This window comes from Cucumis melo, chromosome 10, assembly GCF_025177605.1.
Source record: "Cucumis melo cultivar AY chromosome 10, USDA_Cmelo_AY_1.0, whole genome shotgun sequence".
In the NCBI taxonomy this organism is placed as follows: domain Eukaryota; kingdom Viridiplantae; phylum Streptophyta; class Magnoliopsida; order Cucurbitales; family Cucurbitaceae; genus Cucumis; species Cucumis melo.
The window spans coordinates 23892605-24008843 of NC_066866.1; the positions used below are offsets into that span (position 1 = coordinate 23892605).

Sequence of the window (116239 nt, forward strand, 5' to 3'; positions counted from 1 at the left end):
TGGGCCCCAAGGGGCACTCAAGTTTTGGAAGAGGAGAGAAGATAGGCAAAAGTAGGTTTGTCGATATCTCCACACGAGCACGTAGTTGCCGTCGGTCGAGCAGGGCTAGGAATAAAATAATAATCTAATATATTTTTTGCTACAATTTTAAAATTGTTTCTTATGTTATATACGTTTTTTTTTTCTTGTAAATTAAATCTTAAAATCAAAATCGTTTCAAATTGAATGAAAATTAATTAGCGGTTTTTTATTTGGTCATTGATTTAGTGGCCAATGGAGAGGCTCCCCGCTCACTATATTTACATATATATGGACCATGGAACTAAAACCATGCTAAAACCATTTAGAATTGGTAAATGATATAGAAGACATATATTAATAAATTTATACCAAAAGTTTTAATAAAGTTTGCGAATATTTTAAAAGAAATAATTAAGTAATTAATTTTTTTAAAAAAAAAAAAGATTAAAGTCATATATTTAGCCTTATTTTTACCGTCTTTCTTGGATGTGGAGTTATAAATTTAAAATATCTATTAGATCGTGTAACCCTTCTTTAATTGGTGGTTGATTATATTCAACACCTACTTGAGCTATATCCATATTCATGGACACGTACAAATGGAAGAACTAGTGGCATTTTCTTAATGATTTGTCCCATAGCCATTTCTTTTATATGTCTGCTATTGATTTCTATGTTCTTTTCATTAATATTATATTTAATACTTAGTCTAACAAACTAATTACCTACTTCAATCCGATATATACAATTTCAACCTAAATATACATACACAATATGAATAACAATATCACTTTTTGTTTAAAAATAATTAAATAAGAGTGTTCATGTAACATCCCACCAACTTCTAGATAAATTGAGATTTACTATCTTGGATTATTGAGCTTTCATTCCCTTTAATTTTTGGATTTTTGGAGCCAATTTAAAACATGTAAGAAGATAAACAATTTAATGACGGGTTTTAAATTGATTAAATATTTGAAAAGAATTTAGTTTATCTCAAATTATTGGATTACTTCCACAAATAATATAGGGTCTTTTAAAAAATATATAAAAAAAAGACAAAATATTTACACCCTATAGAACAATTCCAAAAACGAAAAAAGTCTAGAGGCCCACCGTATAAAATACCAAAAATGCCCCGTCAACCATACTGTCAATAACGCACGCGTAATATATTTGCAATCGTTTAGATATGGCTACAATTTATACGCGATTGTTTAAATATGGCTACAATTTATACACGATTGTTTAGATATGGCTACAAGATCGTTTAGATATGGTTACAATTTATCTTTTCAATTCCATTGTTTAATTTTGTTATACGATCGTTTAATTTGGTTATGTTTAAATTTGGTTACACGATCATTTAGTTTTAGGGACCCAAATCTAAATGATTTTGTTTTTCAAAAAATTTGGGATACGATCGTTTAGATTTCTTTACATGATTGTTTACATTTTTTACATGATCTTTACTTTTTCTTATACGATCATTTACATTTGGCTACTTCAATCCAAATGATTATTTTTCAAGATTCTTTTTACACGATCTTTTATTTTTTTTACACGATCGTTTACTTTTTCTAAACAGTCGTTTACATTTGGCTACTCCAATCTAAATGATTTTTTTTTTCAAGATTTTTTATACACAATCTTTACTTTTTTTACACAATCGTTTACATTTGGCTACTTCAATCTAAATGATTTTTTTTTCAAAATTCTTTATACACGATCTTTTATTTGTTTTATACAATTGTTTACTTTTTTACACGATAGTTTACATTTGGCTACTCCAATCTAAATGATTTTTTTTCAATATTGTTTATACACGATCTTTTAGATTTTGCTATTTTTTGTACACGACGTAAAAAAAAGAAAAATAAGAAAGACGATGGAAAGAAATTGCAGTGAAAAAGAAAAAAGGAAAAGTAGAAAGACGATTGAAATGCGGAAAAAAAAAAGAGAGAGGAAAAAGAAGAAAAACGATGAAAAGATTAAACGACATAAATAAAGAATTGAAAAATAAGAAAGATGATGGAAAGAAATTGCAAAAAAAATAGGAAAGAAAAAAGACGAAATCGCAATAGGAAGACGAACCGCAAAAGAAAGATGGAAGGGCAAACCTGAAATATTTAAAAAATGACTAACTTTATGAACTTTGTTATACGGACCGTAAATAGTTTAGTGGTTTGTTACGTTTATGTAAGTTTCCCAATAATACAGCAGTGATGATAAAATTTAAAGTTTACTTTGTAAAAATAGCAAAAATCTATTTAAATTCTAAAAATGGTAAAAACTAAAAAATGAAATAATAAATGCTTACAAATAGGACTTAACTGCCCCTACCCTAGTACAAATGACACCTTCTAAAAACAATAATTGTGAGAAAAGAAAAAAGTACACCATAATTAAAACACGATCCCAAAACATCAAAATCAAATCTTTTAAATTTTTTCCTAAAAAGAAACCCAAAAAATTCAAAACCCTAAAATCCCTCCCCAAATCTTTTCATCGTCTTCAGCCGTGGGTCCTACTTTTTGTAGAGAAGGTTTTCGACCTATCGTTCGTCGAAAATTGTTTTCACCGTCGTGGACTCTCCATCATTCAATGTTCAACTTTCTCACCCCCTCCTAACGACCGCCTTCACCATAAAAAATCCCGTCAACGTTCAACGTCGAGAACCCCTTCAGAAAATTTTCTTCGTCAACTGCCCTTCCTTGTCGTCTAAAACCTTTTCTGCAAAATAAAGGTTTGAAATCCTTCACTGTCGAAAATCATCATCTCAACTTACTCAGAGTTAAGAACTTTCTTTTACACAATGCATGTGATATTTAAAATTAAACAAAAGTTTTTTAACTATATGTTCTTGTTCAAAACGGAAGATATTAGATTGTTATATAAAGGGAATATAAATTATAAATAAATATTAATTTATTTTAGGATAACCAATATTAACAGATTTTCACCTCATTTATAGGAAGAATAATCGATAACATAACTAATCAATTTAAAAATTATTATCTATCTAAGAAATTCAAATAAATATTAAGGATATGACAAAAGGACAAGTGAAGGAAGAACAAGACTAAGTGAACGATTAAGAGCTGCCGGAATAATAGATTCAAAGAAATCAACTTCAAAAGACTTTCACAAGTGAGGACGAAGTATGCATTCCATCTCTTTTGTCAAAAGTAACCAAAGAACTATTGTAATTGTTTGTTAATGTTGCTTTAAAAATAAAGAACAAAACTTGTTAGTATAAAATCAGAGTTCATTAAGAGTTCAAATAAATAAATAATTATAAGGTTTAGATTAAATCAACTTCTAAAGATTTTCTTAACTGTACAATTTTTACGTTCTCTAAATCAATCTTATTTATGTACTTCTAAAATCACTTATTTTGAAGACAAATACAATGGTTTGAAATGAACAGAGGAATCACTAATTTTGAAGACAAATATAATGGTTGGAAATGAATAGAGGAAGGGAAGGTTTAGAGATTGTATAATTGTGATGAAAATTGAGAGGTTTGGTCAAATTGAATTGGTAATTTAAAATTCATATGATTTTTGTTTGAATGTGTATTGTATATATAGTTAAAAGGGTTATATAAATCCAATAGCCAAAGTGGGAGGGTCATATGATACCAAATAACTTAACTAAAAAAAAAACAGAGAGAACTCGAAGAAGATAAAAAAAAAGGAAAAAGGATAAAAATCCTGGTAATCTGATCTTGTTGAATTTATTTTTTTAGAAATATAATGTAATAATGTTTATGTGAGGCCCTTATTCGAAAAAAGGGAGTCCTCTTTAAAGGGAGTCTTACTGGAAAGTCATTTCGGATAAGTAAGCATGGGACATCTTGCGAAGAAGGATGCGAGAGGAGAAAAGGCGAAGCGAAGAGAAATGTTAGGTCTAACTTCTAACGTGTAAGGTAAGCGACGCGATAAGAATAGTTGGCGAAGAAGAAGCATGCGTTGGATATTAAGGGTTAGGCATTTAGCGAAGTAATGCAGAAAGAAGTACTACATGCCTAAGAGTGTGTGATGAAGAAGTAGGTATCCTGTTGAAATGACTAGACAACTTGCTGTGGAAAATAAATGTCTGTTGCTTCCGGAGGTGATAGAGAAAGTCAGTCGATTAAAGAGTTTGGCTTTCCAAGGAGATAAGGTTGGCGTTTCAAGGGAACGTCTAATCATCATTGATATCAGGCCTACGTGTTGACTCTGGATTGGCTTCATGGCATGACAAATTGGTAAAGTGACATGTGTAAAGCATGGAAGTGACGCTTAGATGTAAAAGGATCCCATACCAAAGGAAAAAGAAGTTTTACGAAAATGTTACACTCCAGAAATGTTACATTCTGAGTGTTGAACGACTGGTCAAGGAAATCGTTAGGTAAGAGGAGAAAGTTGAAAACAAAGAAGGAAATAGTTAAGGCTATGTATTTTGGTGAGTGATTCTACTTAAATAAAATAAGTGTCTTTGTGAAAGAAATTTGTAAAAATAATTGTTTTGAGTAACTTTCATAAGCAAAATATTTGTGAATCTTTCATCAATGGTAAAAATATTTTATGAATGATTTCCATGAATAGTTAATGTTGTGTCTGTGATCTCGATAAGTGAAAGATTTATTTTATTAATGATTGTTTGAAAGTATTACTTTATTGATGTTTATTACATGATATTGTTACTACTTTGATTTTATGAAAGGAAGCTAGGTAGCTAACCTTTCTACTTTCTAATTGTAATGATTGTATGATGTGAGAAAGATGAGACACATTGCAAGACATGGGTGGAAATCTCCGATAACTCGTGTGATGCTGGTTGAATGTAAATCTCAGGTCCAGGCGAGAGAAGAATCCTAGGTCGAGTGAGTTGTGATGTGTTATTGATGTTGGATGCTAGTTGAATGTGAATCTCATATCTAGGCGAGGAATATCGTATGAGATGCTGGTTGAATGTGAATTCCAAGTCTGAGAAAAGATTGTGGCAAGACGTACGTTGGTGGAAATATCAGGTAACTCGCGTGATGTTGGTTGAATGTAAATCCCAGATCTAGGTGAGGGAAGAATCGTAGGTCTCAGTGATGAGTTTGAATTGCATGATGACTGAAGCGCATAGAACTCATCATGCATATTGTGGTCATGGTTTGATTGATTGTGGTTTAATGCGATGAGATCCTTTTGTTTTGTGAACTGACCTTGTTGTTATATTTGAAGTTCTCGTATTCCCCAAAAGGTATTTCGCAAATTTATCACTCACTAAGTCCATTTAACTTACGTTTTAATTTTTCACTCCTTAGATTGTCAGGTGTTGAAACCAAGTAAAAGATGGATTTTAGGTGTAAAGCCAAGTAAAGGAGGGAATGCAGGGTTGTTATGTAAACTTGTGCGACGTGAAAGCCATGTCATCCTACCTCGCATTTAAGGAGTCGGTTGGTAAGCATTGCTCCTTAACGCCCAAAACTCATTTCGACGGTAAGGCGAGTGCACACCTAGATTGATGGGACCAAGTCTTGGAGAGCAAAAGAGAGTTAAAGACCTAAGGCAGGGAAATGAAGCCTTGAAGGTTGCCTTATAAATTGGGGTTTTATGCCTCTAAACATCTTGGTGCGAAAAGAAGCATCGTGGAGAAAGAAGTAGTACAAAAAATTGGAGGATAGTTGCAAATGTAGCAATTTATATTCAAAGTAATTAAGTATATAGCAACATTTTAAAAAAATTTCAAATATAGCAAGATTTGTCAAAATCTATCAATGATAGGAGTCTATCACCGATAGACCATGTAGCAAATGTTGGTCTATCACTGATAAACCATAGGAGTCTATCAACGATAAAAGTCTATCACCGATAGATTTTGCTATATTTGAAATTTTTTTAAAATGTTGCTACATAGTTAATAATTATTCTAACAATAACTATCCATTCTAATTACCCAAAAATTGGAGGTCTGCAAACGCAAAAAAAGGCGTCAGAAAAAGTGATGTCGTAAGAAGAAACTTTTTGTGACGTCGTGAAAGAAGCATCGACAATATGGACCTCTGCAACGTCGCACAAATAACATCGACAAGGGGTAAGCCTTCCACGACGTCGCGTGAGGAGACATCGTAAAAATGTTTAATTTAAATAATAATATAGAATTTTACAACGCCATGCATGTACGCACGCGTTGTCGTTTTTCCAATTACTACCGATGTTGCATATAAGGCGTCGTGGGTGATCTATATTTTACCTATGTTTCTTTGACCATGTCGGCAAAGAATGAAGATTTAAAAAATTCTAATAACAATATTATGACGTCGAATTGCATGGCGTCATGAGAGGTCGAATCTCTATCGACGTGGGGTAGGTAACATCACGAGATGTGTGACATTTTGATAGGATTTTCACGACGACGGATTTCATGGCGTCGTGAGACGTCAAACCTCTATCGACGTGGGGTAGGTGATGTCACATGATGTGTGACGTTTTGACTATTTTTTACAGGATTCACACAACGTCAGATTGCACATTGTGAGAGGTCGAACCTCTACCAATGTGGGATAGGTGACGTTGTGAGATGTGTGACGTTTTGACTACTTTTGACAGGATTCTCACGACGTCATACGTTACTGCGTCGCGAGGTAGGGATCCTATGCTAACTTCATGTGACAGGTTTATCACAACGCCATACGTGAAACTTTGAGAGTTCCTCTATAAAAAACCAACTTCGCATTCTATAATTCATGGAACTGAGAAGGGAGAAGGCCAGAAGCATGGTTCGAAGAAAGCCAAGAGTCGCCGCCGCCCACTCCCTTTTTTGTATACATGCCCTTGTATTGTATATTCATATTTTCATATAAAATTGTAAAATGGTGTTTCATATTTTGATCGTTACACTTCAATTTAAACAATTAGTCTCCGTATTTGCAATTTTTATAAAAAAAATAGTCTTTAAACATTAGTGAATAATAATTTAGTCCCTATACAATTTGTAACGATTTACTTTTTACTGTAAGTGCGTGATATAATTTTGTCAAAATAATAAGAAAATTTTCATTTGATCTTCCTTAGTTCCTAATATATTTTTCACATGGTTGATGGGCAAGCTAGGTAGTCATCCTCTTGATTTTTTTAAGCCAGAGGTTTTATGGTTATTCTGTTTGGTTGTTATTGTCATCTCTACAAATACAATCATTGGCTGGTTGGATTGTTGGTTGATGCTTTTTTTTTGTCCTGGCTATTGTTAGATATTGTATTATTCCTTTTTCCTTGCTAAGTTCATGTGTGTGTTACCCTCATATGGTCTCACAGTTAGTTATTTGAGTGTATACTGTATGTATTTTTGATATCAAACTTGTTGTGTATTTTAGAATTACAATCTGCTATATTGAAGAAATGAAGAAAGAAAAAGAATAGTATGAGAAGTCTATAGAGGAGCTTATGTGCAATAGAGAACCTCAAAGAAAGTCAAATAGTAACAGTCAAGAGTTCAACATGGACTGTAGCTAGTATGATCATAGAAACATGGGCAAAATGTGTAAAGAGGAAAGTTGAACATTATTACGAGTTGCATCGAGAGAAATACGAGCTTGCTTCAAAAGAAAGAATCCTTAATATAGTGGTTCAGAAAATTGATTTAGAAGAGAGGAGCAGAAAATGACAAGATTGAGAATCGAACAAGTAAGCTATAAAAAGTTCCTCACTTGCATATTAGGTAAATATGATTGATTGTTAAAAAAGCTATCAATCACATTTACTAAATATGCAAGTGGGAAACTTTCTATGACTTACTATTCTATTATCGATCTTGTCATTTATTGTTCCTCTCTTCCCAATCAATTTTTTGGAACCACCAGAGTAAAGGTTGTTTCTGTTTGAAGCAACCTTGTATTTCTCTCGACGCACCTAATAAAAATGTTTAACTTCCCTCCTTGCACATTTTGTCCATGTCCCTATGGTCATACTAGCTATAGTCATGCTGAGGCAATGTGCAGAAGTTGAGAAACTGGCGTCGGCACTTAGAAATATGTTTAAGTTTTCATTTTTACTTTTTATTATTCACATAATTTATGAACCTACGAATATGTACTTTTTTAATATTTGAATTAATATTAATAGAAATTCGATTTGGTATTTTTATAATTTCTTTTTAATTTTATGTTAATTGTAATTTAATTTGGAATTTTAATAATTTTTTATTAATTTTACGTTAATTAATAAAAAATAAATCAGATAACATTGTCGATGTGCTGCATACTAGACGATGTCCATTTCTGCGTCGGCGTAGCCTCTCCTTACGCACTTCTAGCTTCTGTCGACGTATCTCTACATCGACAGAACCCCTTCTTCTTATAGTGAAGGAAATCATGTGGATCAGAACTTGGTTTATTTTCATACTTGGAAGAAAAAGGAATGTACTTGTAATTTATGAACTATGTGTAAAGTGTTAAGTAAATAAAGAGAAGAAGCTTATTTATTTTGCTGCACTATCTTTTGTGCTTATTTGCCTAGAAGTTAAAAGTTGTTTAGAATTGAGGATTAAGTACTAGGCGACGGAGCTAAGTTTAAGAGTTGTTTTCCGCTACAAAGAATTGAAATCTCCAGGGTTCAAGTAAAGAACTAAGCGAAGAGACAAGTGAGAAGGAGTTTTTTCGCTCACTAGGGTTTGACGCATCATCTCGCGAAGAGGTACGCAAAGGATGTCTAGGCAGCATACCCCAATCTAGTAGTATGGTGTGACATTTTATGTATTTTAATAGACTTAAATTGCAAGTCATTCTATGGTACCCGAATACATATATAAATACACTGTATGCAAAAAATATCATATTTGAATACAAGAGTTCCCATGGAGGAAATACACTGTAATATAGCTATGGGTTGCATATCACATAAAAGGAATCTTGTCACTAAATGTGATAATATAAGTCATCAAATTTTGATTACAGAAACGAATAAAGATGACTAAACAAAGTTGAATTTAATAGCAATAAACAACACTACCGTAGTTCGAATTTATTGAATTTAAAAAATACCAGTTAACATATTGTTAAAGAGTGAATTGCGAAGGTGCCTAAATATTCGTTTGCATCTTTCAAAGTATTTAAAATACCGATAATGTATTACAACATATTTAAATTGTAAGTCATTTTGAAGATGCCCCACTATATATAAAGAAATATAGGGTACGTAAAATATACCATACTTGAAATAACAATTTTTATGGTGAAAATATATTGTCATGTAACTATGATTACATATAAGAAAAAATGAATCTTGTCTCTAAATGATTACATATAAGTTATCAAATTCTGATTATCAAAACATATAAGAATTTAATTGCAAACTAAAGAAGGTTAAATTTAATACCAATAAACTACAAGAGCGTAATTCACAAAGTAGTTATACCTATATGGCTCCTAAATATATAAATACATTGTAATTGAATGATTTCGGGACAAATTAACATATAACAAAAGAAATTTTGAAAAAGAAGACAGAATCTCCAATTATATAAAGAATGAGGAAAAATGAAAACTTTGCTAAAAGTTTGAATTTTATTTTAAGAAATATGACATTTGATGGTTTACTAATCTTGTTTATTTAAGAAATTAAAAAAAAAAACCCTATTTATTGTAGATAAATGAAAGTGTACCTATTATAACAACCAAATATTCAATGTTTTATAAAGTTTAGTAATGAAATATTTCATAAATAAAAGTGATTTTGTATTTTTTACGTTATTTTGAAAATCTAAGATTTATGGTTTTTGAAAATAAAATCAAATAATCCAAGATGTTGCTTCCACTATTAGTTTGCTATTTTCAAATATAATGTAAATTTATTAAATGTATATTTGAGTAGAATTTAAGCAATGTCGGAGATTTATGTTATTTGGTTGAAATAATTCAAGATTTATGTTTTTTGAAAAATAATCAAGTAATCCAAGATGTTGCTTCCATTATTGGTTTTGCTATTTCCGAATATAATATAAATTCATTAAATGTATATTTTGTAGAATTTGAGCAAAGTCGGAGATATTTAAAAATAAAAAACAAAACTTGTATGTATTTTTATCAAATTAAAACTATCAAATTCTATTCAAATATACATTTAATGAATTAAGCAATAAAATATTATTTTTAATTATGTTTTAAACACTATCCTATCAAAACATCCCTATTCTTGTGGTTGATTCTATGGACTAACTAAATGAGAAAAGGTTTCATTAATTGTAGGAATAAATTATTTCAAAAACTATATTATTTTTTTTTTTTTTTGAAATATTAGAAAAAATGAATATTATGAATTAGTTAAATATACATTTTCAATAAATCTATAAAATAAATATATAATATTTATTAAATAGGAAGGTTCAATTATGATATAATTTTATTAAATTAATATATATAAACATTTATCAGATATAAAATTTGATATAACTAACTGGATATATTATTTATGTTGATAATAATTGCTATTTGATTTCATTGATATCAAATGTCATGGGAGTAATTTGATTTTTATATGATATTGGTTATTAAATATAGATATTATTATTTAATTGTTGTCTAATTAGCAATAATATTTATTACTATCTTAAATGTTGAATCACATTAAAAAGGTGAAGACTAAATTAATGCAAGGAAACTTTGTTTTATTTATTTATTTACTAAAATGTGAGATGATGATCCACCTAAAAATATTATGATTACTCATGTATGTGGAGCGTTGCCGCCATTGAAGCATAGTAAAATACAATTGATATATAAGTTTGGGACTCTTAAAAGTTTATTTACTTAAATACATTTTATTTTATATAATAAAAGTTTATTTACTTAAATACATTTTATTTTATATAATAAAAGTTTATTTACATTTACATTTAATATATAACCACGATGTTTAACTTTGATTAACTTTTCATACCCTTTTTATAAATGCTATAAACCAGACTATAGAAAGTTCAATCTTTTCTTGCACAACCAGGTTTGAAGTCTTATATGATTTTATTGGATAACAAATTTGTAAGAAATTATGAAACGTTTTAACGTTTATTAAAAATTAATTTTTTGACCATTTGACCGTTAAGAATTAAATTGATCATTTACAAAATTAATTTGTGACTGTTGTGAATATGACCGTTGGTAATCCGCCCACACAATAAATAGATCTCTCACTCTCATTCTCAATGCACATAACAAAACATTCTTCTCATTTCTTACAAAGTTTTTCGAGCTGTGTTTTTTATTAGTGTTTCGGTTCCAATTAGTTTATGTGCAAAATTAATTGACGAAAAAAGCTGTTTTATCTTGGAGACGACGAGACATAATTCTGTTTGCACAATTCAGAGCAGAGTCACGAAACGTCTTAAAGAGAGCGTGTTCCGATACTCAGTCTTTCACTAATCCAATTTCTGTTTTGCAATCTTTGTTCCTTTCAACAATCCGTTCAATTGCTGCCTCGATTTTTTCACCACTATTTTTCGGACTTGGACGGTTCTTTTTGCATTAAAGACTGAAGTGCAACAACAATTTTACAAAGTAATCATAGAATCGAATGACGTAGATTTTTTCGAGGATAGATTTCCTTTTAAATCTAGAAATAGTGGGGGCCTATATAGTCAAACTAGTGGGGGCTCAAGTTCCAGTAGTGTACCTTCAATTAGGATCCAAACCCAAGACAAGGAAGTAGATCCTAAACCTAGAAGAAGCAAGAGAGCTAGAACAGTAAAAGACTTTGAAGAAGACTTCGAAATGTACAACGTAAAAGATCCTATAGATCTAACAAAAGCATTATCCTCAGTAGATGCCAATTTATGGCAAGAAGCTATCAATGATGAAATGGACTCTCTTGAATCCAATAGAACTTGACACCTAGTTGACTTACCCCCTGGATGTAAAGCTATAGACTGCAAATGGGTTTTAAGGAAGAAACTCAAACCTGATGGATCAGTAGATAAGTAGCAAAAGGATTTAGGCAGAAAACATAGACTTCTTTGATACTTTTTTCCCGGTCACTAGAATCACCTCTATTAGAGTGTTGATATCTATAGCTGCTCTGAACAATCTCTTAATTCATCAGATGGATGTTAAAACTGTTTTCCTAAATGGTGATTTAGAATAAGAGATTTACATGGAACAATCTGAAGGTTTCATAGTTCACGGCCAAGAATCCAAAGTTTGCAAACTAGATAAATCCCTCTATGGCCTAAAACAAGCTCCCAGGCAATGACACGAAAAGTTTGACAACTTACTCATGTCAAAAGGATTCAAAGTAAATGAGAGTGACAAATGTATCTACTATAAGACTGAAGGTAGGCTATGTATTACCATATACCTATACATAGATGACATGTTAATCTTTGGATCAAACTTGCACGTCATAAATGATGTAAAATCTATGTTGAGTGCAAATTTTGACATGAAAGGCCTAGGTGAAACTGATGTAGTCTTAGGCATCAAAATTACAAGAACTAAAAATGGAATTTTTTTACATCAATCTCATTACATAGAAAAGATTCTAAAGAAGTACAACTACTTCGATAGTAAACCAGCTTGAATTATGATTATTGATTCTAGCTATCTTGTAGTTATGGGTGCCTTTAGTTAAACTTAGCTTTTGAATTCTGATTATTGATTCAAACTATCCTACAGTTTGGTAGTCAGTTAAACCTAGTTTTTGTATTCCAATGATTGATTATGTGTAAAGAGTTTGTATATTGAGTCTCTATTGTTGTTACATTTGTAGAAATAGTGGAAGTTGAGGGGTTAGGTTGTTATGGGGTGTAGTTTGATTATGGAGTAAGTTTGGGAGGGGGAGGGACTTAAGCATCAGTTTCAAGTTTCAATGTAATTGTTACGTTAGGTGACACACCGAAGTGAGTTTATGTGTAAGGAGTTTGTATATTGAGTCTCTATTGTTGTTACCTTTATAGAAAAAGTGAAAGTTGAGAGGTTGGTTTGTATTATGGAGTGAGTTTAGGGGGTTTAAACGTCATTTTGAAGGTTTCTATATAATTGTTGCGTTAGTTGGCATGCAAAGTGAGTTTATGTGTAAGAAATCAAGAGTTAGCTATTATATTGTTACATTTGTATGTAGAAAAAGTTAAAGTTGAGAGGTTGGGTTGTTTAGGGTAGTTTGTGTTGGATTTTATGTCCTAAAACTCGTAGATAATAAATATAATCCATTGATCGTTATTAATAGTGTTATTATTATAATTTCAATAAGTGTTATTGATTATATTATTAGTTTTGGCTTAATAACCTAAATCCAATAAACTAACATCTTAAGTTGTTTGATGAGTCTTGAACAATGTGTAGAGACATACAGAAATCAATGTTTGAGATACAGTTTAGAGGGTCTATAGTATAGGGATAAGACTTGGTACCTTATCCTAGTAACACTATGGATATGACTCACTTTGTATTTGATACAAACGTAAATGATCCAATGCGTTCCTGTAGGTAACATGCCAGTGATGGTATCCTATGCAATGATTTTGCATAGGATCGAACCTCGAAATAGTAACCATTAGATGTAACTCCATTAACTAGTTAGGTTACTATTTCATTAGGATAGCCTATGTAACTTAGTCTTAATCTTGAATGTATTATGAACTCCTATTCGCAAGAGATTATCCTTTGATTTGTATGGGTGAGAGTGGCCAGATTGTCGACTCAATATACTTATCATTTTGGGGACAAGACCGAGTGGGGAGCTGGAAACATAATCACACAAGATGGAATTCACTTCTTCTAAACTTTAGGGTAAGTATATGAGTGTTCCCTTAAATGGTGTCTCTATGACTTGAACAAAAGGTCTTACCCTCTTTATGGCACGAGAGGGCTTTCTGTTTATTGGTTGGACCATAAATAGGATGTTCATTAGAGAAGCACTGGTATTTAAGGACTAGAAGTAACACAGGGTTAAAACAGTAATTTGACCCAAGTAGTGTTATGAATACTTGTGAAGGACTAACTTACTGATATTCGTCTATATCCATGGACACATAAATATATCTACAATGAGAAGAGTTCAGTTATGAGTTTTTAGTGGAGTGTACACACAGTTAACGAATATCGATTTATGTGGTTAATAAGTTTAGCCAATTAATCTCATATCGTTGTAGCTTCTGATCTATAGGTCCATTAGGTCCCATTCCTAGCTCGTAAAAGGTATTGAGATTTATTTATTTTGGTTGTAGTTTGAAATGTTCAAATCTACTTTGGAAATCAATATAATGTATGGTGATACATTATAATATAAAGTTTATATTTTAGTTAAACTTTATTATATAAATTTAATTTTGGATATGATTCAAAATTAATTAATGAAAAATAAAATATTTGAATGAGTTCAAATATTAATTTAATGTGAATCAGATTCATATTAAAACTATAGGTTAAAATTTAATGTATATATGATACACATTAAAACAATAGGTTATGAGAGATTTATATTTGAATATGATTCAAATTTGGATTAAATTAAATATAAGATATTTAATTTAAGAATTAATTAATTGGAGAATTAATTAATAGTTTAGTTTAATATTATTTAATTAAACTTGATTTAGTTAAATTAATTAAATTAAAATTATAGTTTATGCAAGAGATATTCATTTAAATGAAATGTTAATTAAATATGATTTAATTAATTAATTAATAATTATTATAATATTATTTTAATAAGAAGTTATTATTAAATTAATAAGGAACATGGGTGGTTTTCCCACATTCCCAATTTTTCTCTCAACTTCCCACTTCTTCCATTTAAAGAAGAGGGAGAGATCGGCAAAATATTGCAGAAGAGTTATGCGGAAAAAATTTTGTCTAAGGTTAATCTCACAAAAAATAATTTTCTCTCTAAGAAATAAAATTCTCTTCTAATTTTTGGTTCCCACAAACCAAAAATTCATTTTAAGAGAATAGGAAGGTTTCCAAGTGATGGTGCCCCAATTTGAAATTTGGAGTTTTTGTAAATCTAGAGTCGTCTACGTGTGTAAATGTTCTGCCTCTTCTCTATAATTTTCTTTTAATGTGAAAGCATGCTTAGCCTCTAAGAAATGTTTTCTATTATTTACCAATATATTGATATTTTTAGATTCCAATTAAAATTGGGTAATGGTTACATTAAATTTTTCGTTGTGCAAGGGCTTTCATCTATTCAGTTTGATTATGTAGTGAGTTTGAGGGGGGAGGGAGGCTTAAACTTGAAGGTCTCGATGTTATTGTTACCTTGGGTGGGTCACGCCGAAGTTAGATTTTGTGCAAGGAGTTTGTATTCTATTGTTGTTACATTTGTACAGAGAAGCAAAGTTATTACATTGGGTTCTTGATAGGTTGATGTTGGAGTGAGTTCTATGGGTTGTTATAGAATGGTAGGTTGATCATGGAGTTAAGTTTAACTATTGTTAGTGAAAATGTTTAGGTTTTTAGCATCCATTTTGGTTTATTTGAAGTTCAAATGATGTATTTTACTTTCATGTCATTCTAGGTGTGGACGTGTTCGAAGACGACATCTAGCGATGAGAGATGATGTATTTTTCTCTTTTATGTATTTATTTTAAACAAACATTTTTATAAGACTCTTTTTTATGAAATATGTTCTAATTTCGTAAATTAAACCTTGGTACTTCAATGTAGTTATTAATTTTGTATTTGTTTTGTTTGAAAATTTTATTGAATTGGAATTCAAAAAAGTACCACATGTTATAAAACAACGAAGATAATAATTGAAAAGAATGAAGAAAAAACCTAATCTCCCAACACAGAAAGCTGTCGGGAGTTATTACTCACGTCCGATGCTTCTAGTAGACGTCGAGTTAGAGGATCTCCTTACGCTTTCGAACCGACTTCAGGATAGAGACATTTCCCACGTAGTACTTAAGTGCGTCAAGAGTTCTTTACTCCAATTCATCCCAGCGTCGGGAGTTATGTATTCCTGACTCTGCCTCACGTCTATATCAAGAAATACTCTCTCGACACGTTTCTCCTGACCCGTCTCCTAATAGGCCTCTATTTTTTGAACGTATTTTGATATATTTCTCGACGATTTAATACGTCGGGAGAGCCATAATTTCTTATAGTGTAAGTTATGTTCAGGGTGAAAATGTCTCTACTGATATCGTTCAAGTCTTTGATGAGTCAGATTTGTAAAAAGGTTTGTATTATGTTTAAGCTGCTACTAAGTTATCATGTTTAAGTTTCCACTGATGTCTCACATAGGTTGCAACTAGTAGTCTAAATTAGTCAGAAAAGAGCATAACTTGTGTTGTTATTTATTTCAAGTATGCATTTGGATTGAGACTGCTAGTTGAGTCAGGCAAGTTAGTCGATTAATTGGTGAATTTTGTCAAGATATGGCAATGCTTGCAAGCCATCACACCTTCAATTGGGCGAGGTTAAGGGTTCAAGTAAGGAGCTTCAGGGAGGAAGTGTGACAACTTACACCTTAGTAAACTTTTTTTTAACCCCTAATTATTTGAACTACTATTTCATCTTAATCGTAGTCTTCAACTAATCTCAAATCCAACTCATCCACTTGTTTCATTGGAAAGCTTAGAAATGATATAGTTAAGGGTTTACGCAAACAATTGGGACAATTCTTAATTGTATTTTATACTTTAGGAAAAATTACTCTTTTGGTCCCTCAGGTTTGAGGTTAATCTTTATTTGGTTTTTAAATTTTTTTAAACAAACCATTTGGTCTCCGTGGTTATAAATGATAGTTAAAAGTGGTTCCTGCGGCTAATTTGACAATTAGTTGACTAATGGAAAAACTAGGTGGCAAATTTAACCCATTTCAATTTATTATTATTATTAATATTAGTATTAATTTTAATTTTTTTATTATTCAGTTGCTCTAGTGAAGTAGATTATTAGTCCAAAAGTGCTCTCCAACACGGCTGTGTAATTTACAAATATGCAAAGAAACAAAATAAGAAAACAAGCAGTTCCCACATGAATCATAAATTCAGTTTCAAACAACACATAAAACAAAGAACAAAAGAAAATAAAAAATTCCTCACTCAAATTTTGGAAGTTTGTTCATAGATATTTCTTCTAAAACATTCAAATGTAGGGTTCTAATTCATCTTCTTATCTTTTCCATCTCTTAATTCAATTCATTCCAAACAAAACCAAAACAATTTCTTTCTTCTTTCTTTCAATTTCTCACCTCTCAACAATGGCATCCACCACATTGGGCACTTCAATAAAAACAAGAGGAGATTCATTTCCAAATTTCATTTTATTTCCAAATAAACCCTTAAGTCCCAAAGTAAGTAGTTTTGCTTTTCTAAAACGCGCCGCCCCCCGAGGGGTTGCGGCAACGTGGAGGACGGCGGAGCACGGTGGAGCATTGGCAGCGGAGGAGGTGGATGAGGAGATGGGGAGGATTCGGCGGCTGCAGAATGGGTCAGACGTGAGAGGGGTGGCGATCGAGGGGGAAAAGGGGAGGACGGTGGACTTGACGGCGGCAGCCGTGGAGGCGATAGCGGAGAGTTTCGCGGAGTGGGTAATCAATGGGATGGAAACGGGGCGGAGCGTGAGTGTTTCGGTCGGGAGAGACCCGAGAATTTCCGGCAGTGCTTTGAGTGCTGCGGTGTTCGCCGGAGTTAGTAGGGCGGGGTGTTTGGTGTTTGATATGGGACTTGCCACCACGCCGGCGTGTTTCATGAGCACCGTTTTGTCTCCTTTTTCTTATGATGCTTCTATTATGGTTGGTTCATGGAGCTAAATTTATATAAATACCTAAATTCTATGTACTTCTTTTTACATAAAATTATATATACTTTAGTGACATAGATCACTATTATGATTATAAAATAATACCAAATAATTTTAGGGAAGAAAAATTTTTTAAAATAATGCTAAAAACTTAAAATTTATTGTTAGAACCTTTTAAATTACTTTATGAATTAGAAGCATACATTTTTTAAATTAAAGGATTAAACATACTATTGTTCAAATCTACATATAACTGAGGATATTATATTTACTTAAAAATATTCTTTAAACTGAGTTTATTATATGAATAATCTCTCGTTAATGTGGTGGTGTATGCACCCTGAAACATTTATCCTGTATAATGGGAACAACTTGGTAGAGTAAAACAAAGATTTGAAAGTTGAGAAACAAAGATGGAATAAATGGAAGGATTTCGAAAATTCAACTTTTTATTTTAATATTTATAAAAACGAAATAGAAGAAATAATAACTTTAATATAATTAAATTATTTAATAAAAAAATTACACAAACACTTTTATTTATTTATTTATTTATTTATTTATTTATTTATTTATTTATTTATTTATTTATTTATTTATTTATTTATTTATTTATTTATTTATTTTGTGTTGTAGTTAACAGCATCTCACTTACCGTATACACGAAATGGGATGAAGTTTTTCACGAAGAGAGGAGGGTTAAGCTCGCCGGAGGTGGAGGAGATATGCGACAGAGCCGCCGTGAAGTACGCAAACAGAGTGGTCAAAGTCTCTACTCTTCTCCGAACGCCGCCGTCAAAGGTGGATTTCATGGGGGCTTATTCAAAGCATCTCAGAGATATCATTAAGCAAAGAATCAATCATCCTTTGCATTATGATACTCCTCTCCAAGGATTTAAGGTATTAACTTTTTCTTTCACTCTACCCATGATGTCGACACCAAATTCCTTACTCCTAAGTTTTTTATAGTGTTTATAAAGAAAATAAAAAATCCCTCCCTCATATACAACCGTCAAAATTAGTTTAATATTAATATTGGATTTTTTTTTATGGATTACCGATTCTCCTCGTTTTCTTTTCTAAATAATTTTTCGGAGTCTTTTTAAAAATATAAAAAAGCCACAAAGTATTTATCACTGTATAAAACAATTCTAAAAATGAAAAAACTCAGAGGCCCAACGTGTAAAATACAAAAAATATTCTGTCAACCATGCGCATAATATACTTGGTAACGCGATTTGGTACACGATCGTTTAGATTTCTTTTTCCAATTCTATCGATTAATTAATTGGGTTACACGATCGTCCCAAATCTAAACCATTTTTTTTAAAATTTTGGTATACGATCGTTTAGATTTGGCTACACGATTGTTTAGACTTGGGGTTTCAAATCTAAACCATTTTTTTTTCAAAATTTGGTATACGATCGTTAGAATTGAGTACACTATCGTTTAGATTTGGCTACCTCAAATCTAAAAGATTTTTTTTTTCAAAATTTGGTATAAACGATTTTTTTTAATATTCTTTATACACAATCTTTTAGTTTTTCTTACCTAATTTAAATGTCTAACTAATTTTTTTAAAATTCTTATACCCATCAGATTTGGTTACCTAATCTAAACATAAAAAAAAAAAAGACATGCACACATCGAAAAAAAAGAGAGAAAACCAAGAAAGACGATAGAAAGAAATAGATTTGGTTACCAAAATCTAAAAACAAAAAAAAATGGAAGAAATTGCAGCTAAAAATGAAGAGTACAGAGGAAGATGAGAAATTGAATAGAGGAGAAAAAGATGAGAGGACAAATCTGTAATATTTAAAAAATAGCTTTTATGGGCTTTGTTATACGGGCCATAAATATTTCACGAGTTTGTTATATTTAGGAAAGTTTCCCTAATTTTTTTTCAAAAATAGAACAAAACGTGAAAATATTTATCAATTTTGAAAACAAGTAAAAAGCCTAAAAGCCCATAACGTGAAATAATAAAAATATCTCGCGATTAATCGGCCACACACACATGCGAAAAGCTTGTACATGATCTTGTACCAAATCTAAACGTTCTTGGTACACGATATTGTATCAAATCAAAATTAAATGAGATCATATATACCAATATCTAAACGATCTTGATACAAGATCTTGTACCAAATCTAAACAATCTTGGTACACGAGACCTTATACCAATTCTAAATGATCTTGGGCATGATCTTATACCAAGATTGTTTAGATATATGATCGTTTAGATTTTGGTAAACGATTTTGTACTAAATCTAAAATATCTTGGTACACCCTCTTGTATCAAATCTAAACGATCTTTGGTACACCATCTTGTACCAAATCTTAATGATCTTGGTAAACGATCATTTAAATCTATCACTTATATATCTATTTAAACAATCGTTTAGATCTATCACTTATCTATCTGGATCGATGGTGATCTATCTCTGTCTATCTGGGGTAGACGACTGATTGTTTGGATTTCATTACATGATCATGTAATGAAAAAAGAAAGAAGAAAAAAATAGACGAGAGATGAGAAGAAGAAACAAAGAATTAATGAGAGATGACGAAGAAGTAAGAAATTCTAGAAGAAAAAATAAAGACATCGCGAACAAGAAGAAATGAGAATATGAAGAAGGAGAAGTAATAATTAATATGAAGAAGACGTGCAAGAATTCAATACTCGTCCTGGAAAGTTCAAAACCAACAAGGGAAAATCTGAAATTCATAAAAAAAAATAGTGGTGATTTTATGAGTTTTTTTTATTATGTGAACCGTATATATTTTCGGTTTTGTTTTATATATGTAATTGACCTAATTATAATTGTCAAAAGTTTAATAATATATAGTTTATGAAAGGAGTATCCATGTTATTATATTGGTAGATATATAATAATACATTGTGCCTGATTTTAAAGTTTGGATTTAGTTTTCATACGGTAATTAGTTACATTTTTACTCTTTAAAAGTTTTAAGTTTTATTATTTTTTATTTAGTTCCTCAATTTCAAAATTTTACATTTTCAAGTTCCATGTTTAGTCATTAAATTTAATTTCAATAATTTACATGTTTATTCTTTGACTTTACATCAACAGCACTTACGACTTTGGTATTTGGCGTTAGCTTTTAAGTGATTAAGTGATGAAAAATGAGGTTTAGAAATGTAAATATTGAACATAATAAAAGACAAATTTCATATAAAATTTTTTAAAAATGGAACTTCACAACTAAAAGAAAAAAAAAAAAAGAAGAAAAAGAAAAGAAATAAGAAATTGTGTTATGTAGTTTTAGTGTGTTGCATGGCTTTTCCCTTATCTCTTGGGATTTGAATTTACGTGTGAACTACGTTTGTGGTGTTCATTGCTTTATCCAATCCAAAGCCACACTATTTGTTTGCTGTTTTGTATCTTCTATTTCTGGGAACTTACACACTATGAACGGAGAGGATAAACTTCTTTTTATTATAACATTTTTATAGAAATAACACAACACCCCTGACAAAATTAAAAAATTGACGAAGTCGATTATTTTTTTTAAATATTTCAGGTTTGTCTTTTCTTTTTATCTCTTTCTTTTAATTTTTTTTCTTTTCTTTTTCAACGTCTTTTTCTCTCTTTCTTTCTTCAATTTTCTTTTTCTTTTCCTCTCTTTTTCTCTTCTTCTTCTACCATTTTTCTTTTATTTTTCTTAACTGTTATTATTTGGTTCAAGATCAAGATCTATTTTTTATATATTCTTTTTCAAATTGTTACTTGATTGTTCAAGATCGTGTAACAAATATAAAAAATTATGAAAAAATTTATTGGAATATTGAGTTACAAAATCTAAACAATCGTATACAAAAAAAAATAGTCAAATCTAAACGATCGTCTACTAAAGAATCTTAAAAAAAATTGTTTTGATTTGGAATCAAATCTAAACGATCATGTACCAAATCTAAATGATTGTCTACAAAAAATAACAAAATATAAACGATCATATACCAAAAAGATCTTGAAAAAATTATTTTAGATTTTGCTACCTAAATTTAAACAATCAAATCTAAACGATCGTATACCAAAAATTTTGAAAAAAATCATTTAGATTTGGTTATCCAAATTTAAACGATGAAATCTAAATAAGCGTGTAGAAAGAATAGTCAAATCTAAACGAACGTGTACTGAACAATCTTGAAATCTACTAACTGTACCAAAAAATCTTGAAAAAAAATCGTTTAGATTGTCAAATGTAGTCAAATCTAAACGACTATGTATCAAAAAATAGAAATGATAGTTTACCGAATATATAATGCGTGTTTAGAGTCAATTAACCATGAGGCATTTTTGGTATTTTTTTTTATGGTAGGCTTATGAGCTTTTTCTGTTTTCGAAACTGTTTTACATAGTATAAATATTTTGTCGTTTGGTTATATTAAAAAAAAAAACTATTTTTAATATAGTCAAATATTTTATTAATGTTATACTATTGGTTAAAAATCACCCTCAACAAACTCTTACCAAAGTAACACTTTTTAATTTATAATTTTAGTTTTTAATGATTTAATTCTAAATCTTAATAATTAAAAAATTGAGTCCGTGTATTTTATCATTTATCACTATTTAGCTTCCATATAAACCATATAGTATTAATAAATGTAATCAAATTTTCTAGACACATAATTATTAAATTTATTAAAGTTCAGTTTTGTTTATAAACTAATTTCAATATATTTCTGTTCGTTATTCTAATTTCTCTTCTCAAATACTTTTCTCATTAATTTCTCTCTTCAACAGTTTATGTTCATCTATATCTCCAATTATTTTCCTTTCCACATATTCTCTCTTTTTAAACTACTTTATAGGGAATTCATTGTCAATTTTACAATGATTAATAATTTTATAATTTTATACCTCGTTAACTCAAAAATACCATCAAAAGTAAATTAGAAGCTAAAAAATTTAAAATTAAGGCACATTTCATAATCATTTTATCTTTTGTTTTGTTTTTTTTTATTATCCACTTTTTAACAAGTTTCTTAAAAAACAAAGTTAAATTTTGAATCAATAAATTATAAAAAATATCTCTCTAACTCTATGGCTTGTATAAAATAGAACCTTTAAACTTTCAAAAATTTCATAAATGCACTTAAACTTTCAAAAAGAGTTCAAAAAAATATTCTTTAACGTTAGTTTTAGATAAAAATCGTTAAATTTTTGTGGAAAAAATACTTTGATCTATTAAAAAGTTTTTTTAAGTACCCTCAAACTTAGACAAGTTTAAAAAATATTCTCAACTAACACAAAATTAATAACATGTGTTATATAACAAAACAAAAAATGTATATTTTAAACTTTTTTTTATTTATGAAAGTTTAAAAGGTGTTTTAAAAGTTAGTGTGTTTTACTACTACTTATTGTTTTAATATATTTTAAGAAGAAATTTTTATTTTAAAATTTTGTCATAAGATCTTATGTTTTAATTTAATATTTTGGTTTTTATTTTTATTAGTAAGAAAATTGGTATAAATTTTAGATCAACAAGACTATTTGTTAAAAAAAAAAAAAAAAAAAAAAATTTAAAGGTATCTTGAAACTTTTCAATTGGAGTGGTTAGCAAGGGGTTATTTAGTTTTCTTTTAAAGGTATTTAAAATGTTTTAATTTGTATATAATTTTAATTTACAGATAATAGTAAATGCGGGTAACGGATCCGGGGGCTTCTTCACGTGGGATGTCTTAGACAAGCTGGGCGCAGACACCTTTGGCTCTCTCCATCTCAACCCAGACGGCATGTTCCCCAACCACATCCCTAACCCAGAAGACAAAACCGCCATGTCACTCACTCGAGCCAGCCTCCTCGACCACAATGCCGACCTCGGTGTCGTCTTTGACACTGACGTTGACCGTAGTGGTGTCGTCGATCACGAGGGCAACCCAATCAATGGTGACAAACTCATCGCCCTAATGTCGGCCATCGTCCTTCGAGAGCACCCTGCCACCACCATTGTCACCGACGCCCGTACCAGTGTTGCTCTCACAAAGTTCATTACCAATCGAGGTGGACGACATTGTCTGTACCGTGTCGGGTATCGGAATGTGATCGACAAAGGAATCCAACTCAACATGGATGGAATCGAGACGCATCTCATGATGGAGACGTCGGGGCATGGGGCACTTAAAGAGAATTATTTTTTGGATGATGGGGCTTATATGGTTGTGAAGATTATTATTGAAATGGTGAGAATGAAACTAGAGGGATCAAATGAAGGGATTGGTAGTCTTATAAAGGATCTTGAAGAACCTTTGGAGTCTGCGGAATTGAGATTGAATGTGATTTCTGAGCCAAGTTTTGCTAAAGAGAAGGCTGTGGAGGTTATTGAGACATTTAGGGACTTTGTCCAGGTATTTTTTATCACTTTTTATACTTCAAATTCCAAGTTTAGTCAGTCTCAAACTTTGAAATTTTTAGTACATTGCTTCATTAATTTAATTTTCTAAAGTGTCGTTCGTTGCATAATTTATTAAAAGTTCAATATTTATCTATAAGGTTTCTCAATTTCCAATTTTTTATATAAAATATGTAGGATTGACAATTTCAGTTCTTTTAATTATCAAATTAATCTAATAAATATCCATATATAAATTTTAGTTCTATTAAAACTTAGAGTACTCACGATTTTAAGTTCAATATATTAGTAAATTTTAGAAAATTCTAGATTTTTAATTTTGAAACTAACACAAATAGATGCAAACTTTAACGTTTATAAATTAAACTTGTATACATTGTGGTACAATTGGTTGATAGTTTGTTTTCTAATTTATTTTTTTTTTTCTTTATTTTAAGTCATAGTTAGTTTTATAATTAAATTAAAGTATATATGTATATATATTTCAATAAGTTATTGTGTATGTATAATGACCTAACTATTTTATTATATACATATGTATATATGTACATGCGTGTGTAAAATATATATATAGGTTATATCGGCAACAGTTTAATATGAAAGAATTTGAAAACATATGTTAGGAAGGGAAGCTTGAGGGATGGGAACTGGACTCATGTGGAGATTGTTGGGTGCATGAAGGGTGCTTAGTGGACTTAAATGACCATCCCAAGCCTATTGATGCACAAATGTACAGGTTAGAATTAAAACTAATCTTTCGTTATTTTAAATAGTTAATACTAAAACAGTAAGACCTGTTTGTTTTTGGTTTTTATAATTAAACTTTCTTTCTCACTTTCTTACCCTAATTTGTATCAATCTCAAAGTAGGGAAGTTGTACTTTGCTAGATTCTAAAACTTAAAATAAGTTTTTAAGAATTATTTTTCTAGACGCAGTTCTTCAAAAAATAGAAGAAAAAAAATTGACAAACTATTTACACTCCATAGAACAATAAAATTTGTTATTCTTGATTTTCTATCAAGTGTAAATATTTTGTCAAATGTTCTATTTTTGACGATGTTTCCTTTTAAATTTTAACTTGTTTTTTAAAACATTGATAGAAATTACATATCAAAAAGAAAATTTATAGATAAAAGAAGTATTTATATCCTTAATTTTCAAAAATAAAAAACAAAAACAAAATGGATAAAAAATGTGACCACGATTTTTTAAATTTGGCTAAAATTCAACTCTTATACTTAAAGAAATGAAAACCATACAAAAAAATTTTTAAAAATAAACCTAATTTTTAAAAATGGAAAACAAAAATTGGATATTTACTGGACGGACTGAAAACATGTATCATTTGATTTATCAAAATTTTAAAGGTCTCTTTTAAAAAGCAATTGTATTTTAGTCTTTACTATCCTTTTCCCTCCCATTATCCATGTGTTAATGAAATGTAGTACTGGTTATGTTTATTTTGTTGTTTTTAATGTTAAATGGCTTCTTAATTAGTTTACATTTGGATCCTATAGTTAGTAACTTTAAACTATCAACGAAATGTGACTAAACACTCATAACATGTCACATATCAAAAAAAAATGTGTCAGGTAAAAAAAACGATAGAATATCTATACAAAAACAAGGCTAGGATTTAATGGAGAAGCTGGTCTTGGATCAAGATGTGGGGGTAAAATTGTATTGGTCAAAGGGAGGATGGCGATAATGAAATGGAAATTGCTTTTGTTGGTCCAAAGGTTGGAGGAGGTACTTGCATATTAGACTCGTAGACATGTGGTAAGGAGAGGATGTAGAAAGAGAGGAATAAGAAGGGGAATAAAACAAGGAGGAATAATGGTGGTAGAAGAAGAGGAGAGAAGGGGAGACAAAGGAAAAATGTATTCATAAAAGATAATAGAGATAATGGATTCGTGAAAATGTATACTATAGCAAATTTAACCTTTCAAATCTAGAGTGTAACCAAGAAACCATGTTGAGTTATTTTAGGTTCAAGCTTATGTCTGTTTGTATGGCTTGAGTAGCTTGAGTAAAGGATAACAAGCACATCCAACAACATCCAAAAACTTTTAAATGCAATAAAATTAGGAGTGGTTCCAAACGTTTTTTCAAAAAAAAAAAAAACATATTCAAGGAAGAGGTTGATATTCCGTTAGTTAAAAAAAGAAATAGCTATAGAAAAAGCATAAGACCAAAATTCAATTAGAATGGGCGAGTGACTATGTAAGGACATGACAATTTCGACATAGTTACCAAAATTCAAAATAGTTAATTACTATTTCCTCACCGATTATAATCATTGGAAAAGTGAAGGTTCACCATTCCATTTGTCATATGTATGTTACAACCATTGTCAAATAGCCAATAGTTATTAGTAAAAAGTATAGATGGATTACTCGTATATGCTACCATAGCAACAAATTGGGTTAGGGAATGTCATCCTTGGACTCGCAATTAAGATTAGTATGACCATGTTTGGTGCAAATTTGGCAGAAGACATGGCTACTGTTTGATCGAGAGAAATTAGCTCGATATACTAGGTTGAGAATTAAAAGACTCATTTGATTGAGCAGGTTCACAATTTGTGCTGAAATTAGAAGGCAAAAAATTGGATCCATTTGAGTTGAAAGTAGAGTTTGAAAAAGAACCCCTTAAGTTGCGTCCTCCTCCACGCAACGTTGCGTCCTCCTCCACGCAAGCGCCCTTTCCCTCTTTCTTTAGATGGTGCAAATCTTCTTCCTCCTTTAGTTGGTTGGTGCATTGATGCAGATTGGAAAGGGATCATGGCAATCGATGTACTAGATTTGAGCATCAACGGGATAAGGATAATTGATTTTTCTTCAGCGTCGAGGAGCACTTCGAGTTCAAAAAGGAAGAGTGTCGTATCTCGTGTTCGAATGGATGTTAGAAAAACATTAAATTAAAAGGGAAGGATATTTAGGATACGTAATAGTGTTTCTTCATCCTTAACCTTTACTCCAGCAAAGGTGATTAACGAGGAATTACACTTTTTAGAAGTACTGCTCTCAACGCTCTCATTTTTTACGATTAATTGTGCATATCAGAGTACAAGCAACCTTGTACAAGTTTTAGAGGAATGTCGATTTTTCAAGGCTGATCCACAGCTCACGATCAGCAGTCACAGAGATGATATCTGTAACAAATTAATAAGCTAGATACATTATGGATAACACATTCCTAAATACAATTCTAATTTCAAGATGTAAGCATTTCTAGATACATGTAATTCTTCAAGTACATGAATAGTGTATATGCATCTACTTCATTTATTTTGTGTCTTTTAGGAAGTGTCATTTGAGTACTATATAAAAAGTTCATTTGCTTCCATTTGTATACAAGAAAAAAAATCAAATCAATGGAAGCAAATTGAAGCTTATAAAGAAAGTGAATTTCAAGAGAACAATATTCTTCTCTTGTGTGTTCTTGAGTTTTCTAAGTGAACAAGTTTCTTCTCTTAAAAGTTCGTGAGATTTAGAGTAAATTTAGAGTGAGCTTGTCAACACTTCCAACAAATTTGCATCAGAGTAGAGGATTGAAAGATTTCATCTAACATGTTGCAGACTCACAACTTCCTCGCTTTAAGGGAAAAAACTATAGATGGTGGATCCAATAAATGAAGGTTCTTTATGGATCTCAAGATCTTTGGTATATTGTTGACAAAGAATATTTTTGAGCTAGAAAGTGAGAATAGTCTTTCACCACAACAACTCAAAGAGTTAAAGATGCATTGTAGAATTTGTATGAAGGAGAAGAAAAAGTAAAATTGGTATGATTGCGAACACTTCGAGCTGAATTTGATACCATTTGAATGAAAGATGCTGAAACTATTAAAGAATATTTCAACATTGTTCTCTTAATTGTTAATCAATTGAGATCAAATAAAGAAACAATTGAAGATCAAAGGGTGGTTGAAAAGATCCTTGAAGCATGACTAGAAGATATGAGCATATTGTTATAGCAATTGAAGAATCCAAAGGTTTGTCAACTCTCTCCATCACTAGCTTAATGGGATCTCTTCAATCTCATCGGCCTAGATTGAAGTTGTTTGATTCTACTCCTTTAGAAGAAGCTTTTTATATGCAATCCTCCTATAGAGGGCGATCTGGTGGAAGAAGAGGTGAACGTGGCAGTAGAGGAAATGGAGGATCCAACGTTGTAACAAATAAGGTATCAGAGAGTAGAGTCAATCAATCTTCTTCAAATAGAGGATAAGGAAGAACTTCAAATAGAGGAGGAGGCAGAAGTGATGGTCGTGGAGATTTTTCTCACATATAATGTTCGATGTAGGTGTTATATAGACATTTTCAAGCAGATTGTTGGTCTAAGAAGGGTAATTCTAATCAAGCAGAAATCACTCTAATGCATGAGCAACAGGATAATGATTAAGGTATTCTCTTTCTCACATTCAACGTCCAAGAAACAAGCACCGAAGAAACATGGTATCTTGATAATGGTTGTAGTAACCACATTACAAGAAGAAAGAATATTTTTATATCTTTAAATGAATCTCATCAAAATGTAGAGAAGATTGGTGAACAAAAGAAGCTTGAAGTCAAATGAAAATGAGATATTCTTGTCAAGACAAAAAAAAATGGAACAAAAAATAATTACTGATGTATATTATGTTTCAAAGCTCAAACACAATCTTTTAAGTGTTGGACAACTTATCTTAAGAGGATATGATGTTATCTTTAAAGATAACATATGTTAGATTAGAACCAAGAACGGAGATCTTATAACAAAGGTTCACATGATTCACAACAAAATGTTTCCAATTAAAATAAGCTATGAGAAGCTTGTAAGACTTTAATAAATGACTCTTTATGGTTGTGGCAATGTCGATTTGGGCACCTGAGTTTTAACACTTTGTCTCACATATGTCAACAACATATGGTGAGAGGAATGCCATATATTAAAATGAAAGCATCATCGAAATCCATTTCTGACTGGAGATTCTTGGAGAGCATCAAAATCTCTCGAGCTTGTCCATACAAACTTATGTGGACCCATGAAAACTACTATACATGGAGGTAACCGTTATTTTCTCACATTTATTGATGACTACAGTCGAAAAACATGGATTTATCTGCTAAAATAAAAGAGCGCTACTTTAAAATGTTTCAAGACATTCAAAGCAATGGTGGAAAATGAAAGTAGCTTGAAATTGAAATCATTGTGTTTAGATCATGGAGGAGAATATATTGCTTTTGTAGATTTCTTGAAGGAAAATGGAATCAAGCATCAGAAGATTGTTCGAAGAACTCCTCAACAAAACCAAGTTGTAGAGAGGAAAACAAAATAATAATGGAACTTGCAAGAAGTATGTTGAAGGCTGAGAAGCTTCCAAATCAATTTTGGGAAGATGTAGTAACTTGTGTTGTTTATCTCTTATATCGAACTTCAACTAAAGCAATGCAAGGTAATACTCCTCAAGAAGCATGGAGCAGATTGAAACCAACTGTTAGTCACCTAAGAGTGTTTGGGTCCATTGCTTACTCTCATATTTCAAATGAGAAAAGAGGTAAGCTAGATGATAAATCAAAAAAATGCATTTTTGTTGGGTACAATGAGAACTCCAAAGCTTACAAATTGTACAACCCTATAAGTAAGAAAGTTATTATAAGTCGAGATGTCAAGTTTGATGAAGCAAAAATTTGGCGGTTGGATGCACCAAATGAAGACTAGAATCCATTACTTCTTGATATAGATGGCAAAGAAGATGCTTAAGAGTTGAAGCTTGAAGAGACTCAACCACTGACTTACCTTCTTCATCACACTCCATAAGTGATGAAGAAACTACTCCAAGGAAGACAAGAAATATTCAAGAGATCTATAATACTTCAAGAAGAATACTAGATGATGAACATTCTGATTTTGCTTTATTTCAGATGTTGATCCTATATATTTTGAAGAAGAAATTCAAGATGAAAAATGGAAAGATGTAAAGGATCAAGGAAGAAACAAGGCATGGGAGTTAGTAAAATTACAAAAAAAAATAGAAAAGCTCTTGGAGTCAAATGAATCTATAGAACAAAGCTAAAGCAAAATGGACAGGTGAAGAAATACAAGGTCAGACTCGTCGTAAAAGTTTACAAACAAAAGTTTGGTGTGGATTATGAAGAAGTTTTTGCACCAATAACTTGCTTGGAGACTGTTCATTTGTTGTTAGCCCTTGTAGTAAAAATGATTGGAAAGTTCATTTAGTGGATGTCAAGTCAGCATCTTTAAATGGGTATTTAGAGGATAAAATATATATTCAGCAGCCTTCCGATTATGCTAAGATTGGATAAGAAAATGAGGTGTGTCAATTGAAGAAAGCATTGTATGGGCTAAAGCAAGCACCGAGAGCTTGGTACAGCCGCATCGACAATTTTTTCTTGAAGGATGGTTTTAGAAGATGTCCATATGAACATGCTCTCTACACCAAAGAAGACGAAAATGGTAATTTTTTTAATAATTTGTCTATATGTTGATGATTTAATTTTTACGAAAAATTCAAACATGATGATCGGAGAGTTCAAAGAGAGCATGAAAAAGGAATTTGAGATGACTGATATGGATTTACTTTTTTCTTTCTTGGTATTGAAGTTAAACAAGGTAATAATGAGATTACAGTTTTGTAAAAGAAGTATGCAAAAGATTTGTTGATAAAGTTCAAAATGGAGAATGCTTTTCTTGCTAGTACTCTTACAAAACAGGGTTTAAAGTTAAGCAAGCATGATATTAGTGAAGTTTTTGATGCCACCATTTATAGAAGTCTTGTTGGAATTTTAATGAATTTAACTACAACTAGATCTGATCTTTTGTTCTCCATCAGTTTATTGAGTAGATTTATGGCATCACCAAAGAGAAGTCATTGGGAAGCTAGAAAAAGAGTTCTTAGATATATTCTTGGAACTGTTGATCATGGAATCCACTATAAAAAGAATGTGGATAGTGTTTTTGTTAGTTACGTGATAGTGATTGGGGAGGAAATATTGATGATTTTAAAAGTACTTCAGGTTATTTATTTAATGTTACTTATGGAGCAGTTTCATGGGCATCAAAGAAGCAATGTCGTAGCATTGTCCACAATGGAAGCTGAATACATCTCTTTGTCTACAACTAGTTGTCAAGCACTTTGGCTAAGAAAGGTACTATATAAATTAAAGGGACCATCATGTTCTGTGACATTCAATCATCTATTTCACTTTCGAAGAATCCAGTTTTTCATGGAAGAAGCAAACACATAAAGATCAAGTATCATTTCATCAAAGAATGAATCAAAGATGAGAAGTGTATATGAAGTATTGCAAGACATGAGACCAAGTTGCAGACATATTCACAAAAGCATTAAAGACAGACTCATTCTTGAAAATGAAAGAGAAGCTCGGAGTCTAGGAAGTCTAGCTTAAGGGGGCATGTCAGAAATTAATAAGCTAAATACATTCTGGGTAACATATTCAAGATACATTTCTAATTTCAAGATACATGCATTTCTAGATACATGTAATTGTTCAAGTACATGCACACATACCATTCATGTACTTGATGGTATGTATGCATGTACTTCATTTATTTTATGTCTCTTAGGAAGTGCCTCTTGAGTACTATATAAAGAGTTTATTTCCTTCATTTGTATACAAGAAAAAAAAGAATCAAATCAATAGAAGCAAATTGAAGTTTTATAAATAAAGTGAGTTTCAAGAGAACAATATTCTTCTCTTTGTGTTCTTGAGTTTTCTAAAAGAACAAGTTTCTTCTCTTAAAAGTTCGTGAGATTTAAAGTGAATTTAGAGCAAGCTCGTCAACGCTTCCAACAATATGCGAGCAAGCGGAGGGCAAGAGCATAACTTTGATTAAGGTAATCACAACTTGATCTCTGTAATTCCAATGAAGATAGTTTGGTTTAATTTCGAGGGATGTTTAACTAGCATGGGATGATAGTTCGACTGAGGTAGAGGTAGGCTAGGAAGAGAAGAGTTGGACAATAGAGAGGTATTTTGTAGGCATTGGTGTGGAATTATCAAGATAACTAAAAAAGGCATGTGCTTGAATATTGCTAAGATTTGGATTTTTCATTGAACATATAATTCGTGGAATCGAGCCTAGCTAACAAAAACAAGATTGAAAATGTTGGATAGGACGTTAAAGATTTGAAGGGTAGGGATAGTTGAGATGGGTTGGGAAGATGTAAATGAAGCCATAGAAGGAAAGGGAAAAAGATGTTGGTCAAAAGGCTCTAATACCAAGAATAAACACAGACATGGTAGTGAATTTTACTCAAATTGTTGGACTTAATCTATAAAAATGATGTCCCATCTATTAGCTAGTAGGGTTCCCACCAATGTATACAACAAACTTTCCTTAGCAATATGAAAATATTTTAATAGAAACAATTTTTTAGGAAGTTATAAAAAATCTAACACATTAATTGATCCCTTGAGAAGTCAAAAGCTAAATCTGATATAAAAAAATCACATTGAAATCTTTAAGACTAAATAGAAACTAACTCATGCATGCGAACAAAACAAAGAAAAAATTGAACATATACTATTACCGTTATTATTATTATTATTATTTAAATATTTATGTGTAACATTAATTCAGGGTTAAAGTATTTGATGAGGAAAATGGAGAAATAGGTTGGGTACATTTAAGGCAAAGCATTCACAATCCAAACCTTGCTTTGAATATGCAATCATCTTTGCTAGGAGGCTGCCTCCAAATCACCAAAGATTTCAGAGATAAGTATGAAAACTACTCTCTCAAATTTAATTTAGAGCAAATATATATTTTTGTTTTTAAAGTAGAACTTAATGTATCATGTTTTAATATATTTTAATCATATATGTTTATCACAGATGAAGGTTAACATTGGTTTGTAATTATTTTGCACAACATAAAATTGAATGAGATAGGATAAGTAATGTAGGGCTAGGAGAAAGTAGGACCTTATAAAGAAAAAAAAGTTAAAAATTTCTATCTATTTTGAAATTTGAGGTATTAGAAAATTTTCTCACTTGAAATGACCTTATATATACCAAAGCACCTAGTATGGTGCAATTTGAACATTTTGTTATTATTTTTTTAATAATAAACCTGAGAGAGGGGGAAATGGGTATAATGGAATATCTCAATTAGGTTGACAAATCCTTAGTACTCTCATCAAGTCTCAAGACTAACATTATGCATTCAAAATCAGAAAAAGGGTATGAATACAAACAAGAGTTGGACAATAGTTCAGTAATAGATGAAATAGAGAAAATCTAAAAAAAACTTTTCAGTTCAAAGCAATATTACAAGCTTCATAGTTACAAATAACATTTTTTTTTATAACATAACATTTATGGATATAGAAAAAAAAATGTTAGGAAATTATACTATATATAAATACATATGGAATAGACTAAATTATGTATAAAACTCTCACTTCAAAAGTTAGAGCCAAATTAGTAATCAAACATTAAAAAAAAATAAAGAGAACAGAAAAAGAGAATAATATCAAAAAATAATATATTGGTTCAATCACCTAATTGATACATTAAAATTAAAAATGAAACTTGTAATCTAATTGCAAAACCATCAATTAGAATTTATTTTACTTATGAATATAAAAGTTAAGAAATAAAAAGCAATGAATTGGAATAAAATGAGAGATTTGATAATTTCTTGAAACTCAAAAAAATTATTTAGATAAGGAATCGAATTAATTTAAGATTTAATTTGAAGCAGGTGGACTAACACTATATTTTTATTATCAGATTTTTGTTGGTAAGTGGATGCGATCGTTTCCTCGATGTGGATCAAGTGGAGAAGTTCATAAACACTGGACTGTGAGATAATGACATTGAAAAAATAGTTTTTTGGGTTAAAATACTTTTGAAAAAAATGTAAAATGGTAAGAATGTACAGTAACTAAATATATATATTATATGTGTTGTATATACACATTTTACTTCTCATATAATTATTTAATTGGATGTTTAATAGTAGTTTAGTTTTCTTTCCCATGTATTTTGTAAACAATATTTTTAATTCTTTTTATCATTTTGAAAATATATCCAACTATCTTTTTTATTTAAGAAAATATTTCTTGATATAGCTTAGGAATTCATAATTATTAAAATTTACAATCTTGTTCATTTTACACTTTAATGTATCCAATAATCTTGTTCATTTTATGCAACAAGAACAAAATAGCAAAAATAGAACTTAGAATAAGAAAGCAAAGTTGAGGTAAGAAAGTTGAGAGAAAATTCTATTCTCAAATATTGATGTATGTTTCAAAAGCTTCTTATAACCCTCTCTATATATATACAAAGATGTTGGTAACATGTCTAAAATGCTAAAATAATAAATAAAAAAATGTTGTTTATAATTTTAATTTAAAGAAACAACCAATTTTATTTTTGCAAGCAATAGAGAGGGAAAAAAGAGGAGGAAAATGTTAAGGAAGAGAGTTGGTTCTTTTGGAAAATATCATCTTAGTGGGACAACTGACAAACACAGTAAGAGAAAAAAGAGGAGCAGCCGAAATATACACTCAAACAGGGAAGAGAAGAGAGAAGCGGTCATCGACATATTGACGCTAAAAAGGTGCCGTCAGAGTTTTGATGGCAGCTTGGCAACAAGATCGAGTGTTTTTTTGGTGTTTCAATTGTGGGTTCTTTGGTTCTAGCGACAATGATCCTTTCGGTCTATTTTAGAGCTATTTGGTGGCAGTCTTGACCGTGGTTTAGCTGCAGGCAAAAGCTTGACAACAAGTTTCGAGCAATTTAGCAGCTGGTTTAATCGTGGTTTCATGCTGTCAAAGGTGGATTTATGATAATTTGTAGAAATACAAATTACTATGGTCTTTTAGGTAGAACAATTTAGCAAAAAAGCAAGATAATATGTCAAAATGCGTAGCTTCTATTACAAATTCATAAACATAAGAGAATATAACTTGTATAAATCTTCATGCTTGTTTCACCATGCATTTTAGTGTCTTATCACAAGATTATGAAGGAAATAAGAAACATAGTGAATCGCAAGAGGAGCACGTGCTAAAGTTCTGCGATAGGAAGATTGGTTGACGACTAACTCCTTAGAAACCACATCATCACGTGAAGAAGATTCACTAAAAACAAGAATGGTAGTTGGAGTTGATGTGATTTGATAGGACTGCAATCGACGTTGACATGTATAAAAGAATAGAAGCATCCTGCCTAAAGTAGTCTATATAAAACCTCCTTCCTTACCATGAACATTTGTCTGGTCCGAAAGGACCAAATCCTAGAGAGCTCCTCATGAACCGGCGAAAGGAGTAGCCTTTTTGCCTTCTGTAACAGTTCTTCCACCTCTTTTTCGGTTAATCTTACAAGTGATAGCTCAAAAAAAAAATTTAAAGAGAGAATTCATTCTCTTCTTCCCCCAAACTTATAAAAGAGTCAAGGAATGCTTAGGCATTCTGCTACTCGACTCCGTTTCTATACTTTCCATTTTTGTATTTTATTTGTAGTGTATGACTTTTATATTGTACAATGGTCAAAAGGCATACATTCTTCAATACATTGCAACTTTATTTCTTGTTAATATATCATCTCTTTATTGTTCATCTGTTAAAGTGTTATAAGTAGTTTAGACTTGAGATAAGTTCTTGATAAGAAATCTAACTTATAAGGTTCATCACGTTTAGCTGAGATTTACTTCATTTCTTCGCCAGCATTTTTCGCCAACTGCTCGTGAGGGTAAGTAGCAAGGACATGACTAAACGCACATGAAGGAATTTGGAAAAAAAAACTCCATCTTGGCAATTAAACCTCCGTCATTTGTGTCCCAAAAGGAAAACAAGTGTGGTAAGTTGGGGCCTAGAGGTTGCCACCCTTAAAAAAGAGGTAATGTGGCCCTCATAAGTAATGAAAACTAGATAGTTATCGCTTAATTAATCTTTATCATTTGCATCCCTGGAGGTGAGTAAGTATAGCTTTTAGGCACTGAGAAGTGTTCCCCTACTTAGAAGATGATTAACTGATTTCTATCGCATCAAGGACTATTGCATGGCTTACTTGCCTAACAACACAAAAACTTTCCTTCACACTTTCTTACATAAGTTAGTTCACTTTCAACATTCACACCACTCCATGTCACCTTTTACAGAATCTCTAGTGTACATAGTAGATTTAACGCACATACTTACATCTACTTTATACTATATAGAGTTTGTATACCACCTAGATGATAAGTGGACTTTATAACTTAGGTTTAATAGAATTTTCTTGTATTTGACCTTGGCTTACCCAGGAAACCTATCATTTCGATTACACTTGGACAAGTGATGGAAAATTTTGTACTCAACGCAAGTATATTAGTTACATAAGGAAAGGAGCATGTGCCTTTTATTGCACGATTCTGACCTAGAGACAATATGAGCATCGCATGTGATGACCAGGCTCACTATATAACATAGCCGCAAAATTAGAACCTTAATGACACAATTAAGAATTAATTGATTCTGCGAAGATAGGTTTGTGATAGGATCATTAAGATAATGAATCTAGTTCATATATAAATAAAACAAACCCATGCGATGAAATCAAACAAGTAGTTTAGTCTTGAGTTTTTCTTGGGTGTGCATTGGTTGTTTGACACGTGGGTCTCCGATCAGAGGAGGTGGTTTTTGGAGTGTTTTGGGTCTTAGTTTCAGAGGCAGCAGCCAACATATGGATCTCTTAGTTTTTTGGTGTTTGGTTGATGGTATAGTTGGGTTCGGTGGTGATAAATTACAAATTATTGTTATCTTGTTAAATTATATAATTTGTATTTTGATTACTCTTAATAAAATCCCTCCAAGCCAGTTCTCAAAGTGGATGGAGACCAAATTGATCCAACCACTATATATCTTTGTCTTGATTATCTTTATCGCTTTGAATATTTGCTAACTATTGCATTCTGGCTTGGCATTGTGTTCCCTGAGTCTAGTGCAAAAATCTATAACAAGTGGTATCATAGCTTGAAGAAACTTCTAACAAGTGGTATCAGAGCTCCATTCGATCCAAAGAAGGATTTGTGTAGTAGTTTGTAGTTTGCATATTTTTTGTTGAATAGGTTCTGTAAAGATGGCTTCAATGCAGTTTATTGTGACTAAGTTTGACGGGAAGGGTGATTTTGCTCTTTAAAGGAAAAAGTTTAGAGCTATTTTGGTTCAACAAAAAGTAGCAAAATTCTTAGATGAAGAAAGAAGCTTCTGGAAACTATTACAGAAGTTGAGAAAAAGGATATGAATGAAATGGCCTATTCGACAACCCTTTTGTATCTCTCAGATGGAGTGCTTAGGCTAGTGGATGAGGCTACTACTATAAAGGAGTTGTGGAAAAAGCTAGAAATTCTTTACTTGACAAAGTATTTGCCAAATAAAATATATCTAAGGGACAAATTCATTGGATATAAGATGGACCAAAGTAAAGGTTTATAGGAGAACTTGGATAAATTTCAAAATATTATAGTTGATCTTAGATGAGAAGATGTTGGATGAGAATCAAGCAGTAATTCTTTTAAATTCATTACCTGAAACATATCGAAAAGTTAAGGCAACTATGAAATATGGTCGGGATTCATTGGTCATGGATATAGTGTTGATGCCTTGAAGACTAGAAATCTCGAAATTAAGAAAGAATGCAAGGATGAAGAGTTCATGGCCAGAGGAAGAAGTGAGAAAAAGACCCCTTGAGGAGAAAGCCAGCTCGACTTCCAAACCTACCTTGAAGACTAGAAATCTCAAAATTAAGAAAGAATGCAAGGATGAAGAGTTCATGGCCAGAGGAAGAAGTGAGAAAAAGACCTGGAAAGGAAAAAAAAGAGATCCATAACGAAATTAAAGAGAAAAACTATAAAGTATTTCTTGTGTCATAAAAGACACTTTAAGAAAAATTGCCCTTTGAATAAGAGCAAAGAAGCATTGAGTAGCAAGTAAGCAGCTGTGACTAGTGCGCCAAATGTTCCTGATGGGTATGATTCAACAGAAATCTTGATGGTGTCCTACACTGATATGTAGGATGCTTGGATCATGGATTCAAGGTGCACGTATCACATGACTCCTAATCGAGATTTTCTGATTGACTTTCAAAAAAATGATGGGAAAAAAGTCTAACTGAGTGATAACGGTACTTGTGGTGTCAAGAAAATTGGGTCAATTCAAATTGCAACACATGACAGGATGATCAAAAAGTTCACAAATGTGAGGTACTTTCCAAAACTCAAACATAATCTAATATCCCTTGGCAAATTAGATAGATCGAGTTGTGCTTATATAATTAAGAATGAAGTTTTGAAAGTTACTAAGAGTTCCTTGGCTAAACTGAGGGGAACCTTGAGAAATGGTATGTGTGTGTTGAAAGGTACTACAGTTTCAAGTAGTTCTACTACTACATCAGGCAAAGAGACAGAAATGTCATTTTGTGTCAAAGAGTAGTAGAAACAACAAATAGCGTTGAACATATTGTGACAGAGGTTAGAATTGATTCTAAAGCACGACCATCTGTTGGCTTAGATGTATCTAGTGATCAGTCACCGCTAATTTTGTCACGCCTTGCCCTAAATGTCACTCCAAGCGACCAAGTGGGAACATGACCACTTAAACATTCTACGCGAATCTCTCTACAAGATAACACGCAGAACACCTAGTAAGCAAAATTAACACAACCAGCCAGTAAATACGAAATAAGAACTTCAATTGAAATAGTAAAACTTCATTGCTTTTCAATAACAAGGTACATTTAACACTTAGTACAAGGTTCCTTCAAAAGAGACTAGATACAGCCTCAAAACACAATTTGACTCTTCTCACTTAGCTTCTACATATTATGCTAGTTGACAATGGCAACTACCAAATTGATGTGTTTCGCGTATGGAACAATAGGCAATCAAGGCTGCAAGTTCAATGAAGGATGTACTTTGCTACCTAGGGGGAAGAGAGGATTAAAACGAAACATTTGAAAGTTTAGATGAAAATGTTTAGTGAGTAGGGTCTTTTATCAACACCTTTAACAAATCAAAATTTTCCTTATCGTGTTACAAATTGTTTTGACAAATCATGTGATACAAATATTATGAATTTCTACAGTAAAGCATTAAGTCTAATGATAGAATATGAAACATGCGCAGCGGAATAAGAATTGAATTTTACCCTAATTACAACTAAACTATATTTACTGATTAACATGCATTAAGTACCCTAATTGAACTAAATTAGGGTTGAAGAAAAGTCATACCTTAATAGCTTCCCGATCCTCGATATCTTCTCACGAACATGAATCCGGGACCACTACTAGAATTGATAAGCTATTCTCTAAACTAAGAATCGAGTTGTGGGACTCGATTAGTGAAGGAAATAAAGAGAGAGATGGAAATAGGATGTGAAGTTTTGTTGAGATTTTTAGAGAAAAAAATTTGCAAACATTTTGTAAAAACCAAAATTAAAAAATGGCCAAAAGTCTTCAAAATATTGAAAAATGCTCTTTAAATAAGTTAATTACATACAAAATTGCATACAATTAGTTTCTTAAACCTCAACACCTAATAATCCACTAACCATTAGTGGAACTTAGTGAGCTAGATGTTTACATCTTATGTAGCCACCTATGTGTTAGTGGAATTATCCAACAAAATGTTGGATTTTCCCACTAACTTTAGTCCAAGGTTAATATGGTCATTTGACCATTCAAGTCAAAGTCAAACTTTGAATTTTCAAGTCAAAAGTCAATATTTTTACTTTTTACCATTTTGTCCATCTTGACTAATTTTGACCATTTGAGAATGAATCATCATTCATTTTTCTGAAATTTAAATCACATTTGAATATAAATTTGGTCAAATTTAACTTTTCAAAGTCCACATTTTGACTTTTTACAACTTTTATCATTTCCATCAATTCCGGATATGAATCTGTATTCATTTTTTCAATATATAAATCATATTTAAACGTAAAGCACTATAACCGACGGCTATATCACGATTATTCATTGGTTTCTCTCTCTACCTAATTCGAATAATTCAAATTATTCCAACATTATGTTCTAAGTTAATTCCATATAAGCTAGTAGGGGAACCTAATGGACCTATAGATCATGGGCTCCAACGATTTGAGATTAACTGACTAAACCCTTTTAAACCGAGCTAATCCACATTTGTTAACTAACGGGTCATTCCACTAAAATCAAGTAGTTGCACGTCTCACATAGATATGTTTTTGTCCATCTGATATAACCATGATTAGTAAGTTAATCCTTCATAGGTTGTTAGTAACCTCGATTGGGTCAAACTATCATTTTACCCCCGAGACATGTGGTTTAAGGTCCAACCTATAAGCCTAACCCCTCTCCGGTTAATGAGACGGTGGGATCCCTTGTTCAAGACTTGGATTCAGTTATTAAGAGGACAACTTATCTACTAACTCTAAAGTGGGTAAGAGTGAATTCCGTCTTGCACACTATGTCCCTAACCATCCACCTAATTTTACCCCTGAAATGGGAAGCTTATTGGGCTAGTGTCATTAAGCTGCCCTTACCTATGTAGATCTAGGGATAATACCGTTTGGACAGAAGTTCATAGTTAGTTCAGGATTAAGATTAAATTACCTAGGTCATCATAATCAAAATAGTCGGTTTTATATAGTCAACAGTGTTATAACTTAAAAGTGACTATTTCATGGTTCCAATCTTATGTAAACTCTTTAAATAGGATGCCTTCACTTTTATGTCTCTACATGAATGATTCAGGATCACATCGTTTGTACTAACTATAAAGCGGGAAACATCCATAGTGTTCTCATAATAAGGCGCCCAACCTTATTCATACATTATAGACCGTTTGGGCTATATACTCAAACTTGATCCACGTTTATGTCCCTACATAAAGTTTAAGTCTACACAAGATAGCATCGAGACCTTAGTTTATTGGATTCAAGATTATAGTATTCTATTTTCACTAATAAGTCCTCAATAACCACTTTATTGAATAGAATATAATTTTAACTACAAACTACGAGTTTTAAGACAGAAATTCCAACATATAAATTCAAACATTTTAAATGCATTAGTTGATTCAACACAATTCAAATTTCATCATGGAATGTTCATAAATCTTATGGAAATCATTTCTTGTAAATCACGCATAAATGTTCAAATTATAACATCATAACGTAGAATCATTTTTCATAGTTAACTACATCTTTGTACCCTTCCCAAACTCAAGTGTTTACCACACTCTCTTAACAAGTTGCAGATATGTGGAGTAGTCTCAATGCTTTCAGTAAGTTTTTATCAATTCCATTACGCATAATGCGTCTTCCAATGCATGATCACACAACAAGCAAAGGGCGTCTCTTACCAGATTACACAACTAGTATGATGCATTCTATTCTAGATCACACAACAAGAATAGAGCATCTTATCCCACATCATACAGCAAGGATAAGACATCCCACACTGAAACACACAACAAGTGTGAGGAAATCACATCTCATCGCATAGAGTACATAAGATCATCTTATTTCACCTTTTCACTTCATGTAAAATCTCATTCATTTATAAATCACATGCATTATCTCATCATTTCAGTTCATGTGAAATCTCATTCATATAAAACCACATGCATTTGGGAAGTAGAAGAGAAATCATGTAAGTCAGGGTTTCAATTGAAATACGTTTAAGGATTTAAACACATAAGAAATCTTTTTATTTTCTAAAACAGTTTAAGAAGAACTACTCACAATCAATAAGCTTCCTTGCCTAACTCTTTAGCCGAGAACTTTTTTACTCTTTCTTGCAACTCCTTGCCAGATTCAAGCTTGTATGGAATCTCCAAGAATCTTGAAACTCTCTCAATTTCTTCTTAAGTAAGCCTAGGTAAGTTTCTTATTTATAGGTCTCTCCAGTGAAGTTTCTTATGTCAAAATGATTATTTCTACCCGACCGTGAGAATGGTCTAATATCATAATGCCACGTGTCACTACCACTTCCTTGTCCTAAAATTGGATTGGTCGACAATGTCAAATCAATCGTCGACTTTCTTACACGAGGATGACATCACTATGAGGGTATGGTTATGCTGATTTAGTTGTTTATGCTTTTACTTACGCAGCTGAAAGTATTGAAGCAGAGCCATTTACTTTTGAGGAGGTAATTGTATATGATTCGAAGGGAAGAGAAGAGAGAGGCGGTTGTCAGAGTACTGACGCCAGAGAGGTGTTGTTGATGTATTGACATAAGCTTAGCGGCGGGATCAAGGGGTTTTCCAACATTTCAGCCATAGGTTCTTTAGTTCGAGGGACAATGGTTCTTTCGGTCTATTTTAGAGGTGTTCAACAGTAGTATTGACCGTGGTTTTTAGCATGGGTTTAGTCTCGAGCAAAAGCTTGATGACAGGTTTCAAGCGATTTTGCGGTTGGTTTAACTATGGTTTCGAGTCGTTAGAGTTGTTTTAGCCATGGGTTTTTCTTAGGTGTGCATGGTTGTTTAACACGTGGGTCTCTGGTTAGAGGAGGTGGTTTTTGGGTCTCGATTTTAGAGGCACCAGCCGACACGTGAGTCTATCAGTTTCTTGGTGTTTGGTTAACGATATAATCAGGTTCGGTGGTGATAAATTACATATTGTTGTTATCTTGTTGATTTTTGTAATTTGTATTTTGATTGCTCTTAATAAAATCCCTCAAAGTTGGTTCTTAAAGTTGATGTAGACCAAATTGGTTGAACCACTATATATCTTTGTGTTGATTATTGTTATCGCTTTGAATTATTGCTATCTATTGCATTCTGGTTTGGCATTTTGTTCTCTGAGTCTAGTGCAGGAATTTATAACAAGTGATATCAAAGCTTGGAGAAATTTCTATCAATTTTTTAATTAAATATTATTTAAATTATATTTTTATCTTTTTATTTAGTTTAAAGTGAAGATTGTGTTAGGTGATTATTGATTGAACCCTACTTCACATTTTGTTATATAGAGAATGAGTTATTCTCTTTTGTTTTCTAGTATTTTACTAAATCTTTTAGTAATTTGTATAATTATTAAATCAGGTTTTGAGTAAAAGTTAATTTCTTCATGTGTTTATCTCTATAGGAATAGGATAGAATGAGCCAAAATGCATAGGTAGAATGAGAGAAATCCTCTTATGAATTGACTTATTTATAGTTAGCCTTATATGAGAATTTCTTGACACCTCCAGCTCGTCGTAATGTAACTCTAGCATGCAAAGGACACTTGGAATCCATCTAAGCAACTTGCCTAGATCAGCTACCAGCCTTACTTCATCGTCTAAACCTTAAGCAAAACGCCCAAACCTTCAACTCAACGCTTTGCTAACCTATTTTCTCATGGTCACCTAGTCTTTTCTCATGTGCATGCCTTCTCGCCCAGCCTTATGGCCACCTAGCCTCCTCACCTTGACCCTCTCACAGCCCATACAACCTTTCGACGCCTTGCCTCTTCTCACTTAAGTGTTACTGTCCACCCATGATAATTATTTAGAGGTTTGAACGCCTAGGGTGTAACGCCCCAAATTTAAGGTAATTTATTTCTAATTATCTTACGTTTAAATTTTTAAATTTTAGGTGTTATTTAATTGTTGAATTTTATTGGAACTTATTAGATATTTTGAAAAAATATCTAATTGTTTGTATTTGAGAAAATTTGATTAATTATATATTTGATTGTATAATTAATTGATTTTTAAAGTTAAAATAATTATATTATGTGGATAAAATAATTAGGTAAGGATAATTATTTTTTTTAAAGATAAAGGTGATTGGATTGAAGAGAGGGAAATTTGAGTTTAAAGAGAAGATTTGATGGGTTTTAAATGAAGTGAGAGAAGATTTGGATGGTTATTTGGGGAAAGAAGGAAAAGAAATAGGATAAGTTAAAAATAAAATAATAATAATGTTATCATTATTATTTTGTTTAAATGTGGCATGGGGAGTTGTGTCATCTTCTTCATTGGGAAGAAAAAAAAAAGAGAGGAAAACCCTAACCTTAAAAACCCTTGCACCGCCGCCTCCGCCCTGCGTCGCCATCTTTATTTTTTTCGTAAGCCAGTTGGTCGCCGACCCACACCCCCGCCATCCCCTTTCGTCCGTCAGCATCTCCATCGTCGACTGGAATCGAAGTCGAGCCGTCTCCATCTTCGTTCGTTTTTCTCCGTCCTCGCCTTAGCGTTCGTGCGTCACCGTCGAAGCCCTACGGTCGCCGTTTGCACTTCGTCAGCCACCATAAGTCGTCTCGTCGATTATTTTTTTGTTCACGTTTTGTGATTGAAACCCAACCGCGTTAACTGCTTTCGCCGAGTCGTCCGCCAAGTACCCATCACGCTTCGTCAGCTGTCGTTCGAAGCCAACACAAGTCAGTCACGCGCCGTTCCCTGCCGTGCAACACGTGCAAGCCGCATCCCCAGTGCATTCAAGTCGCGCCTTCACCGAGCCGTACACACACCTTCGCTCGAGCCGTGTCAGCCGCCCACGTGAATTCGAGTCGCGCCCCAACCGTTTTTCCTGTCGAGTCGAGTCGCCTATTCACCTTCAGTTGAGCCACCTAGCCAGTTTTTCCCCTAGCCAAGCCATATTGAGCCACCAAGCTTATTTTTGGCTTTTTACCTATTTTAGATAAGTTTGAGTTGGATTTTGGATAGTGCCCAACAAATATTGAGTTTTGGACCCTAAATAATTTAATTATAGAGTTAATTGAATTATCATTATGATAGATCAGTTGGGAGTTATGCTGTAAAATTTTCCTAAACCAAGGATAAAGTTGGGTTTAGCTTCAACTTTGGTAAGTGGAAATAATTGGAATTTGGTCCTTAGGCGACTGTTAATTGATTTATTAATTTTAGTTATTGGGTTCACTTGTGTTTAGGACTTGATTGTTGGGAAGCTTGATCGTGACTGTTAGAATTGAAGGAATAGAATTCCTAAAGCGAAAGCGTATGAACGCCGTGCAAGTGAAATTCAATTTATGAAACCAATAAATTCAAAGAAAAATAATAAACATGCTTCTCATGGAGGAAAAGGTGAAAATAAACTAACCTTTGTAGAACCAATTCTTCTTCCAAGCTTCGAGACACCACAAAATCTTCCTCGTTATTCTCCAAGTAAAGAATCACAGAGACTTGTGGGCTTCTGGAATTTTGGTGAGGGAAGAAGCTTTTGAGAGAAATTTTGTTTCCTTTTTTTGAAATACAGAGAGATCGTGAGATTGTAACTTTTCTTTCTTTTTAAAAACAAATCTTAACCATGGAGGGGGAAGTTATCAAAATAACTTCCCCTTCTTTCCCACGTAGAATAACTCCCAAGGGTGTTATTCATTCTATTTATATATATATAATAAAATAAAAAAAATATAAATTTAATTAATATATATTATATCTTATATAATATAAAATCAATATAAATTTAATTATATCTCATATAATATAAACTTTATATTATATCATATATAATATAACCAATGGTTTAGATCTCTCATATAATCTATAGTTCTAATATGAATCGAATTCAATTTTAACCTATAGTTTATTTATGAATCTTATTCATATTATTATTATTATTTGAATCATATTCAAACATTAACTTCTCTCATAAAAACTTTACATTATAATGTATCAAATACATTATATTAATTGTATCATATACAATTTATTCCCTTTAATCAATTTGAACAATTCAAATTAAACCAAAATAAATTTGATTCTCATTTATCCTTATTGAGCTAACAAGGAGAACTTATGGACCTACAGATTGAAGCTCCAATGAAATGAGATTAATTAATTAAACTATTTAATTAAATTAATCTCTACTCATTAACTATTAGTCATTCCACTAAAGACTAATAGTTGCACTCTTCTTACTGTAGATATATTTTTGTGTCCATTAGATATAACCAATCAACAGTGCAATGACCCTTCACAAACTGCTCGTAAGTACAGCTAGGCCAAAAAATACCGTTTTGCCCCTGTAGTTACATCTAACTCCTTAAGTACCACTAATTCCTCTAATGAACAATAATTATAGTCCTACTATAACTGAACTCCTCTCAGGCCAAGAGAGGGTGTGACACCACATTATTCAAGCCTTGAAATCAACCCTTAAGAGAGAAAATTCTCTACTTACTCTATCTATAGAGAAGGAGTGAATTCCTTCTTGTGTAGCTGCGTTCCCAACTCCCCAATCAGACGAATCCCCAAAATGGTAGGCATATTGAGTCGGCTACATAGGCCACTCTCACCCATATAAATCAAAGGATCGCCTTCATAGGCAGGAGTTCACAACTCACTCAGGATTCAGGTCAAGTCACCTATAGTCATCCTGGTGAAATGTAGTCTCAACTAGTAACGGTGTTAATAAGAGAGACTATTCATTTCATGGTCCGGTCTTATACAAACTCTTTGTATAGAATACCCCCGCTCTAATGTCTCGACATGAATGATTAGGATCAAATCATTTGTAGCACTTTAGAACAATTGTAACAACTACAAAGCAGGCCGTATTCGTAGTGTCACCAGGATAAGGTATCCAGCCTTATCCATTTACTACAAACCATTTAGGTTATCACTTAAACATGATCCACTTGTATGTCTCCACATACATGTTTAGGTTACAGAAGATAACCTTGGATGTTAGTTTATTGGTTTTGTGAGTTAATGCAACTAAATGTCAAATAAAATAAAGCACTTTATTTTTATTAGATAAATAAAAAGTTTGTATAATATATACAATTACAAACTACAAGGCCACGAGATTTAGGGCATCAACCCCAACAAGAATAATTTTGGTTTGAGCTAATCTCCAAATAAGAGATTCTACTATTAGACCCTCGAAATGAATTTAAGAGACCGCATGTATTTTATGTGTTAATGTTAGCTAAGATGCATGATTTAATGCTATTGATAATGACTGTCATGACACTGGGTGATTGATGACGATGGTTGTTAATATGTTTATTACGGGTAGTATATTGATGATGACGACTGTGTTATGTCTTTGATGACAATGTTTGATTAAAATGACATGATCGATACTTATGCCATGCTTATGATAATGTATATTATGTTACATGTTATGGTTAGGTTATGCTGTTAGCTTTAGCTATTAGAGTCGTACCCATATGGGTGTCCTTCGGGATCACCACTTTTATGACTGTGTAGTCCGATAGGATCACTAGTCCAGTATGACATAGACATAGACATGATTTTGAGTGATTCGACGGGGTCACTCACAGCCCGATTGTCTTAGTGTTTTCTTCAGGTACACTAAAGACTAGTCGTCCTAAGTGTTTCTTTGGGTTCACCGCAGATCAGATATGTTCCCACGGGATCACAGATTGCACGTGTTCGGGAACATGTCAGTTTAGGGGTACCACTTTACAGGACTCTAATAGGATGTTAACAGACATCTAGGGGGACTAGTAGTGGGTCCCTTACTGAGTATATTTTTATACTCATTCTTTCTTGTTTAATTTTTCAGGCAGAGGTAGAGGTAAGAGCAGAGGGAACCTGGCCAATGACAAGAAGTGACCGTGGCGAGCCATAGGGATCTTTTTGCTTCCGCTTTATGACATTGATTAGATGCACTTTTTATTTTATTTTATTTTATTTATTTTTTCCTTAAAACTAGATGCCCGAGTTAGGATTTTATTTAATTTCATCTTTATGTATATTTGTTTATGATTTTCAATGAGTATTTGAGGTTTTGTTTTATTTTCTATTTTTAAATTTAAGAAATTTTACTTATCTTTTAAATAGTAATGATTTCAGCTTAGTATAAGGAGTTGGGTCGTTACATAGGGCCATACACATAAAACTTGTCGCCTAAGACACTTCCTAGGAGGTTATTTTCCCTTTCTTTTGTTGCCTACCTAAGCCTATCTTGCCTAGCCCATGCTCATCTCGTCTAATCTTGAATCCCTTAGAGGTTATTTGGCCTCTAAACAACCCTCGATCACACACACTTCACATCACCTGGCCACCCATAAACCTTGTCCTTGGAGGTTTTCTCGACAGAACCTTTAAATGTCTAGCACCCACTTCTTTGATACTTAACCATTTTTCCAAACTTCCTTCCTTCCTTAACCATGACAATAAATCCAACATACCAATAATGACACTCTAGGGTTGAGAAGAAGATTTGTTGATTAAATTAAATTGTTTTTATACATTCTTTTCGCGGATTGAACGCTAGATTGAGTACATGGTTTCACGCCTCTCATCTGCTTAATTATACTTCATTGATTCATCATTACATATCTATTTCTGCGACTTGCAACGTGAGTAGACAAAGTTACGCGATAAAAAGTGCTACTTTGCCTTTAGGTGAGGACCATGATATAAAAGGTACACTTCCTCACCATGCATTGATATTTCTTATAGTTATGTGTTGAGTACAAGCTTTCCTCACATTTTTTCAAGTGTAAGCAAAGCGAGAGGTTTTCTCGGTAAGCCAGGTCGAACACAAGAAATTCTATCAAACATAATTATAAAGCCTACTTCTAATTCAGGTGGTATAAATTCTATATAGTATAAATGTAAAACTATACTAATCTAAATATTTATATTGAGGATTCTGTAGAAGGGTAATGGAATGGAATGATTATGAATTACGAACTAACTTGTGTTAAGAAAGATGAAGAAAAGTTTCTGCATTCTAAGCAACCTAAGACACGCGAAATGTTTTTAATGCGATATAGATCATTTAACTATCTTATATTTAAGGTGAGTAACCTCTCGTCGCCTAAACACCAAACTTGCTCTCCTTTTAGGACACAAATGGTAACTATAAATTAACCGATATATATTTAGGCTTCCTTATTTATAAGCTTCATATTTCTCTTGCTATTTAAGGGGAGTAACCTCTCGATGCCTAAACTCACATTTGCTCTCCTTTCGGGATACAAATGATTAGAGGCAAAATGCCACAACAAAATTTGTTTCTAAACTCCCTTCTGCGCGTGTTTAGCGAGGTCTTTGCTACTTACTCTCTCAAGCAGTTGGCGACAAGCGCTGGTCAGGGGATAATACACACTTAAACTCTGGCTAAACACGATGAGTCTTATAATTAAAGAGCCCTTATCAAGAATATAATACACACTTAAACTACTTAAAACACTTCAACAAGATGGATAACAAAGAAATGAGAAAAAGACAGTGAATAACACATGCATTATGTTGATAATGTAAGCCTTTCAGCCATGAAAGTAAGAACATTAATACAATACATTACAAAATACACAAATGGGAAGTAAAGAAATAAGTCGAGCCACAGAATGTATTGACATGCATTCCTTGACTCATTTACAAATTAGGAGAATGGTGGGTGAGCTTCTCTCTCTAATGTCTCTCTAAGCTCTTACTCAGAAGTTGACCGAAGAAGAGGTGGAAGAAGAAAAACTACTACATATGGGAAAGGACTTAAAACTCATCCTTCCTCTGGACTACTTAGGCGTGGCCTCCTCTGATACTTGTTCAAGGTGGAGTTCGAGGTACTTATAGGCATACTTAGGCAAAAAATAAATTGTGTTATGCTGTACATCTGTCCTTCCTACGTTGTGCATCCATCCTTGCCTACAAATGTTAGCTCAAAAAGTAGCTATTTCTTATCACATTAGCTCCAACTACCACTCTTGTCTTTTAGCAAATCATCTCATGTGATGTGTTGGCATCTCGTCTCACAATGTAAATCACCAGGCTTCTTGCTTCTCATTGAGTTCTTACACGTGATTCTTCTTGTGACTCACTTCGTTTCTTCTTTTTGCCATCGTGTATGAAAAAACACTTAAAAGCATAGTTAATCAGGCATGATGACTTATGTAAGGTACATTCTCTTAATCGTTATAAATTTGCAGTAAAAGCTACGCATTTTGGTCCTTTACCTCGCATTTTGATCCATTTTTTTACCTAAAAGGCGACAATAACTTGTATTTCTACAAGTTATCATACTCCTACTATGTCACTTGGCTATTAACCAATTTTTCATAGAATTGCTTTCCACTTTTCTAACAAATTCAACTTTCCTTCGACCATTTAACCTTTAGGGAAGCTCATGGATTCTTTGATCTATGATTTACATGGTAGATCTCAGACATCTGTATGTGTTGAAAAGATCTATAAAGGTATAAATGTTGAGAACGTTGAGATAGTGCATGAGCCTTTTTTTGGAATAGATGTTAGTTGTGAGGTAAATATTTTTTTGTCGGTTGTATCTATGGACAATGAAGATACAAACCCATGAGATTCTTAATCTACATAGTTCTCAAGTCTAAAGAGGGTGCTACTAATAATGGGTTGGATCTAGTTTTTGAAAATGATTGTGATGGAGATTGTGTAGATGACATTCAGATAAATGATGTGGCTAATGTTTTTAGTTGAGAAGCGGATGAGACTCCAACTCCTTGAAATAAATTTGGTTGGTCTGTTGCAAATGCAACCATGTAGCTTTAATACACCGTCGATAAGTAATGTAAAAATGGATGCACCATCTACGAACAATGTTAGTATGGCTACATCGTGTATGAGCAATGTTAAGACAAGTGACTTGGTTATGCAACCACTTTCCTCTGTTGTTATCAACGTGGAGGAAGGAAAAATATTCTTCTTTAAGAATGATGCCAATATGTGTCTTTCAATGCTAGAAACAAAAGATAATTATGAGATACGAGTTCAAAAGTCGAACATAAGTTTATATAGTGTGCGATGTGTACATGATTAGTGTAAGTGGTTCATCCATGCTGTAAAGATGGATGAGTGTGCTCTGTTTAGGCTAAATAAAGTTGGTGATGTGCGTACATGACTCGTTAAAGTTTTGAACCATGATAATCGTCAGGCTAGTACATTTCCAGTTGGTTAATTAATCAAGGACAAGTTTAGTGTAAATCGATCTAAGAAACCGTATAACATAATTGAGGGCATGTGTCAATAGTATGAGGTAAATATAAGTTATGACAAGGCGTGCATACAAGGGAGATTGTGTTTGGGCTTGTTAGGGGTATTTCAGAAGAATCCTATGCTTTAATGCACAAATATGGTGAAGTGCTAAAAAAAATAGAATATTGGTACAATGTTTTAAATTGAACTAGAGAGTAACAAGTACTTTAAGTATTTGTGCTATGACGCTTGGTCCTTGTTTTCGAGGTCTTAAGATTTTTCATCTAGTTATAATTGTTGACAACACACATTTGAAGGGTAAGTACAAGAGTACTGTACTCCCTTTCAACCTAAAACTCATTAACCCATCGCTCTGTTTACATCTACCTTTTTTACTAAAATATAGTGGCTAGCGGGGCTACTCTATCCATATCCACAAACCTTCCAAATACACTCGTCATAAACATACGAAATTGTGACTTTGTAAGCTTTTCTTTGATTGTTCGGTTTACAACTCGAACATGAGAGGATAAGTTAGTGGCCTGGCTAGTAAAATGATCTTCAACAACAATCTTGTATCAGGCCATCTAATCTACATGATAATAAAACAAACATTAAAACAAAACTTTATGTAAATTTCTTGCTAATTCATCCCGATCCCTAATCCCACTTCCCGTTTTCTCTCCTCGTTCACTATTCTCGATCTCCCAATTTCCATCCTCGTGCCCTATTCCACGATCTCTGTCTCTATTCTTGACTACACGTTCCTCATCTCAATTCCACATCCCCAATCCTCGTTCCTAGTACTTGGATCAAGTTTTCGAAACCCATTCTTGTTTCATTGTCCCCGATCCAAGATCCTTGATCCTTGATCTTGACCCTAGTTCACCTCTTAGTTGTCCGACGATTCTCACTGACATCACGTCCACCTACAATTCTCCTACCCAAATGATTCTTATACCCAAACCCTAAACCTACAAGGCTATCTCCAATTAAATTTTCATCGTTCAACCTAATACCCAAACCCTGACAACAACCTTAGTGCATGCAATCGAAAACAGGAACACAACCAAACGAAAGTAGTAAAATGGTTAGAGGTTTTACCTTTGCGGTTGAATGAAGATAATGTGAGACCTCGCATTAAGAAAATCGTGAAGAACGTTCGTTGGCCGATAGCATGAAGAAGGATAAGAGATGAGAAGAGAGAGGGGGGAGAACAATTTGGTGAGAAGCGATTGTTTAAATTTCAATATAAATGACCACTAATACTTGTTGACGAGGAACGAGGATAGGGAAGGCATATCGAGAACAAGAATCGAGAAATGTGGACAGACTCTCGATGTAACGATGACGTTAACAGGGTAACCGAGTGGGGATCAAGATTAGGATGTGGAATTGTTAAGCAAGAAACGAGCATTGATCGATCGAGAAGTGGAGGCGAGGATGGCCTGTGAAGCATGGAAAAGTGGGGGTATTTGGGTAAAATCATTGGCACATGATGTCAACACAAGAGTAGATGCCACTAAAATTCCAACTTGAGGCCATTTTTCAGTTGATTAATCCTTACAATGCCCTTTTTGTGCTTTTTTTTTTTTCTTTTATTTTTCCGAGAGTTCTTCTCCTTGTGCTTAAACCCTATTTCACGTTAAGCCACCCCGCCCTCCCATTACATGGTACTCCGCCCCGCCGCACGCCGTTCCTATCCAGATAGTTCCTGAATCTTTGTAATTTGTAGCAGCTTCAAGCTTAAAAGGGTTTAGGGTTTTCAATCGCTTGCCCAAGATGAAGCAAGTAGTGGGTATGGTGGTTTCAAACAAAATGCAGAAATCAGTTGTCGTTGCAGTGGACAGATTGTTTTATCACAAACTCTATAATCGCTACGTTAAACGCACTTCCAAGTTCATGGCTCATGACGAGAACAACCAGTGCAATATTGGTGACAGGGTGAGAATTTAATTCCATCTTTACTTCCCCAATTAATTTGTTTTTACTTCATTTCAATTCGATTGATCAAGTTGTGGACTCCATGTATAGTTTCAGTTACAATATCGTGCAAATTTGTTCGACATCACGGTAGTACTGGATGAAATGGATAGTGTAAAGCATGTTGTCGTGGACCTTCTTTGTGTTTGAACAGTTTATTTGTTAAATTTTCATATGCATTATGTTAATTTATATAATTCTTGTTTCTTTTTCATTTCTCTTGAACATGTACTTTGGGTTTGTTAGTATTTAACGTTTCTAGTTAATCCACTGATGCAACAAATTGAATTTTATAAACTCAGGTTAAATTAGATCCTTCTAGGCCATTGAGCAAGCGTAAACATTGGGTGGTTGCTGAAATTTTGAGGAAAGCACGAATTTACGAGCCACCATCACAAGATAACCAAACTGTTTCAGACAAAAGCAATGTTTCAGCTCCTTCAACCACTTAAGGTTTGATTGACACACTTGTTATTTTCTTTGTAGAAAGGCAAACTTGAATCTTATTGAGTTCTGGATTGTTCTGGGCGATCATAATCACTTGAATCCTTGATGACTATTTGCGGCAACTCTTTGTTTCCATTTAGAGTATGTGGCTGTTGCCGTTGATTGTTATTTATTAGAAATTTACTAGAATACATCTTTTTATTGTTCTGTGAACAATATGTGATAACTTGGCATTTTACCATCTTTCTTGATGGCATGGTAGGTTCATGAGCAGGGTTTTTTTTTTTTTTTTTTTTTTTTTTAATGAAATCAAACAGCTTTCATTGAGATAAAAATGAAAGAATACAAGGGCATACAAAAAAACCAGCCCACCAAATCACCCCACTTACGATAAGGGGGACTGTTAGATACCTAGATTAGTATAGGGTAGGGTATAAGGGTAATTAGATATTTTGAACATTTACATGGTTAATAGGAAGTTGGTGAGAGAAGAAGGGGGATCATTTTGTGAGTGGTTTCTGCAAGTTTCCTTGAGAGAGAGGAAAGGTAGAGAGGGTAGTTACTTTCATATTTGTTCTTAATTTACTGCAATTTCATTCCAGAATTGAGTTCATCAATTCTTTCTTGTGATCGTTGAAGTTCATATCAATATAAGACGAGCACACTCCTTGGTGTTCTATCAGGGACCAACTAAGTAAAATACTGTCTATGGAGTAGTTACAAAAAGTTCTTCGAAATCGAAGCCCAAAAAGACACATGAAATCTAATGAAGGACTAAATCACACTAAGATCCCTCTCTTTCCCTCGGAACACCCTATCGTTCTGCTCACCCCAAATGTCCTAAATAACCCCACACACCTTGGAAAGCCATAAAAAGCCCCTTTATCTTTGAAAAGCGGATGGAGGAGGAACTCCTCTATCGTCGCTCTGATGCTACGTAAACTAGCAAAGCTAACACCGAACTCCTGAAGCAAGGAGCTCCACACAACCCTCGCAAATTTGCAATCCTAAAAAAGATGATCAAGATCATTCTCCGCCTTCTGACACAACATGCAACAAAAAAGCCCGACAAGCGAAGTTCTTCTCCTAACAAGCCTATCAACAATGTTAACCCGATCAAGCAAGACTTGCCAGATAAAGAACATAACTTTCTTAGGCACATTAGTCCTCCACACCTCATCAAAAACCAACTCTTTAGTGGGAGCGGGATCCAACAACAGACTAAACATGGAGAAACCCCAACTAGGATTAGGATTCCAAACATGAATATCCCTTCTCCCCTCTCTGAAAGAGCATCCCTCAAGGAAGGACAGAAGAGAAGCCACCTTCATCTTCTCCCTATTGGTCAAATTACGACAAAACCCGAAAGAGAAAGACACAAAATTCTCAAATCTCACCAAAAGATCAGAGATGGTGCAATTTTTGGAAGATGATAAATGATACAGATATGGAAAAATCAAACATAGGGAGTTCTCCTCCACCCACGGATCCTCTCGAAAATGTATCCTTACTATCCCCCACAATATAGCCAGAAAACCGAGAAAAATAAAGGAGCTCGAAAGAGATGTCCTTCCAAGGATTCCAAAAAGTTCCTTTAACCCCTAAAGCCATCCATTCAAAAAGATGGGGGCCATGCATGCGCACAACAATCTTATGCCAAAGAGAATTAGATTCCAGATACAAGCACGAAAACCACTTTGCCAACAAAGCGCCCTACCAACTCCCAATTAACCAAATGGGAGCCACCCCACCCCCTCCCTCAGGAAATCTCTCATGCAAGTAGTGGCCCTAAACAATGAAAGATAATATACTGGAATACCACTTTGCATATACTTAATTGAAGTTAATCTGCTAGCTTCCAAATCTTTTAGGGTTACGTCGATGAGAATGGAATACTTAACACTTCTAACACACCCCCACATCCACACCCGCCATTTATAACCACAGCCTTTCCTCTTTACAATCCTATCTAGAAAATTCTTGTCCACATGGTCGTACGCTTTCCCAAAGTCAAATTTTAACAAAAACCCCTCCAAATTTTTTGATCTAGACTCCTCGATAGCTTCATTAGCTAACGAAGCTTGGTCCAAAATCTGCCTACCAGTCAAAAAAGCCCCTTGCGAATTAGAGATTGTCGACAGGAGTATAGTCCTTAGGCGATTAGCAAGTACTTTAGCCAAAATCTTGAAGATGCTAGTAATGAGATTAATAGGCCGAAACTCTTTCACCTTGTTCCTATTTTCCTTTTTGGTAATCAAACAAACTAAGGTTTCAGTCATCGAGCTATTCAGAATACCTCTTTCAAAGAATTCCTTAAAAATCCCCTCCAAGTCTCCTTTGATAAGCTCCCAATTCTCCTTGAAGAACGCCATAGAGAACACATTCGCACCAGGAGACTTGTTACCATCACAGCTGAAGACAACCTTTTTAATATCGTCTAACGAAAACCAGGCCACTAACTCCTCATTCTCCCTTGGCGATATAGGACTCCATTCAATGCCCTTCACAAACGTCTTAACTGACACCGTGGGACTATAGAGATTAGAGAAAGAATTTAGGATCTCGTCCTCGATTTCCTTCCTATCTCTTTCATGAGCAGTTCTTGCTAATAAAATGATTGACATGGTGCGCATCATCCTAAGAAGATTTAGTAATAAAACTAAAATGAAGCATTTTAGTGGTCTTGAGACATATAATGTCTTTGTGGGCAACTAAGATACCCTTCCCATTTGAATCCCTTTGTTTGAAATTTGATGATTATGTTGTCTTATTTTTGCTGTATGTTAATGACTTGGTGTTCTTAGTGAACCATGAAACACATCTTGCCTTTTGAAAATGCAGTTCAGAAAGTTTTGCTAGATAAGAGCCTGTATTTTCTTCGCTTCATTTTTCCTTTTAGGTGTTTATTTCATTTTCCTTTAAATGTTTCGTCTATCTTTTCATTTTGAGGAGTTTCAACTTACCCAAAAAGGGACATAATGATAGTATTTCATGGAGGTTCTTTCACAATGATTGATTTTATGTTCATTCTGCCCTCGAATTGTTTGCAAACGCATTGCATTCATTCATGCCCTTTTATCTATATAATTCTGGGTTTTGATGAGCCAGGTGGCTGTCTTAAAATACTCATTGGTGATTGTTCGAAATTTTTATTTGAAGTTTGATCCATAGGATACTTTGTCTCCAGAAAGTCCTATCTTGTAGTTGTTCCTAGCGATTTTGGTTGGATTAAGATTAAAAACATGTTTCCACGTATCATTTTAGAATTACTAACCTTCAAAACCTGCATTGATTGGCTAATGGTCAACAAGGCTGAAAGTACATACCTAAGATTTAAAATCGTACAAGTGTTTGCTTGGCAACCAAATGCAGTTCTAAGAGGAAACCTTCAACATCACAGAGGATTATTTGGAGGTTTTAAGGGTGTGATCGTATCAGTGCTGGATCTTGTGGAAAAATCAAAGTTAAAAGAGGAAATATAGAGGTTCTCTTACAGTGAAAATAGGGTTTCAAGGGTGCTGGCCCAATAACAATGTCCTGGTTCCTTATAGAGCTACATGGCTATTATGGAGCCATTTCAGTGAATTTTTGTTGACAGATGCACCTTATTGTTCATTGAGTTCAATATGCTACGGAAACCTTTTATTTTCATTTACAATGCAGAGAAGAAAGTTTCTCGGTCGTCCAAAGTTCCCTGAAAAAATAAGAAATGGAAAATGGTTGATTAAACTTCTTTTAGGAACATTACAATTTGAGTATTATGATGGGTTAACTTTGAACCTGATGTGTTGAGTGGAAACTTGAAGCTGAAACCAAACAAGAAAAAGAGGTTTTGGTCATGAACGGTTTATAGGAAATGATTCAAGAAGTAATAAGGAGATGGTTGGGCCTAAAGGGTTTTGTTTGAACCCTGATTTTGTTGAATGTCAACACCGACATAATTTTTGCTTGGCTCCAATTTTTAAATCACAAATGATAGCCAGCGCTCTGTGAGTGAAACCTTATCTTTTCCCTTAATGATGACAAAAAGACTCTTTTGTGCTTTTTTGGGTAACAATATTGTTGAATGAAGATTTGAACTGGAATACACATTTGAGGGATGGAGCTCAATGCAGTTTGGGTAATATAATCCTTACGTAAGAGTCATCCTACTCAACTTTCAGGCATTATGGGTTACAAACTGTTTGAAATTTAATCTCGTTATTGTGGTTGTACGAGAAATACAATTTAGAGAAGTTGATGGAAGATTTGTTGAATCTTCATGGTGTTCCAAGAACATTGCAACAAATGACTTCTTCCGGTGCCATTGCTATTGGGGCATTTTGGTTTTATTCAGTAACTCTTGTTTATGTTTTGGTAGGTTTGCGTGATCGTAACTGGGTCTTGGGAGTAATCTCTTTGTGGTAAGATCATCAAGAGAATAATTTTGAATGGTCATAGATTTATTTCTAGCATGAAGAATTATCTCTTTTTGACCCTCCCAAAAAGTCCTTTTACATGGTCTAACATAAGAGAAATCCCATCTTTCTTGTTTTGTTAAATTTTCTTTCCTATGCTATGTTGTAAAAAATCTTAAATTCATTCAAGTGAGATCAAAGGAATAGGAGCACCACCTGACTATCATCTAATTTTCCTTGAAGTTAGCAATTTGGACAGTTTTACTCCTTTTTATTTTGATGATTTCGGTAGGTTCATGTTAGGTAACCAATATTTCTGCTCTCAGAAAAAATACCCGAGAAGAGATAAACAGGGGAAAACACACCGTGATCTTGATATATTCCAATATGGAAATACTATCTCAAGCCAAAGTCTCAAGAACAAGAACACTAAAAGACCAGAGAACAAAGAAAATATAAGGGCTGATATGAGAGCACCTCCTCTCCAAGAAAGCTTACTCCAAATCACCAATTCCTCTCCACAAAACCCTACATAAACCACCAACGTAAACTCTCCTCCTACATTCTTCATGATCCCTTGACAGGAAGCTGCAGAACCCATACACTCCCTTTCCACTAACGGTTTGCTGCACCTCGAGTTACCTTCTTGCCCCTCCTTTCATATGTATGAATTATCAGGAGTCTTATGTTTCATTATGAGTTCCTTCGTGTCAAAATGAAAGTAGCTCTACAACGCTAATAAAAATGAATTGCTGGAGATTGTCCTCAAAGGGTTTATGTTATGGAAAACAAAGTGCCAGCCGAAGTGGCAAAGAAGTGTGAGGATGAGGAAAGTGATAGAACACTAAGAAGTTGTGTTTGTATTATATTGATATGAACTTCAACAATGACAATATAGAATTGATGATCTCAATTCTGGAAATAAAATGCAGAAATTAAGAACAATGCAGAAAAACAAAGAACAAAGATGAATGAAACTTCCCTCTCTGCCTTTCCTTTCTCTCAAGTGCAGAAATCACTCACAAAATGATCGTCCCTTCTCTCTAAATTCCCTCTCATTTAATCACTTAATCCTTGTAACTAACTATGGACCCCACCATTGTGGTCTTTCTCCTAATGCTCACCCCCTCATTTGCACGTGTGTTTTCCTTCTTCTTCCTCCTACTATATTGTAATACAATTGGAGGTCTATCATTACACTCCTCCAAACTCACCTTGTCCTCAAGGTGGAAATTAGGAAATTGTTGTTTAAAATCATTACAGTTCTCCCACGTAGCTTCATGTGGTGGTAGGCCTTTCCAACTGATTAGCATTTCCCATTCCCCGTGTTGAAGAATTCTTGTTGTACCTGAATACTTCTTTTGGTGTTGCCATCCATTCATGGTTTTCATTCACGAAAGGACTCAATTGGTTCACCTCAGTATGATCTCCTAGCATCTTTTTGAGTTGGGATACATGGAATACTGGGTGAATGGATGCTGTGGCCGGTAATTCCAACTTATAAGCAACAGGACCTATTCTTTCGATCACCCTATAAGGTTCGAAAAATTTTGGTGACAATTTTTTGTTTCTTCTCTTTCTAAATGAGACCCCACGATAGGGTCTATTTTTTAGAAATACAAGCTCCCCACTTGGAATTCAACATGTTTTCTCTTCATGTCTGCATACTTCTTCATCTTTTCTTGGGCAATTTTAAGGTGTTCCTTCAATGCTTCCAAAATCACATCTCTTTCCTTTAACTGTCGATCAAGTATCGAATTGGGTGTCTCCATATCACCGTAATATATTAATGGTGGTGGTAACCGTCCATAAACGGCTTGGAATGGGGTTATCCCAATTGATCTTTGGTATGTGGTGTTATACCGGTATTCGGCCTAGGGGAGCCAATTTACTCATTCCTTCGGCTTCTGCCCACAAAAACACCTCAGATATGCTTCCACTCCTTGGTTAACCACTTCTGTTTGGCCGTCAGACTGTGGGTGGTATGTCGAGCTTCTATTCAGCCCATTCTAGATAGACGAAACATCTCCTTCCAAATGTTACTAAGGAACACTTTATCACGATCTGAAACTATAGACTTTGGGTATCCATGTAATCTTACTATCTCTTTTACATAAATTTCAGCGACTGACTTAGCAGTATATGGATGTTTCAAAGCTAAAAAGTGGGTATATTTACTCATTCTACCACTACCAAAAATTAAGAACAATGCAGAAAAACAAAGAACAAAGATGAATGAAACTTTCCTCTCCATCTTTCCTTTCTCTTAAGGAAACATGCAGAAATCACACACAAAATGATCCTCCCTTCTCCCTTCCGAATTCCCTCTCATTTAATGACTTCTTCCTTGTAACTAACTGTGGACCTCACCATTGTGGTCCTCTCTCCTAATGCTCACCCCCTCATTCGCACATGTGTTTTCCTTCTTCTTCCTCCTACTATATTGTAATACAATTGGTGGTCTATCAGAAAGCTGCTAAATTCTGTCACAACAACTTGGTTACAAATAAGAATGGTTTCCTTTTGGAAATTCATTTGGAGTATGGAAGTTGTTTGGCCATTGTTTAGCAAGTAGCAGGGAAATCAATTTTTCTGTCTACAAAATGGAATTTCTTTGTTTTATTACCAAAGGGTCATAATTTAGTTCAATTTTTTCACCATTGGATGTTGATTGGCTGTAGCGTGTCATATTGATATTTTGGGAACATTTGAACAGCTAACATGCTTTTTGAACAAGGAATGGAGCTTGGTGGAACTTCAATGAGCTTCATCTTATATTGCCGTCATTGAGTTTGGTTTGAAGAAGGGAGAGAACTTCAATGAGCTTCATCCCACCAATGAGTTTGTTTTGAACAAGAGATGGAACTCTAACATCAATGAACAAGAGATGGAACTTCAATGAACTTTCCGAATGTGGATTTTTTGGTTTTGTTCAACAACTTATGGATAATGGTATTGGTTTTTTGATACGGAGACAAGCTTAGGTATTATAAACTCTAACATCAATCTATCTTCTTTCTCTTTAATTCCTAAAGATTTGATGCCAAATGTTTGAATTGAAACCAATTTTGGGCCCCTTTTGCAGAAATTTTGGCTAGTAGGCCTTTTTTTGTTGGTAATTTCCGGCTACTTTTGATGTCAGTCTGAGCTGAAGCAGCTCTGATCGTAAAAAGATCCCCCCAAGCATACCTTGGCTTCAAGTGTTGCTTCTTGTTTAAGAAAAATGTGGAATGGAAGATTCAGACCATATATTCTTGACTTACCGTGACATTTTATCTTTATCTGGACTGAAGAAGGTTTTGTAACACTTTCAACTGCAAGATCATGTGAAAGATTCGTAATGAAAATGTCCATGTAGAAATAGCCATCAATTGGTTGAGGCATTATAATCTTAACCAGCAGGTGATAGCCTGATAGGTTCGAATTCTACCCAATATATTATTAAACAGTTTCTTTTTTCTTTGTTTTAGTACAAAAGGGGTGGAAGTACGTGGGTTTGAACTTCTGACCTTGAGAGGAGTGCATATTTAATTATGTGGCTTGTTTTTGTGATTTTCATGCTAGCTACCCTTTTGGGAGTTAGGTGGGAGAATCTTCAAAGATGAGTGATCGGGATTTATGTGAAATGAATAGGAAGAAATTTTTTTTGAAGATGATTGTATTTCATTATTGTTTCTCTTTTTGTGCCTCGCCAGTTCTTTCTATAATTATTCTTTCTTTTGTGTTTATGGTTCAACCTAATAAGACATGCATGTATATAATTTCTTTGGCAACTCAGTTAGACTCCCTCTCCCTTTCTATTGGTTTCTTTCATCAATGTAAAAAACTGCAAATCTGTCTCGCATTTATATAAAGACATTTCCAATAATATCTGTTTGCCTAACCATTTAACAGAAGAAACTACTGCAAACCACAAGACCAAATTCGATCTCGCATTGCATTGGAAAACTGAAGAACGGAAACTCTGGACAATGAACTACTTCTGTAAGCAGTATGTTTCTCAGATTAAAGATTTGTAGTTACATTACCATTTCGTTTCTTACTGTTGTGTGAACCTTCTTCTTTCCTACGAGGCATTTTATCTCCACAAGTGTTGTTGTGATGTTAAAAATGCATAATAAACATATTCAGAAAGGTTCTATCCATCAGTTCATATCTCTGGAAGTCAGAAGAGATCTAACTTTATTCTAAACTAAATCTTCTTAATATTCTTTTATAGATTATGTTTTTCATAATTTAATGATACTTGAGTAGTTTTGATCAGAAAAATGATATCATTGTTGAATTTCTAAGAGTCATCTTATGTATAATTATGTTTAGTTTGGAGAAACTGAATTAAGAGTCATTGAAGATTTTGGTTAGTTTTGCAACGGTGGGTTAGTTTGTATTCAAGGTTGATTTCACTAATGTAAGCAAAATTTATTGAAATTAAGCACGAAATTACTTTTGTAAAGGTAAACTAAATAGTGGAATTAAAATGGCTAAACTAATACAAATAGCACAAATTCTGCATCCAATTCTCGAAAGTTCATTTATTTTTTAAATTGACATATTACTATAAGTTTTAGGGTATTTATTAATAAATCTTTTTAAAATCTTGGGATATCTTTTACCGACTTTTCTGTCAATAAAACTATTAATTAGGTTTTTTTTAGAATTATTATGAATTGCAAAAAATCAAAGGAACATTTTCAAATATAGCAAAATAAACTATAAAATATTTATAACATATAGCAAAATTTTGGATTCTATCAATAATAGAAATTGATAAACTTCTGTTATCGTCAATTAATGTTATTGATAGAAGCATATTAGTGTTTATTCATGTTTGTTATCGATAGAATATAAAATTTTGTTATAATTTGTCAAATTTACTATTTTTTTATAATTTTTTAAGATTAAAATTATTTACAAAATATAAAAAAAAACTCAAAATAATTATAGAAAGACCGATGAATTTTGTTATATTTTGTAAATAGTTTTAATATTTTTTTTATATTTTTAAAATGTCCCTAAGGTTGCTGAAAGAAACTTTTGCAATTTGAAATATATTTTCTAAATCAAATTTAAGTACATACCGTTTTATAAAATTAAGTAGTATTGTTTACAAAAGTTTTCAAAACTAAATAGGAGGTTTTATTAAACTTTAGAAATTTCTTCACACTATTTGGTTTAACTTTGCAATATCACCAATTTTTAAAAGAAAATTATTATAAATGGTAAATTGGTGAATATATATGTAAAATATAACAAAGTTTTAAAATTTATCATTATAGACGAAGTCCTCTAAAATTTTGCTATATATTGAAATATTTTGGTTTATTTTGATTTGACAATGTTTCGATTTTTAATTATAATTTATATCTATAAATAAATTAATTATAGTTTATTGTTAACTAAATCTCAGTAGATAAGTAAGACGGGTTTTATGATTTATGAATATATAATATCAAATATATTTAAACATTTTTTAAAATTAAAACTCGATTATTGAATCTATTAGGGGTGAGCATGATGGATCAAAAAACTAAGCCGACTGACCAAACCGAAGTCTTTCGGTCGGAGTCGATTTCGAAAAATTTCAAATAGAGAATTTACAAAAAGTTTTTCTAAGTGTTAAACCGACCAACCAAATCGAAATCGATCGGTCAAGGTTGGTTTCCAAAAGTTTCAAATCGAGAATTTACAAAAAGTTTTTTATAAATGTTAAACCGATTAAAACTTTAAGTAGTAAAGAAGAGGTATTTTCTTAAAAAAAAAAAAGGTAAGTTTGTATGGTAACTTATTAATTGAATATGTAAGTTCATATAAGAAACAAACAACACAATGGAACTAGGATCAGCTGAAAAATCGAAAGTAAAACGAATGAAGAAAAGAGAACGAACTGAAGCAATGAGTATGTGAACGGAACAATAAGAAATCAAAGACGAAGGTAAAAAAGATATCATTTTTAACCCAAATAACATTTAGCAAACAAATGATCACAGGATACATATGCATTGTTTTACGGAATATAAAGCAACACGATAAGCTAAAACAAAAGGAAAAAAAGTTGATGATGAACAATAAAAGTAATAAAAATTATAACTATTGTGTAATTATACACTATCCAAGGTACAATAATATAATTTATGTGTAATTATTTCGAATTCAAGATGATAGTAACGAGGAACAAGAGACTGAAGATGATACATAAGAGAATGAAGAAAAACAAACCAATGAAGAGATTGGTCATGAGTTAAAAATTCAAATTTCAAAAATAAATTAAGATCTGGTACGAAAACTAATTTTAATTTCTAAATTATAATTAAGAGTTGAGATTCAGCCAATAAAAATTAATAATGTATTTATTTTGAAATAAAAAAAAATGAATAAAGTCGTTAAAATCTTCAACCAAATTGCTAGATCTTGAGATATTAGGAGGAAGTTATGACAAGAGTTGGACACATTTCGAAATTAATTACAAACTCATAAGTGCATAATACAGATTAATTACACTTAAGAGACTTTTAACAAAAGTGCATGTATTGAAATGATTACCACCTATAGATATTTTGATATTTTATAAAATATCATGCAAGTGTTGCATGTACGTTTTGCCAAACCCCCCTGATTTAGTCATTTTCCAAAATGGTCCCTAAAAATAATGCTAAATTTTTAATTATCTCAAAATTTTACGATCTGAACGATTGTGTTGGAGCTAAAAATTACTTCAATCCAAATCAACTCAGGAAAATATTTTAGTTATGTTCCAAAGAAAAAAGGATAAAATAGAAATAGAAAATTCAACGGTATAAAAAGATTAAAAATGTATGTTTTTTAAATAGGAAATTAATAATGGAAAAGAAAGGATCCAAACTTATTATGGATGGAAATGTAGCAATGCAATTTCACTTTTAACTCAAACCAACAAACGGTAAACCAATTTCTATCCTCTACTAATGAAGCTAAGCTTCTTCAACAACCTAACCCTAAACTTACATTACCGCTATTATGAATTTAGTTCAACTTAAACACAACCATTTTTCTTTTTTCTTTTTTCTAAAGGTTTTGCTTCCTGTCTAAGGTTAAAAACAAAGGTTCTTTTAAGCTTTTTTTTTTTTTTTTAATCGTACTTTAGCAATGCATTCACCATAGTTTTAGCATTACGATTAACAAAATCATGGTGTGATGTATATTCTCTCATATTCATTTAAATATGAAACCAAATCTTACTTACACTTTTATTATTGGACTTAATTTGTATATACTAATTTAGATGATGAATCTGGCTTAATTATAAAAATAAATCCATAAAAAGTAAACTATCTTATGTGGTTGAGGAAATAAATTGTTTACATTTTGGACCTTTTCTCCATTCTCTAAAGACAACCACATGTTTGAATCCAAAGAAATGTTTGATTCATATGATGAAAGAAAGAAACAACAAAGTTGGGAAGAAGTTCACAAAACTGAAGCAAGGCATTTAATGAAGTCATAATCAATTTTCATTATCAACCTAATTATTTTCATAGTAGCTTAACAATTAACAATGATCCAATGTTATAAATTCATGTTGTTGCACTTCGATGGAGCTAAGCGTCGTAAAAAAATCTGCAAAACAAAAGCACATTAATAATGGTTGAGTCATGGATCTCACTCTCTTTAAGATGTTTCATGGCTCTGCTTGGATGTTCAAATAAATTTGATGTGCCCCATCGTCTACAGGATATAAAAAAAAAAGCCTCTAAATTCGTCTATAGGAACTGCACTGGAACCAACCAATATACCAACACTCAATAGATACTTGTTTGCTCGGAAAACTAAAAAAATACACAATGAAATAAAGTAGGCAGAAAAAGAGAAGTCGAAAGAGAAAGAAGAGAGCTTGGAATGTTTTTTGTGTTGTGGTATGTCAAATGAGAAGAGATATGAGTATATATAGTGGATGGGGGAGGCTACAAATGTTCGGGTATTAATGATGGTAAAAAAAATGGTTCATTCGATATTAAGACGGTAAAAAACGGTTGAGGTATTTATAACGGTCAAAATGTCGGGTAATTACATACTGAAACGGTCCAACGAAATTAAATCAATGGTTGGAAATGGCGAAATTATGTAATTAAGTTAGTTTTAAAAAAAATTAAAATAAATTTTTAGCAAAAATATTATTTTATTCCTCGCCTCGCCCGATCAGACGGAAGGTGGCGCACGTGTGAAGATGTCAGCAAACCCACTTTTACCTACCTTCTTTCCCCTTCCAAAAATTGGATGCCGCTTAAGGCCCAAACCTACAAGTGAAGGTGTAGGTATTTCCACATTGCTTTCTTAGCAACGTGGGAATGCCAACTTTGAAATAAAATAATATTATAGTTTTGCTTTCTAAAATTTTTCATTAACAATTCCCCACTTGAAAAATTTTTACTAACAATTCTCCAGCTGAAAATATTTAAAAACATTTTCATCGTATAGTGTATCTATCTATGTAGTATTGAGCTTAAGCAAAAGTGTCTTATGACTTAAACCTTTATGTAGCGACAATGATTTAGAATATTATAAAGTAACCATTGGTTTTGAACTTTACCTCTAGCAACATTGCACACACGGTACTATTCGAGTGAAGTTCTGAATGGTTGTGTTTTAAGTCTTGCACATATATCCTAGTTTAGTGGATGCGGCGCTCACTTCCGCATCCACAAAGGTGAATCTATCAAGAGCACTCCTTTAGCTAGGTACCCTACTTGACATCAAGTACATAATTCATTAAGAATTAAGTTCAACCTTTTCAACTAGTTATGAAAATATATATTCATAACTAGTTGAACTAAACTAAAATATGATTATGATTCTAATGTCTAAACTCTCAAATATAGGTATAAAGTTCTAACTCTTTTTTTTTTTTTTTTTTTGGTAATACTAGAAAGTTCTACCCTAGTTGATGTTCATATTCACCTCTATTAAATTTGAACTTTAAAAACACACATAAAGTAATAACAAAATCCATGTATTTTAGTTTGTGTGTTCTTAAGTAAATTTCAAGTTTTCCCTTAGAAACTTAGTGAAATAATAATGAAATATATTTAAACATGATGGATACCGATTAAGTGAGGCTCTTTTTTACTATAAAAACATATTTAAACAGTTAATAAAACACATATGTAGAAGAAAGGCAAAGAAAGATGGTGATAAAATTGAATAGGATTTGTAGTGATCACTGTACACAAGGAAAGAATATATAATTTATTAATATAAAAAAAAGCCATACACCACCTATTTATCACTTGCTTGAAGGAGAGAGAATACACAACAACAATTAGAATTCACTGAGTTAACATTTTTCAGATTTAAAAGAATCTCATCTTCAAACCCACAAATAATTCTTTTCCCTTTTTTGAAGAATGTTCTTTTCTCCTTGTCTTCAACCTAAAAATTTTGCATTCTTTAGCCTAATCCCTTTAATATTTATAATATTAAGCTACAAAAATCAATTAACATTTCAGTCAAACATCATATTCAAATGTAGATCAATAGCATCTCTACCGTAGAAGCCAAACAAACAGTAAATTACCTAAGACCTAAGTTAAGATATTAGGTATTTAATACAAAAACTAAATCAGTCCATCGATGTAACAAACTTGAAATTCATAGGCGTGAAGAGACTTACAAGCGAAATGTGGCGGCGGTTGGTGTTTTTAGGTATTTGTGGTGGCGGGTTTAGCATGCGACGGCGTATACAATGAGATGGAGGCATGTACGGTCGGCGTACAACGGGTGCGGGTGCAGTGTAGAAGGGGTGCAGGTGTGGCGTAGAGGGAGTGCGCGTACGGCATACAGCAGAAGCGATAGCATCCAACGGGTGCGGGGTATAACAGAGTGCCAGCTTACAGTGCGGCGGTGTGAGAGATTGCGATGGTCGATGAGATGGAGGCGTGAGAGAGCGTGTGAGATAGAGGCTTGAGATGGATTTGGAAGAGAAAGGAGGGAAATGAAAAGGTTAGGAGAAGGAGGGAAATGAAAAGGTTAGGAGGAAAATTTTTAATAAATTAATTTATTTTAATAAATTGTTTTATTAAAAGAATTTTTAATAAGTTTATTTTAATAAATTTATTTTAATACGGTTGTTTTATTAAGTTTATTTTAATAAATTTATTTAATGATAGGATGGAATAAATAGTATTTTTATACTTTTTATTTTTTATTTTTTATATTTAACATTTCCAAAACATTTTTAAATAAAAATGTAAACTATACTTGACGTTCTTTACACTTCAAGTAAATATTGCCTATACTTGACGCGACCACAACATCAAGTAAAGCTAACGTAAAATAATTCAACATTTTTATTTTTCTTCACACTATACTTGATACGTTTTTCGCGTCAAGTAAATGTCCACTATACTTGACACGAATACAACGCCAAGTAAACTCTCCTTTATACTTGACATGGAAAAAACGTCAAGTAAAAGCCAACGAAAAATAGTTCAAAAATTTCCATAAAAACTCCACTTTTTGGAGACTATACTTGACATCTTTTCTTTAAAAGAGTTAATACTTGACGTTTTTTAGTAGCTAGTGTCAAGTAAAGTAGATTTTGTAGTAGTGCCTGTTTGTTGGATTTTTAAGCTACAACTCCTCGTGCTACATTAAAAATATAGCAACTTGTAGCCTTTGAGTCACCCGAGAGGGAGTTCCAAGCAGTATCGCTGTAACCTTCTAAGATAGTGGGAAACTTTTGGTAATGCAATCCTAGGTTTTGGGTTTTCTTAAGGTATCTCATTACTCTTTCTATAGCATTCCAGTGTTCTAGACTAGGTTTTCTAGTAAACCTACATAGTAATTAGTAATCCTACAACATAATCTATATCTAGCCTAGTGCAGTCAACAACATATCTCAGACTGCCTATAATGCTCTCAAACTCAGATTGGTTAACATTGTCACCAGTGTTCTTGAACAACTTAACACTAGGATCATAGAGTGTATAGGTTGGTTTACTATCAAAGTAGTTTCATTTCTTTAAAATCTTCTTTATGTAATGGGATTGATCTAAAGAAATTTTCTTTTTAATTCTATTAATTTTGATACCTTGGATTACATTTTAGCTTCTCCTAAGTCTTTTATGTCAAAATTTTCACTTATCGTTGGTTTTACATCATTTATGACGTGCAAGTTTGATCCAAAGATTTATAACATGTCATCTACATATAAGCATATGATAGTGCATAAGCCATTCTCAGACTTATAGTAGATGCATTTATCATTCTTATTTACTTTGAATCCTTTAGACGTGGTTAGATTATCAATCTTTTTATGACATTGCTTAGGAGCTTGTTTTAGGACATAAAAGGATTTATCTAGCTTACAAACACTTTAGATTCTTGACCAACTATGAAACCTTCAAATTATTGTTCCATATAGATCTCTTCTTCTAAATCACCATTTAGGAATGCAATCTTAACATCCATTTGATGTACTAAGAAATTGTTCAGGCAGCTATAGAAATTAACACTCTAATTGAGGTGATTCTAGTCACTGAGGAGGTGTAAAAAAAAAGTTTATGTTTTACCTCTGTTTAAAACCTTTTGCTACTAGTCTAGCTTTATACTTAACTACTGATCCATCAGGTTTGAGTTTCTTCCTTAAAACCCATTTACAGCTTATTGGGTTGCACCTAAGGGTTAGATAACCTAGGTGTCAAGTCCTATTTGATTCAAGAGAGTCCATTTCATCATTTATAGCTTCTTTCACTACTACAAATTTGGGTTTCAACGACGCAAAATATATGTCATAAAGAGTTTCAACGACACAATTTTATTTCCACCCCACCCTTTTTTTATTTTTAACGATACAATATTTTGATTACTAGTGTCGTTAAAACCCAAATTTGTAGTAGTGTTTCCATAAGTTGGCATCTATTGAGGATAAAGCTTTTATTAGATCTTTAGGGTCTTCTTATACATTTTACATTTCAAAGTCTTCTCTATAGTCTTTTATGGTTCTCACTCTCTTGCTTATTCTAGGTTCAAGATCTACTTGTGTATCTTGAGTTTGGATCCTAACTAAAGGTAAGCTACTAGAACTTGAGTCCACACTAGTTTGACCATTTAGGCCCTCACTATCTTTAGATTTAAAAGGAAATATATCTTCGAAGAAGTCTGCATTGTTTGATTCTATAATTACCTTATTTTCTAAGTTATAAAACCTATAAAATTTACTATTTTTCAGCATATCCTATAAAGATATACACATAAGCTCTACTAGTTAGTTTTCGTCTCTTAGGATCAGGAATTCTAACATAGCCTAGGCAACCCCAAGTTTTGAGAAAAGATAAGTTTGATGTTTTATTCTTAAGGACTTCGTAAGGGGAAGTTGTGTTGTTTGGTGTAGGAATCCTATTAAGGATATAACTAATTGTCTTAATTATTTCACTCCACCAAGATGGTGCTGCTTTTGAATCAAGCAAGATAGCAACTAGGAACTCACTTAGAGTTTTATTCCTCCTTTCAACTTTTTCATTCATTCCAGGAGAATAAGGTGCAGTTTTTTCGTGTATTATTCCCTTTTGAGTTATAAAACTTATTAAAAGCAATTGAATCATATCTGGTTCCTTTATTACTACGAAGTCTAATCCTTTTATTAAACAGATTTTCTACTTCAATTACAAACACCTTAAACATGTCAAAAACATCACTTTTATTTAAAATAAAATAAGAACAATCATCTACAAAGATTATAAAATACCTTTTACAATTCCTAGTTAACATGTCATCAAATTCACATACATCAAAAAATGAATTTTAGGGGCTCAGTTACCCTAGTTACAAATTTATACGAAGTCTTAGTTATCTCAGCTTGACTACAGAATGCACATTTTTCAAATTCATGCAAAAATAACTTTGCATATTATCAGGTTGTAACGACCCAACTCCTTATACTAAGTTAGAGCCATTACTAAATGTAAATAACACAAATAAAGTTATAAAGTTTGGCTAAAACGAACAAAACCTCAAAATTTTATTTATTTAAAATCCTAACTCGGGCCCTATCTAATTTTAAAGAAACGAAATAACAAACAAAGAATAATTAAAATTCAAACACTCAAGGTTTAAACTCGAATGTAAAGCGGAAGCAGAGATCCCTATGGCTCGCCACGGTCACTTCTGGTCGCTCGCCAGCTTGCCCTTGCCCTTACCTCTGCCCCTACATGAAAAATATGAAATGGAAAGAGTGAGTATAAAATACTCAGTAAAAGACCCACTACTAGTCCCACTAGGTGCTTATTTGAAGGAATGGAATTCCTAAAGCGAAAGCTTATGAACGCCCGTGCGAGTGAAATTCAATTTATGAAACCAATAAATTCAAAGAAAAATAATAAACATGCTTTTCATGGAAAAGGTGAAAATAAACTGACCTTTGTAGAACCAATTCTTCTTCCAAGCTTCGTGGCACCACAAAATCTTCCTCGTTATTCTCCAGAGAGTTGTGGGCTTCTGTAATTTTGGTGAGGGAAGAAGCTTTTGAGAGAATTTTGTTTTGTTGGGATATAGAGAGATCGTAAGATTGTGTTGTGCTGTTAAAAAATAAAAAAGAAACCTTTCTTTTTATTTTCTTTTAAAACAAATCTCAACAATGGAGGGGGAAGTTATCAAATAACTTCCCCATCCTTCACACGTAGAATAACTCCCTGGGAGTTATTCTATTCTATTTAAATATATTAATATATATATATATATATATATATATATTAATTAAATTAAATAAAATCAATATAAATTTAATTAATATATATTATATCTCATATAATATAAAATTAATATAAATTTAATTACAAATATATTATATCTCATATAATATAAACTTTATATTATATCATATATAATATAACCAATGATTTAGATCTCTCATATAATCTATAGTTCTAATATGAATCGAATTCAATTTTAACCTATAGTTTATTTATGAATCTCATTCATATTATTATTATTATTTGAATCATATTCAAATATTAACTTCTCTCATAAAAAACTTTACATTATAATGTATCAAATACATTATATTAATTGTATCATATACAATTTATTCCCTTTAATCAATTTGAACAATTCAAATTAAACCAAAATAAATTTGATTCTCATTTATCCTTATTGAGCTAACAAGGGGACCTTATGGACCTACAGATTGAAGCTCTAATGAAATGAGATTAATTAATTAAACTCTTTAATTAAATTTAATCTCTATTCATTAACTATTAGTCATTCCACTAAAGACTAATAGTTGCACTCTTCTAACTGTAGATATATTTTTGTGTCCATTAGATATAACCAATCAACAGTGCAATGACCCTTCACAAATTGCTCGTAAGTACAGCTAGGCCAAAAATTATCGTTTTGCCCCTGTAGTTACATCTAACTCCTTAAGTACCATTGATTCCTCTAATGAACAATAATTATAGTTCTACTATAACTGAACTCCTCTCAGGCCAAGAGAGGGTGTGGCGCCACATTGTTCAAGCCCTGAAATCAACCCTTAAGAGAGCAAATTCTCTACTTACTCTATCTATAGAGAAGGAGTGAATTCCTTCTTGTGTAGCTGCGTTCCCAGCTCCCCAATCAGACGAATCCCCAAAATGGTAGGCATATTGAGTCGGCTACATAGGCCACTCTCACCCATACAAATCAAAGGAACGCCTACATAGGCAAGAGTTCACAACTCACTCAAGATTCAAGTCAAGTCACCTATAGTCATCCTGGTGAAATGTAGTCTCAACTAATAACGGTGTTAATAAGAGAGACTATTCATTTCATGGTCCGGTCTTATACAAACTCTTCGTATAGAATACCCCCGCTCTAATGTCTCGACATAAATGATTAGGATCAAATCATTTGTAGCACTTTAGAACAATTGTAACAACTACAAAGCAGACCGTATTCGTAGTGTCACCAGGATAAGGTATCCAACCTTATCCATTTACTACAGACCATTTAGGTTATCACTTAAACATGATCCACTTGTATGTCTCTACATACATGTTTAGGTTACAGAAGATAACCTTGGATGTTAGTTTATTGGTTTTGTGAGTTAATGCAACTAAATATCAAATAAAATAAAACACTTTATTTTATTAGATAAATAAAAAATTTGTATTATATATACAATTACAAACTACAAGACCACGAGATTTGGCTTCTGGGCTCCCTAGAATTAGCCACAGCCCCACTATTATCACAGTAAAGAGTAATTGGCTTTGACATGTTTGGAACTACTTCCAAATCAATCAAGAAATTTCTAAGCCAAACAGCCTCTTTGGCAGCTTCACAAGCTGCAACGTACTCTGCCTCCATAGTGGAGTCAGCAATACATCCTTGCTTGATACTTCTCCAAACTACAGCTCCTCCGTTAAGAGTGAACACTGAACCTGAAGTAGATTTCCTAGAATCTCTATCAGTCTGAAAGTCAGAGTCTGTGTATCCTGTAAGAATCAAATCCTTAGAACCATACACAAGCGTGTAGTCCCTCGTTCTCCTAAGATACTTGAGGATAGTTTTAACGGCAGTCCAATGAGCTAATCCTGGATTAGATTGATATCTACTGACTATCCCCACCGCATAACAGATGTCAGGTCTAGTACATAACATCGCATACATCAAGCTGCCAACAGCTGATGCATAGGGGATATGTCTCATTTCCTCAACGTCTTGAGGTGTCTTAGGACACTGTTCCTTAGACAAAGTAACTCCATGCCTGAAAGGTAGTAAGCCTCTCTTGGAGTTTTGCATTGAATATTTAACAACTATTTTGTCAATATACGATGCTTGAGACAAAGCTAGCATTTTGTTCTTACAATCTCTAAAGATCTGAATACCCAGAACAAATTGTGCCTCTCCCAAATCTTTCATTTGAAATTGGGTTGCTAGCCATTGTTTGATGTCAATTAGTAAACCTATATCATTCCCAATGAGTAGGATATCATCTACGTACAAAACTAAGAAAGCTACTGATTTGTTGATGATTCTTTTGTAGACACAAGGTTCATCAACAATTTGATCAAATCCATAAGATTTTATTGCGGTATCAAATCTTATGTTCCAAGATCGAGAAGCTTGTTTTAATTCATAAATAGAACGATTAAGCTTGCAAATCTTTTGCTCTTGACCTGGAATTATGAATCCTTCTGGTTGTTGCATATAGATGGTCTCCTCAAGATTGCCATTCAAAAAGGCAGTCTTTACATCCATTTGCCAAATCTCATAGTCAAAATATGCAGCAATGGACAAAAGTATTCGAATAGACTTTAACATGGCAACAGGTGAGAAAGTCTCCTCATAGTCAACTCCCTCAACTTGGGTATAACCCTTTGCCACTAGTCTAGCTTTAAAAGTTTGTACCTTACCATCTGCACCTCTTTTTCTCTTGTAGATCCATTTACAACCTATAGGTTTTACCCCATCAGGTTGATCTACAAGATCCCAGACCGAATTGAAGTACATAGACTCCAATTCAAGATTCATAGCTTTGATCCATTCATCTTTATCCACATCCTCCATTGCCTTCTTAAAAGTCAATGGATCCTCAATGTCGCCATCAGATATGACAGTTAAGGTTTCAGTTAAACTCATATAACGAATAGGTAAGTTTGTAACCCTCCCACTTCGTCGAGGTTCCCTCAACGATTGAGGTTGATGTGTCCTAGTAGATGAACCGACATGAACAACTCTTGTTAATGCACTAGGCTCTTCAACAACTCATGTTGAAGGTTCAGTAGTTTCTTTGGAAAGTTCATTTAATACTATCTTACTACGCGGTTTGTGCTCCCTTATGTGGTCCTCTTCTAAAAATGTAGCATTTGTCGATACAAACACTTTATTATCTTTAGGATCATAGAAGTAACCACCTCTAGTTCCTTTGGGGTAGCCTACAAATAAACATAATTTTGAACGAGGTTCCAATTTCTTAGGGTTATTCTCAAGCACGTGTGCTGGACAACCCCAAATTCTGAAATGACGTAAACTACCTTCACGACCATTCCATAATTTCAAAGGTGTTCCAGAAACACTTTTAGATGGAACACAATTCAAAATATAGACTGCAGTTTGCACTGCATAACCCCAAAACGAATTAGGTAAGTGAGCGTAACTCATCATAAACCGAACCATGTCCAACAAGGTTCGATTTCTCCTTTCTGATACACCATTCTGTTGAGGTGTACCAAGTGCTGAGAGTTGAGATACAATGCCACATTCCATCAAATAGTTTTGGAATTTCAAATCCATATACTCTCCACCTCGATCCGATTGAAATGTTTTAATAGTTTTACTTAATGCGTTTTCAACTTCAGCCTTGTATTCCTTGAACTTTTCAAGGGCTTCAGACTTATGTTGCATTAAATAAACATACCCATATCTTGAATAATCATCAGTAAAAGTGATGAAATATTCAAATCCTCCTCTTGCTTTAACATTCATAGGACTACATAGATCTGAATGTACAAGTTCTAGAGGTTCTTTGGCCCTATGACCTTTTCCAGTAAAAGGTCTTTTGGTCATCTTACCTTCAAGGCATGACTCACATACAGGTAAAGAATTTTCTTCTAACTCACTTAGAAGTCCATTCTTTACTAATCTCTCAATCCTATTGAGATTTATATGCCCTAATCTTAGGTGCCAAAGATGAGCATTTTCTTTTGGAGAAATTTTAAGTCTTTTATTTTGAGTTATTGCAGTTTTGAACATTTCAGTATTAAGAAGAGCTTTAGATGTTAATGATCTTAACACATAAAGATTATTTTCTAACTTTGCAGAACAAATCTCAACACCATTTTTGTAAATAAACACTTTATTTACATTAAAAGTTAACGAGTAAGATTGTTCTGGTAAGCACTTTACAGAAATCAAATTCCTTTTTAAATCAGGAACAACATATACATTTTCTAATAAAAGAAAAGATTTCTGTAAACAAAGTCGAAGCCCTCCCACTGCAATTGCTGAGACGACATGCCCAGTTCCAACTCGCATCGTCATCTCTCCAGTCTCCAACTGCCGCCAGGAACTAATTCCCTGAAATGAAGAACAAACATGATTAGTGGCACCTGAATCTATTATCCAGGCTGAATCATCATTTTCCACTAAACAAGTCTCTAGCACTAGTAAATCATATTTACCTTGTTTAGCCTTCTTCTTTTCTGCCAAGTACTTGGGACAGTTTCTCTTCCAATGTCCCTCTTGGTTGCAATGGAAACATATTCCCTTTGCAGCTTTGGCTTTCTTGGTCGTTTTAGCAGCAGCGAGGTTAGCTTTATTTCCTTGGCCACCCTTCTTCTTCTTCCACTTCTTATTGCCAGATGAAGAAGGCATAGACTTAGTTCCAGAGGTCGAACCCCTATGGAACTTTCTTGTGGAAGTAGCAACATTCGCCTCTCCCTTCTGTCCCTTGATTTTCATCAGAGACTCAAAAGTCTGTAGCTCGTTGAGAAGGGTGGTAAGGGTATAAGCAATCTTATTCATAACAGCATTGCTTCTAAATTGCAGGAAACTCTTTGGCAGAGATTCCAAAATAAAGCTAACCTGACTGGCTTCATCGATGACAGCCCCATTCATTTCTGCCACGTTGAAATGAACCATCATATTGAGAACATGTTCTCCCACTGAGGCTCCCTCATTCATACGGGCATTATAAATGTATTTCAGAGCATCATGCTTGATCTGATAAGAGGCCTGACCAAACATCTCCTGCAAGGAGTCCATAATCTCACGAGCAGTGAGCATTGATTCATGTTTCTTGGCCAATACTTCAGATAAGCTTGCCAAGATGTATGCTCGGGCTTTTTCATTTGCCTTGGCCCAACGCTCATATGGTTCTCGAACAGTTCGAGTTGCATTAGCAGCTGGGACTTGAGGACACTCCTCAACTAGGACAAATCTAAGGTCATCGATGATTAGCACAGTGTTGATAGTATTTTTCCAAGATGCATAATTATTGTCATTAAGTTTATCAGCAGCCAACATATTCAAAGTAGCACTCGTCATTATCAAATTACTGAAAACATACAATTTATTTATATTAGTTATACTAGCATTTTCCATATAAAACCAATCAATTTAGCAAAATTTTAATGTATCCTAAGTGATATCTATTTTGCAATGATGCTTCGGTGAGGTAGGATAAAAATCTCCGTAGGGTGATTAATTATCCCTTCACTAAATTGAGACAATCTCAACTAAATATTACACTAGAATAACTCTTATTCCTATAATAGTTAGTCATCATTGTTTAGTCAAGAAATGATTAACTTACTTAAAAATTTCTTGTAAGTGTAACCTTTCATTTTAGATTCTAGAGTTCCGCCCCAATAAGTAATCCGTAGGGAAAAAACCGATTGGAGCAAAAACTAAAGAAAATCTTATCCATTTCTAGAATTTGAGTAAAATCTAATGCAAACACCTTCCGTAGGGGAACACAAGCAAAGGTGCCTCAAGGCCAAGCATGAGAATTTACTAAAAACTAATGAAAGAGACCGCGGGATGTGTTGACACACATCCCTCTCCCACTTACTATAAACACTATCTCCATTCACCTTGTTATTGACTTACACAAACACCATCCGTAGGGGGACACAAGCAAAGGTGCCTCGAGGCCGAGCATAAGTCTCACGGTGTGAATGTTTAAGGAGAAACATGAAAAGAAAAATGAAGTATCATATACCTCATTTCCTCCCACTTAGTGTTTTACTTAAAAAAACAACTTAGAAAATACGGCTAATTATTTATCTAAGTCCATTGTTAAATTGGCCCAATATAACTCTTATATTGGATAGTTTAACAATATATGATTATTGTTCATCAAACACTTTGATAAATATAATCATGTATTGCATGCTTATAAAATGTTTGACTAATTCACCTTCCAGGTCAATTCCCAGGTAGGGGTGTTCCGTTACCGTCAGCTTAAGTACCCCAGCCTAAATAGAACCTTCCTTAGACAAAGGTCCCTTATAGACAAATAATAAATTTAATCTTTTATTGATATCATTTTAATCCTAATAAAACGAGAAAAGATTAACCCTATTTCTAATCTCATTAGAAATATTATTCATTAAGGTCTAGGTGAATTAATTTTAAACTATTTAAAACTAATTGTGACCTTATGTTAGCATGCAACTCTTTATTATAGATTTTAATTCTAAATTCATAAACTTATAACACTTATAAGGAAAGAAAATAATTAAAATCTATAAACATGCAATTCTAATTTTATTTAATTTAGAGAATATATATATTAAATGACATTAGAATTGCATGTTTATAGATTTTAATTGCTCTGATACCAATTGAAGGAATGGAATTCCTAAAGCGAAAGCTTATGAACGCCCGTGTGAGTGAAATTCAATTTATGAAACCAATAAATTCAAAGAAAAATAATAAACATGCTTTTCATGGAAAAGGTGAAAATAAACTGACCATTGTAGAACCAATTCTTCTTCCAAGCTTCGTGGCACCACAAAATCTTCCTCGTTATTCTCCAGAGAGTTGTGGGCTTCTGTAATTTTGGTGAGGGAAGAAGCTTTTGAGAGAATTTTGTTTTGTTGGGATATAGAGAGATCGTAAGATTGTGTTGTGCTGTTAAAAAATAAAAAAGAAACCTTTCTTTTTATTTTCTTTTAAAACAAATCTCAACAATGGAGGGGGAAGTTATCAAATAACTTCCCCATCCTTCACACGTAGAATAACTCCCTGGGAGTTATTCTATTCTATTTAAATATATTAATATATATATATATATATATTAATTAAATTAAATAAAATCAATATAAATTTAATTAATATATATTATATCTCATATAATATAAAATTAATATAAATTTAATTACAAATATATTATATCTCATATAATATAAACTTTATATTATATCATATATAATATAACCAATGATTTAGATCTCTCATATAATCTATAGTTCTAATATGAATCGAATTCAATTTTAACCTATAGTTTATTTATGAATCTCATTCATATTATTATTATTATTTGAATCATATTCAAATATTAACTTCTCTCATAAAAAACTTTACATTATAATGTATCAAATACATTATATTAATTGTATCATATACAATTTATTCCCTTTAATCAATTTGAACAATTCAAATTAAACCAAAATAAATTTGATTCTCATTTATCCTTATTGAGCTAACAAGGGGACCTTATGGACCTACAGATTGAAGCTCTAATGAAATGAGATTAATTAATTAAACTCTTTAATTAAATTTAATCTCTATTCATTAACTATTAGTCATTCCACTAAAGACTAATAGTTGCACTCTTCTAACTGTAGATATATTTTTGTGTCCATTAGATATAACCAATCAACAGTGCAATGACCCTTCACAAATTGCTCGTAAGTACAGCTAGGCCAAAAATTATCGTTTTGCCCCTGTAGTTACATCTAACTCCTTAAGTACCATTGATTCCTCTAATGAACAATAATTATAGTTCTACTATAACTGAACTCCTCTCAGGCCAAGAGAGGGTGTGGCGCCACATTGTTCAAGCCCTGAAATCAACCCTTAAGAGAGCAAATTCTCTACTTACTCTATCTATAGAGAAGGAGTGAATTCCTTCTTGTGTAGCTGCGTTCCCAGCTCCCCAATCAGACGAATCCCCAAAATGGTAGGCATATTGAGTCGGCTACATAGGCCACTCTCACCCATACAAATCAAAGGAACGCCTACATAGGCAAGAGTTCACAACTCACTCAAGATTCAAGTCAAGTCACCTATAGTCATCCTGGTGAAATGTAGTCTCAACTAATAACGGTGTTAATAAGAGAGACTATTCATTTCATGGTCCGGTCTTATACAAACTCTTCGTATAGAATACCCCCGCTCTAATGTCTCGACATAAATGATTAGGATCAAATCATTTGTAGCACTTTAGAACAATTGTAACAACTACAAAGCAGACCGTATTCGTAGTGTCACCAGGATAAGGTATCCAGCCTTATCCATTTACTACAGACCATTTAGGTTATCACTTAAACATGATCCACTTGTATGTCTCTACATACATGTTTAGGTTACAGAAGATAACCTTGGATGTTAGTTTATTGGTTTTGTGAGTTAATGCAACTAAATATCAAATAAAATAAAACACTTTATTTTATTAGATAAATAAAAAATTTGTATTATATATACAATTACAAACTACAAGACCACGAGATTTAGGGCATCAACCCCAACATTATTAACTTCCTATTAGAGTCCTGAAAATGGTACCCAAGAACTGGCACATTCCCAAACACGTGCAACATGTGATCCCATAGGAACAAAATCTGGTCTTCGGTGACCTAAAGGAACACCTAGGACAAACTGGTCTGTAGCGTACCTAGAGGAGGCGCTAAGACAATCGGACTGCGAGGATCCCGTCGAATCGCTCGAATTATATCTGTATCAATGCTAGACTGGCGGTCTCGTCGGACTACACAATCCTAAACAGGTGGTGATCCCGAAGGACACCCATACAGGGTACGACTCTAATAGGGTAAGCTAACATGCACCTTAACCATAGCATACATATAACGTAGCATCATCACGTAATCATATCACGCCTAATCATCATATCACATCTCATCAAAATGTCAAAACATAATGTCATAACAAGCCACGTCATCACGTTATACCATGTCATCATATCAAATCACATCATCAGTCCCATCATACCCTCATTAATTGACATATCGCTATACAGTCTAGTCCTCAAGGTGCATAACTAAGAATGTATGCGATCTCGTGATTCTAGTCGTAGAGCTAGTAGTAGAAATCTCTTACCTAAAGATTTACTCAACGAGTTCTAACAACAAGAAAACACGCCTTCCAAGCCGCGGGGTCCTAACTGGTTAGAAAACATCGGTCTTCATAACTTGAGCATTAAATGACCAAGGACGCAAGAATTCAGTTGGAATACTCACCCGAGGTCGGGGTTACAACGAGATGGTCCTTAACTAGAGAAATCTTACACTCTACAATTCAATTGGTCCAAGCTGTCCTTAGAGAAATAAATTAGTTTAATCCAAATAATTTATTTAGGTTCAAAAATCTTAAGTCCTTGCTGAGTGTGCCAAAAACCCAATCAACTTACCAAAATAGGTACAAAGGACCGGAGCAGGCTAACGGCTCAAAGACAGGCGAATCGGCTCGGCAAGAAAGCAAGATCGACTCGACTAGGGAGCTGAGATTGGCTCGTGCATGTGCAGGGCGACTCGGCTACGGCGCAGACAGGTGCAGGCGTGGCTCGGTTATAGCGCGAACAGGTGCAGGCGCGGCTCGAGTTGTAGAAAGGGAGATGCGGGTCGGGTCGGATTCACACGAAGGGGCACGCGGGTCGCGTCGGGTTCACGCAAAGGAACGCGGGTCACGTTTTCGGCTCGGGCCATGGCGGGGACGGAACGCGGCCGCTTGGCGACGGCTTACAGGCGGAGGCAACGCGGGTCCGGTCGGCGCTTCGCTTGGGAGCAGTCGACGACGTGGATCAGGTTTTCAGTCCGTGAAGAGTGGCAGCTGAAGAGGCGCGGGTCGAAGGATGCTTCGTTCGGGTCACGGACGGCTGTTCGACGGAGGCGCGACGAGTGGTGGCTCAGACTGGTCACGGCGGCGACGGGTCCGACGGCGGCTAGGGTTTCCAATTAGGTTTTCTCTTTCTCTTTGTTTTTTTCCTCAAAGAAGAAGATGATAATTTGCACGGGTTCCAAGGGCTTTTTAAACACCAACTTGGTCAAAATTATTTATCTATTTATTTAATAGAAATTTTCTTTCCAAATAAAACATACCAATATCTTAACCAATTAATCCAATTTTTTCTCTCTCCTCAACCCAATATTTTCAATCTTCAATAAATAATTTTTTATTATCCCAAAAATACTTAAATTGTCCTTAAAACTTAATGAATTACATAATTACATATAATTACTCAAGTTCCTCCAACACATCCAAAATTTCAAAACCACACTTAAGATAAATAAAGTTTCAAAAAAATTTTGGGGCGTTACAACCTTCCCTCCTTAGAAAACTTTCGTCCTCGAAAGTTCAAATCCTCGAATAGCTCGGGGTACTGGGCTCTCATGTCTTCTTCTCTCTCCCAGGTGGCCTCTTCAACTCCGTGGTTTTGCCAAAGGACTTTGACCAGTGAAATTTCTCGATTATGGAGCTCTTTGACTTCCCTTGCCAAAATCTCAATAGGCTGCTTCTCGAAGCTCAAGTCCTCGCTAATCTGCAATGGCCCGAAATCAACTACATGCGTCGGATCTGCGACATACTTCCTCAGCATGGAGACATGGAATACGTCATGCACTGCAGAAAGAGATGGGGGCAACGCCAAGCGATAAGCTAGAGGGCCAATCCGCTCTAGTACCTCAAATGGTCCTACAAAACGTGGACTTAGCTTCCCCTTCTTCTCGGACCTCAAGACACCCTTTATTGGTGTTACCTTCAGAAAAACCATGTCTCCCACATCAAACTCGAGATCCTTACGCCGTACATCAGCATAACTCTTCTGTCTGTTCTATGCTGTCAACATACGAGCTCTAGTCTTCTGTATGGCTGCATTGGTGGTCTGAACTAACTTGGGGCCTAGCATCCTCTGCTCACCAACCTTGCCCTAACAGACAGGAGATCTACAACACTTACCATACAGAGCCTCAAATGGTGTCATGCCGATGGTAGCCTGGTAGCTGTTATTATAGGCGAATTCCATTAAGTGCAAGTGAGAGTCCCAACTCCCTGAGAATTCCAGAACACAGGCTTGCAGCATATCTTCCAAAACCTGGTTCAACCTCTCTGTCTGACAATCAGTCTGAGGATGGAAGGCTGTGTTGAAGTCTAGCCTCCTGCCTAATGCAAGTTGAAGCCCCTTCCAGAACTTCGATGTGAAACGAGCATCTCTGTCCGAAAAGATGGATACAGGGTACAGGTATCCAAAACTTGGGTACCCCTTGAAGCCCAAACCCAAGTGAAGATATAATATTTAAAGGGGCTTCCATGTTGCTAAGCAATGTGAAAATGCCAACTTTGAAATAAAATAATATTATAATTTTGTTTTCTAAAATTTTTGATTAAGAATTCAATTCAACATACAATCTTTCAAACTAAACGTTTAATTTAGTATGATCAATGATCGATGAACATAAAAGAAAGTACAATATTAACATTGAAAAATAATAAGTAAAATCTAAAAAGTTCTAAACATTAACTTAAATTAATGAACTCGTGAACACCCTAACATGCGCAAACAAGTAATGCCACTCATTAATTTGTTGATAGAAAACACATTTGTCATATACTTTCAACGACCATTCAAGAATAAGAAAAAAGAAACTTGTGTTGAAATGATTCTTGTGGATGAAGAACATTAGCCAACCCTTGATTTGCATCTCTCGGGACAGAACAAACAAACTCTATCACTCTTTTCAACATCTAAAACACTCCAGAATTCAACACGATGGCTGCGTAAGTTAAAACCCTATGTTAAATTGTAGAGCAATGGGTATTACCTCATTCTTGTCTTTTCCTTTTTGGCAAAAATATAATGATTGTTTTCACCTCCAAATCCTGAACTCTCGCTCAAATTATGAAATTCACTGAAAAAATAACGTACATTCTTATCATATTAACTAAAAGAATAAATTAATTAACAAATGCTTTTAGCTTAGTCCAATTCAATAGTGACTAAGCTCGAACCATAATCGAATAATTTAGTACAATTTAAAGTGGATGTTTAGTTTATCAGCATTCATAAATGTGAATGATAGATGATGGTATTTATGGATAGCTATTTATATTTTAATTAAAAACCTCTGCGAATAAAAATCGGAAATAGGAAGGAGACAAAGGAAAAAGAAAAAAAAGGAAGTGAAGGCGTGGTGAATGTGCAGTTGCCTCAAAAATCGAAAGGAGAAGTGTGGGGGAAGTTTTGGCTTTGGTTGTGGTTGTGGTTGAGAAATGTTTTATTAATTTGCCGCTGCACTTCTCCACAAGGGTCATTACCACTTGGCCCCTAACATAACCAATTTCCTTCCACACGTAAACCCCATTTCTGATTTCTTTGTTTAAACTTACATTGTTATTCACCTGCTCCATCCACCCCTTCCTTCTTTCTTCTTTTATCAAATCTTTTTATTTTATAAATATTTTATTAATATTTATACATGCCCAATATAACAAACATACAAATTATCACAACAAAATAAACCTTTAATTCTTACCCACATTTATATTTAAAAAATTCTTATTCAAATTTCAAAAAAAATAATATGTTTTTAAAAACTATTTTTTTTTTTTTTTTTTTTTTTTAGATTTTCACAATTTTACTTGGTTTTTCGAAAAATATTAAAATAAATATTTTAAAAGGCAAACTATCACTTTTAACAATTAAATTAGCATACAATAGAATCATCCACAAAATCCAAACAACAAAATTAGAATTTTCTTTTTCATTATTAAAAAAAGTCAAACCAATTTCAACATATTGGAATCTGATTTGCCTCAACTAGGATTATTTAATATTAATTTTATTATTTGGTGGATGAAGATTTCTTCCCTTTATTTATTTATTTATTTATTTTTGAGAAAGTTGGATGTAGATTTTGAATTGATATTTTTGCTTTGGTTTATTTTTCATTTTTTTTTTGTATTCCAATAATTATGAGAGATGGAATTTGGACTTCAAGAGAGAGTCCACTTTGGTAGAAGAATATTGAAGTTTTTATTTTATTTTATTTCCTCTAATAAAAAATTCCACACAGAAATGGTACTATTTATTTTGCAATTATCAATTCAATCATCTCATCATAAATAAATATCTTTCTTTTACTAAATTTGGATTAAAAGACAATATCAATTAAAAATATGTTTGGTGAGTCTTCAATTATAAGTTTTTTTTATTAAAAAATTCAATAATTTTTTTTTTTTATATCTTCTTTTAGAGAAAAAAAACTAGAAAAGTATATGTTTATATTTTTGTACAAAATATAGATTTCAGTGACCCAATTTTTATAATGTTTTTGTTTCTTTTTTACTTTTTCTGTTACATAAAATCTAATTTTCTATCTCTTTTTTCAGTGACCCAAAAATTCACTGTCACCCTAACCACAATTGTTAGGTCGAAATGATTTCTGAAAATAAAATATATTCTAATTAAGAGGAGTGGTTACTAAAATCGGGTTTAAGAGAAGAGTGATTACTTAAATGGAATTAATTGGTATGCCCCACAACCTTTGTATGAGTTAGAGTTACTATAACTTTTATTATTTCACTCTCATCTTTTAAATGAAACCTCAATATTTTTCTTTATTATTTTGCTACTCTTTCTCTTTCTCTTTCTCTTATTTATATTACATTCATATATTTTGTTTTTTTTTCTTTCAAAAATATGAAGAAAAAAAAATGAACCATTTAAACTCCGTAAAAATAATTACTAAAGATAAAATTTATTATATTTAATCTTTTTTATGAAATATAAATATTTTATAAAATTTTCTTTAATAAAAAATTCATATTAGTTTATTTCTTTTTTACATTTGACTTCATTTTCTCTTTTTTTTTTTCTTTTTATAAAATTATTTACAAAATATAGCAGTTATTTGATAAATAATTTCAATATTTTACTATTTTTAAAAACATCTCTTTCAAATTTGAGATTTAAAAATAAAAAAGTTCATATTTTTCAAATAAAAATTTAATTTTACTCTTTCGAGTGATTTTTTTTGGGTTTGGTTATTGATTATTGATCGACATCTAGACTAACTTGTAATTCACCAACCATTCTAGTCAAATTTTTATTTTGAAAAATGTATAAAAGGTAAAGATAGTATTATCTCATGAATTTTTATATATAAAAGAAATGTATTTTTAAGTGACAAATTAAAAACATAATCCCATCCTCAAACTTATATTAATGTTATAATTTAAATTATATAAAAATTACAAAAGTTCAACAATAAAAATTAAATCCTAAAACTTATATTAATGTTATAATTTAAATTATAAAATTTGAGATAATTTTAAGATTTATGTAAATTTGAGTGCTTTTAACTTTTAAAATTAGAATGGGTAAGATTTCAACTAGCATATATATATATATATATTTTTAAATTGAACAATTTTCTTTAAAAAGAAAAAACAAAAAACAAAAAATATGAGTTATGGCAATGCTGTAAATCCGGTGATATTGAAGGGCCTTTTTAGGAAGTCAACGCTCTATAAATTTCCTTTCTTCGCCTTTGAATCCTCTTTGTGATTCGATCTCACGGACCCCCTTCCATTCCTCTCCTTCACATCATTTTTTTCCTTCATTATTCATTCCTTCTTCTTCTTCTTCTCAATCTCAATTCCTTAGTTTGAAAACCCACTTGAATTCTCTTTTCAGTCTCGGTTCAATTCCTTTTCCCTCATCATTCCCAACCTCAGCCATGGAGGACAAGCTCATTGCTCTTGAATCCGCCCCTACAATTGAAGATCACGACGCCGCCCTCACTTCTCACCCCCATGTTGACCATGGCTGGCAAAAGGTTACCTACGCTAAGCGCCAAAGGAAGACCAACAAGCCCTCTAACGATCTTCTTTCCACCAAGATTGCCTCTAATGGTACTGTTCCCGGTGCAGACAATGTTTTCCGATCCCTTGAGCAGAAATCGGAGGAGCGCCGACGCCGAATTGCGGAGGCCAAGGCGGCTGCTATTGATGCTGATGAGGCTGTTCCGGTTAGATCGAAGATCAGGTCTGACGACGAGGAGGGTGAGGATAGTGATGGAGAGGGTGTCGAGAATGGAAAACCTAATGAGGAGGCCAAGAAGGTGAAGCCGAAGAAGCCGAAGAAGCCTAAGATTTCGGTGGCCGAAGCCGCTGCCAAGATTGATGTGAACGATCTGTTGGCGTTTTTGACCGATGTATCGGTAAGGCGATATGATCTGCTTGATGATGCATTCTTTTTTATGTCTGATCTATTTTGATCTGCTTGTTTGGGAAAGAATTTTCTGTCGGATTGATTGCTCTTCTCTTCTTCTGCTTCGATGTTTTTGTTTGGTGATAGGGCTCGTACGAGACTCAGCAGGATATTCAGCTGATGAGGTTTGCGGATTATTTTGGTCGCGCATTCTCGGGCGTTAGCGCTTCTCAATTTCCGTGGGTCAAAATGCTTAGGGAATCACCGGTAGCCAAGATTGTTGATGTGAGTTTAGCAGATCCTTGTTTTGTTATATTTCTTTGCCTTGCGGTGGATGAATTATTACTGTGGATGCATATTTCTGATTGTTTGTGCTTAATACTTTACGTCCCATGTATTGGTGAAGAGTAATCTTTAGGCAAAATGTTCTATATCATTTAGAGGCATATTAGTTGTTATTGATTATCATGCTCTAGTTTGTCTTTGTTTTTTCAATAATTGTTCGTGGGTTTGATTGATTGGAGGATCAAAATTTTGGGGGTAATTGGTAAACAAAAACGTTGAGTTTTTTCTTTGTTTTCCGGTGTTTTTGGGTGACATGAGTCTATTCTACTAAATTAGCAATGTGTTTTTGGGTGACATGAGTCTATTCTACTAAATTAGCAATTGAAGATGCTAGATTTTCTTGAGCAGTAGAACGAATTTTCGAAGTTTTTTGGTGCAGTCTATATTAAATTGAATAAAAATCTAGTTTCCTCTCTTCCTTTTCACAATTGTGGGACCTCCAGTATCTACATTCTTTTTCTTCACGAGTTCTGGTTTAAAATGGATGGAGTTCTTCTTTAAGAAAATGGTTCACCTTGTGACTTAATTTTTGCTTCTACTTATTTGCAGATCCCACTGTCTCATATTTCTGAGGATGTTTATAAGGCATCAGTTGACTGGCTTAACAAACGTTCTCTTGAGGCGCTCAGCTCGTTTGTTTTATGGTCCTTAGATAGCATTCTTGCTGACTTTGCAAGTCAACAAGCTAGTACCAAAGGCTCTAAAAAGGGAGTACAACACGCTTCATCAAAATCTCAGGTATCATTGGTAGCATCACTCTTTGTTTGTTCGAAGTTTATGTTCATTGGGAGGGATAATGATGCATTGGCCTGTTCTTATTTCGGTGGCACAATCCACGTGCACTTCTGATATTGCTAGGTTTCAAGTTGAATATAACTCCCGTCTGCTCTTTTTCAAAAGGTTTGAGCATCTACAACCAATGTAGGTTTCCAGTAATTAAAATTAGGTGCTGGATGGATCTAATAAATGGCGAAAAGGCGTGAAATATTAAGAGGAAACTTTTTTGGTTTCTTTATGAGAAAAGTGAAGTAAATTTAGGGAGGTACTGTTTATTATTCTTTTGAGCTTAGTTAACCGATAAGAACAAATACTACTCTTAATCTTAGCTTAAAGGCTGAGAAAAGAAAAATGAACTAGTTCTAATTAGTTATGTAATTCTTTTAACTATCAAAGAACACTTGAACTCATATAGTCATACTATAAAATTGAAATAAGTTGATTATAGTTGATGTGGGGAAACCTTAAAATATATGGTTTGTGGTTTTGTTGCTAAGATGAAAGATAGCAATCAAGGTAGATGAATATGGAATTTCTGTGCTGTTTTTTGAAACATTGAAAAACAGAAAGACATAAGAAAGAAAGATCCAGAGGCAGTTAAACATAAGCGAAAAACTATAAAACTTAAAGAAAAGTATACTACTACTATTTCTAATAATAGTAGTTAACTTAACTAGGAGTTGGAAAACTTTACCGTAAACAAACAAACTACTTACTTTGTGATTGGAGGAGAGTGATGGATCATGATATGCATCGCTATTATCCATCTCTGGTTTCTTGATGTATATTTGTATGTAGTCTATGATTCTCATTTTATTTTACAGAATTTCTATGATTGTCCTTTAACGTTTGTTCTTCTGGAATATATACTTGACCTTCCTAAATTTGTATACCAATGGCTTTCTAGTTATTAATAACAATAAGCATCACAACCACAACAGCTTGTGGGTTCTATTTATTTTTTACCGATACTTTTAAGTTTTATCTCTGTTTTTGTGTATGGATGGAGGGGAGAGTGTTATTGACATATTTTTCTGTATGGTTCAAGAATTAACATATTATTGCATAGCAGGTTGCCATATTTGTAGTCCTAGCTATGGTTTTACGAAGAAAACCTGACATCTTAATTCACGTATTGCCAACAATAAGGGAAAACTCAAAGTATCAAGGACAGGATAAGCTTCCAGTACTTGTGTGGATGATAGTCCAGGTGCATTGATATTAATGTGTTTTATAATTTATTGATGTTTAAATGTTTTATGTTTCTTCTGCTGAGTTTTCTTATTCCATTGACAGGCTTGTCAAGCCGATCTTGCAATTGGACTTTATGCATGGGCACATAACCTTTTGCCCATAGTTAGTGGTAAAAGTTGTAATCCCCAGTCTAGAGATCTAATTCTCCAGCTAGTGGAAAGGTGGGAATACATGAATGATATCCCAATACATCTATCTTTCCTTTAACTATTATTTTTCATCCTCCACCTTCCCTCCCCTTCCAGTATTTCTTTCCTGATCATGAAAGATTATTTTGCTGCAGAATCTTGTCCTATCCGAAAGCTCGTACTATTCTAATAAATGGTGCAGTAAGGAAGGGAGAGCGCTTGATTCCACCTTCTTCATTTGAGATACTTCTCCGGGTTACTTTCCCTGCATCGTCAGCTAGAGTGAAGGTTGGTATAGTCAAGGAAACTGCTTCTGCTATCTATGTTGAAAACAATATGCCTACCTTTACTTTTTTTCTGTTGACATTTTGTGTTATTTTCTTGCAGGCTACCGAAAGGTTTGAGGCTATCTATCCAACCTTGAAGGAGGTTGCACTTGCTGGCTCTCCTGGTAGTAAAGCAATGAAACAAGTTTCACAGCAGATATTTAGTTTTGCTGCCAAAGCAGCTGGAGAAAGTATGATAATACTTATTTTGAATTTTTTTTATCCTTAGATCGGTTACATCGAAGAAACTTTTTTGTTGTTCATGAAACATTTACTGAAATGAATATCCATTAACAAACAGGTGTTTCAGAGCTATCTGGAGAAGCAACTAACATTTTCATTTGGTGTTTGACTAAAAATGCTGATTGCTACAAGCAATGGGTGAGTTATTAACTTATTGTAGTTACTTTTCCACACATTTAATCATTTTAATTCCTCCGTTTTATGCAATTGGAATATTTAAATTCATCCTTTAAATTATACAAAATTTTCTTTTGTAGGACAAGATTTATCAGGATAACCTAGAAGCGAGTGTCTCTGTTTTGAAAAAACTTTCGGATGATTGGAAAAAATATTCTCTACAACTGGCTCCATTTGATGCTTTGAGAGAAACATTAAAAAGTTTCAGAATCAAGGTAGTTCCCTTATTCTTGTGCAAAACCTAGCACATACTTTCGGAAATTTGAAGTGTAGTACTTGACCATCTTTGTTGTTTTTTTTTTTTTAACCTACGGTAGAACGAGAAGGCATTGGCTAATGAAGAAGAGGACGGACGCCATTCAATATACAAGGAGGCAGATAAGTACACAAAGGCGATACTGAACAGGGTTTCTCGAAGCCATGGATGCCTGAAAAGTATGGCATTTATTGTCATCGCTCTAGGTATCGGTGCTGCAGTCATGTCCCCAAACATCGAGTCTTTGGATTGGGAGAAACTCACTGCTTTCATCCCGCAACACTCTTTCTGAGTTGGGCCATTGGGCGTTACTCTAATGCAACCTATTTGCGCTCGATGAAGCCAACCTTGGCTCCTTTCATGGGCGGGAAACCAAAAGACACCTGGTACCAAAATTGCAACAATAGTGAGTCAGTGCTTTTACATCCTTTTTAAGTTCCTGATAGGGATGCAAAAGTAGTAGTGGTAGTGGTAAGGTTTTAAGTTAATACTGCTTAAAAAGGCTCAATAGCCATTTTAGCATCTTTTGATTGGATTTATGACTTTGTTTTTTTTTTTTTTTTTTTTGCTTTTACATTTGTTGTTAGGTTTGTTTATGTTATTTGCCCTCTCTAACCTTCACAGTCTCGGCATTAGATGAAAAAGGGAGTTGGATACAAATGTAATTTCGGAAGAAAGAATGTGTTTCATTTTCAAATGGAATTTTGTAACTTACATATCTTATTTTTTTCTTTGTGCCTTCGTTGTTTCTCTATTTCATTCAAGTTTTTTTGTAATTTGTTACTTAAAAATTTATGCTGTTTGATATGGGTGATGTCAGTGCTTAGTGATTAGATTAAGGGAATGAATAATGGAAGGCAGAGCGGAAATGAGATGGTTGAGGTTGGTGTTGAAAATAGTAGAAATAGAATGAGTTTATGATCTTATTTTATTTAGGATAATTTTCTTTGAAATAAACAAAGAAATGGAATTTGAGTTACATACTTTATAATCTCATTTCATTTCAGACCCTCAAATAAAGTTCCTCCAAAAAATTTCGATCGAAATAGATTTAAATAATATTAATGATTTTATTAGATTTAGGGTATAGGACAAAAGATGGAAAAGCTAATATAATAGTCTTTTTGTGAGGTTCGTACACGTTTTTCACGTTGTGTAGTACACAATGCGGGTTTCTGCTCAAAACAACTCTATGTTAGCTTTTGAAAAATATGAAATTTAAAAACTTTCGAAATTTACGCACTTCAATCAACCACTTTTGTCTTTCTAATTTCTACACTTTCAAAGTTTACACACTTGATCCAAAGCGTTTGGTGAGCTCTTTTCGGATTTTCTAAATTTTTATTGTATACAAGTCTTGAATTTTAAAATTTTAAATGAATTAATATTAAAAAAATAAAAACAAATATCAATTTAATTTATATCTTTCGGTCAATTTATACCCTAAACTGATATGAAATTGAATCCCAAAATTTCTTGATTGTACCAATTCGTACCTTCTTTTTCGGAAGCGAAGAGGTATAAATCCACGATCTTTTTCCCTCTTGATATGGGTTTAGGTAGTTTATGGTTTCATGTGATAAAATAAACAAAGAAATTTGCTCACTCGATATCTCTTATTTTATTTAGGATAATTTTCATAATAATAATAAAAAAAATAAAACGGTCCGTGTAACAAAAAGCAAAACCTGGTACGATATTTTCATAATTTCCAGATTTGCCTTTAAACATAGCAGACAATTCGTCATTTCTCTTTCTACTTATTCTTTGCAATTTATTTATTTTCTCTTCCCATATTTCTTCATCTCATCTTTCAGATTTTCTTTCTTCTATTTCTAAAGGATTTATTCTTCTATTTAAATCTCATATGTCATCTTTACTACTTCATCTTTCTCATATTCGTGAATACCAGATCGTCTAAATATCATTTTGATATGATCTAAACGATTGTTTATCATTGTCAGCACGGTTGTTTACTAGTCAACGCGATTGGTTAAATTTGAAGCTCTTTTCCCATCGTTTAAAAAAACTACATGATCGTGTTGATATAATCTAAACAGTCGCTTAGCATAGTCAATACAATCGTTTAGCATACTTAACATGATCGTTTAGATTTGGAGCACTTTTCCCATCGTTTAAAAAAAACTACACGATCGTATGGATATGATCTAAACAATCGTTTACCATAATTAACGTGATCGTTTAGTATGAACAACACGATCTTTTAGATTTGAAGTCTCCCCATTGTTTAAAAAGAATTACATGAACATGTAGATATGATCTAAACGATCTCTTACTATAGTCAACACGATTTTTTAACATGGTCAACACGATCGTTTAAAATTGAACAATTTTTTCCATCATTAAAAATAATAACATAATTGTGTATCATGACATAAACGATTGTATATCATTCATTTAAACTATAGTAGACGATCGTTTAGAAGAAAATTACTTAAACGCATATGGTCAATTAATCTTGTGTTGACGGGAGCATTTTTGGTATTTTTTATTGTGGGCTTTTGAGTTTTTTTCGTTTTTAGAATTATTTTACCGGTTTGTTATATTTTTTTAAAAATCTTTTTTATTTATTCATTTATTCTTATCTTCTTCTTCTTTGCATCATTCCAAATAAAGGGCTCTTCTTCCTCGTCGTCTTCTTAACTGCATCATTTGAAATAAAAGATATGAAATATTCTTTTTTTAAGCTGTTATTAGTTAGGATTTCACAACAATATGGTTTAATAATCTGGTTTCATTTGCAAATCAAGTCAACAAAAAAAATGACTCACTACATGTTTATATTATCTTTTTAAAATTTAATGATTTTTAAATTTTTTTTTATTTTACTTCAATATTATTACCAAATCAAAAAAGAAAAAAAAGTAAAAGAATAAAAGGTTTTCAAAATGGGTCACAACAGTTGATTTATGGGTTTTCAACTAGAGTATATCATTCTACGTGATGGGTCTTTTTCGTTAAAAAATCATAAAAATCTTAAATAGATTATAAAATTTCCATTAAAAATACGAAATAAATAATAAATAAAAATAAAAAAGGAAAGTACAAGGACGTTATAAGCGTGAAGTATGATAAGTGATTAATTCTATTATGGTAAATGATTTATTAGATATCCTACGTAAATATGGTAAGTGATTAATTTTATTATGTTAATATTATAATCAAAATTACTTCTTAATTATTTATTTTTTTTGGTGATTTTGTTAAAAAAATTATTCCCTATCGATCTCTCTCTCACTTTCCACTCTCTTTCCGTCCATTCTTTTTTTTTTTTTTTTTTTTCGTTTTGCATTGTTTTTCATATATTCTACGTAATTATAGTATATATTTAATGTTCTCCGATATAGGTAATGTTGAGGAAAACTGAATATGTTTGTGATGTAGGGACTTTGATGAAAGAATTGAAGATCCAGTGAATTATATGAAAAAGTGGTTGATCAATAGGGAGGATATGAAATATTATATGAAATAATACATTGTATATTTTATGAATGAAAGGTTGTGTTTTCAATTTGTTAAATTAGTTTATGTATTTTATTTCAAATATTCATATTATATGTAATAAATAATAAGTTATGTATGAAGGGTAGTATATTAAAAATAATAAATTGAGGAACTTTGTTTAGTATAGTTGATGAAAATTAATGAGAAAATATGAAAATAAAATAATTGAACTAAAAACTGGAATATGAATATTTCAAATAAAAATCTTAAACAACATACTAAAAGTCTAATAATAAGAAGGAAAAAGTAGTCCAATAAGGAAAACTTGCATCTCTTTCGGATATGACCAACACGTCCACAATGGTTATATTTAACGCGTCTCTTGAACTCCATTTTAGAAGGAATTCTAATATTTTTTGGTCGACCAACTGAATGTTTTACATTCGGTGGGAGGATGATAACTTCAATCATGTATTATTGAATATATGCAGTAGTATATTTGTAACGGATCACAAAACATAAATGTATTTATGCAGTAGTATATATGTAAGAAATCAAAGAAAATACTAATCAGAGTGAGAAAAAAAATAAAGAAAACAATATGAAACATGAAGGAAAAAGAAACTGAACTATATGTGTCACTAAATACGTGTTATTATATATATGCAGATTATATATTGATAACATCATCTGTGTATGCAGTGATATATAATGAAATCAACTAAATTTATGTATTATTGAATATATGCAGTAATATATATGTAACAAATCATAGAACATAAATATGAATAAGATGTATATATTTGATAAATCAAATAATAGAACTAGATTAAACATGGGATAAATGTATATATTGTTCATAGAAACTTTACTAAACAAAAACATGAATAAGATGACCGGAACATGCCATAATTAAATAAAATATTAAGAACATGAAAAAACATATATGTATGTATAATTGAATATTTGCAGTAGTATATATATGTAACAAATCACAGAATATAAATATATTATTCAGTGGTATACCATAGTATATACGAATGATGAGACATTTAATAAAAAAATCTATGCCGAACATGATTGGAAGATGAACTGAAAAATTAAAAATTAAACAAAATATAACGAATATGACCAGAATATTCTGTAAATAAAGAAATATGCTAGACATGAAAGGAAAATATGATAAACATTACCGGAAGGCGCTGTAATTAAACTGAAAAATGAAGGGAAAATAAAGACTAACTAGATATTCTGAAGCTAATCGAAAGGGAAGAAGAAAGAAGAAAATTTTTTTGAAATAGAAATTGGAGAAGAACAACGGTGCCAAAATTGATGATCGTGAGAATAATACTTTTGTTTTGATTATAAAATTGAAAATATTTAATTTGTAGAATAATTAAAAATATTATTACCATATTATACAATAATTTATACCATATTTAAAGTGTATCAAAATTAAATTATATTATAGTAATGAATACATATATCAGTATTAATAATTATGGAAGTTACAATTTATATAATAAACCACGATTTCTTGCTTAAGATATTAATTGAAAATTTAGGACATTAATGAAATATCATTGTTAAAAAATGTGATTTCTATAAAATTTTCTTGATTTATGGTTCAACTAGTAGAATAGCAATTTTAAAGTTGCCATTTTAAAAAATAGCAAAAACCGTTTTTTTTTTTCAAAAATAGATTTTTTTACAAAAACCTAAATTACCCCTATATTCATAGAGTTCAAGCTACTTTCTTAAGATAAAATAAAACATAATTATACTTCAATAAATGTTATAAACATAACTACACCTACATACTTGTCCAATCAAAATCTACCTTCATCTCCATTTTCCAGACCTGTTGCAGTGATCTTCATTTTCCATTTTTTTTCGATTCTTCATCTTCCATTTTTCAATTCTCCATCTTCCTTCATCTCTATTTTCTATTTTTCTTTTTCGTTTCCATCTTCTTCGAGTGGGCAAACCCTAATTTAAACTTCATCATGCATTTTCAAGAAGAAGAATAGAAACAAAATACGGTCTCATTTGAAGCACCAAACACTATCTTTAGTTTCCATCTTCTATCTTTGATTTTCATGTTTACAATCTGTAATCTCAAACATTGGGGTTGAAAAACAAAAACCTTCACTCGGAAGAAGAAATGTACAGAAGTTAATCTTTTTTGTTTCTTAAGGGAGATTTTAGACGTTTTTTTCAAAATTATTTATATTATTTAATTAGTAAAGTGTAGACGGGATTTGAGGAGTTTTTATCTAAAAAAACACAATATTAGCCTATTTTGTTTGAAGTAAAAAATAAATCATTTTAAAACCATTTTTTTCGTATAATTAAAAGGGACAAAAAGATGAATACCATGACAAATGTAAGATGCAATGATCGATTGAGGTCTACATGAGTGACTGGAAAAGGGACTAAAAAATCTGAAACAAAAGAAACTTTAAGTGCTGAAGAAGAAGTATTCCCTTAAAAAAATGTAATTATTTCAAATACAAGATCATAGTAACGAGGAACAAAAGACTAAAGACGATACGAAAGAGAATGAAGAAAACAAATCATTGAAGAGATTGACTATGAGTTAAAAATTCAAATTTCAAAAATAAATTAATATCTAATACGAAAACTAATTTTAGTTTTCAAATTACTAAGGGTTGAGATTTAGCCAATAAAAATTAATATTATGGTTATTTTGAATTAAAAAATGAATAAAGTTGTTAAAATCTTCAACCAAATTGTTAAATCGCGAGATATTAGGAAGATGTTATAGGGGTTGGATACCTTATTAATAAGACCCCTACGTAGCGTAATATTTAACAGAGACCTTACTCAATTTAATAGGGATTCTAAAGATATCAATATATTGGCAAATAATACATAAACAAATTTCTATGATTTAGGCTAAGCATGCTTCTAATAAAATTAGAGATTACAAAGAAGAAAACTTACTCATGTTGACGATTCTAGATCTGCCAAACGCCAAATCATTGGGGCACTACCACTTGGAGACCTCCCTATTTTCTGAACTGAGATTTTGGTTTGTGGAAGCAAAATTGGAAAGGAGAATTTTTAGAGAGAATTACTTTTTTTGAAAGATCAATTCGCAGAAAGCGCAGAGTTTTCCGAAAACACTTTTATATCTCAACGTTCCAATATCTCCCTCTTCTTCAAGAAGTTGAGAGAAAATGGGAACGTGGGTGACTTTTTCACGTTCTCTATTAATTTAATAATTTAATATTAATTAATTAATTAATTAATTTAATATTAATTAATTAATTAAATATTATTTAATTAAAATTTTATTTAAATCATATTTAAATGAATATCTCTCACATGACCTATAGTTTTAATTTAATTAAATCAAATTAAACTAAACTATTAATTAATTTCTAAATTAAATATCTTATATTAAATTTAATCCAAATTTGAGTCATATTCAAATATAAATTTCTCTCAAAACATATAGTTTTAATGTATGTCATATACAAATTAAATTTTAACATATAGTTTTAATATGAATCTAATTCACATTAAAATAATATTTAAAGTCATTCAAATATTTTATTCTTTCATAAATTAATTTTGAATCATATCCAAAATCAAATTTATATTATAAAGTTTATATTTTATTTTATATTATAATGTATCATCATAAATTATATTAATTCCCAAAGTGAATTTGAACATTTCAAATTACAACAAATATAAATAAATCTCATTACATTTTACGAGCTAAGAAGGAGACGTAATGGATCTTCAGATCAAAACGTACAACAATATGAGATTAATTGGCAAAACTCATTAACCATATTAATCAATATTCGTTAACTGTGTGTACACTCCACTAAAGACTCGCAGCTGACCTCTTCTCGCTATAGATATATTTATGCATCCACGAATATAGACCAATAATTGTAAGTTAGTCCTTCACAAGTGTTCTTAATATCAGCTGGGTCAAATTACCATTTTATCCATAAGTTACTTCTAATCCTTAAATACCAGTGCTCCTATAATGAACAACCTGTTTATGATCCAACCATTAAACAGAAACCTCTCTCGTGCCATAGAGAAGGTAGAGCCCTTTGTTCAAGTACCATAGGCACTATTTAAGGGAACACTTATCTACTTACCCCAAAGTTGGGAAGGAGTGAATTCCATCTTGTGTGATTATGTTCCCAACTCCTCACTCGATTTTATCCTCAAAATGATAAGCATATTGATTCAGGAATTTGGCCATTCTAACCCATACAAATCAAAGGATAATCCCTCGCGAATAAGAGTTCATAATACACTCAGGATTAAAACTAAGTTACCTAGGTGATCCTAATGAAATAGAAACCTAACTAGTTAACGGAGTTACATCTAGTGGTTACTATTTCATGGTTCAGTCTTATGCAAACTCATTGCAAAGAATACTCTCACTCAATGTCACCTACACAAACTCGTTGGATCATTGTATTTATATCAAATAAAAAATGAGATGTATCCATAGTGTTACCAAGATAAGGTACCTAGGCATACCCCCTATACTATAGACTATTGAAAGCAATAAACAGGAAACCGACTTACGTGAAAACCCGAGAATCGAGAGAAAAACCACGATGTTTTTAGTTTTATTATTTTTCTGATATTCATACGATAGGTACAAGAGGGAATAAATAGAAAAGTACAAAGAGATAAAAAAAAAAAAGAATATTTTGGGTAAATCTTCCCAATGGGCTAAGCCCACTAATTCTAATAATTCTAATACTACCCCTCAAGTTGAGACCTAAATATCAATGAGGCCAAACTTGCTAATACAAAAGTCGAAGTTTGGTCTAAGAAGCCCCTTGGTGAGGACATCAGCAACCTATCGGCTCGAAGGGATGTACGAAATGCATATGCTCTCACTGTCAAGTCTTTCTTTGATGAAATGTCGATCAATCTCTACATGTTTAGTTTTATCATGCTGAACTGGGTTGTTAGCAATACTAATAGCAGCTTTATTATGACAAAAGAGCTTCAATGGAGTTTCACATTCCTGATGAAGATCAGAGAGGACTTTCTGGAGCCAAATTTCCTCACATATTTCCAAACTCATAGCTCTATATTCGGCCTCAGCACTGCTCCTAGCCACAACACTTTACTTCTTACTCCTCCAAGTTACAAGATTGCCCCAAACAAAGGTACAATAACTGGAGGTAGACTTTATGTCAACAACAAATTCTACCCAATCCGAGTCAGTATATGCCTCAATGATCTTTTTGTCTGTCTTTCTAAACATTAACCCTTTACCAGGTGTTGTTTTTAAGTATCGCAGAATTCTTTTGACAACTTCCATGTGTTCCTCATAGGGAGCCTACATAAACTGGCTAACAACACTCACAGCAAAGGAAATATCAGGACGAGTATGAGATAAGTAAATCAATTTACCCACAAGACGCTAATATTGTTCTTTATTAATTGGAACTTGATCATCAGAGTTTCATAGTTTACAGTTGAATTCAATAGAAGTGTCAGCGGGACGACATCCCAACATACCTGTCTCGGTTAGCAGATCAAGGGTTTATTTTCTCTGAGACACGAAGATACCTTCTTTAGATCTGGTCACCTCCATTCCAAGGAAATATTTCAGATTTTCCAAATCCTTGATTTCAAATTCATTACCCATTCTCTGCTTAAGTTAACTGATTTCTACCTGATCATCTAGACAAAACGATGACATCCACACAAACTATCAGAACTACAATCTTCCTTGTCTCGAAAACTTTTGTAAATAAAGTGTGATCAGAGTATCCTTGACTATATCCTTGGGACTTGACAAAAGTAGTGAATCTGTCAAACCATGCTCTGGGTGACTGTTTTAGAGCATATAAAGATTTCTGGAGTTTACAAACCTGTTGACCAATTTGGGCTTCAAAACGAGGCGGAGGGCTCATGTAGACCTCCTCTACTAGATCTCCATTTAGAAAAGCATTTTAAAAATCCAGTTGATGTAGAGGCCAATCTTTGCTTACTGCAACAGAAAGAAGGACTTTAACGATATTCAACTTAGCAAAAGGAGAAAAAGTTTCTGAATAATTCACACCATAGGTCTAAGTAAATCCTTTTGCAACTAACCTTGCCTTGTGTCTGTCAAGTGTTCCATCTGCTTTGTATTTGAGAGTGAACACCCATTTGCATCCCACAGGCTTGTGTCCCTTGGGTAGAGCGTAGATCTCCCAAGTGTTCTTCTTTTTAAGAGCTTTCATCTCTTTCATGACAACATTCTTCCATTCAGGGCACTCTAAAGCAATATGAATATTTTTCGATATTGTGGTAGAGTCAAGGCTGACAGTAAAAGCTTTGAACTATGGTGAGAGATTCTCGTATGACACATAATTAGATATGGAGTGCTTTGTACAAGACCTAATACCTTTTCTCAATGTAGTAGGAAGATCAAGAGAAGGATCATACTTGTCAAGTTTCTCTGTATGACCCTGTTCAACTTCATTGTTATTGGTTTTTGTTCTGACCTCAGTCTCATCACCACTGTTCTTTTCTTTCACATTTTCAAGAACAACAACAACAGACCTGTCATTCTCATTTATTGTATTATTAGTGCAAGGTTCAATAGGATTTTCCATACCTTGATCTCGAGGAGGTTTGGAGTCTTGGACTGAAGCCGGCGGCTGACTGGTAGGAGACTCGACTTTCTTTCTGAGATTCCTCCTATAATATGTTTTTCAAGGAACTTGGTTTGTGGATAGGATTATTGGATGAGGATCAATGTCAGACACGATGCTAGGAGTAGGTTCGATAAATTCAAAGGTGTTGTTAGACTCTTCACTTACACTCTCCCCCTAAAGATGGCCAACGGGAAAATAGGGTCAGTCCTTATAGAAAGTAACATCCATAGTGACAAAGTATTTTCTAGACGGCGGGTGAAAACATTTATAACCACTCTGGTGAAGGGGATACCCAACAAACACACAAGCCTGAGCTCGAGGGGTGAATTTGGTCTGATTATGGCAGAAACTATGGACATAAACGGTACACCCAAACACACGAAGAGGAACCTCTGTAACAAGACGAGTAGAGGGGTAGGACTCCTTAAGACATTCTAAGGAAGTTTGAAGGTGGAGGATACGGGAAGACATTCTATTGATTAAATGAGCTGCTGTAAGAATAGCATCTCCCCATAGGTATAAAGGAAGGGAAGTGAAAAGCATAAGGGAACGGGTTACTTCCAGAAGGTGACGATTTTTTCGCTCGGCCACTCCATTTTGTTGAGGAGTGTAAGCACATGAGTTTTGGTGAACAATCCCTTTAGAGGCTAGAAATTCACTAAGGTTATGGTTTTGGAATTCTCGACCCTTATCACTTTGAAGAATAACAATTTTTTATGGAATTGTGTTTCAATGGTGTGATCAAAGTTTTGGAAAATAGCGGAAACCTCAAATTTATTGGTGATAAGGTAGACCCAAGTAAGACGGGTATGATCATCAATGAAGGTTACAAACCACCTTTTCCCAGATAAGGTGGTGACCTTGGAGGGACCCCAAACGTCACTATGGATAAGGGTGAACGGTTGTGTGGGTTTATATGGTTGTGAGGGAAAAGAAACACGATGTTGTTTTGCCTGAATGCACACATCACAAGATAACGAGGAGATATCTATTTTAAGAAAGAGATGGGGAAACAAATATTTCATGTACTTAAAGTTCGGGTGACCTAACCGAAAATGTCACGACATAAAGTCATGTTCAGAGGTGCTAAAATAGGAAGACAGTAAACTAGTCGTAGAGATACTACTACTGGAGGTATCATCATTAAAGATGTAAAGTTCCCTGCTATGCCGGGCAGTGCCAATCGTCCTTCCCGAATTCAAGTCCTAAAAGCGAACAGACTTCGGTAAGAAAGTAGCTTTATGGTGCAGCTCACGGGTGATTTTACTGATAGATAACAAATTGTAACAAAGCTTAGGCACATGCAAAACATTATGGAGGGAGAAACTGTCAAAGACGACTATTTGTCCTTTCCCAGCAATCGGGGCTAAAGAGCCATCGACTATTCGAATTTTCTCATTACTGGCACAGATGGTATAAGAGACAAAGTGCTCCGAGAAACCTGTCAAGTAATCTGTGGCCCCCCGAGTCCAAAATCCAGGGATTCGTCCCATCAACACTAATAAGGCCAAGGGACTGAGACATACCTGATTGAGCAATGGCGTTTAGAGTAGAAGAGCCGATCTGACTAGCAGTGGGGCTAATGGGCTAAGAGGTGCTGGCAGTCTCCCTAACATCTGTATGCCCTGAGTTCTATTGCTTGTTGGAGGAGCGTTTGTTACCTCTTAGGGGCCAACCGTGGAGTTTCCAACACTGATCCTTGGTATGCCATTGTTTCTTGCAGTGCTCACAAACGAGAATTGGTTTCCCATTATCATGGGTCAAGGATTGAGCACTAAAGGCAACAGAGTTAGTTATATAATTTGAAGGCACGTAAGGAAGCAAATTTACCGAGTTCTTGGAATACATCGGTAGATTGGTCTGTGCCAAGGATGTACTAACTTCAAAAACAGCTCTCCTGTAGGTTTGATAAATCCCGAGACCACGAACATATGACTGTCCATAACCGGAGGGGCCGATGACTCGTCCGCTTCAATCCCCAATCTGTTATGGTGTTAATCAGCCCCGTTCCTATAGAAGAAAGGTTGCTGTAAAGGGTTGACGGACAGATTTGCACTGCTGTACAAATTTGACAGTTTTGAAAGTTGCTGTCCGGCGGCGATGGGCGACGCGTGCGGCGACGGATGATCGAAAGGGTGAGATGGTTGGACAGGCGGATGGGATAGGCTGTGAAATTAATGGATGGCGGTGCGTAGACCCATGCGCCTGATAGAGACGGCACGTGAAGTCGTTTCTGGCTGGAAGGTTGTACGGACAATGGCGAGGGTTAGCCCATTGGATAGATCAACAGTGTCTAAATTCGTTTGAGTAGTTTTTCCATGGTGGTGTCCATGGCGGCAGTAGTGGCGACGACGACGTCGGCTGTTTTGGTCCGGGTGATTCCTAAAATTTTTTCTAGGGTTTCGTTGTTGCTTCGCTCTGATACCATATTGAAAGCAATAAACAAGAAACCAGCTTACGTGAAAACCCAAGAACCGGGAGAAAAACCACGATATTTTTAGTTTTATTATTTTTCTGATATTCATACAATAGGTACAAGAGGGAATAAATAGAAAAGTACAAAGAGATAAAAAAGGAAAGAATATTTAGGGTAAATTTTCCCAATGGGCTAAGCCCACTTAATAATTCTAACATAAACCTTTTAAGTTGTATCTCAAACATTGTTTCCTATATGTCTCTACATACTGTTCAAGACTTATCAAATAGTTTAGAATGTTAGTTTATTGGATTTAGGTTATTAAGATAAAACTAATAATATAATCAATAACAATTATTGAAATTATAATAAAAACATTTTATCAATAACGGCCAATGGATTATTTAATCTACGAGTTTTAGGACATAAAACCCAACAAACTCTCACTTGGACTAAAACTATAGTGTCTATGGGATGTACATAATAAAGTAATCCTCAAATATTGGAAATGGTAAAATGTACAAGTCTTTTACATAAAACATATATATACAAATACAATAAACTAGTGCATCCTTATACCCATTACACATCACCCATTTTCCCTAGATTACCTAATGTACATATCTCACAAACCTAGACTTTCTAGATGACTCTTGAACATTTTAGCCATGAGAGTCTTCGTAAACGGATCAGCAATGTTGTACTCCGAATCGGTCTTGGTGACGATCACATCCCCTCGTTTCATAATCTCTTGTATTAGGTTACTTCCTTTCCATGTGTTTCCCTCGTTTATGGCTGCGAGGTTCTTTAGAATTGGCTACTACTCCATTGTTATCACAATGTAAAGTGATGGACATGTTCATGTTTGAAACAACTTTTAAATTATGTAGAAACTAGGTTTATGCCCTCTCCATAACTTGAATTGGCTACTACTTCTTTTGCTGCTTCACAAGCAGTGACATATTTAGCTTCCACAGTAGAGTCTGCAATACATCCTTGCTTGATGCTACACCATACTGATCCCTACGTGGATTTCCTAGAATCATTATTGGTTTAAAAATCAAAGTCAATGTATCCTGTAAGGATCAAATCATTAGCTCCATACATAAGAATGTAGTTTCTCGTTCTCCTAAGATACTTGAGAATAATTTTAACTACCGTCCAGTGGTCTAGCCCTAGGTTAGATTGATACCGACTGATTATTCCCACTACATAATAAATGTCTAGCCTAGTGTAGAGCATAACATACATTAAGTTCCCCACAATTGAGGCATAGAGAATATGTCTCATATCCTCAACCTCTTGAGGTGTCTTAGGACATTGTTCCTTAGACAAGTGAACCCTGTGCTTGAAAGATAATAAATCCTTCTTAGAGTTCTGCATCAAATATCGAACCAACATTTTGTCGATATAGGTTGCTTGAGACAGTACTAGTGTTTTATTCTCATGATCCCTTATGATTTGGATCCCTAATATATATTGTGCCTCTCATAAATCTTTCATTTGGAATTGAGCTCCTAGTCAAGTTTTAACGTAAGTTAGGTATCTTACATCATTCCCAATGAGAAGGATATCGTGCACATAAAGTATTAAGAAAGCTACTTTACCTTTGTTGATTTTCTTGTATACACAAGGTTCATCAACGTATTGGTCAATCGTAAGATTTGATCGTAGTACCAAACCTATTGTTCCAAGATCTGGATGCTTGTTTTAACCCATAAATGGATTGATTTAGCTTACAAACTTTTGCTCCTGACCTTAGGTTATGAACCCATCGGGATATGACATAAAGATACTCTCTTCAAGATTGTCATTCAGAAAAGTAGTCTTGTCTTCCATTTACCATATTTTATAATCATAAAAGGCGGCTACAAATAAGAGAATCCTTATAGACTTTAATATAGCAACATGGAAAAAGTTTCCTCATAGTCTATCCCTTCCCTTTGGGTATGCCTTTTTGCTACAAGCCTAGCTTTGAAGGTCTGTACCTTCCTAACTGAATCTCTTTTTCTCTTATAGATCCATTTGCACCCTGGTTTCACTCCTTCAAGTAGATCTACAAGCTTCCATATGAATTGAAGTACATAGACTCTATTTGAAGGTCCATGACTTTGACCCATTGGTCTTTGTCCACATCATTCATTGCTTGTTTATAAGACAATAGATCCTTAACACCATCATCTGGTATGACAACCTGAGTTTTAGTTAAACCCAAGTAACGGTTAGGTTGTGGGAATAATTGAAAAGGATGAGACTGACCTGATGAGTTGGTTTCATTAACTCTTGATGAGGGATCATCTTCATCAACTCTTGTTGATTCATCAATAGCTTCATTTAATACTAATTTGCTTCATGGTTTATGATCTCTCATGTGCTCTTCTTCTAAGAAAGTAGCATTTGTCGATACAAACACTCTGTTTTCTTATGGATCGAAGAATTGACCACCTCTCGTTTCTTTAGGGTAACCAACAAATTGACATAACCTTGAACGAGGTTCCAGCTTCTTGAGATTTGTCACTCCCACGTGTACTAGACAACCCCAGATTCTTAAATGACTTAAACTAGGTTTATGCCCTCTCCATAACTTGAAAGGTGTTTCAGAAACAATCTTAGAGGGAACATTGTTCAAGACATGAATTGTAGTTTCTACTGTATACCCCTAAAATGAGCTAGAAAATTGAGCATAGCTCATCATAGAACGAACCATGTCTAACATAAGTGCATATCAAAAATTAATTATACTTAAGAGACTTTTGAGAAAAACACAGATATTAAAATAATTATAGTTCGCGAATGTAGGTATTTTGATATTTTATAAAATACCATGCATATGTGGCACTCTCGAAATCATGTTAGTTGGTACTTTATTTCTTCAATCAGAGGAACATCCAATTATAGATGTCAAACCAGATCTTTGTCTTTCAACAATATTAATGACATTATGATTGCTGCAACAATCACGATAAACTGTAATTCGAGAAATTAAATATTCAGAAGAGGTAAAAAGATTAATTGAATTATATAAACAAGTTAGTTGAAAGATGTATTCAAGGAGACATGCACTTCATCTAAATGAAAGTTATGATAACGGTTGTTTCCATTCCATCTACCATTGAACAATACTATTAAAAGTTTAGGGTTCATGACAGGAAATTAGTTTAGTCGACAGGATGAAGATATATTGACTACTTTTTAAAAATTCAAATTTTAAAAATAAAATAAGATCTAATATGAAAACTAGTTTTAATTTCCTAATTATTAAGGACTAAGATTCAACCAATTCAGGTTATTTTGAAATAAACTCAAGGGCTGAGATTCAACGAATAAAAAACAATAATTTGGTTATTTTGAAATTAGTAAATTTGAATAAAAGTTGTTAAAATCTTCAACCAATTGGTTGAGTCCCGAGATATTAGGAAGATGTTATGATAGAGGTTGCTTTATCTCTAACACGTCAAAAATAATTACACTCATAAATGCATAACAAAAATTAATTATACTAGAGAGACGAAAAATAATAACAGTCCGAGAATGTGGGTATTTTGGTATTTTATAAAATACAATGCATGTGCCATAAGTTCCATTTACTAAAAATAAAAAAACGGTTTTTCCATTTTTTTCAAAATGACCCTTAAAAACCTCTGTTATATCCCTTATTTTACACGTGTGAAATTAATAGTTTTTAAATGGAAAGATGTTGAAGGTATAAATTGATGCAATCCTAAGTTGGGGCACCGATACAAATTGATACAATCATAAAAATTTGGAATTCAAATTCATACATTTAAATTGATACAACTTCCAAAGTTTAGAAGTATAAATTGATATTTGCCGAAAAAATGAAGAGTTTTCTAGGATATTAGCCCAATTAAATAGGTGAAATTACCAAAATGTTTTAAATGGACTATTTTTTTTTTTAGGAATAGCCTAATGAATTACAATATTACATAAAAAATCAAGTTGAAATGTCCATAATACCCTCACTAATTTCTAGTTTTTTAATTTTATTTTAGAAAATAAGAAATTCATAATGACACAAAAGTGGAAAAAAATAAAATAGTTTTCTTATTGAGTTAATTTCAAAATTTGACTTCTATATTTATTATTTGGTTTAGTTTAGAACATTATGTGATATAATGCATTATTTATTTTTTTAAATAGTAAAGATTTGGTTTAGTTTTTCTTTCAGCTCTAAATTCCATTTATTTTGAATTTTATTTTCATTCTCTATATGGTTTTTTACATGATTTATTTTTTTTTTTCATTCTTATGTTTTTATGTTGCTCGAGTTTTGTATATATATATATATATAAATATATATATATGCATATTTTGCCATTTTTAATTTTTTCATCTACAAATTTTATACAATTGAAAATATACCATAATTTATTTTTTTGTATTGATAAAATTTATTTTTTTGTATTGATAAACATACTGAAAAATGAAAATATGCATGTTTCCCATATATTATTCGGTCTATAAGATGATATATTGTAAAATTGTTATGTCTATGCACTTATTTGGTTTAGTTATTTCAAATATATACAATGTTTATATAAGATATAATTATAACAATTATAGATTTTCGATAAGTTACATAATATATACACCATATAAAGATATATATTTCACGTACTTTCTCATATATACACATATGTTTAATTATTTTACAGATATATACCTATATTATAATTAATATAGTTGTCCAAATCATTAAAAAAAATCCATTGTAATAAGTTGGAACATTTGTTAATACTTGAAAGGAAAAATTAAACAACTATAATAATGTTCTAAATAAAATTTGGTATATAATCTGACCTACATATATAGCAGGTAATGCAAATAGTGCACGTTTGTGAATAACAAAAGAATCAATCAAATATACCTCTTATAAAACATATATACTATGGGGATGTATTTCGAACTTATATAGGGAGACATACTACTTTTGTTTATAAAAACATCAAAACACTAAATATAAAAACAATAAACCTTGTTAATATATGCAAAAAAAATCTTATAAAAAAAACAGTAATACATCTAATGAAAATTATATTATGTTAATTATGAAACACAATTTTAACTTTAAGAAGAATATTCAAATTTATCATAAAATAAACATGTAAATGAGCAAAAAAAAAAAAAAAAAAAAAAAAGAACTAACTATAAACAACATGTCTATCTATCTCTCAAAAATGGAAATGGAGGGCCTTATGTTTAACACTATTTCTACCAAAATGACATGAATTGATGTACCAAAATGTTAAGGGCGTTATGTTTAACACTACAAGTACGTGTAGTGAGAAGAGACTCACCGTCAGAAAAAAATACACGGAAATAATGGTGGGTGATCTCTTATGAAGTCGAAAATGAAAGGACATGGAAAGGTACGAAGTGATGAAAAAAAATAAAGCAAGATATGGTTGACAAAGAACAAAAATAAACTAGAATATATTCCATATTTAGTTAGAATAAATATTAAATGAAATCAAATAAATAAAATATTAATTAATTATTACTTTAAAAGTGAGGACTTATTAGTGAAAATGAATACTATAATCTTAAATATAATAAACTAAAGTTCCGAGTTTATCTTTGTAGACTTGAACTTTATGTAGAGACATAAACATGGATCAAGTACGAGTATATAACCTAAACGGTCTAATAATAGCAACAAGAACTATAATAATAATAGTGACTAATTAGTAACATTTTGTTATATTTTATAGATATAATTTTGATTCATTATATTTGAAAATTTCTACTAACAAATCGAATTATTTTAGGAAATTTCCATAAATAACACAAATAAGTTTTCATCTAAAGAAACACGCACCTTTTTGGAAACTCGCTACTACTATTGTTCTTGGTACACCTCGCCCAAGAACTATCGAGATTTACTTAAAATTCAACTTTTTCAATGTTATCAATTGGTTTGGTTTGACTTTCTCGTTGAAATCTTGGTCAACATTAATATGGGATTTTATAATTTTTTTTTTTAAATTTATACAATTATTCCAAATTATATAACAAATCTTAACTAATTTTTCAAATATTATCAAAATTTTATTTGAAGGAATAAAAGTTCTTTGTCGGGGAAAAATATAATAGAAATAACCTAAACTCAATTTTGATTGGGAAAGTAAAAGTACCAATACTTTGGAAAAAAAATATAGAAACTAATTTACTATAACCTAAAGGGTAAGCTGATTTTGGATTTGGAAAACCAAAGAAAGTGGAGATTGTATCATCTGAATCACCATATGTTTTTCTTTTCTTTTTTTACTGATGGTAGAAATCATTATGTGATAATGAAAATTAGTGTTGTTAAGGAAATAGATGAAATGGAAGCTTTTGTTGCTATACTTAATCAAGGTTTTGAATCTATTTTATATGAACATCATAGGGATAATTGTTTCTAAAGATGTTGAGTTTTGCTACATTTTTTATAGTAATGTTTAATTTAATAGGTTAAAGTACTATTCTAGGGGTGTGTGGTATGGGGTTTTAACTTTTAACAAGAAAATGATTCGAATTAATAAGAAGAAGTATAATAGATCGTAATTGAAGTAGCTAAAGGTTATGGGTCCAAATGTTGGTGGAAAGAAGCATATCGGGTCTTTAATGATTGTGACTCTCACAAAGTGTTTGTTTTAATGTCTCAATGAAAATGAACATTTTTCTTTATTTGTTTCGTTGGGGGAAAATTTATGGTGGGAGCTTGAAGAAACCTAATGTTGTGTAAGAATTTATTTTCTTTATTTGGTTAGTCAGGGGGAAATTTAGTCTTATTAAGTGAATATTTGTTCAATCTCCATATTTGTTTTCTTTTTAATAATCTCAACACATGACTTTTCAACTAATTTAATTTACTTTATTTCTCACTAGATTTACAATTATGGATAAAACATGGATGCACAAAATTAGATTATCCAAAGAATATGAGTTAGGTGTGGACAATTTAATCAAATTCAGATTTTCAAATACAACTACCTCCTATATTCGTTGTCTTTGTTTGAAATGTGAAAATTGTGAAAAGCATAGTAGAAAGGGTGTTAAATATATGTTAATGATATTGATAAAAGTTATAAAATTTGGTTTTTGGCATGGTGAAGAACTTCCTAATTCATCCTTCTATGGAGAATCTTCAAAGTTTGACACACATACATGTGAAGAGAATGATGTTGGATGTGTAAAAGAAATGATTGAAGTTGCTCACGAGGAGTATTCAAAAGACTCAAATGGATTTGAGAAGTTGCTTATTGATGCTGAAAAACCATTGTACAAAGGATGCAAAAAGTACACCAAGTTGTCTACTCTAGTTAAATTGTATAATTTAAAAGTTAGTTATGGGTGGAGTGATACCAGTTTTTCAGAATTACATAAAATTTTGAAGAAAATTCTGCCAACTGGCAATGAACTTCCAAATTCATTGTACGAAGCAACGAAAACATTAGGTGCATTAGGAATGGAATATGAAAAAATTCATGCATATATGCCCTAATAATTGTTGTCTCTATAGGGAAGAATTTGCTAATTTACTGAATATCTTGAATGTGGTCAATCAAGGTGGAAAAATGTTAAGGGTACAAATGAAGAGAGAAAGCAAATTCCCTCAAAAGTGATATGGTACTTCCCACCCATTCCATGATTCAAAAGGTTATTTAAAAGTATTGAATGTGCTGAAAGCCTGACTTGGCATGCTAGTGAAAGAATTAAGGATGGTAAGTTACGACATCCAACAAACTCTCCAGCATGAAAGTTAGTAGACTTTAAATGGCCAGATTTTGGTTATGAACCTAGAAATATTCATTTAGCATTGTCAATCGATGGAGTAAATCCTCATGGTGACATGAATTCTAAATAAGTTGATGGCCGGTAGTGATGGTTATTTATAATCTTCCACCATGGTTGTGTATGAAAAGAAAGTACATTACGCTAACAATGCTAATTTCAGGACCAAAACAATTGGGGGATGATATAGGCACATACTTAGCACCACTAATTGAAGACTTAAAACTTTTATGGAAAATGGTGTTGAATGTTATGATGCTTATCGAGAAGAACTATTCAACTTAAGGTCAGTTTTGTTGTGGACAATCAATGATTTTCCTGCATATGGTAACCTCAGTGGATGTGTGTTAAAGGGTATAAGGCATGTCCAATTTGTGGAGATAATACAAATTCTATAAGGTTAAGTCATGGGAAGAAAATAGCATACTTAGGACATCAAAGATTTCTAGTACGTGATCATCCGTACCGATGACAAAAAAAGTCATTAAACAGTAAAAAAGAACTTGGTACATTTCCAGAACCACTTTTTGGAGAGGCTGTGTACTTAAAATTGAAAGATATTGAATTGCTTAGAGGAAAGAACCATAAGAAGCTGTCGATAAACATAAGTGAAAAGATTTGTTGGAATAGGTTATCTTTCTTTTTTGAGTTGCCATACTGGAAAGATCTTCTTGTTAGACACTGTTTAGATGTGATGCACATCGAAAAAAATGTTTGCATGAATATCTTAGGTATCGCTTCTTGATATTCCTAGTAAAAGTAAGGATGGGTAGAATGCTATACCCGATTTAGTTGATCTAAAACTTTGACCAAAGCTTTCCCCTATTAGTAGTGAAAAGAAAATATTCATTCCTCCTACGTGTTATACTCTTACAAAGGAAGAAAAACGATGTGTTTTGAAGGCTTTGTTCGAAATAAAGGTTACTCTTTCAATATTAGAAACCTTGTGTCAATGACAGATTTGATTTAAAACTTGATAGTTTAAAATCTCATGATTGTCATGTGCTCATACAACAGTTGTTTCCATTGCGATAAGATCGATGCTACCGAAACATGTCTGTTATGTTATAACTAGGTTGTGCATCTTTTTCAATTCTGTATGCAACAAGATATTAGATGCACAACAATTAGACAAATTGGAAGAAGATATTGTGGTAACATTGTGTTTATTTGAAAAGTATTTCCCCCCTTCATTCTTCACAATCATGATTCATCTCACAGTACATATAGTTAGGGAAGTCAAACTTTGTGGTCCTATATAGCTTCGATGGATGTATCCTTTTGAAAAATTTATGAAAGTCATCAAAAACTTTGTGAGGAATAGATATCGTCTAAAAGGTTGTATTGCTAAAAGTTATGTAATAGAATAAGCTATTGAATTTTGTTCTGATTTCTTATCTGGAGTAGATCCCATTGAGCTTGGGACTCGCCTTCTGATTTCATACCACAACTCCTGCAAGTTCCACCAGAAAAGTATTCCTTCATTGATCAAAATCATTAGGAAGAATTTGTAAGGTTAAGGTTATGCGAGACTTTTCAGGTATGAATAATGTTTATACATCAAAATCATTAGAAAGAATATTTGTTACTTTCTCAATAACAAATACATTTGGATATAGGAAAAAAGACAACTGCAACAAGATCGACGATTGAAGAACAAATATAACCATAGAATCTCGAGGAAAGGTTATGTCAATCTTAAGGAGAAAATGGTGAGAATTAATTTATGTTCTTACAATTTTTAAGTTTATCGAAGTTCATCAAAGGTTACGTCAACTTATTAAGGAATTGGAATGTAGAAGGAGGGTTCAAATGAAGTTGATTTTGATCAAGCTAACATGTGGAAGAAAGCTCGAGTTAACAAACAAGGAGAGTACGACAATGACGATATTCAATAAGTTGTCCATAAAATAGTAAGATATTACTTGTAGATTACACATTTCAATTATCCATACATAAGCATTTTTATAACTTAGATTAATTTTGCTATTTTTTTAGGATGAGATCTCAATGAATATAAATTCATCGTCTCTCAATGGACACTATTCGAATGATGTTTTAACTCAAGCATTGGTTATGAAAGAGCACAATGGTCGTGTGCGTGGGGTTGGTGGATATGTTACTTTGATAACTTAGTTTCATTTAGTTAAGAAATCATCAAAACATGAGGAGAACATTTTACTTGAGAATAAAGAACTCTAAAGACGAGTTAGTGAATTAAAGGCACAAATTCACTCAAATTTGCCTACACCATTATATGCACATGGAAGTTGTTCAATGGCAAATATCTTAGAGGGAATTGAGTCGAAAAAGCTTATGAAAGAGAAGAGTAAGTTGAAAGTTGAAAATAAGAGTAAGAGAATAAAAGTGGATCGATGGACAAACCAAAAGAGAACGAAATGAAAGGAAAGGTGGAGCAAATCAACATGAGTGTCAATGAAGCAGAGTTTGACATCTTCAAGGTACGTAATCTACTATTAAACTGGAAAGTCTAAAATGTAGGTCTTACTAAATGTGGATGTTTTTGAATTAGGAGAGAACCTAAATAAAAATGCCTACGGAAAGAGAAGTTGTATTTGAGTCAACATCAATTTTTCCAATAGCATTGAAGTCGATTCTCAGATACGTTGAGAAGGTAATGGAGAAAGATTCTAGTATCATTATTCCACTACCTATTGATATTTTTGGTATTAGTCGAAAGAGTTCTGTGCTACGAGAGGATATCATTGGCCTTTTTAACATGAACGAAGTCAAAACATTTACATTAGCGGCCTATATGACGTAAGTCAATTTTATTTATTTGCATCTAAATTTATGTATCTCGTCTACAAGTTTATATATTTTGTAGGTACTTATATTCATCTGTTCTTGGTTCAAAAGAAAATGTGCAGTACGTCTTTGTAAATTCGTCCCTCATCCATTCTGAAAACACACAAGAATCTCGAATTTGAAACTTGTGTAGTAGATTGATGGCGTCAAAAGCAAACCAAGTAGTTCTTGACCCTTTAATCCTCAATAAGTTAAGTTAGTTTATCAATTGCATTGACAATAAAATAGTACTCATATTTTTGTATAATTAGGGGTCATTGGACACTGCTTGCCATTAATGTGTATGATGATATAGTGTTTTACCTTGACTCGCTAAGGACGATATTCAAATCAACTACAAGATATGTAACTGACATGTAAGTTAAGATCCTATGTCATGTAGTACTGTTAATTCTAATGCGTGTACAATATTCTAAACTATGTGCAATCTTATCTTGAAAAACAGAACAATATTGATGTTTCACTCATAAAAGAACATTAATAAAAGCTGGAAACAAACTTTATGGTGAATAGTAAAGACAAGTATAAATATTTAAATTCATTGTATTTTGTAGACTACTATCAATTAGGATTACTCAATTATTCTAATTTTTTGTTTTCATAGTGTCCTCTACAAGTCGGGAGTACTGAGTGTAGATACTATGTCATGAGGTTTATGAGAGGAACTGTGACTAGGGGAACCATTGTCATCTCGGATTTGGTATGTTATATATCAAACTATTTCTTTTGTGGGTATAATAATTTTCATGAATACTAATTAATTTATTTTGCATGTTTACAGATTGATACACAAAATCATACTCACAGGCCGAGTTAGATGAGGTGCGTGTTGAGTTAGCTGATATTTTGGGTTTGTACATATGATTGCAACTTATTTATGATTCTGAAGTAGGAATTTTTTTGTTATGGTTGCCATTCTAAAACTTAATGTATATAGATAATATAGAAGTTTTTGAATTGTTCATATAGGGGGGTTGATTGGTACACTTTTGAGATTAGATTTATTATAGATAGATATACTTTTGGGCTAAGTTAATTAGAGGATGTTGAGATGAATTCTTGGCAATCTAATGGAATCAGTTGTATTGGTCTTGTAAATGATCTGCAATATTCATATATGTAAAGTTTTGGAAATGATATGGTGAAAGGTTATATATATATATATATATATATATATATATATATATATATATATATATGGAACAATTGCTGGACCACTATACAGGACCAATGGGAGCATAATATATGAACAAAAATGTAATTTAATTACAATTTAAAAAAAATTTAAAAAATGCTTGATGGTTTTAAAATGTCATAAACAAGTGCATTCTTGATGGTTTTTCAATGTCATAAACAATCAATTTTTTTACGGTTATTAAGTGTCATGAAAACTCATACTCTTGACGGTTATTAAATGTCATAAACATTCATATTCTTATTGATACTCATATTCTTTACAGTTTTAAACTGTCATGAACACTTATACTCTTGACGTTTTAAACTATCATGAAAATTTGTATACTTGACGTTTATATAACGTCAACGTTCACTATTCTTGACGTTTTTATCAACCGTCAAGAACTTCAACTTTCTTGACACTGGCTTCAATGACGATTTTAAAACCGTCAAGAATAAGTTTAAAAACGTCAAGAGAGTCTATTTTTATAGTAGTGCAGTCTGTTATATTTTTGAGAAAAAACACTTAAGTTAAATTAATATTAAAATAATTTAATAATTAATTAATTATATTTAAATGAATATATCTTGTAACTTATAGTTCTAATTTAATTACTTTAATTAAATAAAATTAAACTAAACTATTAACTAATTTTAAAATTAAATTTCTTATATTTAATTTAATCCAAATTTGAATCATATTTAAATATAAATTTATCCAATAATCTATAGTTTTAACGTGTATCACATATATATTAAATTTTAACCTATAGTTCTAATTAATCTAATTCACATTAAATTATATTTGAGCTCATTCAAATATTTTTTTCTTTCATAAATGAATTTTGAATCATATCCAAAATTAAATTTATATAATAAAGTTTAATTAAAAAATAAACTTTATATGCTAATGTATCACCATATATTATAATAATTTCCAAAGTAAAATTTGAACATTTCAAGTTTCAACCAATATATATTAACCTAATTACCTTTTATGAGCTAGGAAGGGGCCTAATGGACCTACAGATATAAAAAAGCTACAATAATATGAGATTAATTGGCTAAACTCATTAACAACATTAATCAATATTCGTTAACTGCGTGTACACTCAATTAAAGACTCACAGCTGAACTCTTCTCACTGTAGATATATTTATGTATCCACGGATATAGACCAACAACAATAAGTTAGTTCTTCACAAGTGTTCGTCACACCTAGTTGGGTCAAATTACCATTTTACCATTGATTTACTTTTAGTCCTTACACTCATCTACTGACCTTGAAGTCGATTGGGAAAGAGTGAATTTCATCTTGTATGATTATGTTCTCAGCTCCCTACGGTCTTGTCCCCGAAATGATAAGCATATTAATTTTGCAATCTGGCCACGTTCACTTGTACAAATGAAAGAACAATCTCTCGTGAATAGAAGTTCATAATACACTCAAGATTAAGATTAAGTTACCTAAGTTATCATAATGAAATAGAAATCTAACTAGCTAATAGAGTTACGATTAGTGGTTACTATTTCGTGATCTGGTCTTATGCAAACACATTGCATATGATGCTCTTATTCGCATGCTACCTACACAAACGTGTTGAATCATTGAGTTTATAACAAATACAAAGTGAGTCGTATCTATAGTGTT

At 32.7% G+C, this 116239-nt stretch overlaps 4 protein-coding genes across 8 annotated transcripts; 3 read left to right on the plus strand and 1 right to left on the minus strand.

Moving 5' to 3' along the window:
- The first annotated feature begins 17037 nt into the window (after positions 1–17037).
- Positions 17038–34131, plus strand: LOC103502521 (uncharacterized). Of its 5 annotated transcripts, none has more exons than XM_008466477.3 (6): positions 17099–17726; positions 18371–18634; positions 23398–24114; positions 24743–24855; positions 32731–32871; positions 33885–34131. In XM_008466477.3, the coding sequence occupies exons 1-6, from the start codon at positions 17193–17195 to the stop codon at positions 33958–33960; spliced, it is 1845 nt and encodes a 614-aa protein (XP_008464699.2). In that variant the 5' UTR covers positions 17099–17192; the 3' UTR covers positions 33961–34131. The 5 variants fall into 5 exon arrangements, 3 of the variants coding, with proteins under 3 accessions (XP_008464699.2, XP_050947414.1, XP_008464700.2); XR_007824542.1 differs by lacking the exon at positions 33885–34131 and adding an exon at positions 31893–31984 and having other exon boundaries at positions 17121–17726; positions 32731–32870; XR_007824541.1 differs by lacking the exons at positions 32731–32871; positions 33885–34131 and adding an exon at positions 31173–31816 and having other exon boundaries at positions 17038–17726; positions 24743–30582.
- Positions 34132–52592: 18461 nt separating this feature from the next.
- On the plus strand, positions 52593–62023 carry LOC107992092 (uncharacterized). The gene is made up of 3 exons (XM_017047751.2): positions 52593–52948; positions 53290–53440; positions 61726–62023. Exons 1-2 carry the CDS (start codon positions 52787–52789, stop codon positions 53437–53439), a joined length of 312 nt encoding a protein of 103 aa, XP_016903240.1. The 5' UTR covers positions 52593–52786; the 3' UTR covers position 53440; positions 61726–62023.
- A 14277-nt stretch (positions 62024–76300) lies between these two features.
- On the minus strand, positions 76301–76830 carry LOC127151180 (uncharacterized). Its single transcript, XM_051090604.1, has 2 exons — positions 76423–76830; positions 76301–76321 (listed from the first exon to the last, which is right to left on the minus strand). Exons 1-2 carry the CDS (start codon positions 76828–76830, stop codon positions 76301–76303), a joined length of 429 nt encoding a protein of 142 aa, XP_050946561.1.
- Positions 76831–86091: 9261 nt separating this feature from the next.
- On the plus strand, positions 86092–90956 carry LOC103502522 (uncharacterized). The gene is made up of 10 exons (XM_008466480.3): positions 86092–86744; positions 86882–87019; positions 87629–87817; positions 88929–89066; positions 89153–89271; positions 89394–89526; positions 89626–89755; positions 89866–89945; positions 90065–90199; positions 90302–90956. The coding sequence occupies exons 1-10, from the start codon at positions 86262–86264 to the stop codon at positions 90530–90532; spliced, it is 1776 nt and encodes a 591-aa protein (XP_008464702.2). The 5' UTR covers positions 86092–86261; the 3' UTR covers positions 90533–90956.
- Positions 90957–116239: the final 25283 nt, after the last annotated feature.

What these genes read in the sequence shown, in the direction of transcription:
- LOC103502521 (XM_051091457.1), top strand. Translation starts at nt 17,193, where the DNA reads ATGGCATCCACCACATTGGGCACTTCAATAAAAACAAGAGGAGATTCA. An exon ending in CTCCTCTCCAAGGATTTAAG is followed by an intron (nt 18,635 to 23,397) that starts GTATTAACTTTT and finishes TTTAATTTACAG; the next exon opens with ATAATAGTAAATGCGGGTAA. An exon ending in ATTGATGCACAAATGTACAG is followed by an intron (nt 24,856 to 32,730) that starts GTTAGAATTAAA and finishes ACATTAATTCAG; the next exon opens with GGTTAAAGTATTTGATGAGG.
- LOC107992092 (XM_017047751.2), top strand. Translation starts at nt 52,787, where the DNA reads ATGAAGCAAGTAGTGGGTATGGTGGTTTCAAACAAAATGCAGAAATCA. An exon ending in AGTGCAATATTGGTGACAGG is followed by an intron (nt 52,949 to 53,289) that starts GTGAGAATTTAA and finishes TTATAAACTCAG; the next exon opens with GTTAAATTAGATCCTTCTAG.
- LOC127151180 (XM_051090604.1), bottom strand. Translation starts at nt 76,830, where the DNA reads ATGACGAGTGCTACTTTGAATATGTTGGCTGCTGATAAACTTAATGAC. An exon ending in AACATGTTCTCAATATGATG is followed by an intron (nt 76,322 to 76,422) that starts GTTCATTTCAAC and finishes CCTGCAATTTAG; the next exon opens with AAGCAATGCTGTTATGAATA.
- LOC103502522 (XM_008466480.3), top strand. Translation starts at nt 86,262, where the DNA reads ATGGAGGACAAGCTCATTGCTCTTGAATCCGCCCCTACAATTGAAGAT. An exon ending in TTGTGTGGATGATAGTCCAG is followed by an intron (nt 89,067 to 89,152) that starts GTGCATTGATAT and finishes TTCCATTGACAG; the next exon opens with GCTTGTCAAGCCGATCTTGC. An exon ending in ATTCTCCAGCTAGTGGAAAG is followed by an intron (nt 89,272 to 89,393) that starts GTGGGAATACAT and finishes ATTTTGCTGCAG; the next exon opens with AATCTTGTCCTATCCGAAAG.